Consider the following 143,043-nt stretch of genomic DNA (forward strand, 5'->3'; position numbering starts at 1 on the left):
GCTGCTGAACAGGTTATGAGCAAACAGGACAATTCAGCCTCTCTCGCTCTCCATCAAGCTCTTGTTGCCAAATTGTCACCAAGGGTGGCAATGCTTTGACTGTTTGTGTGCTTAGGAGGAGGCAACAGGTGCTCTGAGTGATGGCAAACGCTGTTGGGGCATTTCAAACCTGCCACCACACAGAAATCTGCCCACTGAGGGAGGGGGGCTCTGGTTGTGCTCCTGCTGCCTTATTCCATTCTTTCTCAGTGGTAGTTCCTGAAAAGGGATCACATGTGTGTCTAGTTATTATTATTAGTAAAGCTAACTTCATTTTTTCCAGTTGAAAAGTTCCACAAAACCTTCCCTTTCCCTCCTTCTTCTTCACATGTCTTTGATTAAAATTTTTCAGTTTTTGGGGTTTTTTTTAAGTAGCAAAATGCTTAATTTTCAATCCAGTGATTCCAGTGAGCAATTTTCACTGCATTATTAAACCAAATATAATATAAAATACAGATAAATTTGGAGCCCAGATCTGCTTGTCAGGATTATGTTGTATCTGTCCTACAGGAGTGCATTTATGATCAGCCTGAGGATATCTGAAGATTGGACCTGGCAGTCCACTTAAGCTCTTTCACAGATGATTACAGCAGTGCTGCTGAAAGCAGAATATCAAGGTCTGAGCTAACAAAACTCATTTGAGTGAAGAAATGCATAAAGAACAATGTTGCACAATTAACAGAACTCTTCAGGCTTGTCTACGTGGACTTGCATGATGGATGTAATGAGGGAGGTGGATCCCATCAGTCTCTAAATAGAGATGAGTGCACAGGGCTGGCTGCTGCTGGCAGGTTGAGTCTGTACAGTTCTCAGACAATTACCCACCTTCCCACAACCTTCAGTGCATAAAGGGGTCATAAATGAGTACAAAATATGTTCCCTATGCAGAACTAATAATAGTACAAAGAACACAAATGTTGACCTCAGGTTTCAGACAATGCAAAGAGGTTTCAGACCATGGGGAAAAATATAAGTATCAATGGCAGATTTATTGTCTGATGGATGCAGATTCAATCACTGAGCTAGGGGAGTAAAATAATAATATTTTCTTACAGCACAATTGCACCAAATAATAACCACTTTCAACCTAAAAAGCCACATGTGACTATGAAGACATACAGCTGCAGCTCTAAGGCTCATGCTGTTGAGATCCTTGTTAATTCTGAGAGAGAGGAAGGAGAACTAGGCAATACACATGGTCTCAGTTCATTTAGCCAGTGATGACTCAGCTCATGTTGACAAAAACATTTGATCACATTTCCTCTCAGATTACATCAGCTGTAAAAATATGTATAAATAGGCTCCTTTTCTGTGTATATCTTGCCTCTCCGTGGACAGTTTTGTGATATTGCTGCCTTAGTTCACATTATGATTCTTTCCCACCCCAGATCAATGCAGTGATGCCAGTAAATCTTTGTATTTCAGATCTTCCCTAAGCTGGAAGTGTGGGGAGCGTGGTGATGCTTCCTGATGTGCTTGGATGCAAGACCTTGACTGGTCTGGTCCCAGCTTAGATGTTTGATCCTGGACTTCAACCGTCCACTGGTCAGAAGTCAGGGGTTTGGAGTCTGGGTGTAGCTCTCAGCTAAACATATTGAACTTAAATTGGTGCTGAGAGTTCCCAGTGGTGTTTTGCTGTGAGCTGTGGCTCCAGGACCACCCCCAGGCTGAGGTGATGCTCAGGGGGTCTCAGATGTGGGTTTCCTCCTGCACAGAGGCTGCTGGGTGAGGGAGTGCCTCAGCAAGGGATTGGACTGGTGTTTGCTTCTGTCTGGGTGATCATATATTTGTGTCTCCATTAAAATAAACAAGAATAGTCCCAAGAAGTCGCCAACTCCAGGAGATTTCTCTCTGTTCCAGAACTAAAAATTGCAAGGCTCAAACAGCCACTAAATGATGTGCCAACTGGACATGATGAGCTCTTTACTGTAACATTTTTTAAAGATATAAACATTTGAACTTAGCTCAGTCATGAGAACACAGCTGGGGGAAGGACCACAGCAGCCCAGCACTGCCCAGGAGATCAAAACCTGTAGAGAATAAAAGGCTTGGAAGTGCTCACTCAATTCTATTTGTTGCATGAACCATCAATATGTAATTCTATTTCTTTTGGATTTTTCTCCTTATACTGTCTATAATGAAGATTAAGGACAGAATATTGTTTTAGCAAGGCCACAGGGAATCTGAGATGCTTATTTTTATCTCAGTCTTCCCTTCAAGTCTGAAATTATTTTTGCTGGCAAAATGTGGCTTAAATTTTCTGTTTAATGAAAGAAAGAAACCCAAAAAGCTATTGCACATGATATTTTTCTTTGGGAAGTGTCTAAAGCCCATTATTTTGTTCTACCTTCCTGCTACATGCTGAGTGTTCATGGTGAGGTAGTGTTGCACCATATCAGATTTCAGGGAGAAAATGAACTTTGAGGGCTTTGGAAACCTTTTCCACTTTCAATCTACAAAATTGTCCTCTAATACATCATTTCTCAAAAGAGGATAACAAAAATTTTGGACATGCTGTTGTTCATCTTTAACATCATGAGTTTCTGATTAGTTTGCTGACAGGAAGAAATTCACATTTTATGCAAAAACTGTGCCTTTGGACATGGAGTCTTCTCAAGCAGGCATGGACAACCAAAGGCCATTGCTTTGCCTCTTGTCAAGTGTCAGGTTCATTTTAAGTCCAGGAGCAGCAGTTGCAGTGGAAGAAGTGGCCTTTTTCAGAGCTGAGATGGGGTGGTGTCACTGGCCCGTATTTGGGGGTGTTTGCTGTGGTTTGCTGTGCCCTGGCAAGGCAAAGCTTTTCTTCTCAGCAGGATGGGTGCTTGCACAGCCTGTGATATCCCTGATTTTCTCCTTGGTGAACTGATTGTCTGGAAAAACTCACCCCTCCTCCAGCTGCTCAGCAGCTCAGCCCCATCACAGCCAGGTCACTTCTAGCCCACATGAGCTCATTTGGTTTCAGCAGCCACACAACAGACTTGGGGTGCTGGTACATCGAGATTTTGGATATTAAACTACATATTGGTAACACTGGAACAGAATCTGAGAGTCCTGACACACTGAACCAGATTCCCAAGGGATTTGCTCCACAGACTATAGAAGAGAAAGCAGCCAAATAACGGACCAAAGATTACCAAAGCAATGAATCACAATGCCAAGCTCTCTCTGGTTTAACATTAATTAATTATTGTATGTACAGTGGTAGTGATTAAACATAATTGGAGCACTTGTACAAGGGAGTACACTGTAGACTACTAATTAAAATCCTCTCTGAAGAAAACAGGGACAAAGACTAGATCACAGTAATCAGTGAGCTTCTGATTAAAGAGCAAAGGCAGCTTGGAAATGATTAATTTCAGGCTGGCATCCAGTCAAAGCAAGCCAAAGCAGAGAGAAACTTCAAGGTGGTGATTCATACTGCCTTTTTTTTTATGGTGGTTTGTTTTTTTAATTTTTTTTTTTTTTTTAAGAGAAAGAGAGTGAATAAAGAAGAGCTGTGGAGATACCAAGGACACTGGTCAGGGAGGTGTCAATGAAACTGATTTCTGGGTGTCTGCTGTGCAGCCAAACCCTTCCACTGACAAAAACAAGGAGCTGCTCACAATGCAAGTCTAGATGAAGTTTGGATTTCAAATGACACCGTGCTGCTTCTGAGCAGAAGTTTAAATGGGACAGCATTTATATGTTATATCCATGAAAAACTCAAAGTGCCAGAACTTCTTTGTGACTTCAGATGAAACAAAATTATTTTCTTCTAGAAATGAATGGTTCTTCTCTTGGCTCTTTGACTGTTACCCACGTGCTTATCCCCAGCACATGGAAAGGACTTTTAATCTTTAATACCAGTAGCCACCCTAAATTCTGCCTGCCCATGCTGAAGACAGGCTTTTACTGTAGGTTATATAAACTTTCCCTTTAAAACAGTGTCAAGAGTGAAGTGATGTGACAGCCCTCTGGTCAGGTGAGTCTATTCAATAAAAAACCAGCTATAAATAGACAGAACAATTTCACATAAAGGCTGAGGCAGTGGGCAAGCTGTGATGTTGACAATTGACAGAGTCAGATGTTTTTCCCATTTACTGCTGAGACAGCTGAGTTTTAATGCAGAGTTGGGAAAATCCAGAGTAGCTGGACACTGTCTCTTTTTTTGTCCCCAATGTGATTTAAAAGTGGAATTCTTCTCTACTAAAAGGTGCAGCAATCATTTGTAGGCAATGCAGAAGGACCCATGCAAGATCATCCCTCCCATCCTCAAAGGAAGTGTCTAAGAGGGGGTGCATTGTCCTCTCATGTGTTTTTTTCTCCACTGGTTACAGAGGGAGAGTACAAGATCAGTTTGCATTACCTATCACAAGTTTAGGTGGACAAAATTAGAAAATCCCATCCTTGAAACTTCTTCTGAGAACAACAGGAAAAGAAAATCTGAGCCCCTTTTAGGAGAGCAGATATCACAGTGAGACCTCACACCTAAGCAAGAGCTTATTAGAGGTTTGTGGAAAGCCTTTCCCTGTTCTTGCTGGAAAAGTCCAAGCATCCCACACGGTGAGAACTGAGTGGAGCCCACCACACCCCACTCTGCATGTCCACAGCAAAGAACAGCACTGTGCCAGCCAAAGGGTGCCATCCCTCAGCACTCTTGTCACTGCTGGGACAGCCAGATCAAGGGGCAGTGGCTGTGACTGTCAGGCAGGACCTCAGAACTAATTAAAAATCAGGATTCAATTAATCGTAAGTCCCAAGTATCTTGTAAAGCAATGAAGCATCGCTTTACTAAGATACAAAAAATAAAGAAAACCCTAGTGATTACACTTATATTTCTTTGTGCCTGTATTGCTACTGCCAAGAAAAAACAATCTGAGGGTTTTGAACGAGGCTGCCAGCAGCTGGACTGGTTTTTGTCATGCATCAGGGAAGTGTGTGGATATTTTGTGTCCTCCATAAAGCTTAACTTCACTCTCAAAAAACCGCAGCTTGTTTCAGTTTCCCTTGTAGGTGCAGCAGTGCCCTGGGCTAGGAAACAGTGGGTGAGCTCTGTGTCCTGACCAGGGGACGTGGGTCTCCATCTGGAGCTGTGGAGGTGCTGGAGTTGCAGCATCAGCTCTCCCTGACACGTTCCCCCCAGTGCCACCTCAGGTGTCCTGAGCTCTGCGGGGACAGTGACACACAGAGCCTGCGTGTGAAGGGTGCCAGGAGTGTGCTGCAGCTCCTCCTGGAAGAATCTGTTGTGGAAACCTCCTACCATGGGCATATGGAGTAGAATTAGGCTGCTCAGATTCCTTCAGAAGTGTTTTTATGGTTTTATGTCACTCCCTTTTGCAGAGAGCACAGAATTCCCTTCTCCTCCCACTCCCACTCTATTTGCATGGATGCTACAGACGAGGGTTTTATTGGATGCTGCCTGCATTAGAAAAACACCCAACAATATCTAAAAACTCAATAATAGTTAAAAAAGAGAAAAAAATAAGATTTTACTTGGAAAAAATCAGACTAATATCTATAGTCTATATTAGACTAAATTCTATCTCTTCTCTGAAGTTGTAAAGGAGAATTTTCTTAACACTTTTAACAAGGTGAACAAATTTGAGCAAGAAAGAATGGCAGTTTGGTGATTTGTTATGTGTAATGTTTTTGGGAACAATCTCCAAACAATTGTTAGCAAAATTTTTGACAATATAATTAATTGCTGAAGTATATTTTGTTTTAATATTTATTTTGTTTCATTTAAAGTATATTAAACACTGAAGTCTCAAGTCCGCAGGCCAAAAAAAAAAAACATCAAACAAATAGACAGGTAAACAAAAACCCCAGGAAAATTCAAGCATGATAAGAATCCAAATGGCCATATTAAAATTAAAGGTGGACATGAACTGTAAATATTTTGACCCTTTATTTCAACAGAGAAGCCTCAGAGAAAATATTCTGAAATTTTAATTCCTTGACCTAAATATGTTTGAAGGGCTCTTATATCCCAAACACTTAAACTGAAGAAAATTTGTGATTAGGGTCATAAAATGATAGAATCATTTATGTCAGAAAATGTCACTTGCTACCCATGAGAAGAAAGTGACCCCCCTCTCACTACAACCCCCTTTCAGAGAGTTGTGGAGAGTGATAAGCTCATTTTTAAAAACAAGTGCCCACACTTTGATGTTGAGAAGGACCTGATCTTTCCAGGATGATGATCTCACCAGCACAAAAAAGGGAGCAGGACCCTCAGGGACTGAGCTAGCAGAAAACGCAGTTTCCAAACTGAGTCAAGATGGGGAACAGGTCCCTGATTGCTTGGACAGGGCTGCTGAGTGCATGTGCAGAAGCTGATCAGTACACTGATTAATTAGGTGGTTGAGCATAATTGAACATCCATGCTGAAGTCCTGCTGAATGTCTTGACACCTTTATACCAAAGGGTCATGAAAAATTTTAGGTGCAGTGTTTTGAGTGTATCTTTGAAGGAGCCCATGCCTAAAAGGAGAGTATGACAGTGATTAAACCTAGAATTGACTGACCAGGGCATGTAAAAACATTTCATTTGGGTGTCTGAGAGCTGCACAGAGAGTAAACAATTTGCACTAAAGGATTAAGATGACCAAAGCCACCAATAAATGCCTGACAAGACTAAATTTGATTTCTCTTTCCTGAGGTCAAGCTGTTCTTTGCTCCAGTAAATTTATTTAACCACATTCACCTCCTCAAAGATGAATTTTATGTGCACTCTCCATGCACTGCAACTAAGCCCAAGTCATCCTTTAATATTGTATCATGAGTGGTCAGCTCCCTGTGTGACCAGTGAATGACCTCCAGCTTTACCCCAAATAAGAATGAGGTTTTTATCTCTGTGGCAGGAACATTTACTATTATTAGTGCCTCAGAAATGTTGCTTGTGTTGCATATTTATGTATGGTACAGGCAGGAGGGTGGAGCAGGTACGTGTGCATACTCATGTGTGTGCATGCAAGGGAACTCTTAAAATTAATTGCTTTGGCACACAAAACCTTCTGGATCTGTTTACATTCCTGAGGCAAATTCCTTAATATATCTGTAGTTAAACTGTTCCACAGCCTCTAAATGCATGGCTTTGGTATGCTGCCCACCTTCCCTGCCCAGGGAAGAGCTGGGAACATTTAGTGCCTGCTGAGAATAAATGTGCCCCTGATATAAGCACAGCAGCAATGTGTGAATACACTCTGCTGATGCTACTTAATCCTGAGGATAATGTATTGGATTTTCTGCATATTATCTTAATATAGCACAGAAAGGGGAAATTGTTTGGTTTGGAGTGTGGAGAAGTGGGCAGAGGGAGGAGGAGGAGGGAGGGGAGTGGGGAGTGTTTAAATAGCTTCAGTAATGACCTCGGTGCTGATGGGGGGCTCCCACTCACATCAGGAGTTATGCTGAGTGTTTGAATTGAGCAAGATTTGCCCAATATTGTCAGATAATGTCCAGCGTTAAGGGCTGGGCAATGCTCATTCAAGATAAGAGTAAGAAGTGGTTGCACTCCTACAGGAGAGCGGGTGGGAAGTTCCTGCCCCAGCCCTCCAGGCCGTATCAGAGCCATTCCCAGTGACCTTTCAAGGCCAAAAGTATTAGCTGTAAGATAAAGGTTTGGAAAGCAACCTTGATGGTGCAGATGATTTTCTCCCAGCAGCCTGAGAGCTGATCCTCTTCAGCATGGGTTTGTGGTTCAGGATAGGGCAGTGTCCCCTGCCTTACTTGACTGAGAGGTGGACCATCTGCACAGCTGGAAAGTGTGCAGCACATGAGAAAAGGTGCTTATGTGCTCTCCTGGTTCTGCTATAGGAGAAAAAAAAATAAAAAACCTGGAGAAGATGGAACAGAAGAATATCTACAGCACCAAATGGAGTGGCTCAAAGAAAGTGCAGGAGATATTTTGGGCAGAGTGGTGGGATTGAAAGGCAAGCACAGATCTGCTCCTTTTCTGACTGCTCTTACTCTGATCACCTCTGTTAGGAATAGAATCACATCTGAGCAGTTTCTTGTTGCTATTATTTCTTGTTCCCCCATCAGTGGAGCACATCCTCCATTTCTCCAAACTTGTCTGGTAAAGCCAGTAGCAACATGTTACACCTTCTCAACAGAATATATGAGTACATCTGTTTTCTTTGCCAAGGCAAAGATGCCATCAGAAATATGGCAACTGCAAAAAGAGCCAGTTATGCAAGAGATGTTTTGAATGGTGTAGCAAGGTACTGCTGTAAATTATCTTATTCAATTTACCAGGCTTTCTGGTGTTGGGGGCTGGTGCTTGGGAATGTGATGTTCACCAAGATGGTGAATCACTGAAGTTTATGCAACAAGTGCTTTATATAACACCTTGCCTGGTTTTTAATGCAAGACAGAAAAATTAAAAGATCACTTTAGCATTATGGAAATACATATAATTATTGGGATGAGAAAATGCTACTTATATTTAAGGTTCCTTTTAGTTTTAGTCTCTGTAAAACTAGCACTTTTTTATTTGATGTCAGTTATTTTCACACTGGTAGAGCTCAGAAACTCACACTCTGCAGAGAGGGCTCTCCAGCATCTCTCCACTCCCCTCTGGTTGTCCCACTCACCTTTGCAAATCCACACCCCTCTTCACAAGCAGGAGCTGGGGCTTCTGCTTATGGTTACAATCCCAAGCTTCTTCCAGCAGCTCCCTGTGCCTCTCTGACCCCAGCCTGGTCTCCTTTCCTTTCTAGGAGGATGAAAATTGGGACAGATTGAATGTTACCTGTTTACAGTGATAGCAGCTTGGAATAGCACCTTGGGAGGAGTCATCAGCCTTAGAAACAGCACCACACAAGGAAAACAAGCCTTCACCAGTGATAGAAATCAACACGTCTGATGGACCCTAAATGTACCCTCCATGTACCTAAGGCAGGAATTTTCTTTCACAAGATGTGTGTTTGTAGCCACAACTCAAAGGGCCTGTGCCAAAGGAATAGGAGTTAACTGAGATCACTGAGGAAACTGTGAAGGACACAATTCTAATTACAGACTCGAGCCTCCTCCTTTTGGGATCAGTGTCTGCTGATCTCACCTTGCACACCTCCAAAATGAGAGCTGCCACCTTGATACCAGCCAGGAGATAACCTACTGCTGCTGCTACTGTTCTGGAGGCACTATTTACCACCACACTTGGACTCACTTTCTTGCACGTGTTTATTCAGAGCAGTCACGTGCTTGAGCAAAGATCAGTGTTGATTTGTGATGTCTGCTGAAAACCTCCAGAATATCAGTTATTGATTAAATTCTTGTTATCATTTGTTAGAGATGACTGTGCTGAGGAGCTCACGGCACACTCGATGGGATTTGGTGGGGACTGTGGTAAAACTTGGTCAATACCAGCCTGAAATTAAGCATTGCTTTATTGTACTTTGCTTTCTGCTCTGGAGACATTTATGAGAGCTCAAAATGTAAACATGAAATTCTGACTTCAGATAAGTCTTATCCAGAAATACACCCTAACTGCTCTGCCTTTCTGTCCCTTTGAAACACGTCTTTATCTCTTTTATGTTTTAATAGTGGCCATAATAGTAACCACCCAGCTTACTGCAGGGAGCATGTCCTTCAGCAGTGAAACACACAGAGCTTTGCAGCTGCAACCCTGAGAGGGATGAAGAAGATGGCAGAAAAATAAAACTTTCTCTGTAGAACTGCTACAACCCAACTGCTGCTGCAGCAACCTGGACCTGGCACCCAATCTGGGAAGGGCTGAGAGAGGAGACAAGGTGGGATGGACTCCAGTGTGAGCAGAAGCCAGGTTCATGTCTGTTACTGTCCCTGTTCCAAGCAAACAAATCCCAGCCTGCAGCTGAAAGCCTGCACCAACCAAATTGCTCAGCTGCACCATGAACTGGGGCAGTGCTGCCTGCAAAGGCTGCACTGTCCTGTCCAACCTGTCAGGGTCTGGCCAGAGATAACCCTTCCTGAAGGACACCAGTATTTTGAAACCTCAGACAGCTACTCAGTCTGCCCACTGACCTTTACTGAGAGGCCTGTTGGGAGCAGATATTCATTTATGGAGACCTTGCACTGCATTTCTCAGAAGTTGAAATGTCCTGTAACACGATTCAGCATTCTTTAAAATGCTGCCTCAGACTGCCTTGGTTAAAGGGAAGTATTACTTCCCCCACGTTACTTGTAATCAAAACAATGGACATTATTATACCCTGTGCTGGCTCTGGGGTGTGTGAGTGGGAGAAAGCCAGTCACAAGTTTTACTAACTAGACGGATTGTTTGATTGCCTCTTAAAAATATCCCTAAATCTGGAACAGCAATGCTGCAGCCACAGCCATCTTTCAAGTTTTGTACTCCCCCAAATGAAGATTTATCACTTGCACTGCTGGCAGATGGATGACTCGCCACTGAGTCACAGAGATTTGCTCTTTTCTGCCTTGTTTGCCACTTGTTTCCCACAAAGGCACAGGATGCTTTGTGTTTTAAAGTATACCTCTGTCACTTGATTTTTCAGGTGTATTTTAGAGTTTAAAAAGAAAAAGAAATGAAAACAGAATGTGGGAAGCAAACGAACCAGCTGAAGACTTCTTCCTGCCCAGGTGTTGCACAAAGCAACCCCAACTCCACTGAGCAAGTCTAAATTATGAAAGAAAAGGCCATTTATAACTTGGAATCCTGATTTTTTTCACTGGAAAATTGAACAGATTTTTCCAGTTGAGGAGCTGATTAGGTTGGTTGGTTTTTTTTTTCTAGACACTTCTGCCTGAAATGACAAATTCTTTAATCACCCTTTCCTAGGATACATTTGTTTATACATAAGGATACATAAGTTTATTTGCATCTGCATTTTCCCACGAAAGATGAAGATTTCTCTGAAGTTTACCAGCAATCTGTAATCACAACCACACAGTGCCTGAGGTGTGCTGCCAGTGCAGAGTATATGCAGAATTCCCACACACACCCCTGTCCCACCAACACCCAGAAATGGTATTTCTCCTATACACCACAAGGAAATTAATAATTAATAATAAATAAATGCTGATATATTATTTATTATCAATAATTTAATGTCATGTCTTCATGAGGATGGGGCCAGACTTAAAAACCCATAGTGGACTGCTTGTGGCTGGAATAGAAGTGTGTGCAAGTGGACACATCCCAGTGCAGTGGGATTCATGGGGAGACCCCACTGGAGAGAGGCACTGCTGCAGCTAAAAGGACACCACCAGAATCCTCCTGGCTGCTCCCAAAGAGTTGGAAACTCCAGATAAGGAGAGAGGAGAGCACAGGGCAGTACCCTGCAGGAAACCTGCCAGATAACACTGGAATCCTTTACATATTCAAGGAGGATGGACCCCAGGATAAGTTTCCACCCAATAACTATTTCAGGAATGCACTTGGGATCCTGCAGGGAACAGCCCAGCCCTCAGCAGGTGAGGCCCAACCTGCTTTTAATGGGAAAAATCATAATACAGAGTTCCCTGGGTAGGAGGCCAAGGAGCTGGAGCCTGAAGAGAACATTCTACTGAATTGAAAAGACTTGCTCTTGGCAAATAAATCCTTTAAGGTCTGATAGAAAATTAAACACCTGAAAGGAAGATTTGAAATGTCCTCTAGGAATTTACCTTTGTGCTACATATTTTACAAGAATCTGGGTAATGCATTGCATTCTTACCTCACTGTAGGGAGCTAAATGCTCTTGAAATTTCTTGAAGTTTTGACAGGGATAGCAAAAGCCACAGGATTTTTTATCACAGAATCACTTTCAGTGCACTACATGGCATCCACAGAAGTGACTTGTTCATCACAGCTGGGCACAGCAGGATGCTCCATGCCAGAAGCAGTGGTAAAACTACCTGCTGGTGTTTTAGGGACTGAGGTGTGGGGGACTTCCAAGTGCCTGGATGGAAGGCAAATCTGCAAAGAGGGTGGGGAAAGAGGATTTCTGCTTCTCCTCACATGACTTTTCAATTTCTCTGGTGGAGCTCTTAGGAGGGGTGAAAACAGGATGGCTGCCAACAAACTTGTGAGAAAGCCTGCTGCAGGCTAGATTTATTTACTAGATAACATCTAGTGCAGGTAGCTTGCAGCCTGCTTACACTGAAGGTTAAACATTTCTCTGTCACTGAAATTCAATTTACAGGTGCACTAATTAATCCTAGATTGGACTCTCAGTTCAAACTGGGAGACTTGGGGCCATATTTTGTATCTTCTATTCTCCCAGAGAGTGTTTACATTGCAGAAAGATCAGGCTTCTAACAACTACCACTGGGGAAGCTTTGCATTTCTGAAATATTTGAATAGTGCTATCCTAGCCCATTTGCTGCATGCTTTGTTTCCACAAAAACAACATAATCACCATAAACAGCATTTTTGCATGGCATTGTGCATGCTGTGGATTCACATGGTAATTCCCTGAAGCATCTGTTCCTTCATATTCACAGTCCTTTAAAGGACTACAGTCTGCATGTATAGAACTTTGCATCCTAGCATTTCCTGATTTCTGCCATAGATTAAGGGTTTGTTTCTCAACTGCATGGCTGTGAAACATGGACTATATTGAAGACACCTCAGCTAGATATCCTCTGAAAGATCTTCCTAGCTCTCTCCTCTTGGAAGGACTTTCTGGAGGACAGGGTGGGAGTAAAGTACTTTGTGAGGAGCTAGGTGCCACTGAGACTGCAGCTGTCTTGGGAAAATCTGGCACCCAGAAACAGTGTTGGCAGTGCTGACACAGAGTGATCCTCTCCAGAACCTGGCTAAGTGTTTTCCTCTCTAGAAAACCTTTTTCAGGCATAATTGACCCTGGAACTCCTTGCATATTTTAAAGAAATCACAGTGCTGTGTAGCAGTGAGGTTCCTGATACCAGTTTCCAGCACACCTGCTGGTTCACAGCTTTGGCAGGGCTTGTCTGGTCAGGGGGGATGCTCTGAGCTCAGCCTGCAGTCCTTAAGTGAAGAAACAAAAGAAAGAAAACACTTAACAACTGGTGGGCTCCTCAGAAATCAGTTTCTGACACAAAAGTTTTATGCCAAGAGCTGAATTGATATGATTCATCCTGGGCTTTACTGAGTTTAGAAGTTCTTCAAGTTGGTGCTTCCATTATGTGTTTGGACACTTTTACAGCAAAAGGAAAACTTAAGTTTCAGCCAGAACTCCACTGCCTGCTATTCAGTTTTATATTGACTTTTTCCCACTGAATTAACATCCAGTCACTCAGTTAATCTGGTCCCATCCCAACACACACAAGATCTCTGCTTTTCAGTAAAAAAGGTTTTTAGTACAGGACAAGTGGTAACAACATGAGTTTCATCTGTGTAATGTCTGTTTTCCTACACAAAAACATAGAGCTGGGCATGTGAGAACAGACACATCTTTGTGGTCCATGTCAGGAACATCAATAATTTCATTATGATTTGTTTGGGGATAGAGCATTCTCAAATCTTGGAGAATCCAAAACAGTATTTTCTTCATACAGGGCATCTTATCCCAATCTCAGAGAGCCCCTAAATTTCTAAGATCAAATATGCAGTGTGTTAAAAATTCCTCATGGTCTTCATAAATCCTTTACTCCTCCTCCATACTCAGTCTCCCTGCTGCTAATACAAGTCCCTCCTCTTAGTGGTGACCTGAGAGGAAGCACAGTTTGTGCAAGATAATCACCATTATCTTATTTCTGCTGTTCTGTGAAGATGGTACCAAACAGAACATTTCAGTTTTGCTCTACTGTCTTTCTACCAACTGATCAACTCTCATTCCTTGTTGTGAACCCACAGCAGGGATTTCCCATTCAAATCCTGGGCAGGTCCACTCTTAGCTTCTATGAGCAAGAGTGTTCAGACCATTAAATACAAGGTGGGGTTTTGTTTTGGTTGGTTGGTTTGCTTTGCTTTTTTGTTTGTTTTTGTTTCTTTGGTTGGTCGATTCGGTTTTTGATACTATAAATGGCAGCAAAAATGAGAGGGTGCTGCTATGTCAATGTGTGAAGGGTGATGCTCTTGGCATCTGTACAGTCTGTGTGTGACTAAGAGACTTATATCCTGGTCCACACTCATTTCCTTAAGGTCATCACCTCTGTTCCTCTTTGTCATATGCTTAGACTGATTTTTTTTCTCTCTTAACCCCTGGCCTGCAGACTTCAAGGACAGGATTTTCAGAAGTGACTTAGAAAGAATTTATGTCTGGAATAATCCTGACTGCCTTAATCTTTTGGCTCTGAGTTGGGTCATGCTGTGCTGTTTGAGTACCAGCACACGTGCACCACACAGAACACAGGCATGGTTCTGGTATGAGGAAGCTGATGTGTAAATCAAGATTGTTCTTTGTAGCCACCCTTGATGACAAAACAATGTCTCACCTTGCGTAGAGGAGCAAGGTGAGTCATCAAATCTGGTGACTTCATTCTTCCCACAGACACAAGGCAGGGTGAAGTTCACCTCTTTTCCTGCCTTTCCTTGTGTGCTGGAAAGTATTTTGGAGGCTGAAATATCTCCCACATAAGCTCAGGGAAATACAGGGTGTTTTAAAATAGAAAAGACTGCCATGATTCATGGAAACCTCTTAGCAGTAGCAGGAAGAGATAGATATTGTTTTATCAAGACAATGAACCAAAATCAGAGAAGGTGAAAGGCACCTGAGAATACTAAGAACTCTCATAGAGGACATGACCTGAAGACCTCAAATTTCATTTCCTTTGGGTCCTAGTTTGTGGTTTTACTGATACCTGAAGAGAAACAATGAACTCAGAAACCTCCTGTGGAACTCCAGGGTGCTGTTGTGTGCCTGGGTGTGTTTGTGTGTTGCAAACCTCCCTTGTGCACGTCCCAGAGTGGCAGTGGTGGTGAAAGCTACACTGAATGTGCAGGGCAATCTGGGAGCTCCTTCCAGGCATGGGAGCTGGTGCAGGTACAAATGCTGGGATTGTGTTAGGCCTTTCCAGGTGTGCCCAGAGTCCAAGGCAACACTGATGATGAATTTCTGCTGAGAATGCACTTTGGTTTAAATTAAATTAAGTCCTGGAGATGCCTTAGGCCTTTTGAGTGTCTGATCTGGGGGAAAGGAAGAAAACTGGACTGAGAAATACCTTCAAAGTGTTTATAAGGAGCAGTCATCTCCAGTCTCCTGCTCTTGGACTCCAAAGCCTTGTACATGTAAGAACACAGGAAGTTCTGTGTCTGGCACTGGCCAGAGCTGGAATATTATTGCTTGATTGGTCATTTTTCCCCATGTCTAGCTTCCACTTTCCAGAAATAAAGCAATGATTAGTAGCACAGGAGAGGAAGCAAGGAGAAAACTGCAGGCAAAGCTGAAGTTTAGTAGATTATAAACCTTGCTAGGTTTGGTGAGTTCCAGGCTGGGCCATGTAGTGTCGGGAAAGTAAAGTAAAATTTTAACTCAGACAAAAATCCCAGTGGTGAATCAGCAACCAATTCTCTACCATCACATCCCTGCAAGCACGTCCATCACGTCTCAGAGGAGTGGGTGATACCTTTCCTGGGACATACACCTTCCATGTGATATTCCTGAGTTCAGTGCTAAAAGAAGAACAGTGCTGCCTGGCATGTTCTGACCTGCATGAGCTCTGAGCATGTTATTGCCTCTGATGAGCTATTCTCTTTCATCCTCCCTCTTCCCCTATTTTTTTTTTTTTTTTGAGAATTAAGGTCTGCAGTCATAAAAAGTGCTTCTGCTCATATCCGTTGACTACAGGTCTGGATGTGATTTGTTTCCCTGTGAAGATATTGATATGTTTCTGTAAGATAAGGCCTTCTCTTGCAATACAGATAAAAAGAGTATCTGTCCTCAGGCAAGGCAAAGTGCAGAAAAGCTTTCCAAACAGAGAAAACTGCCTTTCCTGATTCACAGGCCCTACGTGCCTATAACGCCTGGTTCTGCCATGAGCACTGTTTGTCAGAAGACTTCAGAAGAGTTTACAGTGTAAGGACATCTGCTCTGGAAAACTTAGTGGGAAATTAGTGGGCAGCTATGGGAATTGCTGTCTTGCCCCTTATCTGCTGCAGCCATCCAACCCTTCTCCTGCCCCCACTGCCAGCACACAGCACGTGTGCTTCTCTCACCTGCAGCCACTTGACTGAAGGTACCCACCAGAAATGATGATGCATCAGCCACTGAGCAGAAAAGACAAATTGGTTGCACAAGGAGTAGCTGAATGTAGATGGAAATGTAAAAACTGACCACTTCCTTGTTAACAATCACTGAAGAGCGCAATATGGTGGTTGTTCAGGCCCTGGCCAATTCAAGCCTGGATGTCTCAGCTCAGGGAGGTTCCCCCTGGATATGTAATTAGCAAACACATTTGAGCTGTGCAGGGAGCTCTGGGGGGCACTCAGTGCCAAGTGAGATACTGCACTTAAAGGAAATGTGTATGCACCCACTGTTGTCTCTCACCCCATAAATTCAGATTTGCAGGTAACTGTGCAATGGGGGCAGCAAAGATTTCAAGGTTTTATACTTTGAGAGCCCATACTGCACTTGACACCTGGATGATGCCTTGGTAGGAAATGCAGTCATTTACAGCTGAGCCCCTTGCACTGGAAAAGGCTGGTTTGGATTGCCTTGAGCCTTATGGAAAATGACAAAATAAACCTTTGTATCTAGGGATGACTCTGGCTTTCACATGAAGCTTGTGCTTTATAAGACCAAAGCTTTTCAGCCTGACCAATGACTTTATATGGCATTTTCATGCTCAACAAGTGACCTGCTATGGAAAACCAATCCATGCAACTCTATTAGAGCTCACTCTAATCACTAATCTCTGTGGTCACAGGTTTTCTTGGCATGTTCTGTGGAGGCTGATTTCTGTTCATGCTGCAGAGCATGGACCTCTGCTTGCTCTGTATTGTTCTGTTCTTTGTGACCAAACTACTGCTCTACCTCCAGCAAGAGGAAAATGGAAAATTACTGACCATTTTTATTTTTTGTGAGATCTCTATTTCTTGCTTACTCCTTTCTTTTGCCTCTTTCATCTCACTGCATATAACTGAAACAGTTAATAACAATTTGGTAACACAAAAATATTGTTCTCTCATCTCACTAGGGAGCTGGGGCTTTTCGGGCAAGTTAATGAACCTTGAGCTGTTTTTGCAATAGGTGGTTTTAATTAGTGTTTAATGTAGGCTGGAAAGAGAAAAGGGGATTTCAGAATCAATGCTAGGAATCAAGTAACATCATTGCCAGGTCAAGAGAGTTTCTTCTCTCAAAAGCAACCATGAAATTTGCCCTGCACACTTTTGGATTTGTTGTTTCTGGCTTTCTGTCATTAGACTTTTCCAGTTTACAGGAAGAATATGTTCATCAATCCCTCCTTCCTTTCTCAGTACCACTCCTTTAAATGCTGCCTGGGCTGTTGGCATCCAGCTGTGTGCTTTCAGGCTCTGACAACATCACCAGGAGTGTGTACTGCAGAAGCATTGTTTCTTCATTTAATTATATGCCCCTGGCTTTTATTTTGAGTGAGCTCAGGACCATGCTCACAGCCTATTTCTCTGCTGAAGGTGGGTGAGCAGAGGCTCTGGGACAGACAGCCCCACCAGGAAGCTGGAGGTGAGTTAAGGAAAACCAGCTGTAGCACTTCTGGTGGGTAAAGAGGAGTTAAACTTGGATTATTGCACCTTGTTGTCAGTATTGAGAAGAGTGGATTATGAACAAAGCTTTGACACCATAGACTTTTTTAACAGTTGCTTTAAAAGCTGTATTTTGAAGAAAAAGAGGGAGAAAAAGCAACCAAACCCAGTGAAGACCTGGGGAGAAATGAAACACATGAAGGAATCAGAGCGATAGAGTGGGAAGGCGTGCAGAGAGATTGGCTCATTCTTTGTAGAGGAAGAATTGACTTAAAAGTGCACATTAATGCTTAATGGTGCCTTTACATACTCCCATAGATGTCAAAATCCTTCATGCTCAGCTGGTTTAGCATTGCAGTGCTCAGGACCACGTTGCCTCAGGTTACATGGGAGCAGGCAGAATTGTCGGCTTCCTTCATCTACACAGGTACAGAAAGTGCCTAATCCAAAATTCACTGTGCAATAAAAAATTGCTCCCTTCCTTGCTCCTCTCCCAGCAAGCACTGGCAGAGAGCAGAGGGAAGATATGTAGGACACAAAACTTTCAGAGATTTCATTTCTCCAAATGTTGCTGTGGTTCTGAGTGAACAGGTGGAAAAGAAAGGACAGCAGGAAATGCTGAGAGAGCATATGAGGGGTAAAGTCATACTGGAGTGTGCATGGAGATGCCTGCAGGACAGCACTGGACTGAGAACATGCCAGACTAGACATGGTGTGTACTGAAGGCGCTGAATTTTTTTTATTTTTTTTTTTTTTTTTGCTTCTTTGAATTTGCTTTTTTTTTAATTTGAGAAGCACTTGAATATTCATTTCTATGTGCCAATAACTGGGGGATACAGCTGCTTACAGTCAAAATGGCCACCAACAAAAGTCATAAAATTTTGAGAGAACAGGTGTATTTAATCCCCTTCCCAGTAGTTACTCATTAAAAGAAGGAAAAATAACCCAAACCAGCAGGCATTGCAAAGGAGGAAAAAAAATGGTTAAACATGCAGGTGATAAACATCTGAGTTACTGATTAACTCCTGGCTTTTGTAACCCCCAGAGTTCTTCAGCTGGCTTACTGGGAGACCAAAACACTGAGCTGTGCCACTTCAATGACTTATAATGCACTTTATCTCTGCTTGGCACTGGTGTCCTGGGCTGCGACAGTGAGGACAGCACTGCCCTCTCTTGATGGGAAGAGTTCAGATCCCTTTCAACACTGGCAGTGCCTTTCAATGTGAGTCAAAACAGTCAGAGAAATCCATGTAGGACAGGGTGGATTGAAGTATAACCTCTTCTTTGGGGTGTCAGCTGCCAGAAGTTGGGAGAGAAGAGAAGGAATAATTGACTTGCTGTGTGTGCACATCCTTGGGCATCTGCTGCAGGATGTCCATTGCAGATGGGATGCTGGGGCAGCTGAGCCTTTGGTCTGTCACTCTGTGGCCAGGCTTTGGCTCTCAGGGAAATTCTGGGCTTCAAGAGAAAGTGCAAATTTAGACATTTCAGGAGCAATCACAGTGAAAGCAGTGCAACATGCTTGGCAGGATGGCTGAGGCTCATCTCTGAGGAAAAAATGGTTGATTTCAGATGCTTTCTTCCACCTGAAGCATCTTGTTTTCCCTCCTGCACCCAACCAGCTGCATTCAGTCTGGAGCATTGCCTCAAGCAATATCTCTCCCTCGCTGTCAGTCTGGATGTTGTCACTCGTTACTGCAGCCTGTGGCTCGGGTTTGGCTGAGCACATGCTGTTTGCCATCTGGAGGGAGGTTTGAGAAGTGAGAGGGCAGCACTCGCTGCCATCAAGGGCTCAGCTGAGCCTCCTCAGCTGCTGGCTCTTCCTTATGCTACCTGACTAGAGCATCCTGAGGTCTTGCAGGGATGTGAGGAAATCTCCTGAGGATGTGAGTCCCTGAGGAGAGGGGCAGCTTTGCCATGTGGTGCAGAGGAAGTCCTCCCAAAGTTTAATAACAGCATTTTTAATTAATCCAGCTTGTGCTTATGCAAAGTTGCTGTGGCAAGGGCCTGATCCTGCAACAGCCCAATTCACTCTGAGGTGGCAAATGTGAAGAAATCAACAGAAGCACTCAGCACCATCAGTAGAGATGGACACAGGCTTGCTGAGTGGGCAGGGTGTCAGAGGCCCATCAGGCTCAAAGTGAATTCTAGACCATGGTGAGCTGAGCCAAGGAGGGCCTAGCTGTGTCTCTGGGGATAAAGGATGCCCTGTGAATAGAGTCTGAAAGATCCAAGTCTAGTTTGTATTCTCTCTTACTTCTGCTCAGTCTCTTAAAGCTCCTCATCTATAAGCCAGAAACAATAGCCATTAAAAACATCCAAACTCTTGTTTCTCACCATTAGCTGTCACAGAAGGCAAAAATTCCCATTTGCTGCACCAGCTCATTCTGCTGCTTGACCTGCCTTTGCAACGCTCAGCTTTAATTTCACAGTAAGGCTCTATTTTCCAGGTCCCAAACAAACAGCAGGGTGCACACTGAACAATAGCAAAGGGCTTGGCAGCATGCAGGTTTCTCATCTGTGCCAGAAAAGCTTTCTGATGGCCCTGAGTTCCTCTTTACCCCCCTCTGCCAGGGCCTGACATCAGGGAAAGAGAAAATACAATTGAATGCCATCAAGAATAATGTCCTGTTTATTTTCCTGCTAACAGAATTATTTTCAGAACATCTCAGAAATCAGAAATAGGAGCGATGGGAGGGGTGGGAAAAATCAGAACAAGCCCACTTTGGGATTTCATTAGCTGTCAGTAGAGAAACTACTAGGATCAGGACTAAAATGCAGACCAGGGACACAATAAATGAAGCTGTACATATGTCATGTGTCCTTATTTACCCTTCTAGTAAAAGATCATAAAGAGCTGGGGAGGTTCTTTTTGCCAGAAGCAGGACGACGTAATCTGTTAATTGTGTTTATTGGTTATTGCTGGTTCCTATAGCTGTGTGGGACACTCACTCCAGAGCAGCCCTTACATCAGTATGGATTTACCAGGGGAGAAAATAAAAGGAGCTGTGGGCCCCTCCCCATGAGCAGTGGCTGCTGCTGTTTGCCTTGTGCCCAGTGATTTGGTTGTGCCTCTGCACAGCCTCTTCCTTGTGGCACAGAATGGGAGAGCCAGTCTGGCATCCCCCTGGAGATGGGAAAGGTCTCACTCCCTCTTTTTACCTCTCTCCTTTCCTCCCCACAGCTGCACCAGTCCAATCTTGCCCTCTTGCACAAGCTGTAGCTTGGATGGGAAGGGGAAAAAAATAAGCATTGGTGGGGCTGGAGCTCTGCCAGCTTCTGTAAAACTTCTTTTTTTTAATTCAGTAAGGCTACTGTGTTAAATTCTGCTTGTTAGCTCTAAACAGTGAAGATCCTAGTCTGTTCCTGTTCTGTGAAACTGTTCTGGCTTAAAATCTGCTTAATTATTCCTTAAAAGGGAGAATCTTAGGACACTGAGCTCTCTTACCCAGCACAGAGCAGCAGGACACATGGACTGTGCAGATCATCTCAGGGTTGCTGGAATGTGCTCTGTGTCCTCTTTCATGAGTGGGGTCCCCTTGCCCAAATGTTATGTGCCCATCACAGATGTTCAGTTCTGCCTTCCAGGATTCTGAACAGCTCTCAAGTGGTCTGCTTGTCCTCAGGGCAGGAGAAGTGAGATGGATGGACATGTGATCAGGTGTGGATTGGGGAAAATGGGGTGGCTTCCATCCAGGATTGCAAAGTGGGAACCAGAGACCAAGTCTGGTGCTCCTGACCATGCAGTCGCTGCACCACCTCTGCCCACGCCTGCCTGGGAGATGTTCCTCCTCTGGAAACCCCCACAGCTTACACTGTTTCCACTGCTTTAATTGTTATTCCCATCCCTGCAATTACAACTGCTGTGACATGGATCAATAATGAACTGATGAGCCAGAGCCTTTCCTGAGGCTACTGCATGGAACAGGGGATGAGGAATGGAGCAGGAGGCTTTCCAGCTTTCAGTTCACTACCTCCTGTCTCACCATGGTCAGGAATATCCCAAAATCAGGCAGAACAGAGGGCTGACTCAGCAGGACCCCCGATGGGCTTGCTGCCTGTTCCTCCCTGAGCTGACTGCACTGGTGATGATGGGTAAGAAAATACATGGGAAGGGATGACGGACCTGTCACCTCCAGACAGCAGGCTGGTATCAGCCATGGACTTAACTGGGGTTGGGTAGAATAGGGGCACTTGTCCTCTCTCTCTCTCCATTCCCTGGGCCAGCTCAGGGATGTCTTTCCACAAATAACAGTGCCATGAACTGAACTTACAGTTTTCCAAGAGAAGTAGTTCTTTCCATAGGAAAGAGTGAATGAGTCATGAAATTTCTGTCCTTTACACAGTATCAGGACTCACAACTCAAGTGACACTTTAACCAGGACAAGTTACTTTACTGATCTGTGTGCTGTGACCTCCCTTCCCTTGCCCATTCCCATTTTGCTAAGGACTGCATTTGTGGCATCGCTTTCTTTGTACAACTCTTTTTCAGCATAAATCACTTTCCATTGTTCCTGTCCAACCACTGAGTGGAAAAGAAAACATGTATGAGCTTTTATTGCCATCTCTCTTGCTAATAAAGGAGAAGTGCCAAACCTGCTCTCTGTCAAAGCCAACAGTGGGTGGCCAATGCCTGCTTGGCAGTGGGGAGAAACAGCGATGAAGATGGCAAAGAACACGGGGGTGGCTCAACCTGCCCTGGCAGAGTGGCATTTCCTCCTGCTTAGGAGTGCTTTGGTGGGACCTGGCCTTGAGCTGACTCAGGTTGGGTCCACCGTGACAAATAAAACACAGACTGAAACCCTGCCCCACAGCTGTCCTTTCTGCTTGGTTGTTTGCACACTTGCTGGCCTGGTTTTGGGGGGCCATTCCCATGAGAGAACACCTGGAACATGGTTCTAAATGCAGTGCTCTGGATGTGAGCTGTGCTAAAGGCTTCTGACACAGACATCACCTGCAGTCCTCATCCAAACCCCCTAAAGACAATGGAAAGATCTCCTTCAGCAGCCTCTGTGTCATGCCCTAAACTGAATTCAGGCCAACACGGGATCAGACCATCCTCACTGCCTAAGCAGCTTTAGGCTGATGTCAGTGGCGTGCCTGGTGTGAATTCTCAGCAGCAGGGCTGGTGCTGAGGGCTCCCTCAAAGCCAGGATGGATGCTGGTTGTCAGGTCCAGGAGTTTATAACTGTGAGCATGACAAGTCCAGTCAGGGTAAATTTTACAATAGTGGCCTGGATAATGGTTAATGACTGACCTACAGAATAAATTATTGTAGTTGAAATCTGTTAACCTCATGCTTAAAGCAGCCATGCTGTACTCTTCCTCCACAGATGAGGGTTCTTTCAAAACAGAGTGGGACTTCAAAAGTTAAAAAAACTTAATTAATTAAGAAATTAAAAATTTAATTAATTTAAAATTTAATTTTTTCCAAGGAAAGTTTTCACTTTGATCTGGAACTTACTGCTATGATGTAAACACAAGTGCTTTCTACTCTTTTCTCTGACCTTCAAAATTACTTCACAACTCCTAAAGATTTGGGGGGGGGGAAAAAAAGGTTTGTACTACAAGTTAAAAAAAAGTAAAACTTAGGCTCCAAGAATAGCTAGATTTTTTTTTGTGTGTGTAAATATATGAATTTATCTATAAAACCCACTTTATAAAAAATAAGTTTTAAAATAATTTTGAAAATTCTATTGTCATTAATTCCATTTCTTGATTATTCTTGGTAGCACAGTAGATATATTAAATATTTACATACCCTGTGTGTCTTGGGGGATAGGAATCATTTCTGTTTTGCATTTATACTTCTGGTATGAGGACAGACACCGTTATGAAGACACTGAACACTTTTGCTGCAGCAACAAGGACTTGCTGTGTCACTGTCATTTTAGTGAAAACCTGTGGCCCTGCTGCAGCAAGTGATAGGAATTTTAGGAACCTGTTGAGGTACAGGAAAACATTTCACTGACAGACAAGTTTTACCAGGCTTTCTTTTTCATGGCTGCTGAACAGATCAAAACTGACTGGTCAAGACCCAGATCTTCCTGTGCTAAGCTCCAGGCAGGGGTTTGACAATAGACAAGCTGGAAGAGTTGAATGCAATGGAAACAAAGTGTGGAATATCTATAAATGCCATGTGGTATTTCCATAAATCCGGATCCAGAAAGTTAAATTCAAGGAGAGCATACAGGTGATTTCAAAAATGGAATTTTTTTAATCCTTTTTTATTTCTTCTGGGACTAATGGGAAATCATGCTGCCTAGTGTAAATGGATGTAGCTTTGACCTCTGGGAGGAGATGGTCTACATCCATGAGAACATGGCCAAGTGTTACTGTGCTGTATGACTGCACAGGAGAGGAGGCACCGCTATCTAAGGAAGTGAATAATTGAAACACGAAGAACTGAAGTTGTTCTGTACCAGTCATGAGGCCAACATTTGTTACTGTAAGCACAGTAATCTCTCTGTCCTTCCTGCAAAATAGAGCCTCCCCCAAAAATCCTGGATGACAGAGACTCTGTGCTGATGAGTTTAAAGGAATTTTTCTGTCTTTTGTTCCAAACCCTGCAATGTCAGCTGGTTCACCAGAGCCATTCACCTCCTGGAGCAGCCCACTGCCATAACCCCATAACCTCAGCCTTGCAAATCAAGAGAAAAACACTGTTCACCAGAGCTTCCTAGAAACCTCAGCTCAAAGGACTCTCTGGAGGTGTCTGACCCAAGAGGGAATCCAGAGTACTGTACAAGATCAGCCATGGCTTTATTGGGCCATGCCCTGATGTCCTCCAGGGACAGAGGTCCCATTTCTTCTCCTGGCTGACCTGTTTCCTTCTCACCCTCCTAGTGAGAAAGGTTTCTTTCCTAATGTCCAGCCTGAACCTCCCAAGCTGCAGTGCATGGCCATTGTTACTTCTACTGCCATTTGGTACTACAAAAATAAAAGTGTCTCAGCCATCTTTACCTCCCCTTAACAGAAGGGCAAGGACATCAAAGCCAGATGGTATTTCTTGGTACACATTCAGGCTAGAGACTGGTATCATCAATGTTGTTTAGCCCATAGTGTGTTTCCTGGCACTGTTTTAGCTCATGGCTATTCATCCCCCCACAGATTGTGCTCAGGCTTAGCCTGGGACACAGCATCAGCCAAGAACTGTTCCCAAAGAGAGGAGAGATGAAACCATCCACTATTTCTAAGGCACTGAGGTTTAGCTGTACAGTCTTACTCCATGTCCTCGGTCACAAGAATGGGATATGACCCATCTTATTATATCCTACTTTTATGTTTATATATCTACATATATAAATGTCCCAGAACACTCCTCTTGAGCACCAGCTGCCAGTTCAACCTTTCAATGTCCAGCATTCCCTTCCTGCCACCTCTGGGGACACAGTGTAAACATTCAGCTCATGTCATAGCAATCCCATTGATGGTGCTGCAACAGTACTCTTACATTATTTCAAACACTTAAAATATTTATGAGTTTAAGGAATAACATTATTTTAGGTAAGAGGGACAGTACTTGAAGCTACAAGAGATGCAGGGTTAGATGCTAATCAGAACATATAAATGGTCAGTCAGCTGGAGAAAACTTGTCCTCAGCACTGGGGGTGAGACCAGCTCCAGCAAATGATGTCTGAGCAGTGCTGATGCAGCCACAGGAACAAAGAGTTGTCTGTTCCTGGAAGGATGTCTAGAGCTGGTAGATGAGCCCTGCTGTGCTTTCCATTATCATGGAGAAAGCACTGGGCAAACAGCTCACACACTGCTGGCAGCCAGCAGCCAGAGAGACCTTCTGTTTTCATTGAACCCAGATAATTAATTTGCAGCATTGATTGTTTTTTACAATATATCTGTGCCTCATTTAACATTTGGGTACTACAGCTGAGAACAAATAAATCCAAAACTACAAGCTGATGGCATTGGTAGCATAACATGAAAGCCCTTTTAGAAATAACTGAGTTGACTTTATGGTCCACAAAGGACATTTTGATCTGCTATAACTGAAGTCTTTTACATAATAAAAGATTTGTACCACTACAACATAGCCAGAAGTCCCAAATATTTGTTCTTTATCAGGAAATTAGTTTACAAGAGAAGAATTATTTTCTTTATTTCTTTTTTTCAATCATGAACATTTCTAAAGAGTCAGTAAAAAGAAAAAAAATTCACAACATATCTGGGAGTGCTGTCCCCTTTCAAACAGAAAGGAAAACTGCACAGAAAACAGCACTGGTTGAAACCCTTAGGGTGTGAAGCCTTGCAGAATTTCATCTTGTTTTTCCTCATGGCCTGTGGGCTCCTGCATTTAGTCATTACCCAGAGGCCAAAATAGATAGATTCAGCAAATAAATCCCGAGCCTTACAGCTGTGAAGATAGAAGTGTCAGGAGGGAACATGCTCTGAGCTTGTGATGTGACACACTGCTGTGAGAGTGCTCCAGAATCCACGGGATAGCTCATGGGAACAGGAAAACAGCACGCTCTAGTGGGGAAATTATTAAAGTCTATTAGAAAAATCTATTAAAAAACAAACCTCTGAACTGAATACTGCATGTGAGAGCAGCTGTTGCTCCGTGTCTCTATCCAGTGTTTCTTCTCCCATCACTGTGCATCTCCTCTCCCTTGTTGCCCCTGGTACCCCCTAGCCTGGGCAGGGGGACAGTCCTTCCAAGGTTGTCCCACCTACTGACACACAGCTTGGGCTGATTTAAGGATCCAAAATTGGGTCTTCTCCCTAGGCCTGGCTGAGTGCACTTGGCACAGGACACGTTTGCCTGTGCCAGTGTGGCAGGGCCAGTAAGAGGGGTGTGGGGGGACAGCTAGGTCAGACCTTGATGGCAAAGTGCCCCATCAGCACAGTAATTAGCAAGCTCCTTCCCTCTTCCTTTCACAGTCACACAGTGGAAAACTCTCCATTAAGAAGGAGAACTCATTACTGGTGAAACAGACGCTAATCAGATATTAGTTGTACCCATTAATGAAAAAGCTAATGAGGTGCTGAGATCCCCAGTGCTGACTGAAATGAGTTAATCACATCTCACTGCTCAAAGGCCCATTAATCTGTGTGCATGCTGATGTTTCCCATTCCTTTGCTTATTATAGGAAATAAAAAACATCGCCCTGGTTTCATTTATGTGCATCTGCTGGATCTCTCTGCTAAGCTGTAAAGCCACATTACAAAACCTGTGACTGGTGACAAGCAGTGACATTTCCTTGGCCCACAGGAAGCCACCACAGAGAGGTGGAATGGCACTCACCTTCGAAGAAGGAAGGAAGCAAACACTGTGCCCACAGCCACATAAAAGTGATTTCTCATTGCCCCTGGCTGTTGGTTTAAAATGTTTTTCAGCCACTACAACTAACAAGAAGTGAAGAGCCACAAATGCCCCAGGTGCATTCCTCCTGAAGCAGCTTGTAGTTTTTTCAGCTAGTTTCCTATCTTTACTGCTAGTGGTGAGTATTAATCTCACCTGATTCCATTGGGATATCTCTGGGAGGGATGAGTAATTAGAAGCATCCAGCAATTGAGGTAGTTAGGTGTAAATTTGACCTAGATTTGTTGTTGGCAATACATGTTTGCAGACTTCCAGAGATCCCCTGGAATCTACAGGATTCATCAAGTATCTAGTTTATTTTAATCTGCCTGGAGTGGAGTTTTGCTCCTAGCACCCACATAGTGCTGTGCTTTGGATTGGTGGCTGTGGGAACTGGCTGTGTGGGTGCTTGGCTACTGGCCAGGGTCAAATCACAATGTGTGTGCCCAAAAACATCCCCAGCTTAATTCACTCCTGGCCCACCTACTTTGATGAACCAAAAAAAAAGAGTAAAACTACCTTTCTTCAAAATGTTCTCCAAAAGATCCATTTGCTTTATTTTTATGTATCCTGTCTTCACCTTTAAATCTGTTTATTTCTATTTCCTTACCTATTCAAGTCTAACCCTCAAATGATAGAGCCTGTAAGCTTGCAGTTTCTCCCTGCAGCCAATGCTTTGGTGTCCCCAGTGAAATACCATCAGCCATCAACTTCTCCCCTGCCTCTTTCCTGTAACTCTAGCACTGTGCAGGCAGGAGCTCTGTGCCTCATCAGCATCTTGGGGAACTTGCTCACACTTACCCGCTCCCTGATACCTGCATCCTTCCACATTTGTAGGAAAAAGCGGAGTTGAAATAGTGGTGGGACAAGGGGGAACAGTTTTAAATTGACAAGAGATTTAGATTAGATGTTATCAAGAAGTTATTTACTATGAGGGTGGTGAGACACTGGCAGAGGTTGTCCTGAGAAGCTGTGGATGCTCCATCCCTGGAAGTGTTCAAAGCCAGGTTGGATGGGTCTCAGAGCATCTGGTCTAGTGGAAGGTGTTCCTGTCCATGGCAGCAGGGTTGGAACTGGATGATCTCGAAGGTCTCTTCCAACCCAACCATTCTATCCAACCATCTCTATGTTCTTGAATACAGCCATGAAAAATTCCACTGCTTTTCCTTCTCCCCCACTTCCCTCTCAGATCTAGTGTTAAAGGCACAAAACCTATTTCTGGGCTAAACAGACGAATGGGGATAGAACTCAGCACCATAAAGTCACCCCAGGACATAATGATTCTATGACTGAAGCTATGAAATCACTATTTTCTACCATATGAAACCCACTGTATTTTTTTGCACAGGCTGAAGACCAGATGTGGCTGTAAACTGGAAACTCTTCAAAGCACAGCTCAGGTATGGCCAGTCCATCCACACCCCCAGCCCCAGACTGTGGGAAATGTGCAGCTTCCCTGGATGGTGGCAGCTCTTTGGGGCCAGCCCCAGTAAAGCAAGGAGAGAAACACAAAAATGCACATGTGGAGACATGGCCATTAGGGGCTCCTTGATGTAACACTCGATTTGGGGCATCCTTGGGGGGACCCATGGTGCTGCAGCAGTGTTTGCAGTGATGCAGTGTTTGTGGCACAGGTTAGGATGCTTTCCTTACTGATCTGGTGTCTGGGTGGGCAGGGAGGCCAGCTGGTAGCTGCTGAGTCTCCGATTACATGGGAACAGTAACTATTGTGGAAAATGTCCTTAGAAGGAGTGTTAATGTCATGGGGACAGACACACTCACACATGGATAGATTTATATTCTGCCAGCCAAAGGTTACCTTAGAAGCTGCAAACTAAGGAATAGACCAACATGGTAAATTTCCTACAGGAGAAAATTTACCTGAAAACACAGAGATTTACCTCTGGATACAATACCTGACCATGAAGAACTTTTTACTGTCCCTATTTTATTTCATAATGCCTAAAGACAATAAATGTAAGGAGATTAACTCCCTCAAATTCTATAGAAAAGACAAGGGAAAACAGATTTTTAAGGGTGGCAAGGGACTCCTTTGCCTTTTTATTCATTGAGTTTAATTGCTATTCTGACTGTGAGCCATCAAAGGAACCCATGCCATGGACTGAAGCCATACAGTTCCCCTGTGGGTACTTCTGTTCTTCATTTGATGGTATAAGCAAAGTTCTCTTTCCAAGTCCTGTGGTCAGTCCATCTGTCTGCATGCTGTTGGTTGCTGCATGTCTCACTAGTCTCAAGTGGTTTCCAGATTGTAATTTTATGCAAATTACTTTCCTGACAAAATCATTTCATACCTGGAAGCTGCATTGCATTGCACCTCTTGTGAGTGGACATGAAGCAAAATACAAAATGATTTCCAAGATAGCTGTTCCTTGGTGTTATTTTGCTTTGCAGAGGAGCAAGTGCTTTGCATCTCCTCTGCACCTGAAGTGACTGGAATAGCTCCTCAGAATTGTGTGTCTCTACTTCCCACTCATTTTCAACAAGTGTGATTCTGGCTGGGCTGTATCCATTAATGGTAGTTAATATCTCACTGATGCAGCACATCTAGAGCCTGGGTTGAAAAGCAAAGTGTCAGGCAGACTCTGAGAACCTGATGCTCTGAGGGTCACACTAGACAGCAGCTCTTACTGTGACCAACTTACCACTGCCTGTGTCTGAACAGGAGCTTCCCAAGCTGACCTCTGATGAGCTCCTACCATCAGGATGGCTGCATTTCAAAGGGCAACTTGCATCACTGCCAGCCCATCTACCCTACTCAGTCCCTCAAACAATGAAAAGGAAAGGACAGATAAGGAAAGTGAGCAGTTTATGAGGTCCATGAGAAGCAGCCAAGGTGGTGTTCCCACATGTAGAGCCATGGTCATGCAGATGTGGGTGTGACCTGCTGAAGTGACACCTGATCAAAGGGATCCATCTCCTGGATGGGGTTCTCACAGTGGACAGCTAAGCCAGCCATGACTGCAGTGCTTGTGTGACCACAGCAGGCCCAAAAACAGGGACCTGGGGTGGATCCTCTGATCTCAGTCAGGTCAGACAAGCTGAATCTTCTCTCAAGTCACTGATTTCTGAGTCTGAGTTAATTTTCCTTATTTATCTCTTAAATAGAGCATAGATCCATCAGGAGACCACAAGCATATTAGGTTCAATTTCTTTTCTGCAGAAAGGCCTAGAGCTGCCATGTGAGCAGTGTGAAGCCATGACCACAAGCAGCCTGAAACATGTCAAGGTCACCCAAGGGATCACAGAATCACAAAGGTTGGAAAAGACCTCTAAGATCATTGAGTCCGACTGGATGGGTGTGAAGAAATGGAATAAGCTTCATTACACTGTTATGTGACAGAAGAGGTTCTAGGAGCTAATGAAAATACTGTGGAAAAAGAAGTGTGCACAGAAACACTTTGATTTGATTACAATAAAAAATTTATTTTGATTCATATCATACTGAAAAATTAAATAAATAAAATATCAACGAATGATTGTATGAGACTTCCCACCATTAGAGAAAAAAATCATAATAGATTGTGAAGTCAGAGAAAATTACAAGGAAAACCTGGTCATGGGAGGAAAAAAGTGCTCAAGAGATTTGGCTTTGGTAAAAAACATAACACACACTCAAGGAGTGCTTCAGAGATTTTGCAGTGGTGGCAAATACAGTCCAAGAGTTTGAAGCCTTAACATGTTGTTAAATGTTTTCCTTGGTTTTTTTAAACCAAAAAAACCCAAAAAGTTTCTAGCAGGAAAACAGCCTTCAACAATGCCAGTGGAAATGAATTCTTCCCTCAGGATCATTTGTTGGTATCTCCTCATTCTGAAGGCAATTGAAAGAGCAGCAAAATTGTGGAGAAACCGAGAGAAGAATCTAACACAATAGTTAGCTGCCTAAAGGACTCTAGAAAAAGTTCCCCTGGAATAGAAACATGATGACACAGACTATTCCTCATCCTACACCTGGAGAGATCCACTCTCTGCTCTCCTAACACTCTGAAAAATGGACATCAGTGGTACACAGTTACTGCTTGCTGTTGACAACAAAATTAAATGGGAATTGAAGCTTGTTCCATGATGAGGACACTAAATCTATCTGCATATATGAGCCACGAGGTTTTATATGTGCTGTCAGAGGCAGAATGTTCAGGGGAAATGGAAATTTTATTAGAACAGCAAAAGGAAGATTTCAGAACAACACAGGCTAGAATATAGCTGGCTTCTTTTTTTGATTCTAAATTGACCCATGATTAAAAACAAAAAAACAAAAGCAAAACATCAAGGGGATAAACCACCATGAGTTTTCTTCCAAATCTTTCTAAAAATGACTGAAAGAGCAGTCAATGTTTCTGAATTACTAATATTTGTCCATGAGGAAAAAAAGAAAAGCATTTGAAGCTCCAAAATCCAGCCACACTGTGAAGTTGTCACTGGCATCTCACACATAGTCTTTTACCTCTTAAACTTGCTTTGTTTGTGTTACTGCAGCATCTCACAAGAGGCATATTGATTAACAGCAGTTTAAACAAGCAGGAATGCTTAAAGCAAACAAACATGGTTCAGGCAGTAATGCTTCATTCTTTTTCAAAGGACATCTAGAAGACAGTAAGCCCATCAAATCTGCTGTGCCTGTGACATGCAGGTGAGTTCTGCTGGCCACCGTGCTGGGAAATGGCTCCTTGACGTGAGGACTGTGAACAGGTCTCATCATGAGGATTTGAAAATCCTGCCCTTTCCATGTTGCTGTCCTGAAGGGTCACACGAGCTGAGGGAGCTCGATGCCCACACAGACATTTGGCATCCTTGGCTCTCTATACCCCACAAATCCAGTGATGCTCATGAGAGTAAAGCAATTCATGTTGGTGCACGGTGCTGTGGCCCAAAATTCCAGCTGACCATGACACTGTGCCTTGGAGGGCACCTCACTGGTACCAACTGCTGCAGAAAGACTAGGGGATAAATCTTGGATGGAGCACATCACTGTTGAAGGGCTTTCACTGACCTCAAATATTCATCTGCTTGGACATGCTGCCACAACCGGTGCATAGAAGAGAGGACATTCAGATGATGATTTCATTTGACATAACAAAAAAAAAACTCCAACCAATGTGATCCATTAAAAATTAAATATGCCATTTTTCCCCAGCCTAATCAGAAATCCCTCCAAGTCTGTGGCAGGAACTCCCCTGGTTTCACCAAGGCTGAAAGTGGATCCATAATTCACGAGTCCTGGTTTCATGATATTGAGAAGAAAAGGCCACTGTTTTCCATTCTTCGCTGCCTGAACTTGGATTTATACTTTATGTGTCCTTGAAGCTTTAATGCACTGATTCCGTCAAAAATCTGTGGATATAAAACCTCCACTGTACCTCCCCTCCTCTCACTGCCTGGAGGTACTGACATCAAAATACACATTTCTCCAGAGATGTGCATGATTTTGAAGTCTGTCTCATGCTCTAAGATCAGCTTGTGCAGATTGTGTCTTTGTAGGATTCTTAGTGTACAACTGGTTAATATCCCAAACCATGATTTTTTTTTTCCATTTCAGATAGAGAGCTTGTGAAGAGATATCGCATTTTTAAACTTGTAAAAAAAATTTAGGAAGAAACTTTTCCTTGGGACTTTTGAATATTTTCCCATAAAAAAAGGTATAAGCTACCTTTAAAAATTGTCTTGTTTGTGTTTGTTCAAGTACAATATAGGAGTTGTTATTATTGGTTTTGACTACAAAAGCATACCAGACAGAAGCTAAACTTTGGTTAATTTTCCCCCCTTTTAATAATAAAAATGTTTAATTTAGGGTTTGTCATCTTGAAAAAAAAATCACATTTGTTGCACAATTATAAAAGGCACATATAAATGACTTGAGGAAAGTCCACTTTCCAATCTTAAATTGATTAAATAAAAAAATTTAAAAAAAATAACATTTCAGAGTATTTTCCACCAAAAAAAAAAACCCACAAAAAAACAAAGAAAAAAAAAGCACAAAACCCCCCAAAATTACATATAACCAAATGAAACAGACAAGTGGCTAAAAAGGCCATTTTTTTTTTCCTGGAGTTTTCAGTATTATTTTCTCCATCATTAGGACAGAGGAAGTGTAGGAAACAATCTTAAATAATACATGAGATGATTTTCTAGACACTATCAATGCAAAATGAGGCAATGGTTGAAATATTTACTCCTCCAGGCAACTTCATCATGTTTTTCCTTAATACAGCATGAAAACGGAAGTAGTAAGAGAACAGAGAAGAGGTGGTTCAAAAAGAAGATCAACAGCAGAAGTGAATTCATTTCTTTGAGGTAATCCTTACTATGATGTTCACAGCTGCCTTAGTGGATCTCAAGTCCCAGAAGTCATTTTCTCTCCTCTTCAAGGATCTCCTGCCTTGCTCGAGGAGAGAACAGACACACAGATACCAGTTTCTGTGCTCAGGCTTCCTCTAATTGCAACAGGCAGATCTTTCATCAGTAATTCAAGAATCGAGCTGTAGAGCCTAAGCAGAGATTAATTTATTCCCACAAGTGATAGGTAGCTCCTGGCTATCCATAGACAGGAAAATGTGTGCAGCTTGGAACTTGGAAGCCGGTCCTCAGCCTCGTTCCCTGCAGGGTGAGCTGCTCCAAATCCACCGCAGATCCACGCATTCAAACCTGGCTGGTGTCCAGATCATCTTCACTGAGCTCTGTTTTGCTGCATGCTGGAAATTGCAGCCCCCACTTGTCCCCGTGGCCAGGGTCATCTGCCCTTGAAAAATTTAATTTTTTCAATGGAGGCAAGAGTCAAAGTTATATTGAACTCGAAATCCCCGTCATGGACGCCTGTCTTCCGGAAAGCCCCACCTGAAGTGTTGTTTTCCCAGTAATGATGCCAGTGTCCTTTGCTGTCTGCCCCAAAGCCGTACACATTCACCTAGGACGGAAGGGAGAACCAGTGTTATGGACTGGAAAGCAATTGCTCCTCATCTGAAATGCTGAAAATGAAGAAAATCTTTATTCTCAGTGTATGTACAGGCAGCAGCACCTGAGCTCCTCAGTGGCGTCCTGAGTTCTTCTGCTGCAGGACGTGACCACAGAGAAACAGCCCAGGGCCTACCCAAGGCACGTGTGCCGAGACACCTCCAGACCTGAACTCAGAGGGAAAAGGAGATTTCCATCCATTAATCCTTATTTAGCAATATGAAAATGCATTCCTATCCCTTCAGCATGACTGACCCCAGGAGATCTGTGGCTTGGGATGGGAATCTCCTCTGTAGTTGATTTAAGTCACAAAGAGTGAAAAAAAAATTTGGCGTGGTCCTGGTCTTCTAAATAATGAGTCATGGTGACCACACTTATATGCTTGATTATATGATATTTTCAGTTACTTGAGAGAGAGATGGATTTTATGTTCTTTTCATGTGTACCCACCTACAGCCTCTCCTCTCCCAAAGTCTCGTTTGTCAATGGCTATGCCTGTCTCCTCTGATGGTAACAGTCCAAACATCACCACTGATTTATTTAAGCTCAGAGTGGTGATATATCTGACTGTATTTGAATGGGCCATAGCTCCAAACCAGCTCCCTAAACCAACCACACCCAGGGCCATTCAAATACGAGCTATTTTTAAGTTCTTTCTGGTAATGTCAGAGGCCTGTTCATTGCCTGCTTACCAGAAAACAGGCTCCATCCAACCTGCTGTGACTATGATAACAATTTCTTCCAGTATCTTTAGGAGTATTTCCAACACCTCTCCAAGCAAAACAGGCTGGGGTGACCAACACTCTCATCAGCAGATGTGAGCAGGACAGGGATTTTGCCAGCAAAGTGATTTTTTTTTTCCCCCATGCTGCCAAGCCCATGATTGCAGGATTTTGTGGAGCTGACCTTGCTCTAAGCAGCTGAGTCTCCAGTCACCTTGGAGCACCTCACATCACTCAAACCAGAGAATTTCCCCAAGTAACTGCTGGAGCAAAGGCATTTACTATAACCTACAGTATAAACCCACAAGCCTGAGTTTGAAAATATGAGACAAAACATAATTCAAACTTTCACTAGCAAGATGGGCACAGATACCATTCATGTCTAGACATCTTTTGATACCAGCTGGAACCTCTGTTTATGTTTAATTATATTCTCCTGGAGTGCATTGTAAACCTTGCAATTTGCTGACATTAAAAAAATCCATCACCGTCCCTTGAGCATGTCTGCATGTTTCTGAGAAGTCTGCATATGTTTGAAGAGGTAAATAGCAGAGAAGGTGGAGAGGGGAAAACAAAGGCTGAGTGAGTGGCCAGAGGCTGTTCCTGGCTCTTCAGTGTGAAATGTCCTGATTTTTTATCCATATATCCAAAACCAGATGGACTTTACCTCATCGCATACATGGAGAGCAAACATCAAAGACAGAAGGCCTGTGGAGGGGTATCTCCCATGATGCTCCAGCCAGTTTTCATAGATGTATTTCATAAAAGCTGGATTATAAACCAGGATCTATCCAAAATTGGAGAGAAAGACTCATTAGTAAAATACCCTGGGGAAAAAAACAATGGTAGCACACAATTCCTAAAGGACACTGGGTAAGAAAGGAATAATAGTTACTCCTTGAAGGCAGGTGAAAGGCAAAAATAAGTCCCATATTAAGTGCATTCAGGAATATTTCCCATGTGCAATCACATATCAGTAGCCCTTCCTTGGTCTTGATATCCCTCCTGCTTCCAATAATGTAAATCCTGGAGATTCCTACTGAAACCAATGGGTATGAAACAACACAAGTGAGATGGAACTTTGGCATTAGCCATTCTACTCTTCCTGCAGCACCCTGCAGGTGAGCTCTGGGGAGGTGGAATCCTGAACAAGGCAAGCATGAGATGCCATGGTATGTTTCACAGAGCCACAGATTAATTTAGGTTGGAAAAGACCCCTAAGATCATCAGTTGAGCTGTAATTTGACTAGAAACATAAGAGCAGCTGCCTCTTCTGCACAATGTGCCAGCCATGTTTTGGTACCTCAATAGGTACAGAACTAAGGAAACCAAGGGCCAAATTTAAACTACCAGGGAGCCTATCAAGTTGTGAATGCTTCTTTTATCCTGTTTTTCAAACGTGAAATTTTTCTGTTCTGTGTATTTTTTTCTAACAAGACACAGAATGCATTCTTTTTTATCTCACAGAGGTTAAATCACAGAGACAGAGCACTTAAGATAAGACCTGAGAGTACAGTAAATCCAAGGACTGGTAGGAGCCCTTGGTTTTAACCCCCTCCCCTGAAAGAGGCTTTTCCCTCCATGCAGCATTTGTAATTAGAGTGACAGCACTTTAGTGCTATCTGGTTAGCTGCAAGGCTCTTCCTTTTACAAAGTCAGAGGTTAATTGCTGATATTGCATCTGTGTGTAATCTCTTCTCACAGGGTGTTTTGCATTGCAGTGTGGGAAGAAACACAGGCTTCTCCTCTCATGCTCAGGAAGCTGCTGCATATCACCATGCCCTGGGCTGCTGCCACTCAGCTGTGATGTGAGTTTAACAACCTGCCCTGGTGCTTCTCGCAGGGCTTTTGCAGAGGTTATCATGTACCTCACAACAGGCAAGGATGAGTTAAGGGATGATTTAATGCACCCTAGAGGTCCATGGTTTCAAACAAAGGAAAATAAACTGATATTAGTTCAGGCTCTCACCTCACTTTGGCAAAATCTGACCTCCTGAATGAAAGGTAAGTGCTTCAATTTGTAATTTTAATGTTCTGGAGCTAATGTCATGCTTTAACAGCCCTTGAGGGACTAGACACCCATACTTCTTTAGAAAATCAGTCTCTCCAAAGGCTGAGAGAATGAGACCTTTATTTTCCTGGAAGCTCCACAGAAGAGGTTCTTCCTCTCCCACACAGCCTGCCTTGGTTATATCCTCAAACCATGCAGCCACAACACCAGAAGTCTTTGCACAGTGGCTAAAGTTCCTACATGGGAATTAACATCCTGCCCCATGGCAAATCCTGCCTCCAGCCTGTCCTCTCATGCAAACTGTGCTTGAACATTGCCTGTGAGACCTGTAATACACCTGGAGCAAAACCTTCCTGGACTTGGCCTCAGCTCAGCCTCCAGGCATGTTTATTTGGCTACAGGTAATTACTGCAGCTGTGGGCTAAGAGCCCAACACCAGGAATTCTCCACTGACTTGGGAACACACAGCTTTATTTGTTCAGAGTTCATTTAGCTCCTTATTACAAGGAACTGACCTGGGAGTGAGAAACATCCTTGGTGTTCAAATATTAAAACTGTTTAAGAAAACCTCTGAAGTCTCTCCTCAGCATCATTACATACAAATGACTGCAATGGGTAAGAACAGAGCAGTTTCTGTGGAGGACAATGCTGCACTTTTAATGTCCCTGAGCAGCACCAGAGGAAGTGATGCAACCTTCAGAACAGTGTCCATGCAATGGCATAGCCACAAGAGCAATTTCTTTCCAACCACAGTTATTTAGTGGTTGATCTATGGCCTAAATGGCACACAGGAGCCAAATCTTTAGCTTAGCTGAGCCTTATAAAGTGTCTGTATTTTGGCTGCAACTTTTTATGAATGTCAAGGGCTTGCTTGGATTTTTGCAGTCTACCAAAGAGGCGAAGGACCTACAAATAAATTAGCAGAACAAATCCACCAATCAGCCAGCAATGCTCACCTTTTCTTTTTTGACTTTGATTTTCCTTGGAACTGGAACATATGTGCTGTTAAAGAAAAAAAAAAAATAAAGAGCACCATGAGAAATAAAAGCCAAACTTATTAGTCTTTTCATGTAATTCCAAAGAAAAAATATTATTCAAGTAAAGTAATAAATTCCAATTATTAGACAGTAGTAAACTCAAGAAGTTGCTGTAAAATGAGGCTGCAATTAAGTAACACAGCAGGAAAAGAACTGAGTTGTCACTGCAGCAATTTTATAGGAAACTATTACGTTCTTAAATATTCAAGTTAATTATTGACAGTAGGACACCAAAGATTGAGTTGAGAATACACTGTAGAGTCAATACTAAGTGGAGATCGAGACTTCTAATTCTTGGATCATTATTGCTGCAGTCTAGGCTCTTTGATGATGGGAAAGACTTTCCGTTTGATTTCATGGCAGGAAAACCTTCTCCCACCAGGGGGAGACTTTTCCTCTCCTAACACTCGGAGCCACCACAGGCTTCTCAGAGTCGGTGGCAGCAGAGCTCACCAGTTCTCTGGTTATATGAAACTCGGGCATTCCCAGTACACAGCCCCTCACAGAAAGCTATTTCCCTCCTCCCCAGGGTGATGCTGAAGGCCAGCATAAAATTTCCAAGTTACACCTTATGACTGGGTTGAAATCACGAGTCATATCTTGAAAATGAAAGAAACTTTTATTCCCTGTATCTCATGCTCAGTGTGTGCTGGCATTGCACTCATCACGAGTGTGTAAGGAAAAAAAAATCATCCTGAGTTTGTTTCAAGTGAAAGAATTTGGGTGAGCTGGGAATTGGAAGATATCCCAAAACATATCCTGCACACTTTTTAGATGGGTTGTGGTAAATCACCAAAGCCTTACATTAGTTCAGTATGAATGTTTTAGCTTGGGTTTTGATGACAAGGTTCCTGTCATTAAGGTTTTATTTTCTTTGAACCACAGAACATCATCACTTTTAAAACTTAGTCTAAATCTTCCCAAACCAGTGGTGACCTGGCAAAGCTCTCCTGACCTGCAGTCTGTGCTCTGGGCTGGAGGCAATGGGAGAGGTGATGGGTGGTTCCAACACTCCTAAGAGGTGATGCTGCTGGGGAAAGGGACACTCATGCAGACCTCTCAACCTGGTCTCAGTAAACTTCCCTTGCAGCTGCAGCCCATGCCTGACCTTGATCAGCAAATCAGTAAACACAGTCTTGGAGATCCCATGCCCTTTTTGTGCTCATAAAGTCTAAAAGGGCTTCTTTGCCGCTAGAATCTCCTTAATATCATATAAATAAACAGTTAATCTTTTCTAAAAAGGTGATGTGGAGGGAACAAGAGAGCTGTGTTTCATGGATAGATACAGCAGAAGACCAAAGAAACGAATATGCAGCGTTCATGACAGTACTTGTGGACATCTCTGATCTAACCAGGAAATACATCAGTCAAATGGGACTGAGAATGTCTGAGAGAATCACTCAGCTATTAATTAAAGCTAATATTAAGGCAATCTGAAGTTTGACTTCTGTTTTGAATCCTAAAAATTGCAAGAATTATGATAATACTAAGAGAAGAATATGTTTAACTCACAGGTGTTGAGTTTTAGGAAATTATTTCATTTAGCTGAAATACAGAAAATTAAACACTGAGTGGAAGTCTAACCAATACAGGATGCTTATCTTTTTTTATCTATGAGTACACTTGGGATTTTGTTAGCCTAAACTCAGCTGACACTATGCAGCCTGTGCACATGGAACAACGCCCAAGCACACCAGGGTAAGGAGATAAGTACTTCTTCCTTTCTAAAATACTGACTTTCAAATGTGTTTTGTTTTTATTTCATGCTTTCTCTCCTTTAAAAATGTGCACTCAACAATTTCCTCATACCCATTATCTGACACTGTGTGTTTAATGCGTGCTCCTAGGTTAATTCTACAAGGCTAAAATTATGCTATGTGCATTGCTATGATTTGTATGCTTATGATTTTCTGCTTTTATTATTCCAGCTTATTAATTACACAATTTCCCTGTTTTGAGAATGGCAAATATCTTAAAATAGTGGTATTTCTTTCATGTGGTTAAATACTCACTAATTTATACCAGATGCTTACCAAGCCCCTGTATACAATCCAATTATAAATATATAATAAATCCTGCAATTTATTAAGCAAAGGTGTTTTCCTTTTCACTTGCTGTGACTACATTGTGGTCAACCAGTTATGCCTTATTCATAGGCTAAGAGCTCACTTGAAATCAGAGCAGGGCTCAGGGAAGTACCAAGAGCTTTCTCCCAGGGCAGGGACAGGCAGTGCACCTGCCTGCAGAACCTGTGTCCATGTAAATTATAGAACAATAGAACCATTTAGGTTGGAAAGACCTCTAAGATCATTGAGTCCAACAGTTAACCCACCACTGCCAAGTCATCACCAAAGCATGTCCCTAAGTGCCACACCTATAAGTTTCTTAAAATTCCTTCAGGGATGGTGACACCACCACTCCCATGGACAGCCTGCTTCAGTGCTGGACAACTCTTTTGGCAAAGAAATTGTTTTTGACATTCAATCTAAACCTCCCTGGTGAAACTTGAGGCATATCCTCTTTTCCTTGTTACTTGAGAAAAGAGGACAACCCTCACCTGGCTACAGCCTCCTGTCAGGGAGCTGTAGAGAGTAGTAAGGTCCCCCCTGAGCCTCCTTTACTCCAGGATGAACGCCCCCAGCTTCCCCTCATCAGATTTGTGCTGCAGACCCTTCTCTGGACAGGCTTCAGCCCCTCAGTGATGTTCTTGTAGTGAGTGGTACACTTTTTTAAGTGTACTGATTTTCCCAAGTTATGAGTGTGTCTTGAAAGTGGGTTTTTTTCAAGCCAGTTTATGACTGTATATATTAAATGCTGGTGATAAAAAAGGTTTAAGAAAGCTAACACAGATTTGTTACAAGTTAAGGGAATCTTAATAAGAAATAAAAAGAATCTAACATGTATCTACAAAGAAAGAATAGAAAATGAAGAGAAAAAATAAAACTGCATTTGTTTTTCCATGAAAGAGTTTTACTTAAAATTGCAAAGTGGGTCTTATGTCCAGTCAACATGCCCAAGACACACTTTTACAAGTTTAAATTTTCTGAGACTTTGAAATTGGGAAAAAAGTTGAAATGTCTTGAAATATTTCTCCCTGGAGTAAAGCAATCTGATCTGCTCTTGCTGCCTATGTGTAGCTGAGTGTCACCAAGCGATCCCACACGGCTGTGGTTCCACATCCAGCAGATAACCTTGCACACAGTACAAATGTCACATATTTCATTCTCTGGATTAGGAAAAGCCAGCTTACAGGAAGGAAGAGAATCTGCTAGCAGGCTTCCAGAAGAAACATGCATTTTGATCACATTTCTAATTCTGGTGCTGCCATAAATATATCTAGCAGGAGATAACCTTTACTTCTGACAGCATTCAAAAAAGAACTGGAGAATAAATTCCAGTGTGTCACATTATTGCCAAGTAGAACTCTTGAATTTTAGGCTAAGTCATGGAGGTGACACATAAAACATTGTTTCTTCTGAACAGTTCTCAGCCAAGTTCCACCAGGAAAGACAGACCAAGCTGCTGACCAACCTGTCCAGGGGAGCTCATCCTCAAGTGCTGCAGTCTGCATCTGCTCTTAGGGGAGCAACCTGCACTCTCCTCATCCTCTTCTGCAAGTGTACTGACTCCCAAGGATCCAGAGAGGAGGAGGGATGAGCAGAAGCCCTAAATGAGGCAGTGAACTCCAAAGCTTATGAGCCTTTTGATCAAACTGGTCATCTCCACCAGCAAAAACTCCCCTTTTCATTTCTCTGAGACCACAGGGATGTAAGAGACTGGATCTTGATCTTTGCCTCAACAACTGCAATATAACATTAAGCTTTTCCTAGAAATCAAGTGTTTAGGGCTGAACTCTGACTTGAGTGGGTCTGCAAAGCTCCCTAGGCCTTATGAGAAGCAGGGACTTGCCCCACACAGGCAAACATCTCCTACAGCAACGTGAAGTACAGAGCTCCCACCCCTTGTGCCTGCCCTTACTCACAAGTTGATGGTGCCTGTGGTGAGAGCGGTGACAACCCAGCGCAGGTCCAGGGTTTTGAAGGGGATCAGGATCATGCTCACATTTGCTGCCAGCTCTTTGTAGCTCTCAGGATAAACAAAGTGGTGAGTGGTCTTGCTCCCAACATCTGATTCGTAGCCAGCAGTGGGGGCACGATTCATTCTGCAGCCCGAAAATAAGAATTGAGATAGAAGAGGAATTAGGTAAGTACAAGTACTTAGGTGAATTTTCACCAAGTCATTTGCTTGAGATGCAGGTGGCTAAGGGGAGTGCTATATGCAGGGTCTTCAGACAGCCCTGACAGATGTAAGGGTCCTCAGGCAAGCTGGAATGATCATAACCCATATGATTGAACAGTAAATGAAAGCTCAGCCTTAGTGTGGAATTCCTTGGACTGAACAGGAGTGTCTACGAAGCAGGTGTGTCTCTGAGCACATCCCTGCATTCCCTTTACAGTCATTAAAAGAGTGGAGAGCCCATGAGGACACATCTCACTTCATCCTAAAGCTGCATCCTCCAGCTGGTGAGAAAAACATTGCCCTGAGGTACATCAGCTTGACTTCTTGCAGTTCCATTTCCCCCTTATCCATACAGGTGTATTTGAATGTCTTGGGTCAAGGTAATAAACCATGCTGTGTTTGATGAGAAATAGCAAATATTCCTTATGGTTCTCCCACAAAAAGGCACCAAATCAGTGCCAAATAGACACAAATACAGGACCTGCTGCTGACCCTTCATTTACTCAAACCTTACTTTGACTTTGTAGGATGTACTCCACAGATACTCGGGGTCACTCTGCACACACATGGGGTGCTTTAGGTAACCCTGGGGTCAGTCCATGGAGATCTGCCCAGGGCCTCCAGGGCTCAGTTAAGATGTGTTGGCTAAACAGGGCTGCCCTACCTTATGTTGGAGGTATCACAGATTGACAGAATCAAAGGATATTCTCAGCTGGAAGGGATCCACAAGGATCATTGAGTCCAACTCTTAAATGAGTGGCCCATATAGGGAACAGAGAGGGATTTCTGAACTCAGGACTGCAGAAATGCCTCTGTGCCTGTGTTCACTTCTGAAAGCCAATCTGGGAACACATCAGCAATTCTCTCCCTGCTGCTTTAGCTCCTCAGTGGCAGAGATTTGCATATTTCTGTGGTGCAGCACGTTGTACATTAGAGATCCCTGAAGCAACTTGCATGACTCCATGGTGCTGTGTAAAACCATGGAGAAATCCCTCAGTTGTCTCTGAGGAAAATGTTGTTTTTTTTTTCCTGCAATAACATTAGATCAGCTCCTGGCAGAAGCACAGGGAGGACAAGGAAGGATGTAGCTGACGAGGTAATGAGGAGCATCATACATTGCCAGACAACATGCTGCCCTGGTTAATGATAACAGGAGATGCAAAATCTGTTTATCAAGTCTATGCCAGGCTGTGTTATTACAGTTCTCCCCCAGGTGAATTACTTAAGTTTCTTCTAACTCCCTTCAAGGGAGTTATTAGTGTAGTTAGAATATCCTGCCAGCCTTGTGGATTTGTTATTGAGTTCCCTGTTACTGGCTTCCCTGCCAGTGACCCACAGCATACCATGTAGAAATACTGGAAAAGCACAGGACTTTCTGTGTTTTACCTTGAGATTAGTCAGTCAAAGGTATAAAATATGGGTGTTTCTTTCCATCAAGACAAAAACAAGGGTGACATGTTGGTCATCTTACAATCTGCCCTTGGGTCTCTGTGCCTTTCCTGCCACCCATGGTGGGGCTGTCGGTGCCAGATGGCAGAAGGCAGCGTTCACACCCAGTCTCAGCAGGAAGGACCAAGCAGGAACTTCCTTCTGTCATGGAAGGAGCTAGTTATACAAATAAAAGTGGGCTGGAACATGCTGTTTGGAAGGAAAGGTGCCCCCTCAGACTCCTTGGCTCTCCACAGCACTTGGCTGTATTGCCAGAGGATGTGGAAGTGAATTTCAGGTCACCAGAGATTTTGGGTTTGATGCACGGAGGTGTCACCTTCCCTGCACGAATTCCCACGGTGAATCCTAAAACCTTGTGCAATTGTTTCAGATCTGGCTTAAGATGGCTTAAATATAAATCTGAGACTGGAAGGTTCACTAAGTCACCAAGAGTTTTGTCCTTGTCAGGGATGGCTGGCTATGGGATGGGCAAGGCCTTGGAGCAGAAACATGCACCTTAGCTATTACTACCAGCTTTTGAGTCTGGCAAAGTCTTTTCTGCACAACTCTGGAAATGTAGGACAGGCAATAGAAGAAAGTCCACACAGGAACAGGGCTGTCTCCATATGGGAGGACTCAGAGTTAAACATAAATGCACCACAGCATCCCACATTTGCAGCTGCCCCACATTTACAACCTGTAGGAATAATGTTGAGGGCTCTTCCTTTCCCTTCATGGATCTGAAGGACAGCTTGGTGCCTCTGCCTTTGGGGAGGTACTTTTGGCAGGGAGCAACTCCTGATATGATTTGTGAAGATTTAGATGCCATCTGAAGACTCTATGCCATGTTCAAGCCACATCAGACGCCAAGGTGGCTTAACAATTCAAACAGTGTTGATCCTCTGTTGATTTATTCTTGACTTCAGAGCACAGTTTCCTTCTAAGGCTTTTGATGCTTCTGAGAGAATAATCCCACATGTGGCATTTCAAGAGCAATCCCTCCCTTCCTGCTCTTTATTGCTCTCCAAATTGTGCTGTGCTGGCAGCTGTGGTGTGAAAGGCAGATGACACATTGGAGATGAACTCAGTCCAGATATTTTGGCTGCCCTCTGCATGATAAGCCCTGCTTGCCTAGTTCCTGCTTGCCTTTCAGTGGAACAAAGTGGCCAACCTTGTTGCCTCAAAAGGGAAAGGCAATGCCATGCTTTACAAATTCCCTGTAGCCAAACAGGTGACTCTGGTCCACTGAAAGGCGTCTTTGGTTCCCCCACATCACCACTGTTTAAGAGTGAGCTGGTGCAAGAAAGTCAAATCTAACACAGTCAGTTAAATGCCTAAAAGATCGCTCGTGAGCACTGGCTGCAGAAGTAACTTTTACTCCTAAGTGCAAATCTTTTTTCACCTACATTTTTCAACACAGGCAGTTACAGATTGTGCAGAACAAGCTACAGTATCAATACCTATTAATGTTTCTTTGTCCAAGCTAAAACATGAGGTCCTAGCTCCAACACTCATAGTTTAATCCCCCTGAAACTTAGGCTTGAGTTAAGTACCAGCTTTCACTAGACAGACCCTGAAACCTTGTTTACTCACTTGTACCTCCCCAAATACCAATTTAGAGTGTGAATTTTAGACAAGAGAGGCATCTGTGGCTGAGGTGGTTTCCACTCACCTGAGCACAAAGTCATGGGAGTCGATATCCTGGCCGTACTGAGACTGCCGGAGGTTGCCGGAGTTGCCCACGACGGCGCAGCGCCTGCAGGTGTAGGAGCCCCGCTCCTGCAGCGGATCCCTGTCCCCAGGGATGAGCCCAAACAGCTCTGTGAGAGTGGCATTCAAACTCTTCGGAGCTTTCTCTCCTTGCAGTTTCTGTCAGGGAGAAAAATTGCTCCAGGTTACTGACACAGGCAGCTTTTCTGTGAGCTAGAGACGGCTTGAAATGTCTCCTCCAAGAGCATTCCTCCATCTACCCACAGATGTTGCCTTCTGCAGCACAAGGCTTCAGGCTAGGAGCCGAAGTGTGAAAAAAATCAAGTGGAAAATCCCTTAACTTTTTAAACTTGCCTTCCTTTTTCTCCTTCTCATCAAATTCTCACACTTCCTCAAGTCTCTATCTAGACATGATAGAACAGATCAAGCATCTTCCCCGAGGCTGGCCTTAGGAGAATAAATGTTCCTCTGGTGTTCTATAGGCCTAAACATACTCTGGGTCAAGTATCTTCTGTTAGGATACATGTAAGATTTCTTTTAACTCTCCTACAAATGACAGAAAAGTCTCAGGGGAGCTGATTGAAGACAGACATGGATATCTCTGCCACAAATTTTGGCATATGCCAGGTGTGGGAGAGGGAAATGGGAAGTGAACTGTGGAGGAACCAGCTGCTCATGCAATAAGAAACTCTACTAGAGTTAGCCCTGAGGGCTGGAGATGTATAATCATGTAAAAAAAATCTCCAGGATGAAGAAAAGCACCCGGACCTTGGTCATTGTGTCTGTTGCCATGGAGGGAAACTCTGTTGTGTTGCAGCTCTGTGGTGCATGGTGGAAACAATGGCTGGATTGGGAAGGTCCAGGCACCGTGCAGGGCAGGTGATGGTCACACACTCCCGTTCTGGGGCTCAGCTCTCAGACATTTTCTGCAGAGCTTGGGAGTACTGGCATGCTCACAAACAGCACTGCCCACCCTCGTGCTGCCACTCGCTTCCAAGCTCACAAAAGGAGAGTGGCTGCAGCACAAAATAGTCCAAAAAGGCTCTGTCTTGCTCTGCCAGCCCCAGGGCATGGAAAGACAGGGAGGGACAGAAGAGAAACACCTTTTCCCACGACTCCTAGGAATGGCCTGGGCTAATTTGGCTTTAGTTTCTAATGTGTTTCCCTTGACTGCACCAGGAACTGATAATTTGTCCTGCTATCTCCCTCTCACACACAAACACAAACAGGTGCAGCACTGTAATTTTTTGTTTAAATTCTGTGCTTTTTGCAGGACCTTATTTGCACTGAAATGAACAACAGGTCTCTGGAGCTCAGAGCTAGAAGATGACATTGAGAAATTGAAACAAAGTAGACAAAGAAATCATATATATATACATATGCAGACTTAAGCATATGCAGACTTAATCATCCCACTAATCCTTTCTAATCTATATACTTGCATATGGACTGCACAAGGTGATTAGGATGCAAGGTAATTAGGATGACCAGACAAGCACTGTAATTGTGGCCATGTGTGTCACTATTCAGTGCAAGGCTCAATTATATATAAAAAAAGGTCATCTTCTGAATCTGTGTGTGATGCAACAACAAACACATGGCTACGTATCTGAACTCTTGTGTGTTCTTTATTAATCGAATCTAGCCTCATCTTGCTCTGAATATGAGAAAAACAATGTTAGAAAACCTGCAGCCTTCAAAACAATTTGAGACTTCACAGATGTCACAGAGTGTAGTACAGGTGCATAATGTAGTAAAATACAGTATTTTCTAAAAAAGGAACTTATTTTGAGTTATTTGAACAAACATTTGCATTCATCCATACATACTCTCTGTCTCAGTAAAGATGGGCTGATTCTTAACTGTCTTTCAGAAATGAAAAGGAAACCCATCAAAATCTCACCCTTGAACTGATTTTCCCTGAGAAAATTCAGAACAGGAAGGCAATTTTCAGAAAAGTCCAAGTACCTGGGTGCCCCTTTTAAGTTAAATTTTCTTTTCATTCAGATTGACAGCTTCAGAAAAGGGAAAGACCTGGATTATTGATGCATTTTTGCTGTATTAAAATAGTAAGAAACATCCTGGACAGGCTCCTCCATTTACAGATCTCAGGCATTCACCATTCTTTTATGCTTCTGTCTAGAGTAAGTCTACTGCAACCAAGCTGAAACATGGGAACTAACATCAACCTGAAAGCACGACACCACTGTCCTACAATCCTTCTGTTGTACACAACTTCCATAGGAAAGACCATTACTAATGTTAGAGATTCTCTCAGTGCCCTCTAATAGGGTGATGACCTTATTGCATTGTGTGTTGAACACCCATACAATGACACATCTGTCCTTAACTCATTTTAAGTGCTCTGTTCTGATTTCTCAGGGATTATCTGATTGAACTATACATTTCAGGACTAATCTTCTATCAACACTGGTTAGTCTTTGACGTTTCAGCAAAACAGAGAAGAGGAAGCAACAAAGCTGGTTAACTCCAAGGCATATTCAGCTAGTAAATATTCAGACTTGGCATGCACAATTCTTTATACAGTTCCTTATTGCACAATATTTGCTTGGCTTATTGAAAAAAAAGCCATTTTAATAGCATTACAATTACAAGACGATTATAGTTCACTTTCCCACACCAAACTTTTTTTTTTTTTCTTTTTTTTTTCTTTTTTTTTTTTTTTCTTTTTTCCTTATCAAGCTCTTTCCAGTCTGGCCTTTCCCATAAATCAACAAAAGCACAGAGTGGAAGTCTGTGAGTGAGAGCCTGTGGCTCTGCTAGGACAGCAGCATCCTCCCTCCAAATGCTGTAGATGTGTCACAGGGATATGTGTATGGATATAACTGCTAAGAGCAGCCTTAACTACACTGAAATGCTTGACCCCTATGTCCTGAGTGAAGTGGCTGCTTTTCTCAGAAGCAAGTAATACGTGTATCTAAAGAAGCAGTTCATGTTTTTGTCCAAGATCATAAAGCATCTTAACCCATCTTGTGTCCACATATAAAATATCACTGGATTACTAAACAGTCCAGCTTCCCTCCATAAAATATTTGTGTGTCACTTGAGAGTCACCTCTCCACCTCAGGTTGTTAAAAACTATATTTGGGAGTTCAGATTGAGAAGTTTCCTAAATCATCTCCCAGCCTTAGAAACTCCCCATTTCACATACAGAAGTGAGCTAGCAAGAAAACAAAAAAGGCAAGAAAAAAGAACCCTCAAAGTTCATGCACTCCCTTTCTTTACCCATGAATGGCTCTCCAAGGAAGAGCCTGTTCCCTCCTCATCGCTGTGCACGCCCCCACTAAGGAGGACAAGGGATTTGCTGCTTTTTTAAACTTCTCAGTAGGCTTCACTGGGTTCTCCAACACCATCACACTGACAGCACTACCAAGCAGAAATACCCAAAACTTGGCTAAGGGGTTGCAAAGGGAGATTGTGAATTCAGCCAAGGCTGCTCAGAGCTAATGGCTTGGAGTGGTGAGGACACAGCTACAGTCATACAATCACAAAATGGTTTGGGTTGGAAGAGGCCTTAAAGGTCATCTCATTCCAACACCCCTGCCATGAGCAGGCACAGGTCCCATTAGACCAGATTGCTCCAAGCCCCATCCAACCTTGCCTTACCAGGGATGGGGCATCCACTTCTCTGGGCAGCCTGTGCCAGTGCCTCACCACACTCAAAGGAAAGAATTTCTTCTTAATAACTGATCTTAACCTGCCCTCTTCCAGGTTAAAGCCATTCCTTCTTGTCATATCAGACCCTGTCCCTTGTGACAAGCTCTGTTGTAGCCCCTTTAGATATTGAAAGCTGGCAATAGAGTTTTCCCAGAGCCTTCTCTTCCCCAAGTTCAACAACCCCAATTCTCTCAGTCTGTCTGAACAAGAAAGGTGTTCCAGCTATCTTCCCAGGCCTCCTCTGGACTTGCTCCAAGACATCCATGTCCTTTTTATCTTGGGGCCTCTCAAAGGAGCCAGGGGGAACCACAAGGGAAAGCTCTCCTGCTGTACATCCTGCACCCATGGCCAAGTTTGCCAGCACATTAAACACATCTTCAAAATCCCAAATCATTATCAGGTAGAATAGATTAGTCTGCAATCACTGGTGTGGTGTGGATGCAGACAGAAGATGGACCAAGGCAGAACCCTTGTGGTGGACAGACAGGTACAGCTGTGGGTCTGGCAGCAGCCAGCACTGGTGAGGCAGCCCCAGAACACAGCCAGGCAGCCTGGGGGAAGTTGGGGTAGCAATACTGGGGTTTGTGGCTTTTCTAATCTTTTTTAACTGTTTTTAAAAGATAAAGAGCAAATAAAGCTCCATGAGAATCTCTTTTGCACAGCTACTAATTGCCTCACTGCTGCAGTTTGGAGGCATTAACACCCATGCAACACTTCCCAGCTACAAGATTAATCCTACCAACAGTCTGGTGGGGCAAATCCAGGTAATCTCTGTTCTACAGACTCAAGGAAAGTTTAAAAGGAAATCATCAGGAAATTTTAAAAATGCCTCTTTCGTCTGGAAAATATGGCTTTATTCCTGTTATTATTTAATGTCCTTCAATTACTATGCACCTAAGAGTTGAAGGGGAAGAATAGAGGAACTGTCAAGAGTTTGGGCTTTGTTTAATGATCTGTGTAGTCAGAAAATTTCCTTCTCAAATATAAATATGTATGTGCATATATTTTGTAAATAACACACAATAATATGCTGAGTTGTACAATTTCTGACTTCCATGGTTGGTATGGGTCACTTCCACACTACTCTGACCCTTGTGCTGAGAGAGACTTGTGAGCTTGGACCACCTTCACATCCATCTGTCCTCACCACAGGAGGAGCAGCTCCAGCCCAGCTCGACTTACATGGGGACTGCCAGTGAGGGTAAGAGGGGGCCCAGGGCCAAAATCTGGTCCAAATCTGGTCTAAATGTCACACTTACAGCCAAGCAGCTCAACTGCAGATGGGACTGGGCATGTGGCACGCACCTAGGGGCCTGGATTTGGGATTTGGTACCACCTTCTACAGTGATCTGGTAGCTACAGGCTACCTTCAAAGTGCTGAGCCCTCTGAATTGCTTTCAAAGTGTCACAGACAGCTTCCCAGTTTCAAAGGAAACTTCTGGTGATGAAAGTATTGGCACATTTTCCTCAGAGAGCATTCAAAATGCATGACTCAGGTGCCAAGCAGCTCTGCTGCTGCCTTAAAAATCAGTGCAGCTGCCCCAACTTCCTCAGCACACGTGTTGGGTGGGGATGCCCCTTTGTTCACTGGCTGAAAACAGATTTTTAAGCCACATATTACATTTTTCCTACAAACATAATGAATTTAAACTAGTATTTTATTTTAGATACGCTAGTAACATGGCCCCAAGATCTGAGCTTTCTTCCAAAGAAAAGGCAAAAACCCTCCAACATTATAAGACAAGATAAAAGTTTTCATAACATGACAGTTTATGAACAATGTGCTACAGAGAAGATTGCCAGGAAACTCTGAACCTAAATTTACTTATCACAACTTCAATCCATCAACCTCAACATCTGAGTTTAGAACAGCAGGCTCTAATCTCCTATTTTTTATACTTTCTGACCTCCAAGAACAACGCATTCACCCCTTAGAACAAAACAAGAAAATGATAAATAAATGCTGTGCTTCGTTACAGCATATAATTCTTGCCATGTTTCCTTACATATAGGTTACTAAATTTAGTGAGAACATCACAGCTTTTGTGTCATGGTAAAACAATGGAAAACTTGCAGGTGAACAAGCTCAGGGAAAGAAAATATAAACAGAAAGGAATGTATTTCATAACAGCAGGTGCCACACTGCAAAAACTCCCATGGTCCCTGAGCATAAGGGAAGGCAGAGGAGGAGACAGGAGGTGAGAGACAGGAGGGGTGAAAGGGAGAAAAGGGAGGGAGGGAGGAATTTCTAACAAAATGTTCACAGCATGAAGTGTTATTAATGCCCAGATCCTCCCTGAAAGTAGAAGATTCCAATTCAACTTTAAGTCACCAAAAGTACAGAACAGCTGCAGGGGTACAGGCAGGAGGAGAATTTGGGCCATTATTTGCTACCTGATTAAAATAATGGACAGTTTGTGTATATTTAAGCAAATGAGAAGCAGGGAGCAGTCCTGACAACATCCCCCTTGTTTCCATGAACAAAGAAACAGCCAGGTACATTTTCAGGGGCTTTCTCTGGAGCAGCCCTGCCCCGTGCAGCAAGAGGAGCCACTGCAGGGATGGTGGCACTGACCTTCTCTCCCCTGCTCCTCCCCACCTGCACAGGTGGTAGCACTAAATCCACTATACACAAACAGTTTCATTCAGAGCAAGCAGGAATATTTCCTTCTAAAGGTCACATCCTACCAGGCTGAAAGTGTTCAAACTATATATTCTCCAAATAAACCATGAAGCAGCCTGGCAGCTATGAGAAGAGCTGTAAGCAAGGGAAACCACCCCATTCTTTGGTGCCAAATGTCCCTTTGTCTCCAATACTGGTCATTAATCTCTGAAATGAGTCCTCAGTGTCCTGGTAGGAGGGATACTAATGCTGCAGGACTGTTTGGGTGAACAGCACTTATGCACATCTACAGCAACACGGCTCAGTTTGGTGGCCAGGCAAGGGCTCTGCCTGCTTTTAGGGCAGCACATCACATGGGTCTCCCCAGGACAGGGGAGTCACAGCCGTGTAATAGAGCTCCAGTGCATCCCAGAGCCTCAGCTACAGCTCAGCAGAACTGCCACACTGTCTGAAATCAGCTCCTGAGAGTGCACCCAGTCATTCCCCCGACCCAAAAAGAGGTTTGAGCAATCTCAGGTTTCCTCATACCTCCTTTTTATGTACAAATACAGCAAAAAGTTACAAATTACTGAGTTGGCAAAGCACACAAGAGTGAAACATGGCCATGAGCAATGTTTTCTTAAAGACTGGCTGAAATCTCAGAATTGCTTTGAAGATGAGCCTAAAAATGAACAGCAAAAAGGGAGTTGCCCTCAGGATGCACCTGGGAATTATTTACTGAAGAAATGACACCATCTCAGAAAAGCTTACCCAAAGCAACATGTACATAAGGAATCAGCTGCAATGAGGAGGTAAGGCCACATCATGCCTGGGGTTTACCCAAAATCATCTTTCAGTGGAGTCAGGGCACTTTCTCCATCTCCTACACATTAGAGCAAAGTCTTTCAGAAAGTAAAAACTTCCAATACAGAATGCAGTTATGGGGGACATCAAAATATTTCACACAACCTGCTTGAAGATTGAAAAAGTCTAGAAATCTTAGAAGATTTATTTTTACCATCTGAAAAAAAAATTGCTTTGATTTTGTATTCTGAAGTGGTATATTCACTTTGAACTTGATCTGAATAAAAAAAAAAAAAAAAAGAAAAAGAATGAAAACACTAAAACATGGTTAGACAGCCCTGAAAATTAATGAACAGCTTTTGTTTGGGATGGGGAGACTTTCAGCTGTTCTGAAAGTCTGTTTTTTCATTTTGCTGAAAAAGAAACAAACTTCCTCTGAAAGAATCTGTTCCAGGTCGAGCTGAATTTTTAATGCACTGGTGAGACCACGACTCGAGTGCTGTGTCCAGTTCTGGGCCCCTCACTTCAAGAAAGACACTGAGGTGCTGGAGCAAGTCCAGAGAAGACAACAAAGCTGGTGAAGGGTCTGGAGCACAGGTCCTATGAGGTGACTGAGGCTGAGGGAGCTGGGGCTGTTCAGCCTGGAGAAAAGGCTCAGGAGCATCCTTGTCACTCTCTACAACCACCTGAAAGGAGGTTGTGGCCTTGTGGGGGTCAGTCTCTTCTCCCAGGGAACTGGTGACAGGACGAGAGGACACAGTCTAAAACTATGGTTGGGGAGACTTAAGTTGGACATTAGAAGAAATTTCTTCATAGAAAGGGTAATTAGACATTGGAATGGGCTGCCCAGGGAGGTGGTGGAGCGACCACCCCTGGAGGTGTTTAAGGAAAGACTGGATGTAGCACCTGGTTCCCTGGTCTGGTTGACCATGTGGTGTTCAGTCACAGCTTGGACTTGATAATCTCAGAGGTCCTTTCCAACCTAATTGATTCTATAAATCGAGGAAGCACTGCTTCCTTTCTTTTTTTTTTCTGTTTCACTACAAGAAAGGACATTACATATTCAGACTTCTGTACCAAGCTTCTTCCCAAGCTTTTTCTTCTTTTTATTATATATTTTCCTAAGAGAGAATGCATTCAAACCTCATGTTTAAATCAGTGAGTTCTGAGTGCAGAATGCAGAGTGGCTTTTCTCATGGTGTCCATGAGTAACCTCATCCTCTCATTACTGAGCTCATTCTGGGGAATGTCCACTCCTTTGAAAACTGCCAGTTGTTAGATCAGCCCATCTCCCTGGTGAAACCTCAAGCCAGGGCAAGGGCAAAGACCTGAGCTTGCCTTCTTCCCCTCTCAAGGCTCCAGCAAAGTCCAGACAAAACACATGGAGACCAGATGGAAAAGTGTCTGGAAGCTGCAAGAAAAGCCACAAGCAATGGGAATTCAAAGTCATGGCCAAGGGGAAGGTGAAAAGATACAGCACCTGCAGTACTTGAGTCATTGCAAAAAGGAGGGCCTCATCATAAAACAATGATATCATTTACACACCAATTAAAGATGACAGAGTTCAGTGGCATTTATTTTTCAGTACTAAATACAACACCCAGTGGAGTGAGAAGTGATAAATCCAATACAGCCTCATCTCCACAGCACTTGACATCCCCTCCAAAACCCAAATGTCCCCACTGCAACAGTGGGTGCCTGTTGGAGAGGCCCCCTCAGGGTGCCAGAGAAGCCCTGAAAGCCCAGAATTCAACAACAAGGGTTTTGCTGCTGCAAGACATTAAGCTGCAGGCTGTTGTGTGTTCAAAGAAAGGCACAGGGGACTATTTCTCCGGAAAAGGGGGAAAACAAGTGCAATGAAACTGCGATTTCACTGGGGTTGTTGCAGCAGAACCTGCACTTTAGCACCTCGTTAGCACAGCCATGAGTAAATCAAACAACTGATGTTTTGTTTCAAGAGAACACAAAAGGGGCTTTTGTTAGGCAAAACGACAGGACACATCTTTTTCCCTTCCGTGATTTGTGAACAAGGCATCAGCTTGCTTTCATGATCAGGCTTCAAGATGTAGCTGGGCCACCCTGCTCAAGGACACACTTGGGGCTGTTCCCAGTGACCCACCGCCACCCATGAGCTTCCCAAATCTGTTTTACACCATCAGCCACAACAGAGAATGTTCTCATACACAAGGAACTAATAATTTCCCATTTAATCCTGCTAAGTATTTATGTATCTTATGTTAAGGAAAGCCCCGGGGAAATGACACACTTCGAAATTACTTTGATTATCTGCCTTAATGAATGGCAAAAAGCCCATCTGAAGCAGAAACAGAGGGGTTAGGAAGCATGGTCTTTGGAAGAGAAGGGAGAGGATGACAGTGTTGACATTTGGAAATTCTGGTTCACCTAACTGTGTCAGGGACTTCTGTAGCTCAGAGCAAGTGAATGTGCACTCCAAGCACTCCGAGCTAAACAGCAGCACAAACACCCACTTCCTTCCACCTCTGCCTCTTCAGCTGAGACAGCAAATGCCTTGGGCAGAAAACATCTCTTTCTATGTGCTTGGCATCCCTGGAAGCCTGACACCACCACCATCACCCAAAGCCCAGGCTGTATCCACACCCCTCACTTACCAGCCACCACCTGTAGCTGTCTTCTGGGATCAAGGCATTTTGTGAGGTCAGGAAAGGTTGCATAGTTGAGTTAAATCTCTGATCGAACCAGAGGGAATGTCCCAGCTCTGAAATGCACGTGTGACAGCTGCAAGGTCTCCTGGGGTACCTGAAGAGTTTTTGGACGTGCTCTGAAAACTGCACCACGAGATGTCTGGGGTCCCAGGTGGTCGTGGTCACCTGGTGCGTGTAGTTCAGCAGAAACGACGTCACCGTGATGAGCAAAAAGGCAAAGGTGAACATTTTCACATTCCTCCTCCTTACCACGACCATCTTTGCCCCTTGGGCTCTGCCCCACCGCCGGCCAAAAACGCAGGCTCCAACGTAAGGCAGAAAGGAGAGGCTGCAGCAGGCAGTCAGCACTGGCTGACCACACTGACCCCACTACAGCCAGCCGTAAGGGAGGAGCTTCATCTTCCCCAAACAGGCCTGAAAAAGGACAAGCTGGGTATTTCCTTTCACCTTCTCACAGTGCTTCAAAGTTCCTTCCACCTCTCTGTCCTGTTGATAACCTCTCCTGATGAGGGTTTGCTGAAGACAGACCCTTGTCTTTCTGAGTACAGAAATTAAAACTCAGCTTTTGTGTGTGAGACCAAGCCATACATTAAAACAAGCAAATTGTAGAAACTGTATTCTTTTTCTTGGAATTTAGTTCCTGAAGGATGGGATCATATAGGGTTGTACATTCCATCAGAGGGACATGCTCTGATATCTGCTTAAGCCATGGAGAGAAGTTTGCAACCTAGAGACACACAGACAAAAAAAGAAATAAAAATAGTCAGGTTTTTTTGTTTTGTTTTTTTTTTTCCATTCCTCCCTAAGTTCTCTGCTTTTCCCCTCCCCATCCAGAACTTCTGAACAGGTCAGAGCCCTGGAAACAGCAGTCCTGGCTTAAGCTCTGCTCTGGTATTTGCAGACTGAGGAGTGTGAGGGTGAAATTTTGGAATGGGCAGAGCATCGACCTGTGGACATTGAGTCTCTTTGTATTGAATCAGCCTCCTGTCTCTGCTCTGGCCTTATTTGAATTACAGTTTGTTGCTATTTGAATGACAATGACTCACCTCCCTCCTTCAGGCTGACCTTGATAGCCACAAGAGCAAAGTATTCATAACTCAGAGCAGCTGAACAGCAAGCACCCGGCAAAGGAGGGAGGAGCAGCATAGGGAAGAAGATGAATCAGTTCTTTCCTCTTTCTTTCCCCAGACAGCTTAATTTCTTAAGGATTGGGATTGGATTTGTGATTAGAGAAAGCCAAGCAAAAACAGCTCATAATGTCCTGGGACAAACAGGGGAAATCAAAGTATAAATGGCCTTTGTTTGACATGGAAAATTGCTCTTTTTTCTGTCAAGGAAAGGTAGGTGATAGCTGCTTGACCCCAGCCTAGGCAGAGAGGCACAGAGCTGCTTTGGAGATACAGAGGGACCCAGAGCTTCTCTCCCTTCCCCTCCTGGTGTTCCCTGCCTGGCAGCAGTGATTTAAACAAGTTTTTAAAAGTCATAAAATGAATCCCTTCATCCCACAGTGTTTTGTGGGAATGCCATTGTGGGACAGGCTTTGTTTTGTGTGAAGAAAAACATGTTGTTTATAAAACTTCAGATGTTTACCAAAAGTCCCAAAAGTGCCATTGCTTAAATAACACTCTTTGTTTTGTTGTTCTTTGGGTTTTTTTTTTTTCCCAAAAAGGTAGGAAAAATATCAGAGAAGCAACCATGTCAGAATATGTGCAATTTATGAACAAGTGAAAACCCAGCTAGAGAAGCCTCATTCACCGTTCAGCTGAAGGCTTCAGACCAGCAAAGAGCCAGCAAAACTGCAATTGTTACCATGAAACCTCATCATTTTAACCCATTTTGTGCATGGCATGGATGTAGGACCCTTCATCTCCCAAATGTGCTGTTTATCCAGACAGGAGGGAAGTGCAGCTGCAGCATCCCCAGCTTTCCTGCTGGCTCCTCTCCTGGGGATCTGCGAGGAGCTTTTCCACTTTTCCAAGGGCTTTGACACAGCACCTTGGAAACAGCTTGGATTTTAAAGGTGGTGTGTAAATATTTACAGAGTCCCATACAGTCAGTTCCAAAAACAGGAGACTCAGGCCTCGGTTTTAAGCCTTTGCCCCAGGTTTCTCCTCCTCAGCACATGATGGGCAGCATGTGCCCTTCAATTAGCTGCTGTTTGCCAAATGCCTCGAGATTTATTTTAAGTCTGGCCCCTCCACATGCATTTATAGCAGCTCAAGGGCTGACAAGTGGGTCAGGCTGGATAACAAAGGGCTTTATTAACCCCATCTGCTTGGGCTCCTTGCACCAGTAAATCAGGGAACCATCCTGCATCCACTTTAGTGTTGCAGAGGGAAGTTTTCACACTAAGCAGAAATCTTTTGAAGTATTCCAGGGTAAAATTCAGGAATCCCAGCCTTAGAGACGCGATGGGGATGCTGCCACTGTGCCTTGGGGGTCAGAAAGGGAGCTCAGGAGAACAGCCCCAGCACACAGCCCCATCCGCGCCAGCTGCGCCCTGCACTGCACAACAGCCCCAAACACATTTGCTTTCCTAGCCTGGATGTGAGTTTAAACAAAAATACAGCCTCTAACAACCCTGAAAACATGCCGAATCCCAGAAGCAAATTGATTTTCCATTTATGGAGTGGATAATTCAGGAGCTGTAATGCTGGCAGGTCAACCCCCCACTGCTGTCTGTGCTGGGCCAAATCAGTATTTGTAAACACAGCTCCTGCTCTTCTGTTACATTTTTAAGAGGAGAAGGGAGAGGGATTATCCAGCCTTTCTTGGAAAAGCCTATAAAATGGAGTATTGTTGATAAAACTGTTCTGCCCTCCAAAACAAGCACCCATTTCACCAGATTTATTTATTTATTGTAACTCAGCTAAGGTTAAATTTGTATTTATAACTCAGGGAGGAAAAAACCCAAACCAGTGTTTACACAGTGGGATAAAATGTCTTCACATTCCTAATCATCCTGTCTTTTTTAGCATGTGATGGAAAGGTGAAAAACCAGATTTCATAAGGCCCTTTTCCCTTGTGGATATGAAGACAGGATACTCTATTTTAATTCTTACTGTTTACAGTTTCCTCTGAATGTTCATGCTTCCTATATGGCCTGAGGAAAAGGACGACTGAAATGAATGCAAAATCTTTTTTTTTTTTTTTTTTTCAGTTCAGTGTGACTTGGAGTTTTTTGGTTTTTTTCTGTTTTTGTTTTCTTTCTTTCTTAGAACACCTGGCAGATCCAACCCAGACATCACTACTTTTATTCTTCACAGCATCTTGTACCACATCTCAGATTATCCCTGTGTCTGTCTCGCCCCCTCTGCTCACACAAGATGCATAAATCTTTGCAAAAGTGTTTCCATAGGATTCACCAAGGTGCTGGGAAGTGGAAGGTCAGGGATTGCTGTAGGAAACCATGCAGGGATGTCAACCCCAGCTGTTGGGAATGTTTCACTTCTGGACACTACTTGTGATAGTTAAATTAAGCCATTACAAGTTAGAAGCATGATAGCAGCCACAGCCCTTATCACCATCCCTGGCATGCCCTCGGCATTAACACCTCTGTGAACAGGCCATTTTGGCCTCAGACCCAGAAACAACTTCTGGGGACTTAAGGTAGGGAGATTTAGTGCCCAGCCCTCTCCCAGCTACAGTCCCCTGAGAGATAAGCAGAGCTTAACAGTGCCTGCCTGCAGCTGTGCCTGTGTGCAGAGATCCCAGCTCAGCCCCTGCAGGCAGCAGGTTAAGCTACCTTAAGTGATTGGGTGCTTAAGGTCTTATTTCTGGTCCGGATTTTGTCTGCTACCTTCCCACTCCCCCCTCCTTCAACCCATGTCATTGTCCCCATGTAAGGCACCTTTGTGCTCCCTGGGACAGTTTATTTATGCTGGTAATACCCAGCGATGTGCAGTGCAGGGAAAATGCAAAGGGTCATGTCCCAGGAGGACCAGGGAGGCAGGATCAGAAGAGACAAGTTCCTCCAAACTCTGTCCTGAGTGGGTCAAGGGTGATCAAATGGTCATAATGAGAGTCGAGCTTAATCTTCTGTCTACATTTTACCCTGTGAAAGATACCAGGATCAATCAATTGTAATTGCCGTCATTGTCTGTCCGTTTTAGAAAGAAGGAACAAGGAGAGAGGTGGGGTTTTTTGTTTGTTTTAGATTTTGGGTTTTTTTTCTTCTCCTCCAAGGTAGATTTTATTTGCATTGTAAACTCACAATCTGAAGAATATCCCTGGTCCCTTGCCAATCTGGTAATTAACAAAGATAAAAACACATTGGGGTACAATGGACTAATATAAAGCAATCCTCAAGACCTTAAGGAAATATTTTTTTTACAAATCCACTTACAAATGCAATGTATTCTCACTGCACTCACCAGGTTCTCTGACAAAAGCTCACCTGCACACCCAGAAAAGAGCACAGAAAGAAAAGGGGAACCTAAATAAGGCCCTGCTGGAGCTGCTCCCAGGCCCACCCCAGGAGCCATCAGCTGCACCAGCCCAAAGGAGCCGGGGACACAAGGGCAGGAGGGACCCTGAGACAAGACCTCAAAGAAGGGACACCCTGCCTGCCTCCCTCCAGGGCTGGCCCAGCACAGCCTCAGCCTCAGACATGAAACCCACCCAGGTGAGCCAGCTCTGCCTTTGGGACTGAGATATGTTGCTACCTTGGACATGGGACAGCTTATGGGGTGCAGGGGAAGGGCATTTGGGCATTACAGAAGATTTTTGTGGTCAGCCAAACAATATTAGCACAATGGTTAATTTTTTTTGATTTCTTTTAATGGATGGGCCTTAGACAAATTGTGTGAAGAAAATAATAGTGAAAAAGCATTGAAAAAGAAATCACCATACTCATCCCCCAACACTGTAAATGTCCCAGTACATTGGTGTTTGGCCCTTCCTTGATGCCTACTTTCCTAACAAAGAGGTGTTTTGTACCAGCACCACATTGAGGAGATCTCTGTTAGCTTGTGTTGGATTCTTCAGGATCCAGCTTTTCTGGTCTGTAATTCACTCTAAAACCCGTGTGTGAAACCCACTCTCTAGTTTGAAACTGGCAGCATTTTCCAGACACAGCATTCCAGGCAGAAGAGCACAAAGGCAACAGGGAACAGCAGCATCCTGGCACAGAGACATTGCCACTGTTCCATGCAGGGCTTGAACAGCTCAAAGGTCCCAAAATCCTTTAGACTCCAAACTCACACATCCACCTGCCCTGTCGGAATCTGGGAAAGGACAGTGTGACCTGTGCAGCTCTTTCCTGACTGATGGTGGCCATCACACAACCCTTGGACATCCCACAGAATTTTACAGCTGGAAACTCTACACTTGAAGGAGTAGGTTCAAGATTTGCTGCAATTTTGACTTCAAGAGAATGTGCTGCGCTAGAAAGGCCTCAGCAATAGAACTGAAAATGCCCATTTTCAGAAGCACAGCTCAGATTCCTGCCCTGTAAAACCTACAGAGATTAAGTAGTTTCTCAGCTAAGCCACTGACAGCTATATTGTTATAAATTTGGCAACACTGACAGTATGTCCCTAAGCATCCTTTCTGCCATTTGAGGACTTTTTTCCTGTCCACACTACTTGGGAGTAACTATTCAAGCAACCCTTGGTCTCAAAGCCCTGGCCTGGGAGGTTAAATCTTGCCTTACTGTACCCACAAGGGCCCAAAGCAGCCGTGAAAGATCTCGTTCTAGGGAAACAAAAAGCACATCCCTGGAAAAACACACATAAATTCACACCCCAGGTCTGTGCTAGGCCTGGAAAGAAACAATGGAGGAAACTGTTTAGCTCCAAACCACAGGCTTGTCTGCCCTACCCTGGCTCATCACTGCCTACCTCCCCCTGACTGGGGCTGGCTGACATTTAGAAAGAAACACTTCATTGGTCTGACACCTCACCAGAGACCTCTGAGCTTCTGCTACGTGAGACAGAATGTGAATTACAGGACAGCCTGGCAGACAGAGCTGAGCACGGGGAGGGAGCGTGAAATTACCCAGATGATGTTGGGACCCCCGTCAGACCTCTGGTCCATGTCCTCCAGCTCCAGCAGATCAGTCTCACCATGCATTGAAGGCCTCATGGAGACATGACAGGGTGCTGCTTGTGCCCCAGCACAGCCTCTGCCACTTCAGTTCGATGCTGTGGCAGGCAAAGGTGAGCCCTGCCTTTATAGGGCACCAAAAGCCACCACATGACACAATTTTTGAAAAGCACAAGCTGCCACATCCCTTTCCCTTCATCCATCCATCCATCCATCCATCCATCCATCCATCCATCCATCCATCCATCCATTTATTCCTTAATTACATTATGGATTCTATATAGTGTGGAAGTATTCAAGGCCAGTGTGACTGGGGCAGCCAGGTCTAGTGCAAGGTGTCCCTGCCCACAGCAGAGGGGGGTTGGAACAGATGATCTCTGAAGTCCCCCCCCAACACAAACCATTCTATGATTAATTCAAATCATCTTGTGCTTTGTCTCTCAGAGCTCATTGGCTCCTTTCTTCTGTCCATCAGTATATCCTCACAGAGATGGAATGTGTGCTGCTCTCTTGTGTACCCACAGACAGAAAGGCAGACCCAAGTCTCACCTGCCATTTAATCAGGGGGAAAATGATCTGTAACTCTTCTGTCCCATCACTGACCATGCTGAGAGGCATAAATATCTTTGATTGCCAGTGTCAAATGGCATCACAGCACTGAAATCCAGCAAGGTACTTGGTATATTGTTCTCAGATTTATTAAAACGTTCACTCCAAGCAACTCAAACTAATCAGATCTGCCTGGAAAACAAAAGCATTCAGGAACATTTAAGCCATGAGAGAAAGCAGCTTCAGAATGATTTGAATGCAGCAACTCCTCCGTGCTTCTTGAATGTGAAGCCAGCTATTGGGCAGTGTTTCATCCATCACAGTGAACAGAAGAAAAACTGGAGATGGTTTATGGAGCGTAACCTGTGCAGCATTTTAGGTGCCAGTGATCTGAAAAAAATCATTACCCAATTTGTGCCTTATCAGTGAGCAGTTTGGCAGCAGGCTGGGGCTGGCCAGGGCAACAGGGAATTTCCCTGGTACTGTGACACAGCCTGCCCTGCCTGCATGAGTAACAGGTCTGCGTGGTCAGGGTAACCAAGCACCTTTTTGTGCAAGATGTTATGGGAGCAACAGAAACTTGGGTGAGGAATTTTCATTCTGTTGCCTCAGAATAAGTATTTATCTTAGCAGACTTTATCAGGTTTATTGCTGAGTGGTCTGGAAATGAAAACTCCCTTGCAGTGTTTGAAGAAAGGGCTGGAGGTTCTGGCTTGGAAAAGGTCACGAGTCTGCCCTTATCCTTGTGTGCAGAGAACTGCCATCCCACCTCCCACCGTGGTGAAGACATTTCTTCATCCACCACATCCTCCTCCCTTGCATTCCAAGAGTTCACTCCTGCAAAGGCTGGAGACTCACAGTGTTAACACCCAGGATTAATTGTGCTGTCCTCCATGGGCTACACTCTGTACTCATGACTTCAGGCCAAGTGGGAAATTTTAATTTGAATGGGACTGCAAATGCCATGAAGGATTATATGGCTCCAAAATCTCCTTCATGAGGTTCAACGAGGGCAACCCCAGGCATCAACACAGGCAAGGGGACAAAAACACTGAGAGCAGATCTGAGAAGAAGGACCTCTCCTATGAAGAACAGGCTGAGAGAGCTGGGTTTGTTTAGCCTGGAAAAGAGAAGCATCTGGGAAACCTCAGAGCAGTTTCACAGTGCTTAAAGGGGGCATAAGAAGTGTAGGGAGACACTCTTTAGTAGAGCCTGTAGTGACAAGATAAGGTAAAATTATTTTAAACTAAAATATGGTAGATTTATATTAGATACAAGGTAGAATTTTCTACAGTGAGAGTGATGGAACACTGGAACAGGTTTCCCAGACACTTCTCTTTTCCAGGTTTTCTAGTTGAAAATGTCCCTGCCCAAAGCAGAAAGGCCACGTTGGACAAGATGATCTTTAAGGGTCCTTTCCAACCCAAACTCCAATTCTATGACTCTGATTCTGTGATTCTAAGAATTAAAAATGCTTATGATCACTCTATTATCCCAATAAAATTTCCTCCTATTTGATAAATGCCATGTCCCCTACCATCATCTCTTCACACAGCACATGACTTCCAGCCTTGTGAGAGGTGTGAAACTGGGCTTGGGGTGAGAGGAGAGGGTGGGGAGAGCCCAGCTCCCTCCACTTGTGGCACCAGCTCTGCAAGGATGACATTCACCTGGGTATCACTTATCATTCGAAAACACATGAATGTCTGGGACCGTGGAGATAAACTCATGATCGATTTATTTCCACTGGGAACTATCATGTGAGTAAGTCACCATTTATATAATGGCCTTTTGTTACTGCAGCCAGGCTTGCTGTCATGCCAGGTTCAGTGAAGAAAAGCACACTGGTAATGCACCACAGCTTGCCAGTGGGAGCTTGGTCTAAAGTTTTCCAGGTCATTACGGTGCCAAGGGAGCACTCAGCCTCATCTTCATACCAGGAAACAACCATGAGATAAACTGGGAGAGGCCAGGGAAAAGGCCTGAATTTGTTGGTGAATTCAAACTTAACACGCGGCTCCACTGCTGACCTGTTTATGATCCATTCCCCTGGCTTAATCCTCAATTCAAATATTTTCAGGACAAAACAGGAGCACTGGAATGACACAACTGTCCAGCCAAGTCGTGAACAGCAGCATTCATGGCCAAGAGGCTGGAGTCTGCCAGGTCAGCCAGGGATGTGTTGAAAAACAACAGTGGAAAAATAAGCTGCTGGTCAGAACGCCTTCCACAGCCTCTGTCTTGCTAGAAAGTGATTTTGGAGGAGCTCTACCTCTTTACACACACTCCATTAATCAGAAAATGGCACCTTTGCTTCCCTGGTTGTACTTCATTTTCTTTTATATATTCCAAATCCCCTTTCCCACAGACACATTGATGTTTTAAATCGCAAATATGTTGTTACAAGTTCTTAAAAAATACTCTTTTCTTTCCTTATGCTGTAGTTTGCAATGTTGGACAGACACATAGGTTTAACCTGATGGATGAGAGCTTTTCTGTGGTGGGCCAATATTCACCATGGGTTGGGATTTTTTTGGGCTGCATGCCAAGAGTCCAAAGCTGGGACAATGAAAAGAATAACTCTGTGGTGAAAATCCTAAACTAAAATTCACTCACTCACTTAAATTTATTCACTCTATCTCTGTGAATTGGTCTACTTCAAAGAGTTCTTTAAAGACATCCAAGCAGACAACTGGAGACATAAAAATTGCTGTTTGATTCCTGTTGACAAACTTTGATAGCAAAGTCCATGGTGGACAGACTGCCCTTGTGCTTCCACATCCTTCCCATGCGTCCCCATTACGTGATTACTGGGCTGTGATCAAAGCTCTGCTACCCTTTGCTTGGAAGAGTTATCAAAGGGATTTCCAGGACACCTATGTGTGCTTGAACCTAGAAGAATTTTTAAGTGGTTCATGATAGGACAAGTCTAGAACTGGAGCTGGTAAGGTGTTTCTCAAGCACAATTTATTTTTATTTCTGTCTTGTTTCAAATCAGTTTGTCAAAATTAAATCTATTTTTCATCTTGATTTGCTGCATTAAGAAATTTTCAAAAAGAAGCATCTTTGACATTTTAAATGAAGAAATCTACTTTTCATTTTGTGAAAGATTTTCTGGAAAACGTGTAATTTTGGTAATTAAAGGAAAGCAAAACATTTAGAAATTAAAAAAAACCCCAAACAAAAACACCACCACCCTCCAAATACAAAGCACTCCTTTTACTCCTCATAAGAGAAAGGAAAAAAAAAATCACCTCTAATTTTTGGTTTTAGCTTTATGTTGGGATGACTATGGATTGCTTTTAAAGTCTTGCTGATTCACTAAAGACAATAAGAAAACTACTTTAATGTAATTCAAGCACACAGTGACTAATTAAATAGTGGCAGTAGAAACAGATGCAAATTAAAACTACTGAAAAGTAAATCCTGTAGCTGCATTTGTTTTAATTTTACAGGATTACAAGTGAGGATATAGGATTATTTCAGACTGTAGAATGCTCTGAACCAAAGGTGTGTACTGGGTTGACCCTGTCTGGATGCCAGGTGCCCATGCTGGACATGGGGGCAGCTTCTGGAAGCTTCTCACAGAAGCCAACCCTGTAGCCTCAACCCCAATCCCACTACCAAAACCTGTCCATGCAATCCCAATATAAAATGGAACCCAAACACAGGTGTTTTGCTACACCATCTGTGAATACCCAGCTCAGAAATATTCACCCATCTATTCCTTGGTTAAAGCTGTAGGGAAATGCATGTGGCTATAAATACAGTTGTTCGTGACTTCAAAGAATGTGTTGTGAGGAACATTAATTTCTGATATTAAGAAAGTGATGAATGCACTGCAGGGAACCTCATGGCATTACCTGAATGCCAAGAAGGATTAGATGGTAATGATGATAATATTGATGATATTGTCAATAATCCCAAAACTCTAGGAAAATCCAGGAAAAATGTTTCTGTGCCCAAGTGAGCACCTCTGACTCTTTTTGCTGGGATTCCTGCCCTGAAGCAATACCAAGCAGTTGCTGGCACTGTGGGGTTGTTAACTGGAGCTCAGCTGATGGGATCCTCGTTAAACCAACAGCGTTTCTCTCACAATCGATGGCTCCATCTGACACAGCACTGCATTAAACATTTATTCATTGGGCAGGCTGAGTTCACTCTGGGGAAGATTTAATGACACCACAGAGATTTTCTCATTCATTAACCTGGGATTTACATTTAGTCTTTATGGTGCTACAAAGGTGTTAAACTACCCACAATTAAATTCAGAAGTGTTTTAGCATCTGTGCATAGTCTGGACCTGGCACCCACTGCAAACCTTGCAAGAACAAAATAATACTTCCAAGTTTTTCATCTTCTGTGCACACTATGATAATTTTGGCAGTCACAGAAAGTTTACAAGAAGTCTATAAATGATACAATAAAATATATTAGAGATATAAGTAACACATTTGATAATTAATATACTGTGTTACAAGCCAGAATGACAAAGCCATTAGGCAACCACTTTAAGTGATTGATCATTTATGTCCTCATAATAGGTGTACTTGACCTATTTGGATCCAACTGCATGCACTGTGTGCTCCTGCTACCAGCCCAGGCATCCCCCAGCCTCCATGTGTGAGGTTCCCATTCCAGCTTTTGCCTTGCATCTGGAACAGAGGAGACAGTCAAGGAAGAAATGAATGATTCAGGCTGCCTTTTTTCCAGAGGACTGCTAGATCTCAGGTTGTCTCACACTGATGGATACAAGCAGCTGCCCAGAGCAGACCACATGAATTTGGCCCTTCAGCACACCACTGGTGGAAGCTTTGCTCTGAGCTATGTGGGAGCCTGGCTACAGAAAAAACAAAGGGTTTTAGTGAAGAAGAAATATTGTCTACTTCTCTGGACTTTTTAAAGTGTTTTTTGAGAAACAAAGATTAGCATACATCAAAGTGGCACACAAAAAGCTTCCCATAATCCTGAATATGAAAATATGTCAAGAGCTGCATGCAAAATGGATTTGCATACATCAGAGCTACACATACAGCACTCAGCTGGGCATCCTGAACTGCATCAAAAATGGTAATACTGAGGTTTTGGATGCTGATAATTGAATGCAGGAGAAACACACACAGACATGAACACAACTATGGCATCTTTTCCACTTATCTTACTTAGGTGGCTAAAACACAAACAGGGAGTCTGCTAAGGTAGCCAGCAATCATTGAATATTTAATGGCTTCCTTGTTCAAAGAGAAATTCAAAGTATCACTTAGCCATACAGAAATAATTAGCAGAGGAAGATTCAATTAATTTAGGACCTAAATTTTCAATTCTAAAATGGTATAATTGATTTTGTAAAAGGAGAAATTTTAACACAAGAAAGTGGTGACCAATTCAATATTGTTTTGGTCTTGCCTTCTGCAGTGCTGCCAGCATGCTACCTAGAAATCAAGGTGTAGCAGGCTAGATGCTGTGGAAACATCAGCCTGAATTTACCCTTTTACCTGTGACAAAGAATGGCAGAGGGGAGGGAGATCTCTGTCCTTTGGGCTCCTGATTGTTGAGTCAGGATGGGGAAGCCCTGGCTGCTGACTTTTCCCCAGTAGTACTTTCCAGCATCTTCCCAGATAGTGACACATTAGAAAACCAACAACTTTTTGTGCTTAAACAAAAGACAAACACCAGTCCAGCATGGGCTGGTTTGGTGCATGTCAGAAACTTCAGCTTCACCCTCAGTGTTACTGTCCTGAAGTGACTGTAAGAGCCCTTTGTCAGCACAAAACCCACAGTAGGGCAACATCTAAAGCGAAATTCTGTCTTTGGGTTCAAGATCACAGTTCCCATTCAAACACTGAGAACAGGATCCCACACTCACTGCAATATCCTTTCCCCACCTAAATCATCCCTCTATTTTCAGTGGGACAGGGAAGCTTCTTTTTGGGATTGCAAGGTTTTGTGCATATGAGTATTGTGATGAATGTGGGATCCTGCTCTCACTCAGATGAAAAATTGGTAACTTTTAAAATGGAGTTTATGAAAATGTCACCACTTGCTCTAGAAAAAAAGCTCCTGGCAAGTTTAATGGGCACACTGTTAAAAACAATCCCCAGTGACCACAGGCAGCAGTGCCCTGGGGCTTTGGGTTTTCCCTTAAATGAGCCACCAATTTGTGTCCAAAAAAAAAAGTGGCAGCTACAAGATTTTTATTTGTGTTTTGTTTTTATTAAGGAAAGGAAAAAGAAACTTTTAATTAAAATCTCTCTAAGATTTGCAAGGAAATGTAAACCACAAAACTCTGGGAAATGCGCTGTTCTGCTTGGCTTGGTTTAAAACAGGGTAATATGAGTTTTTAATCTTTTTCTAGTATGCCTCTCTTGCTCAAAAATAAGAAGTGAATGCTGAAAAATAATGACTGCATCCAAAGGGAAGTCATTACAAACAGAACTTAGACATTCCCAGAGGAGAACTGACCTATGACTTCTTATGGAGGAGATGCATGGGCTGAAGGGCACCATTGTTTTTAATTTCCTCTAAAATGAGATGTGATTTCTCATCCCCAGAAGTGTTGTCACACTCAGCTACAGGGGGATGATCCAGTACTTGGTAATTGCTGGGGAGTTTCCACCCTTAGGAAAATGGAATGGATACCAGGGGTTCCTGTCCCTCACTGGATTGCTAGATCTTTGAAGTTTCCAAGTTTCCAGCTCCCAGCATCACTGCTGCCAAGACATTTCCAAACTTGCAGCTGATGGAAATTGTTCTCATTTTGCAGCCTCCTGTATTTCTTGCTTCTGAATTTCATTGCCCCTGCTCTGGTTTATGTGCATGGCAGATTTGGTGCATCTCTCATTCCCTCAGTGAGGAAAGTGCGAGGGTGAGGCTCACAGTGACAGCACACGGCAGATGCAGGCAAAGTGATCCTCCCTGAACTCTACAAATATCTGCAGTCATTTCTGCTCATGGAGCTACCAGCCAAGGACCAGACTGCTCACCCCTCAGAGCCACTCGGAGAGGGGCAGTTCCTGGCTGACACCCAAAACTGAGATGGTTTGGCTTTAATCCTGGATTTGTTCATAGACTCATGGGAGGCTCAGCTGGGTGAGGCGCTGAGAGGTTTCCTCCCATGCAAAGGCAGTACCAACCAGTCACACATAACTAATAGATGACTTTGTAACTTCTTCCCCACAAACAACCAGTATAGGAAGTTCTCTTGCCTCTCTCGTTATCAGTACCAGATCATAAGACAGCAGCAAAAAATGTGCTTCCCCAAACTCTTAATTAACAGTCTTAAAGGACTGAAAGAAAAAACTGAAAGAAGCCCAGCCTTCAGATTAAACACTGTGCTGCAATCCTCTTGGTCCTGAATACAAACCAAACTCTTTGGGATCACCTCAGAGCATCCCTCTGCAGAGTCAACGAGCTGAAGCTGCACCCTGGCTTGTACAGCAGAATCACAGAACCACTCAGGCTGGAAAAGACCTCTGAGATCACAGAGCCCAACAGTTAACCCAGCACTGTCAAGCCATCATTAAACCATGTCCCCAGGTGCCACATCCATATGTTGTTTGAACATTTTCAGGGATGGTGATTTCCTTACTTCTCTAGGCAGCCTTTGTGGTGAAGAAGTTTTTCTTAATATCCAATCTAAACACGCCTCTAAACGTGCCCTAGCACAGTGAGGCTGTTCCTTCTCATTCCATCTCTTGTTACTTGAGCAAAGAGACTGAACTCCAGCAGGTTACTGCCTCCTTTCAGGGAGTTGCAGAGAAAGTCTACCCTCAGCCTCCTTTTTTCTTGTCTAAATGAACCCAGAAGGAAATGCCCCCCTGATTTTACATACAGGCAGCCTGGGAAATAAGCTCAACCTTATTTAAATGACTGTGCTGGGAAAGCCAGGGGAAGTCCTGGGATGGCATTGTCCAGGCAGTCATGGTGGGAGGAGCAGGTAGAGTGGGCAGACTGCACACAGACATCTGTACAGAGACAGCAGGAGCCACCTGCACTTCAGAGAGACTGATTTTGCTCTCAGGCACCTACCAAAGTGGCAAAAGGGTATTTCTGTAACTTCCCTTCCTTCATGCTCACCTTTTTACTCCAAGGTAATGGAAGAAACAGGAGAAGGTACTCGGAAAGAGGATTTGTCTGGATTAGCAGGGAGCAGGAAGGGTCTGGGAGCAGGTTTACTGACCTGCTGACAGGGCTTACTGTTGGAATTAACCTTTATATGGGTCATGATGCTGCCTGCAAGGAGGGTGGGAGGCACACAGGAACGTCCAAACTTCTGCTGGTCTGAAATAACCAACTTCTCTCTGAGACAAAACCCCTCTTCTATAGTAAAGGATAAAAAATGAGAGAGACATTGCCCTTCTTCCTCCCCATAGCTTTTATTAGAATCATGGAATTATTTGGGTTCAAAAGGACCTTTAAAGCTCACCTAGTCCAACTCCACTGCAAGAAGCAGGGACATCTTCAGCAAGATCAGCTTCCTCAGAGCCCCATCCAACCTAACCCCGAATGTTTCCAGGGAGGGGGCATCTACAACCTCTCTCAACAACCTCTGCCAGTGTTTCACCACCCTCCTCATAAACATTTCTTCCTTATAACTAGTCTGAACCTAAACACCTTTAGCTTAAAACCATTACCCCTTGTCCCATTCCTGCAGGCCCTTGGATGGTTTTGGTGCCTTCGCCAACCCAAAAAAGTAGGGCTGGGTCTGCAATAGCATCCATGGGGTGAAGCACGATTTAATGCTCAACTTGTTCAACACAAGCAGAATGAAAACAGGATTAGCTTTCAGAAACAACTTTACAAAATCCACAGAGGTGAGCTGCACATTTGGTGGCCAAGCTCCCCAGCACTGTCACAGCAGACAGAGCAAATGAAGAAGTCTTTGAAGCCCCACCAGTGACACTGGGCAAGAATAAACCTCCTTTATGTCCAGATGCCTGTCAGCAACATTCCCCCTGTGCAAGATGGGGTTCCTGTGGGTGATACCTGCCCCAAGCCCAGACAATACAGCTCTGTGAAAGCACATGTTGTCCTGTCCCCAGGCTATCCAGTCCTGGTGTGCAAAGCCTTTGGTTTGGCAGGAGTTGCAGGTTACTTCAAGTTGGCCAGACATCCTTGGATGAGTGAGAAATACCAAGCTAATTAAGAAATGAAATTAGAGCTGTCTTCCTGATTAGCAAGCAAATAAAGAAAATCCCTAATTGTGCTAGACAAAAAAAAATAATAAAAAAAGCCAGACTTTAAGTGACAAAATTCAGGTTGCATTTGTGGCTGTGCAATGACAAACAAGTAACAGCCAAAGCACTCATTGCTTCCATTTGAGGTACTCCACATGAGATGTTTGAGCTATGAGTTTCCACAGATGCTGAGAATCCACACCTCACCATTTTCCACAACTTTTGCCACTCAATGCCCCCAGGAAGGCAGACCAGAATCCTTCAGGTTTGGTTTGCTACTCCTCAGACTGAATCACACAGCTCACCCCTGTTTTCAGCAACATCCAGCTTTGCTCTGACAGCATCTCTTGCCACATTCATGCACAGACATCACAGCCCTCTCAGCTGACACAGGGCTTCCTTACTGTTTTCAAAGCTCTTTGGGAAGGTGTCACAGAAATGGACTGATCACCTCTGTTTTTATTTCCTGACCCACTGAGGTTCACTTGCTGTGGGAGGAGAACCCCATGGAGGCAAAGCTGGCACAAGACAAGTGGGTTATTCAACCCCCATGGCAACTGTTCATGACAAGCCCTTTCTTTAACCCCTCCAAAAATACCACCATACACAAGGTATGCTGTTGCCAGCTCTGCTTTGCAGATGTGGAAGGGGTGAGTGAACCTGCAAGCACCCATTTTATTCTTGCCTTTGCAGAGCTTGAGGCAGAAATGTAATATCCATCCCTGGGTCCCAACTCTGCTCCTAACTCCACTTCTTCCCTTTGCCACAGCTGCTCAGCATTGTGAAGGTAAATCATTGGGAATTGGAAGCTGGTGCAGTAGCAGACACGATACACGTTACTCTGCAGCCCCTTCACACCTCCAACCTGCAGCTTTTTCAGGGCTGTGTTTCAGCCTCTGAACACTTGTTAGGCAGCAATCCCTGCCAGGGGTAAAAATTAGTTTAAGATGGAGTTGGCTGCTGTTCCCATCACTCCTTGCCAAGTCTGATGCCTTCCTCAGCAGATTTCCTGGCATAGCTGGACTGGAGGAGAAGCACAGCTGTACAAGGGCTACTGGTAAGGGCCATTTAGTTTTCAAATGCATGGGTAGATATCTTAGCACTAAGCAGGTAATGAGAGAGTCAAACCATAAAAATACATTCCAAGGCTTCCTTGGTCCAGTTCACATCCTTGTGCATGTGCTTGTGGCAAGTGGAGATGTATGGGAAGTGCTGTGCCCCACGGGCACTGCTGGCAGTGCAAACCTGCAGGCACAGCTCTCACTCCTCACAGCAATGGAGTTTGGGGATCCACCCCAGACCCTGGGTGCCCCCATGCCCAGCTGCATCCCCCTGCCACTTCCAAAGGCCCTCATTTTGCAGTGGTTACAGTGGTTCCTGCTGTAGATCTTTCCCATTCCCACACACCTTCACTGACACCAGCAGAGCTGCTGATTTAAATCACTGTCCCCTGCCCCCCACACAACGTTCTCCATATATACAAACTCCAGAGTTAAGGGGTTGCACGATGCTTTTTATAATTTTACCACCAACTCAGTTTTTAAGAGCCTTTTCTTCCACTGTTGTGGACAAGATTAGCCTCTGCAATTTGATTGTGCTGCTATGGCAGTAATAAGAAAAAAAAGTAATTTCTTTTTCTTAAAAAAGGAAAAAAAAATCAATAATTGGCATTCCTGTGTAAGGTCTCTGACATTAATTATAAATAAATGTTAGACCTACTAAAATAAGAAAGTGAATTTATGGAGGCAGGCTGCGTGCTGCTGCTGAAGCCTGTGCGGCTGCTGCGATACAGATGCAAAATATAAAGTCTTGAGCACTGCAGTTTGTATTTTATTGCCTCAGAAAATAAATGTGTAAATAGCAATAAAATGCACAATTATTTAGCACAAAGCCAAAAGACTCTGCAGCATTTATAGGCTGATGGATGGCTTGCCTGCCTGCTCTAATTTTCCATAAAACAAGGAAGACAAGGATGGAGGAAAACAAACAATGGTTGCTGTCACCATGATTAGCTGCGAGGCGCCAGGTGAGAGCAGCCGGTCTCTGGAGAGGGGAACACTGAGCTGCTTCAGCTGCCTTTTGCTTCAGGAATTGAGGCCAGATTGCAGCTCTGCTTGGCAAGGGCAGCTGAGCAGGGAGGCTGTTCCCAGGCTCCGGGTGTGCCCCATCCCTGAAGAATGGAGCAGGCGCTTGGGGTGGGGTGAGGGCTCAGTGCCTGCAGTGGGAGGAGGGGGTTTCAGGCAGCCCTGCCATGGACTGCTTTCTGGACAATAAAAAAAGACATCTGACCCTGATAATCCGAGAGGTCTTTTCCAACCTTAATGCCTCTGTGATTCCATGAAAATCTTGCTGGTGCAAAATCAGTGTCAGGGATGTCACCCATGACATGCTGAGGCAAGGAGAGCCTTAAAAATAACTGTGGGGGGAAAGTGAAAGTCCTTCAACGTCATGTTAAAAAACAAGGAGCAGGGGGCAGCATTTGAAACTCTTCATGGGATAAAGAAAGCTGCAGACAGAGAGCAACCAGCTGGTTCCCTGGCAGAGATTCCGTGACCCATGGCGATGCCTGCGAAGGAGCCACAGGGCTCCATGCTGGGCCCTGGCAGCAGGAGCTGGTTTGCCTGGCACCAGTCACCACAGTTATCTGCTGCCTCCACCTGCTTCTAGAAGACACCATGCTATTGTCACCCACCCTATTCAAGAGCATTTGAGTGTGACACGGGAACATATTACCAACTCGTTTCTTGGTTGTTTTCCTCTAGCTATGTACGTCCATACAAGCCCAAATTTCACATACTGCCTTTCCCTGGGTCAGAGAAACCACATGCAGCTATTCACATTTGCACAACCCCTTTTAAGCCACTGAGGTTGCAAAGACATGAATCTGGGTGCTTAGTGTGATATTAACAGCAGGCTGCTCGTGCAGAGAGCAGTAGTCCTACACAGGGTAATGTAAGTGTCCTTGTGATGATGGAGCAGGTGAATGGAGATGTTTAAGCTGTTGGGTCACTGCCCATGAGCACCCAGGGTAAGAGCCAGGATGTGCAATTCCAGCCCATCTCTGAGACAGAAGCCTCAGGCTCACGCTTTCAATGCACACTGCTAATTTTGGAGTTCAATTCTTCCCCTGAGTGATCACAGTGCAGAGACTCCCACCACTGGAAATGTGGGGAGCCACATAAGATAGCCACCCAAAGTAATGTGTCTGCTACTCACTGTGCTGGGTTGACCCTGGCTGGATGCCAGGTGCCCACCAAAGCCACTCTGTCACTCCCCTCCTAAGCTGGACATGGGAGAAAAATACAATGAAAAACTTGTGGGCTGAGATAAGGGCAGAGAGAGATCACTCACTAGTTACCATCACAGGCAAAACAGACTGAGACTGGGAAACAGAACAGTACAATGAGAAATAAAACCAAATCTTAAAACATCTTCCCCCCATTCCTCCCTTATTCTGAGATTCAATTTCACTCCTGATTTCTCTTCCTACTACCCCACCAGCAGCAGGGAGACAGGGAATGTGGGCTGTGTTCACTACGTCTTATCTCTGCTGCTCCCTCCTCCTCAGGGATCCAAACCTCCACAGGCTTCTCCAACGTGAGTCCTTCCCATGGGCTGCAGTTCTGCATGAACTGCCCCAGCATGGGACCCTTCCACAGGGTACAATCCTCCAGGACCTCAGTGCCTGCAGAGATGCTGCTCTCACATGCTCCCTCCACTCTGCCTGCTGCTCAGAACTTTTCCCCTTTATACACATTATCCCAGAGGCACTACCAGCATTGCAGATGGACTTGGTCCATCTTAGAGCCAGCTGGCACTGGCTCAGCTGGACATAGGGGGAAGCATCCAGAAGATTCTCACAGAAGCCACCTCTGTGGTCCCCCCACTGCCAAAAGCTTGCCAGGCAAACCCAACAGACCTGCATTCCCATTTACTGGGTTCCCAATGTAGACACTGAAATTCAGTGCCTAAGGAGAGACAGTGAGAATAACCCAGAGTGCAGGGGAAGGAGATACATCAGCTGACAAGAGATTTTTTTTTCACTGCTGGGCTTGTCAGTGTATTTTGAGCCTGCTCCAACTTCACGCAAAGCCAGCCAAGTCTTTCAAATGATTTCCACCAGCTGTTTTATCCAAAATCCTTCTTTAAAAACAATTAAGGATGAATTTTAGTACTGCTCCTATTTATAATAGTGGACATTACATGCAGGACAGCTCCTATATTCAACAGAATCGGGACAAAACCCCCCAAAATAACAGAACAGAGAAATGTTGTCTATCCACATCAAGTCCATTCACTTCAATGAGAACTCCAGAGCAGGTCCTGCAAGAAGGGTATTACTCTTGCTAGAGGGAGTGTCCTGTGAAGGACTCTTGATGTAACTTGTCAGACCTAGTTCAGATCACTAAGCCAACAGAAAAGTTTCAAGTAACGTGTTCAACACATGGAACATCTTTCATCAATTACCAAGCTACAATGTGGAATAAAAAGAATGCTAAAGACTGAGTTCTGCCTTTCCTCAAACATTTCTCTTTGTAAGAATAAAAAAATAATCAGTAATCATCAGTAAGACTGTCTACTTGGATTTGAAAGCAGATAATGACTAGTACATCCCTTTTTCACTTATTAATATAACTAAGCTTGTTGCATAATATCTGCTTATTTTTGGAAAGCAGCCCTTTCTACCTGTCCCAACAGCACATTACTGAGTTGGCAAGAAGCACGAGCTTTTGAGTGAATAAGACAATTTCTTCTGTTTGAACTCACTTGCCAAATATTTTGTCTTGAAAGTCTGGGTCACCCATTACATGAGTTTTTGAAGGAGAAAGCGCCCTCGACCAGCTTTGCCATAGCTTCCATTTAATTTGGCTGTGACACCCGCAGTTTATTTACCTCACAAATGATTATAAAGCAAATTTTGGCAGAGAAGACCCCTCTGCCAGATCACACACTCTCAAGAGTGCTGAGAAGACACATCTCCTTCCGCCTATCTTTGCTTGGGACAACATCTGTTGCTCCAAATCCAGGGTTAGACACAGAGAAAATGGTCCATGATGGTTTTCATCCCATGCCTGTGATGCTTGTGCTTCATGGGGCTGAGCCCTGCAGAGGATGAGCACACCAGAATACCGGCTGGGATTGAGCCCTAGGAGATCTCATTCCTGCCCCACAAACAGATCTGCAACAGCTGAGGACTTCTGCAATGATGTTCTGATGGCTTCTCTGCACTGCTCTGTGCTGGCTCTTAATAACTGGATAGACTGGAGGTACAGTCTGAGTAGTCAGTCCTGCTGTGGCTGTCACCCACTGTTTATATTCCTTAGTTCAAGTCTCATAAAAAGCCCAGCTGCTGGTCTTGGAAAGATAAATCAGCATTTCAGTATTTACTCTTGCTTCCATGAGGTGCTATCAGTCATGTCCAAGATATCTTTTCTAGTGCTTCTCTTTAACTTATCACTGTACAAAACACAGTGCTGCGGGAGAGAACACCATCCTGTATCTGAATGCAAGCAATTCCAAGGTTTGAGAGTCCTGGGTGTTGTGCTGGATCTGTACCTCTCAATGGAGTTCTCAGGGGTTTATGAAGACAACAAAGGCTTGGGATGCCTTAGCCCTCTTGTGCTCATAAGCTGATAGAAAGGAGAAGACCAAAGGTGTGAACCTTTCTGAGTCTGCTTGGTCTAATTTTGTCCTAGCAAGGGATAGTCAACACTGCACAAATACAGTAGAGTAATGACTAAGGCACTAATTGGCACTTTAAATGGCTCCTAATATCCCTCCACAGCCATGCAATGTGTTGTCATCACTACAAGCCAGGCACCAGATGCCTTTATTTTTAATTGCACTGAAGAATTACTGGTCTCAGGGAAGGCTCTGCCCAAAGGCAGGACTGATCACAGCCCCTCCTCAGGCAAGTGCTGCTCCGAGATGTCATTCTCCCTTGCACTGAAAAATGCTCCTAGTCCAAAAATTCATGGCATGGGTTCAAATGTCTCCTAGAAGCTCTTTCAACCACAGCCATAAATATGGTTTCACTCTTCAAATGCTGCATTGGCAGCAAAATCAAAGCTTTGCCACTGCTCAGCCATTCTAGTTTGGAAACAAATTTTTTAGCCAAGATTTCTCCAGTCAACCGAATTCTCACTAGTCATCAATCACAGCAGCCTCAGATGAAGCTGATACTCTGAATTTGTCCACAGCAAAGTAACCCCTTGATTTTGGTGCTCTTGTGCCTTTTCCTCAAAGGTAAATTTCTTCACATGAATCATTACACAGAACCTCTCTGTCTTCCAGCTTGCTATTGAACCATGCAGGAGGCGGCATTTAAATGCAAGAAGGTAAAACAACAGTATTGACTGTCCTTTGTCTGGGTTTATTTAATTCTCTAAAGCAAACAGTTTGTGTGAATTGCATTCCTGGTAATAAAATCGTCTTGCACATTTGCTTATAGAGGGTCACCAGGGAGAGCAAATGCACCTGTACTCAGCAATAAATGTTTGATTCTGTGTTGCACAGCAATTATTCAAAATGAGAGAGACTATTGGATCCAAGACTGCTGCCCTTTAGGACTCAGCCTGTCAAGTTGCATAGCTCTGTACTTATTATCCAAGTGGATTTCATCTCCACAAACTTATTACTAGGTGATATTCCAGTCTTTCAGTCCAAGTTGCATCAAGCTTGAAAAACATTTGACTACCAGACTGCCTTTTCTTTGCTATAAAAGGCATTGCTTTTTTGTTATTATCATTTTTTATCAATATCCCATAGCATATGAAAGGAGGAAAATTTAAAATGCATGGCTGATTTATTCCAAGAGGACAGAGAAAGGCAGAGATTTCAATTGAATCACACCTAAAATTGCTTCATTCCTGGCTTTAAAAATGCCATAGCTTTAGTCATGAAGAGGAAGTTATAATATTGGCATATATTTATTTTCTCTTTTTTTTTGTACTTCAGAAATTTATCATGAATGTGATATTTTTCTGTCTCCTTAAATTAAACAAGGAGCCATTAATTTATTTTACAAATACATCCTTCTATTGATACTTTCTTGACATTTATTACTTATTTAGACTTACACTTGATGTACTTTTACGTATTGCTCAGCAAAGAGAAATGTAGCAAAATTCCACAGAGCTTTAAGTGTTTGCAGAGATGTGAACCAGCTTCTCCTTAAAGTAAAATTTAATCAACACAGTGACACCCCAACCCAGACCAGATGATCAGCCACCATGGCTTTGTGGAATATCCTGGGATGTCTGAGCTTACACACAATTAAATATCACTTAATCACCAAATTTAATCATTATAATAACTAGGCATTGCACCCTGTTTAATGCAGAAGGATGTGAGCCTTCCAGCTCCTGCTGCCAGATCGGAACTGGACACAGGAATGGAGGTAAAGAATCAGCAAAGTCAACAAACTATATCCATAATTATAGAAAGAAAGCTAAACTCAGCTTGCCGAATCCTTAAGAAATCCAGCTTTTTGTGCCAGTCAAAAACCCAAGCCTACATGATTCTTTCAACAACCTATTTCTTCAGAAGACCAACCTATTATTTTGGATTTGACCAGGCTTGAGAGATAAAGCTCAGGGTCCTGGCACAGTAGGTGTTCAATTGATGCTTAGTAAGCACTTTCTGCTCAGATAAACCCTGCTCTGCAGAAGGGATGAGGGGGGAAAGGAAAAGCTTGATTAAGTGACTTTTTGAAGGTCAAAAAGCAGAATAAAAACCTGTCAGTCATCTCAGCCACTGTACTACATTGCCTCTTGCATCAGCTTTGTAGGTCCAAGAAAACAGTTACCCTACAGTTAATGCACTTTTTGAAGCACCCCATATTTACTGTAAGCTAAGCAAAGTCACTTTCTAGGATAGATTCTATTAAGAAGATTTTTCCCTATTTTCCTCCAACTTCAAAGTGCCACATGAGTCTCCTTGTTAGAGCCTAGTGACATCCACATGTCACTGAGCTGGAGAACAGCTGCAGCAGCAATGCATCTATAAACATTAAAAAGCCCAGAAACATGAAGGCTTGCAAGAAATAATGGAGGGGTGTAGAAAATTGACTGGATGACACAGTAGGCCACATCTATTTCTAAATTCTACAAACCCTCTGTGTTAAAAATAGGATGAAAAGTTTGGTTTTCTTTTCTTTTAAACCAGTGGGGATATTGGCTAACATTTTATATTCAAAAAGTGAGAAAGTTTTAATAAGGGCCAGCAGGAAACCAACTCCAGAGAGTGATGGGGAAGTAAAATCCTTTCTTTACATACGTGAGACTTAAAAAAAAAAAAAAAAAGGTAAAAGTAGAACTGAATGATGGTTACATTTTCATCTTCAGAGCTGCTGTTAGCTGCAATAAATCCCTTTTGTAAAATTGGTATCTTAAGCTGCAAATTCTTATCAAGAGTGTTATTATCACCCATTATGGGACTGTGAACAAGGATTCTCACTGTATTTTAATGGCTGCTGGCCATATCCATCAAAAAGGGGACTCTAACAGACATACAGTTATCATTGTTGAAATTTTAATGGCTATATGGCATTCCCATTCATTATTCAAGTGACATTCAGATGCAGTTTCAGTCAAAGCTGCCTCTTCATAAATATTATTAGCTACAAATGTGCCTTTAATAAAATACTACACTGTGCTAAAATAAAGCATTGTACTGATAATCAAAGGAAAATGAATGGAAGGAACTAAAATCCAGCAATACAGTCTGAACTCCTTAGTCAGTCAAAAGCCTCTTTCATTTTAATGGTCAGTTCCTCAGAACCAGCACAGGAATGTGGGATCAGGCCCACACAAAAAACACCTTCTCCAAACTCTTGTGGCTTCCATGCAGACTATTACCTGATTATTTGAGTCACATCGGGTCTATCTGTGGTCATTCTGACCACAGCTCAACAATACTTCTGCAAATGCAATATACATGGTCCTCTGGCCAACTTTACATTCATTATCCAACTGCTTGGACTGCACACCTTGGAAATCCCTCTGTAAACGAGTGTTGGATACGGTTCAGTGCCACTAAGGCTCTGCTTTTCTTGTGGGTGTTCATGTTTTTTTTTTATTAACTTGTGTGTTGAGGTATCTTAAGTTAGGCACTCAGAACTGAAACATGCTAAATCTAACCAGGTTGCACATGCTGGCCCCAAACTCAAGCCAGGAAGTACCTATTTATTTTCTCTAACTTAATACCAGTTCAGCAAGACACTTAACCACACATCTAACTTTGTAACCACACGGTCATTCCCCACTCCCTTAAATAGTGCAGATGCCCTGCTGAATCAGTTTTGTAAAAATCCAATAGTAGTCAGTAATAAATACTGTGACTGTGACTGCAGCCAGGAGGCTGGAGCACGCTGCTGGGATCTGAAACAGTGTCCTCACTAATGCCACTGGGATGCCCCCACTTCCCTGCATCCCACTGGGCTCCAGGGCCCACAGCCACACACCCTCCCTCCTCCTCCTCTCTCTGTCTGGGAATGAGATGTAGTTCTGCATAGAAGGTAGCTATTTCCCAAGATATATCTTGGGTTTCCCTGCCCTGCTTTTCTAACTGTGCATTTGAGATGCAAATACTGTCAGCAGCAAGGCTGGCTGGCTGAAGCAGGAGGGACAGGAGCAGAAGTGGTTTATTGGCCAGGGCAGAAGGCTTTTCTTCTGCAGCAACTTTGCATGAGTTGGATTTATTTCTACCAGGATGAAAGAACAGACCACTTCAGTGGAGCTGGGAACCTGCCCCCACTAAGACAGACAGAACATGCAGAAGATGAAGGCAAAACCAGTTCCTGCTAAACCCGGTCAGCTCCAATGGAATTCTGGGCTCTGCTCTGGGAAAGAGTCAGAGAGACAACAACAAGAAGATGCCTCAGTGCAAACCTGTGCATCAAACCCCTTCTGGTCAGTAGCCCTCTTCCCACACTGGCACCTAAACTCTACAGAGACTTTGTCTTAAAAGTAAAAAATAAAAACCTAAAGCAGCAGTAGCAGTGGTAATGTTCCCTGGTGTGGTGTCCCTGCACACTGCACCTTGGAAGAGTGAGCATTTGCCCTATACCTCATGGCTGCATACAGCAGGCACCCAAAAATCACTCATTTCTCTCTCTGCCTGTGCTTCCTTGGAGCTCCCACGTTGTATGTCTTGTGCTCAGCATACATGGACAAGATGGGCTGCAGAAAGTTTTGTTGAGAGGAAGACTGAAGGACATCCTCCCTTCCCACCACTGGGGGCTCTGGTCAAGGTTACACCTGAAGGATTAATAATGTGTGACCTGAAAGAAGACAGGTCACAGCTTGTTACTTTTTTTGGAGAGGAGGAAGAACTTGGCTAGTAATTTTGGGTGAAGTTGATCCTTCGAGTTGAAGGATCTGGGGTACAAAACAGGCATTGTCCTTGTGGCCTGAGTAAGGCCTTCAAACAGCTGTGACTTCATGCACACGTGGAGGATCTGGCCTTGACTGATGTACAATACATAAATGTTCTTAATGGCTCAAGGAAAAGACCAAAACAATCACGAAACATCAGCCAATTTAACAGCTTTAGGGGAAGGACCATCAGCATCAAGGAAGATGTGCCTGGGGGGATGCTCAAGGACAGAATACAGTTTTATTGGAGTAAATCTGGATTAATCCAACCATTTTTGATGCATACTCATCCCAAAGAAGCACACCAGTTTTTCTACAAATCAACAATGATTTTTATTTTTCCCCCTGCACTTTGAGTGTAGGTGATCCACCATTTGATCCTGAAGGTTCCATTTCATAAAGTTTCAATGGGAAATCATTATCCCTCCAGCCTGGGTGGAATCTGTCACTGTTGTTGTTTTAAAAGGTGACCATAAAAAGACATCTCACCCAGGCTGCAAAAACCAGCATTTTAATTGTGAAACTCTTTCTGTTATGCAGGATTATTTCCATAGAGCCAGAGGGAAGAAGCACCCTCTTCACTGCTGCTCCTCACTTAGTGTTAAAACATTTTCCAAATCATACATCTATAAGCAAGGTAATTTCACAGTGCCTTTGCTAGATTTAAAAATGAAAATTAAAGCATTATTAGGGGGTAAGGGTCAGGCATATACCCAGCCAACTATTTGGCAATGACTCCACCTGGAACAAAGAGATTCCAAAATAAATTTTTTAATGAGAAGGATGGCAAATAGCCAAGCAGAAGTTGCAGGGGACACCTCATTAAAGAAATTGATAAGCCCAAGTCAGGTCAATCTGTTTAAGTAACTCAATGGCTTCAGTCAGATTGGAATAGATCTGTTTAATTTGCCTTCAGAAAAGCAGCAGCACAGTGGGAGCGGAGGAGGAGACCTCGCAGGGAGCCATAAGTGTTCCGTAAAAGTTGGTAATTTTGCAGGATGTTGCATCTGTGGTTTACTCACTTGGAAGAGAGAGATCTCACACGAAATGAGCTGAAGGAGTTGTGCAGGGAGAGCAGCCACACTCAGCACAGTGTGACAGGGCTGCAGGACCTCCCCTGCTCAGCCACAGCCTGCACGGGGCACAGGACCCACCAAAAGAGCCAATCTGGAAAACACAAAACACGACATTTAAGGCATGAGCTGGAGCCTGGCTTATTTTTACACCTTTGCAGCACTGAGAGGGTTTCAGCAGGGATGAGGAGCTGACTTTCTATCGGAACAAAGAGCTCAAAATATGGTTCTTGTTTTGAAACTCCAGCTCAGGGGCCCCGAAAGGGAAAATGAATTCTTGCAGTTCACAAGAAGTGTGCTGTGAACGAAGCAGAGCTGTCTGGTCTCTGTCAGGATGTCTGCCCTGCTCCTGCTCGTGTGCTGACCAGAGAGACACCGCTCACTTCAGGATTTCCGTGATGCTGAGAGCAGCACAGCCTCAGCATGTCATACACCCTGGCTGGGAACTGCCCCAGCCAAACAGCATCTCACTACTGATGAGTCAGATATATATTATAAATATATATATATATATATCACTCTACATGAGTGCTGCTTCCAGGGCACAGCACCAGCTGCAAGCAGCAAACTCCTGCTACGCACAGGCACCGTGTTTGCAGGTACCTGGGTGACCTCACTGGTGTGACTTCAGGGCTTATTTCATCACTGAGCAGAAGAATAATGTCTTTAAGTAATTGCATGGCTTGACAATAGGTAAATAAGAACTTTGCCTCAAAAAAAAAAAAAAAAAACCTAAAATAAACCCAGTGCTGCTTTTATTGGGCAGATCTCAGCAGCAACGCCATGGGAGGTTTTGTCATGCTTGGACTTAATCTGCCTTTTAGAGATGATGTATAAAAAATTATCATAATGATTAAGAGGCAAACACAGCGCAAATGGAGTCCCTGTCACCCAGTCTGCAAGCAAGTATTAAACTTTATAATGTATGACTGTACACAGTAATGAATAAGTACACTTCTCAGAGGCTTTTGTTCCTTGCAGCTTATTCTGAGTGGTTTGGTGCAGCCCCAAAATATTAAATATCCTTCAGTAGGCCCTCAGGAACCATGAGGTTTTGAATTCTTTGAACAGACCTTCTGGTCTCAGCGCTGGGAATCACACCTCAATGGTTATCTTGCTAATAGGAAAGTCAGGAAAAAAAAAAATTAAAACATGAAGGGAGAGATTCCCACATTGCTACTCAACCTGAAAAGGAGGCATTTTAGTGAAACACCACTAAGATGACCATGACAACATCATTAATCTTATCAACACAGCAATAACACACAAGACCTGCAGCATCAAAGTGAAACCCATTTATCTGGAACTGAGCAGATTATATTTTAGCCTGGAAAAAGGTATTACATCCCAATTGAAGGTTCTCCTGACTTTCCAAAAGGGGACATGTTAGGCACACACTTCACCAAGGATGTGAGGATCCCAGGGATCCCAGCCATTTTATGCTGCACCAACATCACCTGCACTACTCGTGATCAACAATCAGAGTGCTTTGGGGTGGAAGGACACTTAAAGATCATCCCATTCCAGCCCCCTGCTGCAAGCAGGGACACTTTCCACTAGACCAAGTTGTTCTAAGCTTCATTCAACCTAGCCTTGAACACTCACCAAGGCACAACAAGGACACAAATGGTTCCCCTTTGGGAGGAAAGGAGCTACACAGGATGGAGAGATGAAGATTGTAGCCAGGAGTTTGGATGGATGATTACTACAGACCATTAAGCTGCTCTCCTCTGGCTGGATTTATTGTTGACTCAACAAAGAAACACAAAGGGGGCTGGGTACCTGCCAGGGCTGTGCATAGCAGCTGAGCAAAATTTATTTTAAAAAAGGAAAAGACAGTGTAAAATGGGAAGGAAGCCACAGACACTTGTTTTCTCTTGCACCTGCAAAACCAAAGTTAACTTCCCTCTCAATGGGAAATCTGCAAGTGCAGAAGCCAGAAGCTTGTGAGAAATACACCCCCTCCTTGCCACCATGAAGACTGTCAGTAGATGTTTAAAAATCCCATCTCCATCACACACTTCCCAAAGTTGAACACATTTTGATTCACCTTCTCCTAACAACTCACAGTTCCTTTTCTAAGGGGTATGACTGACAAAGCAATGAGAAGGGGAAAAAAGCAAACCTGACAAATGCCCACGTCCCCAAGGCAGCCAGCTCCGAGCAGGTGGACACCGCGGGAATCGCTGGCGTCTTGGGAGCGGCGAGAGATGGATGATCTGGATCTGCAGAGAGCTTAGGTTTGTCAAATGACTTTTGCAGGCTTTGTGCCAGAACGAAGCAGAATGAAACAGAGATAATCCGCTGAAAGAATGCCCCATACAGCAGGGGAACAGCCAGATGCTTCCTGTGCATGATATTTCAGGGTAGCATAAGATACGGATCAGGACAGAGGTTCAGCAAGGTCATCAGCAAGGTCAGAGGGGGAAAAGTTAAAAAAAAACTAGAATACAACAAAGCAAAAGCAGAACTACAGGGCAAGTACTTTGTGCTGGGAAGTTGTGACTCCCTGAGGCCTGGCACTGAGAAAGGGCAGCCAGAGCACCAGAAAAGCACCTCAGAGCAAAGCCGCACATGGGCGAATGGGAATTTGGGGGTTTCTGCAAAGTCAAATATTCATAAAAGGTTCAGCAAAAACCTTGCAAATAAGGAAAGCATCATTCCAAAACAGACTTAGTACTCCCCAACCTGAAATGCAACTTTTGATTTAAAAGCTTCAAGAGTTAAAAATAAATTAATAAATAAAATAATCAATGTGCTAAAATGGCATACAGTGGCCATACTTTGTTTCTTCTGGAAGCATCTGAAAGTCTAAGGATCATCCATACCAGTCATGTTAGACCTCAAAAGAACATCCCACAACTTAGTTTTATTTATTTTTAACACACTTCCTTAAGTATCCAAAATTAGGTAATTAAGAAAATAGTGCCTCTAGCAGACATCTGGGCTTTCTGTGGTCAGATTTTCCAGCTATATCATGTGCTATTTAGAAACATCTTTCCTTTTCTTCAAGTATTTTGGTGTCTTAGGGGATTTTAGATCACATCATAACTAAGGCTATAGCTGCCCAGCTAGTGACAAATAATCGGAATATTATGAACTGAACACACAGAGAGACAGAGAGCAGAGAGTTGAGAGCCAGAGGTGTGAGGCAGAATTACAATACAAAATCTTCTGAAAATGAATCATGTTTTCACATCCCTCAGCTGCATTTGGAAAGCATTGCTTCTTTTACTTCTCTATGACTGACCAGTATTGTTGGCTTTATTCTTTTACATGCTTAGCTGTTAACAGAGAACAGAAATAATGTTTCTTTATTAAATAAATTTCACTTCTGCATCCCCTCATCCCTTCCTGACAAAAGCCACCTAAAAGGACACTTTTGCAGTAACAGTGAATATACATAAGAGCAATGGGCTATCAAATTAAAGACAAATGTGTTATAATTATATCAACACTGACTTGCATGCACAGCAGAGCTGTCCTGCTGAAAAAGGAGTCAATGAATCCCCTGCTACAGATCATCAGAAAAGTGCATTTGAGCAGTGTGAGCAAAGGGAAATTGCCACTGAAATGACAACTGTTCAGATGGTTGTACAGGAGAAATTCCATCCTCAGGTTATCACCAGCAGCTGGTGCTCCAAAAGACCAGCAGGATGTTATGAAAGGCCCTTTCAGGCAGGAAGAGGCATTTCCTCCTTAACCCTATGGAGGCAGCAATACAGCCCAGACATGAGACACAGCACCTGGTGTATCAGAAACCCTGCTCTTCTGGTTTACTCAAAACCCACAAGTTTCAGGGTCAACTGGACTTTGATGAAGCATCATCGCTCCACTGGAACTTGAATGTTGCTATTCTTTCATTTGAGAAAAATAAAGAACACCCAAACACTTGCCCTGTGCAGAGGGCTCACAGCATCCTTTCAATCAGGGGACAAGGCAAAGTAATAAATACTTGAGGAAGATGTTTCCTCATGTGGAAAAAAACCACTTTGAAAAGGGTTCAGTCACTGGATGTGTAGGCACTTGGGATCGGGTCAGTCTGGACCACCTATCCATGACTGTGTACAGGTGGAGGCAGCAGGAAGGCACCAACCAGTTTTCAGCTGAGCCATGGATCTGAGCACAACTGAGTATTTGGGTATTGACTCTGTTTCATGCATTAGGTTTTATGGAAAACAGTCTGGGTCCTCAGTTCTGCAGCACACATCTCAGTCAACAAGGCCAGTGATTTGTTTGATTTTTTTTCTTCCTACAGAAAGAAGAACAGATCCTGTACATTTTGTACCATAACAAAGCTTCTCCATCTCTTCCACATTTGTCTAAAAGGAACGCCTATGTGTTAGATAGATAACATATACACATATATATATATGTTTTTTGTTGGTTTGGGTTTTTTTAATGACATAAAAAAGCAAGGCAGCATGCCTCTCACTGACTTTAATTAAAGTGCAGACAACTCAGTGGTGTCTGGGCTCTGAAAGTCTCCCATCAGGTGGATGGGCACTACCTTGGTGCTTCAGCTCTCCACAGAGGAAGGTAACCACAGAGCCAGCATTAGTTCCCTCATTTAGACACCCCAGCCTCTGCCCTCTGGCACTTGCATCCCCAGCTAAGATGTTAATAGGATCTCCCAGCTGTGCTGGGGCAGGACCCATCTGATCTCACGTCACACCTCAACGCCAGAGCAAGTCATCAAGGCTTCTTGAACTGTCAGCATGGAGAAGTCCCACCTCCAGAGCCTATTTTTCCAATGCCTCCTCTAAATGATATAAATTACATATTAAAGTACTATTTCTTGTTGTGACCCATAAAAGGAGGACAGACTACCAGGTCTAACAACAGCACATGCTCTGCAGATGCTTGTACTCTGTCAAATGTACCCAACACTGATCTGCACTCTAAGGAAGTTCTAACACAGGAAAACTCTCCTTGTTCCAAAAGGAACATGAACAGCTTCCACCTTGCACCATGCCTGCTCTCCATGCACTCACTGTCTTTCATTTCATAAGGAGAGCAGTTTTGTCCTGATTGAGAGAATCTAGAGTATTTTTAAAAGAAAACCAAGTCCCTCCAGGACTTGCTTCTGCAAAATTGTTTTTACAATAAGGGGTAACAGCAGGGTACTATTCCCAATATTGATTCTGCCAGTGGCTGTGTCAGCCAGCAGCAAGGAGAAGGGGCAGATGGAGTGGGAGTCTTGTCCATGAGAGCCTTGAAAACCTGGAGCAAGATGGAGAAACCAAGCCCTACCCCTCTCCTAAATCAGGGGAGAATCTGCTGTGAAACTTAATCATCTGGTACCTTGAAACCCTGGAGCAAGATGGAGAAACCAAGCCCTACCGTCAGTGCTGAAAGGCAGGGCTTGTCACCAAACATGAGCACGGTTTTCCTTCATATTTTAGTCATCCCATGTGTTTTTGCTCTCCACTTTGCTTTTTAAGGAAATGAGTCCCAGAAGCCAGGTGGTTTTCCTTGCTGTTTGTTTTCTTGGCTTCTCTGACCACTGGCTCCGATTGACAGCTTTCTCTTGTGCCTTTCTGTCCTCACCACCAACCCTGGACACCCGGGGGGACAGTGCTCTGAGCCGCCTTGCCTGAAAAGCTGCGGAAATGAAGAATAAAGAGTTGTCTAGGGACAAAATGTACTGAAGCTGCAATGTTCAGGAAGCCCTGAAAACCTAAAAACACCTTCCCTGGCACGGGTGCAGTTGCACATTTCAACCCCCATTCCCAGCACTGGGAGCAAGAGGAGACAGAGATAAAACACTCTCAGGCTTCATCCTGCCAAAGAAGAGTTCCATGGTGGCAGCTCCCTCCACTCTCCATCACAGCATATCTAGTACAGTAGGAGAACAACATCTCTGGGCACCAGGGTCACTGCAGAATGTACAGCACCTCAGGTTATGGAGCTGCCTGGGCAGCAGAAACTCCTCGGGCCACCAAGGCTTTCTGCTTAAGAGGATGACACCTTTGCAGATACTTTGGGCCTGGCAGCTCTCCCAGCTCCCATCCCATGGGGCACTGCTGTGCACCTGGGCTGATTCACTCCTGCATCAATGCACCCTTCTCTGCTCAGGGGTCATCCTGGCTGGATTTCAGCTCTGCTCTCAGGGCAGGCGGGCGGCAGCATCCCACTTGGATAGTGCCTCAAACAATGTCCCACATCTTTGCCACAGTGACTGCAGATCCTGCTGAGGAACATCAGCACGCTGTCAACCACATACTGTCATCTGGGACCATGTCTGCTAGGTATCAGGAGCTACTGATCACAGAATGGCTTGGGGTGGAAGGGACCTTTGAGATATTCTTGTTCCAAACCCGTGCCATGGGCAGGGACACCTTCCATTAGAGTGGGTTAGTCACAGCCCCAGCCAACCTGGCCTTGAACTCTTCCAGGAATGTGACATCCACAGCTTCTCTGGGAAGCCTGTTCCAGTGTCCCATCACCCTCACAGTAAATGAGCCATTCATTTTCCCATCCAGTACATTAAATAGCTTGCAAACCCTAAAACCATTTAGTTAAAATTCCATCTAAAGCTGCCTCTGTTTTTCTTTCCTGTACATCAGAAGGCAAGACAAGTGCTCTATTTCTCTTGTTGCAGATTGGGACCTCACAGCATAGACCTTGCTGATTTTTGTTATTCCCACACGCAGCAAAGCTCCTCTTCCCATTGTTACCCTCTGACACATTGTCACTGCAAGGAAAGGAAAAGGAAGAAGGTGGCAATGACACAAAACACAAGGTTTTAACCTGAAGTTTATTCCTCTTTGGCTGTCTGAGGCTGCTTGAAGCATGAATCCAGTCTGCTGTTTAAAGTAGGAATTACCCAAGTGACTCACCTCTTGCTGAGTGAGAGACCACAGGCTTGCTCATCATGTGCCAGTGCTCAGGGCATGCCACTTGTCCCTGCTTACAGCAAGAACCTGATTCCTCCAATTTATTCCTGGCTCTGCTGTGGATTGCGTGCCTTTGGGGAAATTGCAATAAAAACTGGAAAACTCGACAATTTTAAACTGATGCTTACATTCACACAACCTCTTCTGTACAGATTGTTTAAGCTCCAATGCTGAAGCTGAGATTTCAAACTTGTGCTTATACTGTAAGTCTCATTCACGTAGTCATTAGCAGCATTAAATCAGGGGAGAATCTGCTGTGAAACTTAATCATCTGGTACCTTGAAAAAATGCTGGCATGGCTGTTTGATGCTGTGATAGAAGCTGGTACTCCAAACCAGGAGAGAGCAGAGCTTTTCAAGCTCTGCTCATTATTGCTTTGCAATGACACAAGAAACAGCAAGGGCTTTAATCTCTAAATAACTTTTCATTCAGGGATTTGGGAACAATCTAGAGGATATAGAAATTGTTTTGTTTTGTTTTCTCCGTTAAATGCTTCATTAGAGTGCTGCTCATTTAATAACAAGCTTGGGGAGAAAAAAAAAGGAAATAAGTGATGTGTTTTTATGAAAAACTAAAACTCTGACACATCTTTGCTCTTGTTGTGATACAAACAAGCTTGCTTGAATTGCAGGAGACTTGGCTTTGCATAAGAATGTCTCACAGAACAAGTGGGAAAAACAATTTTAAAACACAAGGGAAAAATTAAGAGGGGAAAACACAATATAAGATGGCCAGATGAGCAGTTAAAGACTCCAACACCTTGATCTCAGCACATCAAATAGAATGCATCTACTTACATGCAGCCTGTGCCCTCTTCCTAAAAATACACTGCCTCCTTGGTGCAGATATTTGATTTCAGATCAAAGCATTCTCAAAGGTTGTTTGCTTTCTGGTTTTTTGTTTTTTTTTCTTTCAGCCACTTCCAGTCACTTCCTTGAGTAACCCTCACTGCTCCAAACACTCCTTGATACACTGACAACAGGGCACCACTTTAGATTGAAGTTTCAGGGTTGTGCATCACCATGACTGACCAGACTTCAGCAAAAAAAGACTGTGTAATGAAAATTTCAGGAAGAGGGAGATTAATTTTGGTGTGATACCAAAAATCAGTCTTCATTTTGGAGTAATTAAATCCAGCAGCTACAAGCCTGGCAACACAAACAGGGCTGCTGCAGGTACTCTGCAGCACTGCAAGCTGTAAACTCTGTGACTATCAGGGATTTATGGTGGGACTCATCTGCCCAGTAATCCCCAGGAGTGAGAGCATTAGTGCAGCAGGCTGCCCAGAGCAGTGCTGGGTGCTCCACACCTGGAAACGCCCCAGGTCAGCACAGACTGGGCTCTGAGCAACCTGATCTAGTGGAAGATGTCCCTGCACATTGCAGGGGGGTGGGACAAGATGACTTCTGAAGGTCCTTTCCAATCCAAACCGTTCTGTGGTTCTATGATTCCTCTCCCCTGCCTATCCCCATGGTCAGAGGCAGAGTGTGATGCTTGTAGGTCAGAAGAGCAGCAAATACAAGAAGCACCTAATGAAGTCACACTGGCCATCCAGGCAAAACGTGGTGAAATCCTGGCCATGGTACATTTGGTAAGAGCTGCAGGCAGAGGAAGGAACTCAACACCCTGATTTGCTGTGGCTGGTTATTTTAAGCGTAGTGGAAAATGCATCGATGATCCTTGGTTTAATAATTAAGAGCATCAAACTAAAACTTCAGGCCAAATTATGTTCTCATTTTAGTTCATTTAGATCTGTGAAAATGAATTGAATTACTCAAGATCTTCATCGATGTAATAAACCTGGTCATTTTGGCACTGCAGTCCATGGGTACTCATTACAGCAGCTAAACCACAGCCCTGCTCCAGATGGCTTGTCTCTTCAACATACCATACTTCCAAGGCACTCCAAAAACTAATCACCCACTGATCAGATCACTTCAATTAAAAATTGCTCAATATTTCCAATTGCTGGCATCCATTTTAGAAATAAGAGAAAATTACAAAGTGCTTGGCCGGTAATATGCAGCTTTTCCTACACAGCAGAAATGTCAGCTAAGCAACATTAACCAGTTTAGCAAGGCAGTAGGATTTTATATCTGGTATATGCAGCATTTTAAAATTTCTCCACCTTTACATCTGCTGTGACAACAAACTTCATGGGACCAGCACAGAGCAGAGACAAACAGGGAAAAATGTCTCTTACCCTACAGTGGATATATAGATGGAGAGAATTCTTAGAGAATTTGATTCAATAAAACAGCAAAAGCTTAAAGGAAGGTCCAGTATCACACTTTTTCACTCAAGAGGACCCAAGCTGATGCACACATTGCTGCAGAAACAATACTGAAGGAAGGGAGAGCTTTGCTGAAGAGTGTGAGATTAACCAGTTCTTATTCCCCCAGTAAATCCCACATTTGTTTACATGGCACTTACTCTGGTTTATATCAGGTAAATACAGAAAAGTAGAGAGATGTGGACCTGAGATGATGATGATGATTATTTTTTGGAAAACAGAAAAATGCAGAGATCTCACTACAGAGTTTTCTGGATTCCTCATATAAACTATAGACACAAAGCCAACTGGGTTTTTTATTCTAATGCCAACTCCTCAGAGCATTGCTCACCAGCTGTTTCAGCTTGAATCAATGAAGTCTCACCTCCAGGAATACAGTCCTAGCTGTATATAGCCTATATAGCTCCTCTAGTCTCTGCTGATAGGCAGGCAGGGTTTACATCCTGGCTAAAAACCTGGAGTGGCTAGCAGTAAAACTAAATACACCTTTGAGGAAGTAGAAGACTTTCTTACTTATTGTAAGGGAAATTAAGGGTATTTTCCAGATAAATGATTGTGTATGTCAAATTTGGTTCAATATATTTAATGTCATAACCATGCTTTCAGGTTGGAAAGGAAAAAGCAGCTCAGCTCCACAGCAGGAGCAGATGTTTGCATGGGATAACTGAAGCAGTGTGAGCAAAGTCTTCCTATACTGAGTATTTTTGGTAAATGTCCCAGAGTTCAGTGTTTTTCCATTGTGCTGGGTGAATCATGGGATGTGGGCATCCTACAGCCCATAAAGACAGGACGATCCACAGTCATCAACTACTGTGGTCTAAAGCTTGGAGCATCTCAAATTGACATGGCAAAGAGACAGTTACTAAGAAATTTCAGCTGATAACAGAATTGAAGAACAAAATCTAAAAGGAAATAGGTGGGCCATTGCATGAGGCTACCCATCTGGTTCCCACTGTATGGCTGCATTTAGTATGTTCAAACGCTGTGCAAATGTGTCACTACACCAAAATTGTGCTTTGCAGAATGACAAAAGTGATGTGTTCATTTGAGAATATGCACAGGTATATAATAATAATCCAGTTTCCTTTAAAGCAGCCCTGTGAAAAGGTGTTTTCAACTTTCTCTTAATTGCAGTATAAACACAGCTTTAAAAATGAGCATGTAGACAACCAAAACATGAACAAAAAGAATACTAATTTGGGGCCATAAAGGAGTTGGCATGATGACTTAAAGGTAACCTGTGCTTTCCCACCCTGAAACTGTAAATTTGCTTTTGGTACCTGTCTCAGTGAACACTAACTGAACCTGCACTAATAAAAATCAGTTTTCTTCTCAGCAGCTAAGTATGACATAGCCTTTTTTCCAGAAACCCCAGTATTTTCATCTAACAGCTTCACACTGTTCTAGGTTGCAGACCTCTTCTTACAGATGCCACTCATGACCAGAGACTCAATGTACTAACTTATTTTTGCTTCACTGCTAGCAACCAGAGTCACGGCAGGTCATTAAAGAGATTTGTCTGGCTGAACAGCTTCCAGAAGTGCAATGAAGTAGTTATTTAATATCCTCACATGAAAGGTGCAAATACAGAGCACTGTGTTGCACCAAAAAGGATTCTCTGATTACCTCCTATTAGTCCAATAGAGGTAAATGGGTTCTAGCCCGAGGTTTTGCAGTACCATTTCCCTGTTAAACAAGCTGTAGTCAACAAATTTAAACAGTTAACCCACGGGAAGCCAGGTCTCCTTTTCATATTTGCAGGTCAGCTGCCTTGAGACAATGTCTGCAGTACAAACAGGCTTTCAGGGCCAGATTCTGATTTCATTCAGGATGGTGTAAACCAGGAATAATCCCTTTAGAGATTAGTAGGAGTGAGATCAGATTCAGGCTCTTGGAATTAACAAGTACAAACCATGTGCTTGTGGGCTTATTCTAATTCCACTAAGTACAACACAATTCTCCCCCATGTCCTTCTCCCATTCTGTCTAAAGCACTTTGTGCTGAAGAGCAAAGAAAGTCCTGCTCTGAACACACAGCAGAAGATGTTTGGCATCATAAAATATTTTTTGCCTACAAAGTTCTTAAATAAACCTTGTGCTTTAAAAAGAAAAAAAAAAAAAACCCAACCCAAAAACCCCTCCACAAACCAACACCAAAAAAAGAGAAAAAAGGCCACTTTCAAATTACACAGAGGGAAGATATGTTTAAAGATCTCTCTTACCCCCAAACTATTAAATGAACTGCAGTAACCATTTTTTACAAGAAATCAACACATTTAATTACTGCATTTTACAGCATCTGTCTCTGGTTCTGGGAAAGAACAAGCAGAGTCTTTGCCGGTTGCCTGCAACATCTTTGGGAAACATCTCAACAGAAATTCCAGCATTGCTACAAATTAATGCAATGTCATCTGAAAGTTACTTGTGTCCTTTCCCTGCCACTGTCTCCTTTGATGGGTCAAGCAATGAAAATATAACCATGTCAGTCAGCACCTTGTTTATTTTCAGGTAAGATCAGAAACCAAGTCACCACCTTAAGGAAAGGTTCATCTCTGCTCAGCTAAAGCAAAAGGAGTTAACTTTGGCCATTCAGGATGCTGTGGCACAGCCCTGCTAACACACCAGTCTTCAGTGTGCACCTAGAGCATCCTGGTGAAAGAAGCCAAGTGACAAATCTCTATCCTGTTTAGATAAAGATACAAATCCCACAAGTGATGGGGAACTGTGAAGTCACCCACTGAGAAGGGTAGCATGATCCTGCTGCATAAACAGTACTCCATTTGGTGTGGTGTCTGATTTGGGCCAGTATGGGGCTGTGTTTTGGGTGGTTTTCATACTGCCGTGGTGGTGAGAAGACTGGGAGTCCATGGGAAGCTGGGAGGAGACACAGCCAGGAGTGGTGACCCCCAACTGACCCATGGGATGTTCCAGACCATGTGACATCATGCTCAGTATATAAAGTTTGGGGAACAAGGAGGAAGGGGGGACACTTGGGGTGATGTTGAGGGTCTTCTTAAGTCACCACTGCCTGTGATGGGGCCCTGCTCTCTTGGGAGATAACTGAACACCTACCTTCCTGTGGGAAGCAGGAAATTATTTCCTTGTTTTGTTTGTGTGCTTGGCTTTTGCTTTCCCTATTAAACTGTTTTTATCATAGCCCATGAGTTTTCCAGCTTTTACCATTCTGATTCTCCCCCCAGTCCCACTGGTGGGGGAGTGAGAGAGTGGTGCTTAGTTGCTGGCTGGGGTTAAACCACAAGTGTTTCAGTCTCTCTGCCATGATGTTTACATCACTTGTGCCTCCTAAAATAGCCAGCTGGGCAGGCTGAAGGACATCTTTAATGTTAATGCCAGTGCTGTGGCTTTGTTTTGCACCTCCTGAAAAAAATCCAAACCAACTTTAACTCTCAACACCCAGGACACTCTCTGGGTGCCTACTGCATGCCATAAAGATCACTCATCAAGTCTGAAAATTTTCACCATGTGCTGTTGACAAGGATCCCTCATCCTGTGGCCTTGAGGAAGAACATCTTCTTAACTTTCTCATATCCTAATGATTCTGAACAGGAAGCTGAAATTCAATGGGATCTATAAATGGACTGGTAAGGGCTGTCACACCTATGAAAGAATTTCCTTGGGGAAGGGAAGAGTAAGAAAGAAAATTTTACTTTCACCCACTTTCAGATAGACTCTTAGACAGTGATGACTGATGGCTCTAAGGAAAGGGCTCTGCTATACAGGAAGAGTCCTGTTGGTTTTGGGTAAGGGAACTATCACCAACAAACCTCACACAAATGCCATGTGTTTTACAGATTGAGAAGCCACAAGCTTTGCAAACCTCAGAAAGCAGATGTCAGCTTCAGAAATCAATTCAAATACATGTGCTGAACAACATTCCAGCTCTCTCAGAGGGAAGCATGCTGCCCTCGCTGAATTCTGAAATATTTTGGTCTTGCCTTCAACAGTCTCCAGGTAATGAGCAGATCAAGCTCTAATGAGCTCACTCGATACGACAAGTCTATACTCAAGGTTACTGAGCACGACCCTATTCTCTCTTGGAGAAAGGGGAAAGTGTTATGCAGCATTTTTTTTCTGACATAAGAGAGTATCAAAAACAAAACACAGGAATTGATCCAAGATGCAGAAACACCCTCCTTTCCTTGGAAGTCAATATTGTTGGTGCCAGGTAAAATAATGCCGACACTTACCTGCCTAGGAGTAGCAATCAGCTCACAAGAGAGCACAGCAGCTGGAGGGGGAGATCTGAAAGATTGATTCTGACAGCTATAAAAGCAAGAGGTCTTTAATATTCAGAAAAGTGTCAGTGCCCTAATAACAGAACTTCCAGCTCAAGAACTAGAGTTGTCAACTGGAAGCCTGATCAGATACAAAAGTAACAAAGGCAAATTTGGATGGGTTCCCTTTGTAGGGATGAGGGGCTGTGAAAGAGATACTTTTCAAAACAAGCAAATCTCTGCAGGTTTTGCCCTCAGCCCTGGGGCAGGGGTGGCAGTGTGCCACATCTCACTAAGTGAGGAGGGTGGCAGCAGCACAGCAGGTGGCACAGTCCCAATGGCACCAGGTTTCACCCCGAGGAAGAGCTGCCTCCTAAAGCCAGCTGGTCTCTTCCAAGAGTGGGAAGGGGTACATGGCACCCCAGTAATCCCACCCTCAGGGTGAGCCCCTCTGCCAAGCAAGCCTGGGACTCCCATAGCAAGTGCATCAAGGTGCCCTGGGGTCTTGTTCCAGCTCCAGTCTGTTCCATGAGAAGCTCCTCGCTGAAGACACACTGATATTTTCTAATTATCAGAGCCAGATAGTGAAGGTGTAAAAATTGTACTGGCAGACAACAGTCAGACTCATAATACTATTTTCCAAATTCACAGACATGCCAAAAGTAAGGTCAGCAGCTCTGTGAGCAAGGCAGGGGAGGGTTAAACCTTAATGAAAAGCTGTTTTCCAAAATGGAGCTGTGCCTGGTGGGTTTATTTCATAAAATACAGAAAACTTCTAAGTTTGCATGGGGTAAGATAAGTTAGAAAAAACACATTTTGAGCAATGCTTCTTTAAAAATACATGCACACACAAAAGAAGAAAAGTTGGGTGTGTGAGTCTGTGACAGCTTGCCTGAGGAGAATGTAAGGATTGCTTTCTGCTGCACTGAGATATAATTCTTGGTCCAGCAGCTTCCCACAAGACAACTGTCCTTTTTCCAAAATAATTTGAAAATGGGGCAAATTTCTTAGGATTGTTCCTCAATTAGTATGATGACAGTCACCACAGATAGGACTTGGGGATTTTAAGCCAAAGGGACAAAGGGCTACTGTCACTGGAGTGTGGGAAGCTTTTATAAAAAAAAAAATTAGAGACAGTGGCCACACTGAGCACTACTGCTTTAATCTGGTAGAATTTTAGCTTTATAAAGCTGGTGTAGGGGCTAGAATACAAATCTTATGAGTTGAGAGAGTTGGGGGTGTTTAACCTGGAGAAAAGGAGGTTGGGGGGAGACCGTCCCTGAAAGGGGGTTGTAGCCAGCTGGAGGTCGGTCTCTTCTCATAAGCAAAAAGTGACAAGATGAGAGAAAGTGGGATCAAGTTGTATCAGCAGAAGTTTAAATTTAACATTGGGACTTTTTTTCTTTTTATGAAATGGGTTGTAAAGTATTGGAACTGGATGCCCAGGGGAGTGGTGGAGTCACCATCCCTGCAATTTTTCAGAAAACTTGTGGATGTGGCACTTGAGGACATGGTTTAATGGTGAAGGTGGTGCTGGGTTGATGGTTGGACTTGAGGATCTTAGACATATTTTCCAACTTAATTTATTCTATGATAGAATTCTTCATCCAGACCTTTTACAGGCAAAGAAAAAATGTGTTTCCTCCTAAGAAAGCAGAAACAAAGCTCAGCAAATGAGCCCCTCTCCTACAGCAGCAGCAGAGGAAGAGACAAGCAGCCTCTTCTGGTGCTCTGTGACACAGACATCCCCTTCCAAAGGAGTTTGATTGGTAATTCTAACCTATTGTTTCTTTTCCATACAGACTTCCATAGTTTTCCTCTATTATAAACACTGCAAAATGAACTGCAATTACATGGCAACATCCTCTGCCAATGCTCAGTATCAACAGGAGACTTTGGCCTTGGGGAGAAGCAGCTTATCCTAAACTCCTTTGTTTCATTGCTACTTCCAAGTGTTTCAGCCACTTCTGCAATTACTATATCACCTTTTTTTTTTTCAATAACCTTGTATTTTTCAACAGCCAGTACCCATCTCCTGCTCTTCGGGCTCATAACCAGTTATGTAGTTGCTTGAGGTAATTTCTGTTTAAAGCATTGAGTGTTTTACACAACAGAGTTACAGAGTTTTTGCAGAATTACAAACCAGTGTCTTAGCTGGGCATTAACACCCAACTCTTGTCAGTCTTGTCTGAATTGTGAGCATTATATCAAATTGCTCCTGACAAATTTGGTGGCCTTCTACAATGGGCATACAAGGGTCTTACAATGCCATGGGATGAGGGAAGAGCCACTGGCATCATCTACATGAACTTGCACACAGCATTTGACACACTGTCCCACACAACATCCTTGTCTTTGAACCAGAGAGACAGGATTTAACAGCAGGATGCAGGACAGCTGTGCTCCAGCATCCTCACAGTTTTATCACAAAGTTGTGAAGCAGCTGCTATTTCACACATCCTGCCACCACATTACAGGCTTTTTCTCTATAACTCCAGGTCTGAAGCAGCTTTTACTCTTGCTTATCTATTTTTGCATACTTTTTAACAGTAAAAATCTCCTGTGACAGGCACAGTGAGTCAATGACACAATGTTCCTCTGTAAGGTCGTAGGATCCAGGCAAGCAAAATCAGCTCATGAACATGGATAAAGCACCAGATTGCACAATCCTGTAGCACTATGGTGATAACCTCACTGTAGTAAACAAAACACAAATATAGATTATTTACATTGCATCAGCTGTGCTTTTTTTGCACATCTTTGATGACTGCACCACTCAATGGAGTGGCAGAGGGTGAATCCCTTCTCTAAAGCTCTTTTCTCCATATGGTAGATTTCCCTTTACTTTCATAGTTCAAAAATCAAGCTGTTGGTCAAAAGGGCAGTGTTTACATCTTTGCTGGAATCCCCAAACACTTCACAGGCTGAACCTCCAGGAAACAGAAATACTGTCCTTAGCAGCCAAAAAGTCTGGAGCAGGGAGCTGAGATGGGGCAGGCCTTCATTCCAAGTTCTCAGCCACAGGTGTGTCCCCCAACACCACACACTTGTCCTCAGATGCAAAGTTTAAGTGTCCCTGGCTCTCCTGCTGTCTTGGTTCCCTCTGATCCTGGCACACAGAGAACAAAGCATGAGAGAGGAAGGGGGATGGTGGAAGCTACAGGAATAGCCTGTCCCTTTGAGCAAGGATAGTTTGTTGAAAAAGGATGGATGAGAGGAAGGAAGTGCAAAAGAAGGACTCTGCTGGTTTTGGCTGGGATAGTGAATTTTCTTCACAGTAGCTGGGGCTGTGTTTTAGATTTGTGTTGGGTACACTGTTGATAACACAGGCATGTTTTCATTATTGCTGAGCAGAGCTTACACAAAGCCAAGGCCTTTTCTGCTCCTCACCCCACACCACTCACAAGGAGGCTGGGGGTGCACAAGGAACTGAAAGGGGACACAGCCAGGACAGCTGACCCCAAGTGACCCAAGGTCACATCATTCAGCATCATGACCAGCACATGAAGATGGGAGCAGAAGAAGAAAGGGAGGCACCTTCAGAGGGATGGCATTTATCTTTCCATTTACCATTATGTGGGATGGGGCCCTGCTTTCCTGGGATGGCTGAACAACTGCAACAAATGGCCATGGGAACTGATGAATTAATTCCTTGGTTTGCTTTGCTGGCCATGTGCAGCTTATGCTTTACATGTCAAATTTTTCACAACCTGCAAGTTTTTTCACTTTTACCCTTCCAGTTCTCTCCCACTGCAGGGAATGTGAGAGTGGCTGTGTGGGGTTTAGCTGCTGTCTGGGGGGTTAAACCATGACAGGGAAAAAAGCCTGAAGAGCAGGACTAAAGGACATTTCAGTACCTACTCAGGAAGAAGAGAAATGGAGATGAAACTAGAAAAAACTCTCCTAAAGCTCTGAAAAATATCTCACACACACTTTGTACTTCCATGAGCCCTTCACATCACCCCACTGCAGACATCAGAATAACCTTGGTGGAGCTCATGTCTTTTTGCCTATAGCTGTGACCTTGCACCAAAACCATATCCTGAGTCCACAGCTGTGTCCCCTGCCTGGATTTTCTCCATTAATCCACTGCAGAGTTCCTCACTTACACCAGCAAGCCACACCATAGGCATTTCTGGCAGCCCAAGGGAAGGGAGCTGCCTTTTACCCAATTTATAAAGCACCCCCACACTACTTTCCCAAACTGTTTTCTTCCTCTTAGCACCAGAAAAGACAAACTTTGGTTTCCCTATTATATTTTGTAAGAGCCAGTTTACATTTCAATATTGCCTTCCTAAGCAAGAGAAATTTTTGCAAGGGTCTGTTTAACTCCTGACCTTTTACAAAGGGTAATGCAGTTTTCCCTTGTATTTCTGTGTTGCCATTACAGCACAATCTCCAGAGCACAGGAGAGAACTTTATCATAACATCACAGCAGCAACATAACACAAGAAGTGTAGGAAAATATTAGGAAGTGTCCAGAGAGGAGCTATGAAGACAGTGAAGGGCCTTGAGGGGTGGCTGTATGAGGAGCAGCTGAGGTCACTTGGTTTGTTCAGCCTTGAGGAGACTGAGGGGAGACTTTTCTGCAGTTACAGCTTCCTCATGAGAGGAAGATGAGGGACTGATCTCTTCTCTCAGGTGACAGTGACAGGACCCAAGGGAATGGTCTGAAGCTGGGTCAGGGGAGGTTTAGGTTTGACAGCAGGAAAAGGTTCTTCCCCCAGAGGGTGGCTGGGCACTGGAACAGGCTCTCCAGGGAAGTGATCACAACACCAAGCCTGACAGAGCTCAAGAAGCACTTGGACAACATTCTCAGGCACAGGGTGGGCTTTTTGGGATGTCCTGCACAGGGCCAGTTCAATGATCCTTGTGGGTCCCTTCCAACTAAGGATGTTCTATGATTCCAAGATAACTTGCACATTTCCAATGGCTGTGGCATTCTCAGCTGCATCAATGTCCTGCCTGCAAATTTAGTATCTACCTGCTCCATGTTCCCACCAGTGCTACTGCTCAGACCCCTGCAGACACTGGCAGCCCTCAGTATCACAGTCTGAAGTTTGAAGCTGAATGTTTGTTACTGGGATGGGGGCCAAGCAGAAGTTCTTCACTTTTCAAGATAAAGTTTTAGGCTAGAATCAAGCCAGCTGCTTGAGAAGAGCTGCAGGTCTGTTTTAATAGGCAGAAGGAAGCCACAGGAGACCTGATCATGAAGTCAATGCTTCTCAATAAAGGCAGATTTTAACTGAAGGGGAAAAGCAGAGGATACGGGAGCTGAAAAGAGAAGAGAGATCAAGGAGGAAGAGTTCTAATTCTTCTAATAAGCACCAGACTGAGGAGCAGGAGAGATCCTTTTCTTACTTGAAATATATAGAACTGTCCCTGAAGAGAAAAACAGGGAAAACCTTCCAAAGAATAATAACTTCACTACAAAAATAGTTTCAAAGAGAAAAGAAACAAAACCCCAAATTCAGCTATAATACCAGTATTGCCATTGGCTGACAAACTGTGACAATGCAGGTCACATCAAATTCAGAGGAATCATTCTGACATCTCTGAAGACAAGCTTGGTTCTTTCAAAATGAGTAATTTTGACTACTTGAGAGGTTTGAAATGGACCTGGAATTAAGACGAAGTAAATCTAAAAGCAACAATGCATCACTTTCTCAAAACCATAATTATTTTGACCTGCCTTTGCTTAACTAAAAATTGCTTCAATTCAGTGTAAATGAGTATTTTTCTCAGAGTTGTCACCAGAAAAAATACAAGTCAGACAATTTGCACAAATTGATTTAAGTGAAGCTCTAGTAAGAGAAAGCATTAAATGCACATAGCAACAGCATTTACAGCGAAAGTCTTGCAGTCATGCAGGCTGCAGGTTCCCTAGATGGCATCACCACATCCCATCAGGCAAAAGCAATTTAAAGTACAGGCATGGGTGTCCTTATCACACCCTGGCAGCTTTGGATGCACCTTAGAGTGTCAAAAAAGACAAAAACTGCCAGGTCAGCTCTGATTCAGGTTGCAGGTAGCCCTACACCATGTTCCTTACACATGGGTTTGTAGAAGTCTCAGGGTAAAGTAACACAGGTCTCAGCTTCAAGACTAATCCCAAAGGACTATCTGTAGGACTCAAACTTCTGTGTTTCAACCCAAATATTCAGATGATATTGTCCAATTTGATCTGTAGTTCTGCATGCCAAGATGCAAGAAGTACCTTGGAAAATATTTTTAAAATCCAAGCCTGGCCACGTGTACTGTGCTTTGAATTTGAGCTGGCAGTGGGAATCTGATACCTTCCTAAAAGAACTGGAGGTGATGCCTTATGCTTCCCTGGCAGTCATATTAACTGAGCTGGCAGATTTGATAGAATTAGATTTCTTTTTCAAGCTAGTACAGCACTGTGATGTGTCAGCAGACAAAGTATTTCAGATAAGTAAGATTAAGTCATTGATTGAAGATCCAGCCTCTAGAAATAATGTAGTGTCCTTTAAAAGGAAAAACCTTTGTTTTGTATTGGCATACCAAAGCTCTAAAAACAAAAAAAAAATCCAAAACTCCACGAATCCTGGAAAATGTCAGTGCAATTATTTAGTCCAGAGACATTCTAAATGCATCAGATTTAATAACTCAGTGTCACTGTGCCAGTTTCTACTCTGCACAACAACCCTCCAAAGGGATGCATAAGGAGTCCACTGCAGGAGTTTTGGGGATACCAAGAGTATGTGTGGTCATTTCCATGCCAGCAGCAGCCCTCTGTCAGGCACCAGCAAGGTGGGGAACATTGTTCTTGAATCCTGTGGGCTCTAACCTGTCACCCATTCCTCCTTTGTCCTCCCCTCAAATCTCTTGGGATGGAAAGCTGAGCCTGAACTGAAAACCTGCTGTTTTGTTTCAGTCCTTTAAAAGAAAAAGGACTTTCCAAAGAGATGGAAAAGAAAAAAACAAACAAAAAGGATTTCTATTGAAATGATGTCCTCAGAGACAGACAGCTACACCTCCAACGTTTGTCCCCAGGTGCAGGTTTCAACCACTTTGTCTCTTTGTGTCTCTTGCATTCCAAGATACCTTGCAATTGCTTGGCAGAAGGAGCTGTGGGACTGGCCCAGAGAAACAGATGTAGCTTGATGAGGTTAACAAATTGAAGTTGAAATAATTCAACTCTCTGCTCAGAGGTTTGGTCATCTCGTACACAGGGCACAAATCTTCCTCTCCCTGAGGAAGGACATGCTCGTCAGTCCAGATGAAGCAACTTAATCACAGGCAGTTCAAAGTAAAGCAAAGCCAGGAAAGAATTGCTTTCCACCCTCCTTTCCCCCAGAATTGCATTTTAACAATTACTACAGTCTTTACAATTGATGACATTCCTAATCTTGACTCATGCTTCAGAGCAAGCTTCTACCAATACTATGGGGAGTTTTTTAACAAGTGATTCTTTCTGTCAAGACCCCCCATTTTCCACATTCCACAGCTTGAGGGGGTTGTGCAACTTAAATGAGCTTTTCAAAGTTTGATGGGACATTTTACATAAAGTGACTTGAAATTACTACCTACAAACAAGAGCATGGGACTCTTGGCACCAGTGGGAAGAGAAGGTTGGGATAGGAGTGGGAAAGGTGACCAGAAAAGTGACAGCAGTCGCTCTGTGGTTGCTGTTAATTAGTGCCACGTCAGCTCAGAGGCCTTATCAGGACAAGAGGGGTCACAAGAAGTGTATGCTAACAGACATACAGTCTGAACAGAGACTGCTTATGTAGATGTTATCTATTTCTAACCAGAGGTTCATGCTCAGAAAACACACTTGGCTCCCATAGGGTCAATTCAGTTGCCAAACACATTTTAGGTGCCACTGAAGATACCCTGGACCTCAAACCCACCCTCCTAAAGTCTCAAATACAGCCCCAGGTGTCAACCAGCCACATTGCTCTGTACTGGCACCAGAAGACAAGGGCAGATAGTGCTGTTTGAACCACCTGGCACTAAGAGACAATGGTTGAGAAGCCAAGATCCCTGAAGCCTGGCAGGAGATTCCCAGCTCCCTGGAGCAGACACATGTTGGGTGATACAGAGCAGATACCCACTGGGCAATGGATCAGACACCAAGCCAGCCCAGAGAGGGATGCAGACATCCCTCTGCACGGGTGGCAAGGCAGCTGTCCCTCCCACCAGTGGCACCAGGGACACCACTGCTGCCAGGACTGGAGATGCAGATGGGAGCTGTCACATTCCTAGGCTAGCCATGGCCTCCCCTGGTCTGCTGGCTGCTGCCACAGGCTCTGTGGCAAAAAGAGCAATACAAACACTTAGAGCAGTGTTTTGCCCGCAAGGCTGCATGTCTTGTGCAGGAAATGTCTGCATGGGTCAGGGAGCTTTCTCGCTGTTGTAAGCAATTCCTCTGAATTGTGAGCTGACAGATAACCCCAGAGTTTACTTTCAGCTTGCATACCTGTGAGTTAGATTTTCATTTATCACTTAGGGGGCACACCATAAACACAACAGACAGGTTTTGATGCAGTCAAGCAAGACTGTGGCAGAGGGGGGCAAAGTGTATCTGCCATACTGCACCTTATCTCCTGGAATTCATTCCCATGTTTTAATTACCTACATCAGGAATCTCACATCAGTTCAACATACATCTGCTTTCTGCTCCTTGCCAGGCTGATTGAAAACAGGCTGTTTAGAAAATATTTTATAGTAAACAAAAATATTTTATAATAACATTTATATAAAAATATAAAAATTATTAGTACAAAGCTAACTGGGCTTGCACTGAAAGATTACACCCGAGTATCCTGGCAGAGGGTCTGCTTATTAAAAATAATTCTTCCACTTAAGTATTTGCAGGTGAAAACTTTATCCCCTGCTTTACCAGTTCATCTATCTGCTGCTTCAAGTGAGACACCAATAGTCCTATGCTGCCTGCTCCAAAGTATAAAAGATACAGAAGACATGGAAAATTAATTAAGTCGGGTATGAATAAGAAAAAAGTTGAAGGAACTCCACATGTGGCATGTGACTGTGTTGAAACAAGACAAAATAATGCATCCTTTTCAGAGTTCCCTCAGCCAGAGCCATGAAAAGCTCCACCAGGTGGTGAGATTAACAGCACTTGAAATATGCTGTGGAGCTGAGTTTGCTTTCCCTCCTTCGCTTTTTAAAAGCAGGTTTCTGCTTCGCTATGCTTTTGAAAATGGGTGCAAAAGATGTTCCAAGTAAAAATTTATTTCTACTATCATTTAATGGCAGCATTTGCAACTCACTTGACATAAAAGATGTTTTTATAACCTAGAAGATGGAACTGCCATCTGCATGACCTTAATTTCCTCTCAAGTTGCTCCCAGTTTTACATAAACATAAAAAAAAAAAAATAAGCACATACCAAGACTTATATAAAATTATGTTCAGTTTGAAAAGCAATCTTCCTCAATTGAGAGGCGATTACCAATATATAATCAAGTTTGGAAGAAAAACTGCAAAGAAGGTTTCAAGTTCGTTTCTGGCCAGGATGTGTGACCAACTCATACAAACAGAGCAACTTGGTGTCTCCCCTGCAGAATCAAATTGTGCACCAAGTGAGTGAGACAAAAGAATAAATAATACAATTTCTCTCTTCTTTTACACTTTCAGAGACAATGTTTCTACTAAGCAAAAAGGTAAAATAAATGTGTATTAGCAGAACTGTAGTTTAAAAACTTGGTGATAACTTTAAAGCTGGTTTGGCAGAACCATAGACTGGGATTTTGTTGAGGCACAGAATTTAAATCTCCTGGCATGGAAATGTTACCCTACAGAGTAAATTAAATGAGAAATTGGCAGAGGAAAAGAGCACCAAGTTCACCATAGACCTATGTTGGGTCTTTGTTGTTTCCAGGATAATCAAGAAAACACATGCAATTAACTAATAAGCGGATCCATTCATTTCATTCACATCCAACCATTCCCTCCTTTACCCCCAGCTACCAACTGGACACACACTCAATTGAAAACTGTCGGGTTCCCAGACAAGCCCAGAAAGGACCTCAGCACAGCCTTGCCCTGCAGATAACACTCTGCCTCTGCTGAAAGCAGGAGAAGGAACTCAGGGCCACCCCCAGCTTCTAACACAAGAGCAGCTCTGTCGAGACATTGTGCAGAGCACCAGCGGCTCCAGACTGGGGCAGAAGAACCGAGGAGGGGTGACAACACTTGTGGAAGGCTCTGGCTGGCATGGGTGCCACAGGATGCTGTGGATGTTACAAACCAAGTGCTTCCAAGCAGATGCTCCACACAGAGCCAACCCTCCAGCTGAAGCTGTGTAAATAATATACAGGAGTGTGTGTTGCTAATTGAGTACCTCCCGAAATGCCAAGAGGCAGGAAGACTCCAGCTAAAGACAACTCTTCATTTTAACTTGTGTCACTGAAGAGCACCAAAGTAAATGAACTCCTGAGGACAAGATCAAAGTAGAATAAGAGACTCTTTTTTTATATCCTTGAATCTCCTGTCCCTTTTGTACACTGAAATTTAATTTCCTTTTCAAAGGGAGCTTTTGGAGCTTATGAAAATTGACCCAAAAGATTACAAGGGCTTTGTCACCCTTCCAATCTCTCTGAAAGATCCATAATTAGGGAGGTTTTTCCTTCAACATATGTGCCCAGCAGACAAATATATAATTTAGACTTACAGTTACATGAATGAGTTATTTCAGTATATTGGATACATACAAGCACAATCGTTACAAAGAGTTGAAAAATCTTGTGTGCCTCAAATGAGTAAATGTACATCGAGGCATTTTTTTTTTTTTTACTAGCTTGCTTTAATTTGTGCCAAGACTACACACAATCACTCTAAGGACCTGGGATGGATGTTTGCTACTGAGAAAAATATACCAAGTACAATAAAAACAAACTGCTGACCTCGAAGATTAGTTATTCATGCTCCTCTAAAAATTAATTCTGCAAGGAGGAATGTGCGAGCAGATACCAAAAACACCTAGCTTTTTGCCCTCTAACGGAGTAACGCCGGCTTTACTCTTTCGGCGCACAGCTTACCCAGGGGAGAAAGAAATGGCACAGAACAAGCAGGGTGCGGGTCTCCGCCGGGCAGCAGCGGTCCCCGAGGGGCAGCTGGAGGGGGGATCCCCGGCGCTGTCGCCCCCCGAGCATCGCCCGAAGGGGCCCCTTTGCTCCGGAGCCCACCCTGGCACCCGCCGCCTCCCCTCTGCCTCCCTCCAGTGGGGAAATCCCGGCTGGATCGGGAGAAGCCTCCCGGCTCCGGGGCACAGAACCGGAGGATGCTGCGAGCTCCGCCAGCGCCGGGGCCACCCCTGCTTCTAAATCACAGAAATATTTTTTTAAAAAAAAACCCCAACAACTCAAGAGCCGAACGAGGAGTCAGGAGGCTGGGAGGCTCCCAGCGCGCCTTCTGCAGCCGCGGGGGATCCGCAGGTAAGCGGGGAGGAAGGAGAGGGTCCCGCGGTACTCACGGCGGGGTGCGGGGGGCCGGCCGAGCCCCATGGCCGGGGGGACAGACGGACGGTCACTGCTGTGGCTGCTGCCGAGCTGTCTGTCTGTGTGTGTGTCTGTCCGTCTGTGTGTGTCTGTCTATCTGCCGGCCCTGCCCGCCGAGCGGCTCCAGGCGCCCTCCCCTCGCTCCCTCCCCGGCGCTTCCTGCCCGCTCATATAGCGCGCCCTCGGCCACGTGGACTGCGCGGGGCCCCGGCTCCTCCTCGGGGCCGGGCCGGGAGGGGCGGACCCCCCAGAACCCCCTCATCACCTCCTCATCGCCTCGCCTCACCACCTCCCCTCCAGCCCTCAGCAGCCCCCGCTCAGGCCCCAGGTGCCCCCCATCGCTGCCCTCATCGCTGCCCCCATCGCTGCCCCCATGTCGCCCCGTTCCCCTCCCACCTCAGGCCGCGGAGCCGGGCTCCTCAGAGGTGTGAGGCGAACCCGGACTCACCCCGAGCGCCGCCGCGATGAAATCCGGCTCTCGGGTCCTCCCGAGAGTCATCTGCCAGGAATGTCTGTGTTTGCCACAAGCCCCAAACTGCTGTGTCTGAAATCGGGCTGCGTGAATCCCAAAGGCAGCAGGGAAAGTGGAAAGAAATTCGGCGCTTCTCAGGGCAGAAAATCTGCGTGGCATAGCTAATAAAAATAGCTCATAGTCGATATTCACAGAGTCATAGGATGGTTTAGGTTGGAAGGAACCTTAAAGACAATCTAGTTTCGACTCCCCTGTTATGGACAGGGACACCTTGTATTAGATCAGGTTGCTCAGAGCTCCGTCCAGCCTGGGCTCGAATATTTTGGCAGATGGGTCATCTGCAACTGGCATGGGCAACCTGGTCCAATGTCTCACCACCCTCACAGGAAAGAATGTCTTCTGAATATCTAATTTAACCTACTCTCTTTCATTTTAAAGCCATTCCCCCTTGTCCTATCACTACATTCCCTTGGGGGACAAAAAAATCCAAAAAACCATTTCCAGCTTTCTTGCAGCCCCGCTGAAAGGTGCTGTAAGGTTTCCCCAGTGACTTCTCATCTCTGGTCTGCACTCCCTGCCCTTAGCCTGTTTTTACAGGACAGGTACTTCAGCCTTCTTCTTTCTGTCCTGCACCAGACATTTTTAAGGTGACTATAAAAACCTGTAGAATTAAAAAGAAAGCAGCATCATTAAAGAATCCCCCAGACAGATACATTCAAGTGATAAAGTGTCTGCTAAAACTATTTAACAACATAATGCTGGCTTTTTTACTGTCAATCTGTAAAGACTGGAGCCATGAGATGTTTAAAGACTGGGGTCATGACTAGAAGTGGGGGATTATAGCACCTCCAAAGAAGCAAATGATCTCTGATCTTCTCTCCTCCACCCTTCCGTAGGCAGGCGAATATGCACAGTGAACATGCACAGCACATATCAGAGAGGAGAATGCATTCCTGAGCTCTGAAAAACATGTTCCGTAACACTGGACAGCCAGTGCACAACTCCCTTTGTGAGGCAGACGAGTTTACAGGTGATTAATCTACTTGCTGAAACTGCCCACGTTGTTGGTTTATTAAATCCAGCACAAGGTACTTCCACTGGAAACTGTAACGTGCTATGTGGGAGCTGTAATTCATCAATCACCACTGAGCTTGTTTCCATAGAGTTATATTAGTAAAAGCTTGAGTGTGGATTTAGACCGGTGTCACATCGTGTACCGTGCTGTGCAGACATTTGCATGCGGGTGAGAGCACCTGTGACAGCCTGAGCTTTCTGCTGAGGGAGCATAAGCCTGTACAAGCCCTTCGAGGGACTCACCCCGTCACTAAATCCTGCCTCTGAATACTGAAGAGCAGTATAGTGTTATATCCTTCATAAACAGAGTTTGGAAGGGATTTAATCTACAGTAATGAGCATTTAAAAAAAAAAAAAAAAGAAGAAAAAAAGAAAAGAAAAGCACATTAGTCTTCTTTTACGAGGACTGTATCAATACAAGGAATTACTTGTGTGGTGGAAACAGTCTATTAAATAGCTGTTCACTGTTTTTTCCCAGGAGCTGCTTGACATTTTGCTGGAGGTGAGATGAGGATCTCCGATTTGATCATCTGGTAGTGTCTCTGTTACCTTTTTGCCTTGATGCTCTCATACTTTCAGGCAAATTGGCTGAATTTGGTGCTTCATTTGTTTCACAATAATAATGGGTGAGTGGGACTATTTATGAAAAAGAATCTCTGGGGAACAGCTCACTAGTAATAGGGTTGTGCATCAGGTTTGGAGATTTCTCCCAAGCATTTATGGAGGGAGGGAATGAGAGAGGGATGAGGAAGAAGAGTCTGAGCATTCTGCATTTCACTGCCTGTTGTATCACACCTGGTCTCTCCATGAGTTCAACAGAAAAAAAAAAAAATGTAGCTAGTAAAAAAGCTGATTTATCATCATACAACATATAAAGTTTCACTAGGTTGTATCAGGGAAAGCTTGACCCAGCAGCCAAGAATGTCCTAATTATTAATAGTTAATCGAGTTGACACTGGTGCAGGTTCCCCAGAGAAGCTGTGGATGCCCCATCCCTGGCAGTGTTCAAGGCTGGGCTGGATGGGGCTTTGGGCACCCTGGTCTAGTGGAAGGTGTCCCTGCCCATGGCAGGGGAGGTGAGATGACATAGTCTTTAAGATGCCTTCCAACCCAAACTATTCTATGATTCTGTGACTGAAGAAAGGGAGTGATATATAAATATATATGTTTAAAATTTATTTTATTTTATTCTCTGTTTTCAGTCCTGTCTCTGCACCATTTCTCTGAAGCACACAAGAGAAAAGATATGGTGCACCTCTCCAGCCACAACAACCTTGGTCACAAGTTGCAAGGAGGAGGCAGTGGCTGGGTTTGCTCAGAAAGGCTCCTTTCTGTGAAGCAAAGCAGAAGAGAAATGTATTTGCCCCAGAGATGCCTCAGGGAGGCATGACACAGTGATACTGGTGTAGCATGGAGAAGTGCAGAGCATGGGGAAGATCCACAGGTCTCTGCCAGCACCTGGCTGAGCCAAGAGAAGAGAACAAGACCAAATCCACCTGAAACAGCAAGTGTAGAGCCTATTTCTCCTTTTTACATCAGTATTACACTCAATTCCTTCAGATGCTCTCAACTTCCCTGATGCACCCCAATGAGCGTGGAGGTAACAAGTGCTCTCTGATAATGCCATCGGAATTACAGCAGGGTCCAGCCCAGTGTGCTGGATCCGATCCCTCTCCTGCTGTAGCATTTCACTAGCAAGTGTCATTTAGATGGTTTTGGGAAAGAATCCAGGATTTGTTTCACAGACAGTATTTCCTCAACAGCTCAGTGAATATGGAATAGTTTGAACTAACCATGCAAATCTTGCTTGTCGTCTTATGTAGAGAAACTATATCTATTCTAAAGTCTGGGCCAGGACTTTCAACTGCTGATGGGGGATAGTTATGCAGACTTCAAAGGAGCTGTATCAGCTTTTACCAAGTGGGGATCCAGACCTTTATTCATATTTTAAAATTCAGAAACTGTGCCTAGGTAAAGCATTTTTCTCTATATTTTCAAGTAGCCAGTTTTTTATTTTATAGCTGTTCTCTCAGTGGCAGGATTGTTTCTTAGTAGTCAATGTTTAAAGGCCCTTCAAGGCTGAAGGAATTAAAAATGAATAATTTAAAGCTGGTCTATGATGCATAATTTTTAACATATGTTTTACAGGCCATGTGGAACAGTTTTTGACTTGTCAGTAGATATTTTACAAACATGCTGTGCTGGAACCAAAACCTTTTTTATTTAAGAGTCAGATTTGAGCCCTCCTATGCTTCAATACCGCAGTGTGCTGGAGTCTACAAGCCATAACAAGGAAACCATTATCACCAGCACTGATCAGAAAAAAGGAGAAATGAAGCAATTGAAGCACTTTTTTCCTCTTAAACACACTGCTAAACCAGATGTGGACAGAACTATGGCTCTCCCATCTTGAGAAGCCTCATCCCAAAGTAGAGATAGAGGAGCTGTGATTTGTTTGCTGTAAGGCTGAAAAAGGGATGGACCCAGGTGATGCTGGAGAAGGAGCCATGAAACATGTCTTTGGGTTATTTTTTGAAGGATGGCTGGAGTATTTTTTTGCCAACCTCCTGTTAACTCCCTAAATATTGTGCTAGGAACACCATCTGAGTAATTCTTGACAGTTTTAATAGGCAACGCTAATTGCTGGTGAAAAACAATGATTCACCTATTACGGATTTCATTTCTTGTCCCTTCCCAACTGCCTGTAACAAAAAAGGGAGGAGGCATCTACCCTGCAGATGTTCAAAGGTAGCTTTAACAAATGGTTCCCACACTCTTCCTTGTTTTCCTGGATTGTCCAGCTTGTCATTCCTATTTTAAAGTTACTTCATATTTGCAGCTAAAAATAAATTTGTTTGGTTATTTCAAAAGCTCCATGGACCCAAACCCAATTTCAGGTGTTTCACCAAGCTATAAATTGAGGTGGTGCATTGGGAAAGTGCAGATTTGGGCTCATGTTTGCTCCTCCCTCATTAGCTCTCCCTTCAGTTCATAATCCGTCATCTTCCAAATAAGCCAATTGCCATTGTGTCTAGAAGTTAAAATAGAAAATCAGCATTTGGCATGTACACAGTTGCCAAGAAGCTATTTCTCTTCGCCTATGTAAATAAATTGTCATTCAAAAATTGTTGGCTTGCTTTAAAAGATGCACTTATTGCTACCACTGCACTGTGCTCCCAGTGGGAGGAAAGAGGAGAAGATCCAGGGTTATATATAATGGGGCAACTAATGCCCCATCCCCAGCTTCTCTCACTAATTCTGTTGAATGGGACTGTTCCTTGCACAGGCCAAAATGCCACTGGATAGTTCCTGTATCAGTGCACAGAGCAGGAGTGATTACTGACCATCCTGGTCGTGCCCCCAGGTCAGGATCAAGCTCTGCACAGCTGGTTCCCTTTGAAAGTGATTTACTGGTAATCTATATTTATATTAGCTAATGATTCATGTTTATTTGTTATTATTATTTAATATATTTATAAATAATAATGTATATTTATTATTATTATACTATACAGAAGCACATCTATTGATCAGTATGACTAGGTGTGGAAGAGATTAAACACTTCCAAACTTTATAGATATGAAACTAAGAAGATTGACACAGATGGACTGCACTGTTTATTTATTCTGTCTGGCAGAAGAGACAGATGGTGTATGTATATCCATACACATGACAGATGATGTGTGTATACCTACCTTACCTCCACTGAGGAGGTACATTGTGTTCTGTATTCAAACCCTGAAGAGTCACTGCCCTTATTTTGTGTAACTTGCAACAGTAGCACTTTAAACACAGTGCTAATAAACTTGATAAGGCTATTTGATGGCTGTACACTTTGCCATAACTGACATGGTTTTATCATGTTTGGCATGGTCTTCTCGCTGTTTTTTTTTTTTGCAGACCACATGCCACACTTCTAAGAGATATCACAGGACTGTAACAGCCTTCCCTGATCCAGAGTCTTCTAAAAGCAAGTGGTAAGAGTGCAGGCTTAAAGCAAGCTTTTAGATCACATCCTCAGCTTCCACACTTCACACAGCCAGGCTCTGGCACCGAGGTGCATTAAGAGCAAAGAGAAGAGAAACAACAACTTTCCCTGCTTGCTCCTGGAATTCAAATGGTGAGGAGTTGTAAGAGCTCAGTGGTACTGAAACACAGTCAGGGGTCTCTGCATTTGCTTGGCAGGACCTGGGTGCAGGCACACATCAGAGACATCTGTGACATCAGGGAAGCATTTCTTGTGAGGCCAAACTATCACACAGAGATGTGTTTTTACCAGCTAGGACTCATTAGTGCTGTATATGGGAGCGTTGGCTATGGGTAAAGGTTGTGATTTGGTACAATCTGCTCTCAATAAATGTCTGTGAAAGTCAGAGAAACCTTTCAGTATTGCAGCACACAAAAGCACACAGTAAACACCAAAAGCCGGATTTGCAGAAATATTCAGCAAATCTGGAGCTCCCACAAACTCACATAAAAACCTCTCTGTACTATGAAATACTTATTCGCTTTTTTGCTCTTAGATAAATGGAAGTTTTGCTATAAGAACAGTATAAAGCCTGAAAGGAATTATACACACTTATAAAAAAAATTTAAAAAGACACTGATAGGATATGAAAACAGAAAAAAACCTATAACACAGGAAGGGGTGGAATCACCACCCTTGAAAGTGTTCAAGAGACAAGTGAACATGGCACTTTGAGATATGGCTTAGTGGGTAGGCTCAAAGATTGGACTTGATGATCTTGGAGGTCTTTTCCAACCTTAATGATTCTCTCTCTGTCAGGATACAGGAAGATTAAAATAATATAAAAACAATTTGCCAAAATCACCTAAAATGAGGATAAAGGTAAGTAACTACATGGCAAAGAGAGACAGCCATGTGTGCTTTCTGTGTGCTTCACAGATTGAACGTGTAGCATGCTCAATCTCTCCAATATAAATGACCCTTCTTTGCAGTTCAGATGTCACCTACAGAACATCACAGAAGTAAAATAAACCTAATTTACATTCACAGTGCCTTGAGTACCATCTATTCCCAAGTACAGACTTGAAAATATGTGTATTAAGTGATTGTGAAGTTATTAGCATCGTGTAATTTTATTTCATTTCACTTGTCCCCCAGGACAGTCAGGAATAAACCAGAAGGTGAAATTAGATCCAGAAAATAAATGTTGTTGATTAGGTTGAAGTGTCTATTAGGCTTGTGTTTGAATTTCCAGCCCACAAGAAGAATGGCAAGCAAAGCCTGTTAAAGACACATTTTGACAAGAACGCATTTTTCTGTGGCTCCAACAAAATAAATATAGTAACGCAGAAGAACCTTTTAAAAGTCAGGCTTATGTGCTTGTCTGATCAGCACCAGCTAACAGTTTCATCTCTCCTGAATATCACAGAAGCACACGAGCTGTGCCACCATGCAGTTCTCAAGATAAATGCTTTTTTTCAAGGGACATCACACACATAGCAAGGGCTGTACATTCTGTATTAACTTAAACACAAATGGTAATTGCAGGTGGAATCCATCCCCAGGGAAAATTGTAAATAAAACACTGAAGCACACCTGGGAAACGTTACTCATACACCTTAATTTAGTATGGATAGGCATTTATTTTGAATGGTAGAAAAGCAATATAATAGCCAAGGTAGGATAGAAAAGTTTTTGTGGTTTTGCTTTCTTGCCAGATGTATAGGTTAAAATAACTTTTCAGTCCAATCCAGCTATTGAGATTGGCTGGGAAGGGATAAATGGTATGAACAGAATCCCTACAAGGAGGGCTGGTGAGTGCTTGTGCAGGGATAATTCTAAAGATCTGCTGTTAACCCACAACTTGGAGCTCAGTGCAGGACAGACCAGCTAAGATGCTGCTAAAGAGAAAAAAAAAAAACTAAAAAGGTTTAGAAATCAATTCCCCAGATGTTGCCTAGAAAATATTTATGTCACATGATTGCTGTATGCAAAAGCTAGCAGAATTCTTCACTAAAGCACCACTGATTCAGTTGTAATGCTGTTTTAGATATTAACAAATTAACAATTAGAGAAAATCTTGTCATCAAAGTTTGCTTTGGAGTACACTTCCCTGATGGCAGAAGAACAAAGTTGTGTAAACTAAGGAATTGCTTTAATGATTAGATATGAAATCTGGACAAAAGATTTTAAAGACTTGAAAATGGTCTTAGTGTAAACCAGACAGGTGCTGCATTCCTGCATAACTTACATCTAAGAAATGGGAAAAACAAATTATTTAGAAAACCAGAGAACAATTAATCTAAGCTTAATACAGTGTGATTTCTTAGAGTAAATCCAGAAAGAAAAAAAAAAACTATTTACCACCCGGAAAGAAATACAAAGTGGAATAAAATGCAAATCTGTATTTGTCAAAGAGACAGTAAACAAGATTACTGTGTAAGTATATTGAGCCAAGAAACGATTCTCAGGAAAAGATTATATAATATATTGTGTTTACCTGGACTTTAGTTAAGCAGGAAAAAGATTCCCAGATAATTGTTTGTTTTCTTGGGGCAAAGGGCAGGACCAGACTGGTAGTGTGGAGTCCGTGTGTGCTAAGCACGGTCTGTCCAGCTGGGTTGAGGCAGCCCCAGGCACAAACACAGACTGGGCCATGAACACATCGAAAGCAGCCCCAAGGAGAAGGACTTGGGGGTGCTCATGGATGGGAAGCTGAACATGACCCAGCAGTGTGCTCTGGCAGCCCAGAAACCAAACAAACCTGGGCTGCTCCAAAGCCCCAAGGACAGCAGGTGAGGGAGAGGATTCTGCCCCTCTGTTCTGCTCTGCTGAGATCCCACCTGGGGTACTGCATCCAGCTCTGGGGTCCCCAACATGAAAAGGATGTGGAACTGTTAGAATTCCAAATGAGGTCTTGAAGATGATAAGATGATTGAAGCAGCTTTCCTATGAAGACAGACTGAGAGAGTTCAGCCCAGATAAGAAAGTCAGCAAGAACTCACAGCACATTTGGGGACCTAAAGGTGCTACAAGAGAGCTAGAATGAGACTTTTTCAAAAGTTATGTAGTGATAGGTAGGAGAAGGGAGAATGGCTTTGAAATGAGACAAAGTAGATCTAGATTGTGTATTATAAATTCATTGTTTCCTGTGAGGGTGGTGAGGCAGTGGAATAGGTTGTCAAGAGTTGTGGATGCCCCATCCCTGGAAGTGTTCAAGTCCAGGTTGGATGGGGATCTGAGCAACCAGAACTAGTGAGAGGTGTCCCTGCTCATGACAGGTGGGTTGGAATTAGATGATCTTATGGTCCCTTCTATTCCAAACCAAGCTATGGTTCTATCAAGGTGCAGATAGAGCCTTGGGTGCTTTTAGTGAAAGTGGATTCAAAATAGCTTCCTAAGGATACAGAGGACCATTTCCCCATCTCCTACCACCTCATTGGATGTACTGTTTATTTCCTGATGTTGAGCTGCTCACATTCATCACTGCAGCAGCCCAACTGATCTACAAATCTGTGCCTGCAGCCAGGGTGTGAAACAGGCCCCTGGAGCAAGATTCATGTCCAGGGTAGTTGAAAGTGCTGCATAGCACACCTCCATGAGGCAGGGTGAGGCATCACCCAAGAGAACAGGTAAGCCCAGCACCACTCAGGAAGAGAAGGTATGCAAACAAAGCACAGAACCATGGAATCATTAAGACTGGAAACTCTCTCTAAGATTTGTATAGGAGTTGTTACCTGGGCTGAGAGATTAACTGCTGGAGAGCAGTCAACACATTTGAGGGAGCTGTCAAGATGCCCTTTAAGGGAAAAGTCACTGATTAAACCTTATCCTTAGAAATTTATAAAACAATCTGCCTTGGAATAAGAGCTCTTTACTTGCTTCCAGTGTAGGAGGGGAAATATTGTGATGTACATGATGACTTTAAGCTGCTGGCAGGATGAAGCCTTGAAATGGACAAATGAGATTTGCTCAACCTTGTAAAAGGAAAGCTGAGGTAGGATCCTATTGCTGTTGATTGATAGGGAAGTCAATGTCAGGGAAGGGGGAATGGATAGCAGATGAAGGACAAAAGAATATCATGTTCAGGTGAATGTATTCAGGCTGTAAATTAAAATAATGTTGGTAACCATCATATCAAAAGTCAATAGATGCAAGAAAACCTCCAGGAAGAACAAATTCTCTGAAGTTTGCATATGGGACTTGATGCATTCCTGACAAATATATTATGTTTGAGAAAATAACCTGCCTTAATACATTAGACCTACAATTCCTTATATAAAGAATTGTAGCTTCATGTTTCCACAAAACTGCTTCTTGTTTTACAGCAAGGAAAATGTGCAAAGCAAGAAACAATGCATGTAAAGACATGAGGACATAGCACAGTGCATGCATCACCTCCCAGCCACTCCTGTGATGCTCTTCTAACCATGCTTCACAAAGGAGTCAGAGGAGCTGGCAGCAGTTCACATGAGGCAATGGAACATGTTCTACTGAATTCTCTAAGATCTAAACTGAGCCAGCAGTACAGAGCTCAGGGCAAATATTTCTTGCTGTCTCAGAAACCAGGTGGTTATGGACACCAGCACCAACTGTGGGGGGGGCTGAACAAACTCAATCCCTCTCACCTACATTTGTCACTTGGAGTAAGTACAAGAGTGAAGAACCAGTGATTCCAGGGGCAGCAGCTCAGGTGACTTGTTCTATTTGGCTTGCAAAATTGTTCCTGTGTGTGCAGATGAAATTCTTGTGCTAGCTGCCATGACTGTGTAGAACACAATTATTTTTGAAAAGGATTATCTCTCTTTTAAAGACAAAAGAATCTACCATATTTGTATGTTTTTATTTATTTCCCCTGCAGAACAGAGGAGAAGACTCTGGTATGGAAAAGTACGCAGGTTTTAAAACAAATTTAAGACAGGGACCAGCCAGATGTTCTGAAGTAACCTGATGTGGTCTGATTTATGGAGCAACACAGTTTTATTCAGTTTAATAGGTTTATTTTTTTAATCCACATTAAGTGGAACTGGAGCAGTGAAGTTTCATGAAGACATTGTAGGCTCCAAGAGATCAAGAAGCCACCTCCTCTACTGTTGAGCAGTGGCTTGTTTCATTCATTGTATAAAACCCTTCACTTTGCACATATCTAGCTTCAGCCTACACCTGTTAATTCCTGTTTCTGTCTGCTGTTAACAATGCCCATTGGAAACAAAACTGTCTTTACATGAAGGTCTCCTTGAAATGTGAGCACTGTGATCTGCTTCTGACAAATTAAGTAGATAGAATTTTTCAGTCTCTCACATGGATGTATCTGGCCAGATGTGCACTTCTACCCAACAGATGTACAGCACTAGTCACCATCCCCTTGGAGTCAGCTCAGAGCAATGAGCCCTTTCACAGTGAAGTTCATCTCATCCCAAAGTGAATCTTTAAACCAGACTGGATAAATGTCCCTCACACCATTCCTATTTCTCTCTAGCAACAATCAAGGAGCCCTGTGCTGGCTACCTCTCATATCACCGCCTGCGTTATAGAGCTCTGTATTTAGGCAAGATGAATCTGACTTTTGGACTAAGGCATTTTCCCAGGTTTGAATCATTTCCTTGGCATCCTCCTCTGCACATCACACTGATGAGGCTTTGCAGATCTCCAGCAGATGCATGGTGTTATTGCCTATGGATGAGAGGACTCACTCTCAAGTGCTGGGGGTGCACACAGGGGCTGTTCACTGAAAATCTGGTTAGGGAGATAGAGCTGGATTTCAGTACTTATGCTGTCCACAGTCTGTGCTTGCTATTGATTGTACCTTTTTAATGACTTGCAAGTGGCTCAGATGAGAAAATGCCTTAATAATTACGATCCCCTGGAAAAAGAGCAGATTATGTAACTATTGATCTTGATATTTTTGTTCCATAACTGTTTCCCCTTTTTCTGATACTAAAAAGCATTGCTGCGTCACAGGTTTCAGCTCCTTCCATCCAGCTTGGTTTCCAACATTAGCCATTCAGCTGTATCTATTTGTACCAGGCTCAGCCTCTAGCTCTGCCAGACAGCTGCCAGGTGGTTTTTTTTATTAAATTAATTCTTACATCTATTGAGTTATAAAGCAAAGAACAATAAATCCATTCTTGGTTGCCTTTTTTTTCCTCTCTCACTTGAAGAAGACATGCTATGAGTTTCATACTCCCTGCAACAAATGCCAAAAGATTTATATATCTCGGCAGATTCCCTTTAATTCACATAAAGGATGTTAAGTGTTGGGGTGCAGACCATCAATCCATTGTGGCTTATTTGGTCCGAAGGAAAGAAGTGTAATGAAAATCCTTTCTCCTGCCCATCAGCTTATCCCTGTGCTAAGAATGGCTGGTTGGAATGTTCTCACATGATAAATATGATTGATATATTTATATACTGGCTACTTGCATGGGTGGCAGGTAGGGCTGAGGGGGAATTTCCAGTCTTTCTGGCTGGGAGAAATAAGGAGTTTTCCCAAGAGAATCCTGCTGTTCCCTATGGAAGCCTTCCACTGCAAGCTGCAGGAGCAGCTCAGGTGAGTTCTATCCCCATCTGTCTCTTCTCTCTGTTTTTCCCATTCTCTCTCAATCCCTGTTTTCCTCTCCCCATGGTGCTTACTCGCACTGTTTGCAGATACTTTCAGGAAAACAAACAACAATTTTGGACAAATGTTGCCATTTTTACTTAGCTCTGTGTCCTCACAGATGTTCAGGACATGCTAGAGAACCAAGTTTCAGCCGACACTTGCTTTGTCATCGGAGCATCTACCTCCTCTTTACCCATAAACTGGTCTAATACAGATAATGAAAGCAAATTCATGATGCCATTTATCACTTTGTCTTCTCACTTGCTCTTACCATGTTCTTTTGGGACAGGAAGAATGAATTGCAGTGAAGAAGAAATTCCTCCAAAAACCCCCATATTTTTCTTGTTGAATTTTGCTGTACACTATTGCAGTCAGTGAACCAAGATGTGCAGGTGAGATCACACCACTCCCCTGCAGCTCCACATTGCTCTAAAAGTGGTTTGTATCCATTTAGTTTTAGTTGGTAGGAATCAATTTTAGTTAAATCATTATAATGTGGGCTTGCAGTGGTTTGAGAAGGTTCACACAATGTGTTGTGCTGGTTTAAAGAGTAATTTTCAGGATCTTCAGAAGCTGTAAAAAACCAGCACATAAGCCAGTTTGAGAGCTCTGGATAAACTGAGTATTTTTAGTGGTGGATCATTGCAGGGGTAGTAAAGTCCATGCAAAAGTGAAAATCTTGTGGGATAAATGTGGAAGTGTTAAAACCACAAAACAATTCACTAAGAATTCAAACCATGTCTGGCATTTTGAAGCTAATCTTTGCTTAGCTAATGTAATTCTGCTTTTTTAAAAAAAAATAAATGTAGTTTGTTCATTTCTTCACTTATTTTTCTGCTTGTTATATCAGAAGATTTTTATGATTGTCTGCTCACAGACAATCATACAAACAACCCTGTGACAATTGGAATAATGTTTCCTTGAGGATTAGGGGAGTTTGTAGAAAAAAATCATTGCTTCATGTGGGAACAATCAAGCACTCATTGCAAGCATCTTTGTTGCTTAATTTCTTTGTGCCAGTACCTTGATTTGTTTCTCAAATTTAACATAGAAGAGTATGAAGCAACAAAATATTCTAAAATTACAATGTAACCATATGGAAATATTAAGTTAAAGAAGTCTAAGCACTTAAACCAACTGTTCAGGGTATTTTCCCCTTAATGTGCTTACATAAATCAAATTAGTTTTTATGAGAGTTATTTTTCAAATTTATAGACTTTTCAGATGGATCTTCGTCTCCCAAGGTAGCATATGCAGAGGCAGAGTGTGTTTCTGCAAGTTAAAGTCTGTGGAATTCAAAGTTTAACTCTGACACTGGATTTGTGGATGTTATTGCATAAGAAAGTTATTCATGGACTTTTGGAAATAGCTTTTACTTTTTAGTGCTCAGCTTTAGAAAGCTGAATTGTCATTTCTGAATACCCAGCATTCAAATTACAGATGTAACAAGCAATATTTGTGTGGCAATTCTAAAACTGATCTGTGCTAAGGCTTCATCCCTAACAAAATCTGAAGGGGAGAAAAATCACTGCCACTATTTGAGCAAACACAGCGCACAGAAGTGTTGCTGTTTCACTGAAATCCCCCGTTTCTAGAAATAGCTTTTTTGAGGGTGTTGTGGTTTAACCCTGATAGTCAGCTCATCCCATCATAGGGATGGGGAGAGAAGGGGGAGGGTAAAAGTGAGAAGATTCGTGGGGGGCGGGAGCTAAAAGCAGTTTAACAGGTAAAGCAAAAACTGCATGTCCAAGCAGAGGAATTCATTCCCCACGTCCCATGGGCAGGCAGGTGCTCAGCCATCCCTGGGAAAACTGAGATCCTTCTCCCTGCCTGGAAAGACCATCACTCCAAATGTACCTCCTTCCTTCTTCTCCCCCAGATTTATACACTAATTTATACCCAAAGGGTCTGGAACATCCCTTGGGTCAGTTGGGGTCAGCTGTCCCTGATGTGTCCCCTCCCAAATCCTTGTTCCCTCCCCAGCCTCTTCACTGGTGGGGTGGGGTGAGGAACCCTTGCCTCTCTGTAAAATTCAGCAGTAATGAAAACATTGGCTTTCAGCACAAATCAAAAACACAGCAGCACCATATGAGCTGCTATAAAGAAAATTAACACTATCACAGGAAAAAAAATATACATGGGAATATCTTATGATTTAGAAAAATAATATTTCTAAATAATATTTCTAGCTTTGATGAATTATATTAACATTTATGTACTTAAATGTTTATATAGTAATGCCAAAATAAATTGCAAATGTATATTAATATTTTAATTTATATATACACTATTTCTAATTGTGCTAGGAATATGCCCTGAAGGTTTAGAAAGAAGAATGCAACCCAAAACTTTGCAAAATTTTTTACAATACTGAGTGCTATTTTAACATTGATTTGGAGATTTGGGGATGATCTAGTTCACCTGTTTTGAATTTTGCATTATTGTGGAAATCAGTGAGGATCTTTTGGGTGCATTTGGGGGCCATGTGGGTTGGCTGGCAGCCTTGCAGGGAGCTCCCATGGAACAGGCAGGGTTCTGTCCTTGCAGATCACAGCACATTGAAGCTCTAAGAAGAGGCTTCAGGTGCTCAGTTGGAAGTCAAGAAGCAGAAACAAGACAAAGCACAGGGCTCCAAGTACCTCACACATCTGCAGCCCAAACAGATTTTGCCTTGGAGCTCTTGGATTCACCTTTGATTAGTCTTTTGCATGACTCCTAATGCAGGTTTGGGTATTATGGAGTTACAGCTTTCCTTATGCTTCCTATGTACAACTCCAAGTTCACTGTATCCAATGAGAGACACTGTCCTAAAAGTGAATCCAAATATATTTGTAAGGTGAAAGCTCATCACAACAAGGCAAATGAATAAGCAGCACAAACAAGGGAGGTGTGCTGCCAGCTAAACCTGTCTTTGGGACAGAGTGAGTCCTGATTAATATTTCACTCCCTCTTAACTTCTGAACAGGTTTAAGGCCTAATATCTGCCTTCTGAGACAGCAACCTGGCCAATTTTTGGACATAGAGGGTGTTAGTCCTGGCTAGGACATGGGAGCAGTGGGATGAGAAGTTTTTCAAATCCAAGCTCCTCCTGTAACTCCTTGAGAGCAGTGGCGTGTTGTCCATCTCTTGACATCTTTACCCAAAACTGAGAGGTCAGGCTGGCTCTCTGCCCTGCAAAGGGGGCTCATGCTCAGCCAGGAGCCACGTGCTTGGTGTGGGAAGCACTGAGGAAATGCTGCTCTGCATTACACAGCTGTTCAGCAGAGATAACCACAGGGGCTCCTGCTGGCCTCACAGCCACTATTTACCTTCTTGTGGCCTACATAATGGCTGCTAGCATCTAAGCCTTCACTGACTCAGGGCTCCTCTCACCTTTGTTTCTCAAGCATCACACCCTTGAAAAGCCTTACAACTGCCTGGATCTGGGCTTTAGCTGCTTTGCTTGCTAGCTGCAGTCTAGTTCCTACACCTTAAAAAAAAAGCATTTCCATTTAATTTCAGGCTGTCATGGCTAGGAAGTGTTTTGAATAACCAAATCCTTTGTTTTCTTCTCTGGCATGGGTGTGTTGAACTGGCCAGTGCACACAAAAACCACAACTACCCAATTCACTGTGTTGGTGATGTGGACTGGTGATTGTGCACATCACACAGAGACAGTGTGGAAACACAGAGATAAGGGGAGAGGCATTACATAATTACACAGGATGTTTTTTAGCTTTGAGGTCCATTCTTCTGCTTCCTATTTATATTGGGGAACAGTTTACTGTCTTTGTTTACCTCAGGAGTCAAACAGACCTGTAACTCCAAACTGCAGGGTTGGAAGTAGATCCTGAATGGGGCAGTTATCTGGATTACATTTCAATGAGGCAAAACCCTCATTGTGCTAGACCCTGTGTGCAAAACCCAGTGTGCTAGAGAAAAGAGCAAATTCCTTTCCCATTTTGATGGCAGGTGATGTCTGTACTGCCAAATGGTCTGCTCAATAAGCTTTTAAAAATAATCACCTCAGTGTAGCCCAGATCTCATTCCCCTCTCCTTTAGCTGCCATGGAGAGGAAAGGGCTGTGCTGGAAGGGCAGCAGAATTGCAGTGCACAGAAACAGCAGCCAGATTCCTTCAGCTTAAATGGCATTAAAATAAATTCTTTCCTTGCAAGTAAAACAAAACAAGGAAGGATGAGAGGAAAGTCTGTGTGAGGGAGCATGGCATGTTAACCATCTGGGTCTGTGCTGTTCTCTGCAAAGGGAAGTTTCATGGGAGACAGTTTACATGGGAGACATTCTCTTCAAAATGCAGAGGTGTGACAGAGCTGAAAGCTCAGATGCATCAGTGCCTGTCCCCATGGACTTGTTGCATGATAGCTGTGCTGCTTTAGACTGGTTAAAACAATCTGCAAATTTATTCTAAAGTTGTTGTCTTGATGTTGTTAGAGAACTTGATATGTTGAAGCCTCTCTTTTTGCAGTCTTTCCACTTTCTCGTGGTTCTCCCATCTCCAGGAAAGACCTTTGAAACTGATGCCTTAAGTTGTAGCTTTCACATTTTCCAGATTCTGTACTGCATTAGTATATAGCTCTGAACTTCATATAAAGTGTTAGCAAGTTCTCTTCACAGTTTGGTTTGTCAAAACAATCCTTTTCCAGCCCGAGAGCCAAGGACACCATTGCAGTTCCAGGCCCAAAAAGTATAAACAGTGAATTGAGGAGAGGAATCTGGAAGGATGGGACTTCATAACCTGAAGCTGTAATTGGACAATTAACCCCAATATGGAAATGGACCAAAACTTATAAAAGTGTGAAAATGAGTGACCATTGTCCATCTTGGGTTCAGCCTCATCCAGACTCTTGTACTGCCCAAGGTGTATCCTTGGAAGGCCTTTTTAATAAATACCCACTTTATTCCTTTTACACTGTCTAGCCTCTGTTCCAGGTACCTTCTCAAGGCATCAAAGTAGCTTGAGACACTCATTCTTTTTCTCCACAATACCCATGGATGAGCATTTTGTCAGCCTCACAGGTCTCCATGAAGAGACCTCACATCCCCCTTCTCTCTCTGCATCAGGTGTTGGAGACCACCTAAAGAGCATCAGACTCAGTGGGAAATAAAAGAACATCCAAAGATATAATCCTCTGTAGATAAAGAGTTCAAATACATCCATGGATCTCAGTTGTGGTTTTTAAAGTTACTTAAGAAAATGGGATGTTTAAGATCCCCAACTTCTTAGGCAAATAATTTTCCTTTATCCCTGAGTCTTCCTTTCCCCTGTCATTTTCTCTTTTTCCCCTAATTTTGCCAAAAATTCTGCATCTACAGACACTCTGCAAAATCTACCCATAAATAAGTTTCCAGCCTTGTAGTCCATATTGTTCTGGCACTGATTAGTGCTCCAAGCAGCAGGTAAGTCATCTGGAGGAGGCTCGTGCAATGAGCCCACTTCCCTTCCCTTCCCTGGGCACCACACAGCTGCAGACAGGGTGCTTGGGTAATGACAGGGTGCTTCTGCAAACCACCAGCTGTGAAGTGACACATTCCTGTCAGCAGAAAACTCTGCAGATCTTCTTTAATCTCTCAACAGAGCAAACATTTCTGTGCCATGCTAGCAGGGAAACCATCTCTGTTATAGCACATCTGAGCAACTTTGTTTTTTTCCAGAATGTGCTACAGCACAACTTTGTATGCCATGGGGAGCTGCACCAGGCAGACAAACCTGCTGACTGAGACACAGCTGGACACAGATCTATTCCTGAAGAAGATAAAATCATCATGGCAGCATAGAGGTATCCGAGGCTCCAGGGAACACGAAAAAGTTGCAGGGTAAAGCCAGTTACCATCAACAGCTGAGCAGGTAATTCACAAACCATAGCTTTGATTAAGTGCACCCTTTTCCCAGCCACAGAGAAATTGTTAAAGCTCTTGGAAGTTCCCTAATTGCTTCTAGTAATTACAAATGGAGCCCTTTATGCAGAAGAGCAGAGAAAGAACTGTGCATCTATGAAATGCCCTGAAGCCCTGGAAACAGAGGATGTCACAGCAATCAAGGTATTTCAGACACTTTGAGGACCTTGTAACTGCATGAATTCCTCCTACTCTTGAAGTCTTGCCTTTTGCAGTCAAGAGAATAAGGCAGAACTATCCTTATCTCCAGTCTCTAAAGGGAGGAGCCTGGCACAAGGAAAGCTTCATGCAGAGTACACGAGCAACAAGGCTGGGAGATGTGAATTGTGTCATTACTTTCTTCATAAAGATTAAATGTCATCTGTGCTTGTCCCCTCCATGCATGGAGCATGTAGGGACATTGAGACACACGAAGCCCATAGCTACTGCAGAGCCAATGTCTCTGTGTAAGTGATATTCACGTTCCTGATCACCCAGCCATTCCTACACATTGGCTTCCAGTCTGGTTGTACTCCAGAGCCAGCAAACTTCATGCACTGCAAGAACCAGCTCACACATGGGTATGGATTTAGCCTGAGATAGTCAGGGAACCCACATCACCATAGTAACTGCATCCTGTTGCATTAATTCCAGCAAATAAATGGAGCTTGTAAGTCAAGGGGTATTTATGCAGTGCAAGAGCACACAAAGAAACTGCAACAGTCCCAAATGAGGCAGCCAGGCTTTCCTGGCTTCTTTATCCTGCTTTTCAGGAGAACTGATTGTCTGGTTGGAAGATTCCATTCATATGATTAGCCTGCTTTCTGTTTTTGACATGGATTTTCAGACATGACTTGGGTATATCTACACAACACAACACTGAGCCATATAGGACCATACAGAAGTATGAAAAAGCTTCTACAGTAACATGCACATTTTCAAAAACTGAGGTTGCTATAGAAAAATTTATCAAATCTGAGTATACCCCTTCTGACTGGTGAGGTTTGTTTAGGAGCTTTTACATGTTGATGAAGATGAGATGAATTGTTCTGCATGAAGAAATCAAAAACTCACCCAAGGTGGGCTGGGATCCTCATTTTGTTGCCAAAAGCCAATCCACTATTCTTTAAAAATGAAACAAAAAATACTCATCAGGAGCAAACACAGGTGCAAAGTTTGGTTCATCCAAGCTGACTTAAAGACAGCCTAGCTGGGATGGGAGTGGTCAAGCACTTGGCTTGTTAGCCACTGACTAAACTCATCTGTGACTGCAGGGTGTTGACTTCCCCTTTAGTCATATGCTTGCAGAAGTGTTATAAAAAAGGAGAATCTGACTAATCCAGGAACTGTAGAGTCAGAAGGATGAAAAGAATTTTTATTTGGTCTGTCTGAGGTTGAGTTCATTTCCCATGGCAGCCCTCACAGTGCTCTGGGCATTGGGAGCTGGAAAGGTGTTGGTATCACAGCAGTGTTTGACTCTTGCAGAGCACAGCTGGCACATCAGCACTGTCTCCTCAGGATTTCCCCATCAAGGGGCTGGGAGACCCCAGGAAGGGACACAAGCAGGCCAGCTGACCCAAGTTAATCAAAGGGATATTCCATACCATGCAACACACCAGCTCTGATATAAAAGCTAAGAAAAGGAGAACAAAGAGGGTGCTTTTGTTATTTGCAATATTTGCTGTCTGGAAAAACTGCTACATGTGCTGAAGTCTGGCTTCCTGAGAAGTGGCTGAACACCACTTGCTGGTGGGAAGTAGAGAATACAATTTTTTTTCCTCTTTATTTCAGTGCATGTAAATTTTTGCTTTTGCTTTAGTAAATTGCCTTATCTCAACTTACAAGTTAATTTTCCATCTTATTTTTCCTCCACTGAGAAGGGGGAGTGATAGAGTGGCTTGATGGGCACCTGCTGTTCAGCCAAGTTCAACCCACCACGTCATTAAAAGAATGAAGATGAACAGAAGTATTGGCACCAATAACAAGTATTCTGAAGATGGCAGAGGTTCCAGAGATGGGGCATCCATGGCTTCTCTGGGCAACTTGTTCCAGTGTCTTACCACCCTCACAGGGAAGAATTTCTTCATAATGTCTAATTTAACCTACTCTCCTTTAGTTTAAAAACATTGCTACTTGTCCTATCTCCATCTGCCATGGAAAAAATCTCTCTCCATCTCTCTTGTAGGCCTCCTTTAGTTACTGGTAGGTGTTTTAAGGTCCCTTGAGAGCCTTCTCATATCCAGGCTGAACAGCCCCAGCTATTTCAGCCTTTATCTGTGGAGAGGGCCCACAGTGGGCAGGGGGTCAGACAAAAGAATTGACAGAAAGAGGAAACCAGCAGAATTCCTGTGTGTCCGTGAGAAGAAGAGAAAGAAGGTAAAGGTAGAAGAAAACAAAGAACATCTGCTATGAAAAACACCATGGAAAAACAGGATTTATCTGTATTTTGGATTTTTGGGGATGCTTTCTCAAAACAATGCTTCCACCAATGGACTTGAGGGGTGGTGTGATGATGGCCAATGAGATGGTGCACTATGGGGTCAGAAGGGTATAGAAATGCTATGGATGAGCACAATAAAAAAAAACATGGAAGAAATTTCTTAAGGATCTGCTTTGTATCATTCCTGCTCCAACAACTACATTTATCCATAGCAGAGGTACTCCAGCCCCTGATCTTCACCTTCAGGACTTGCTCCAAGAAGCCCACACCCTTCTTGTGTTGGGGACCCCAGAGCTGGATGCAGCACTGCAGGTGGGGTCTCACCAGAGCAGAGTAGAAGGAGAAAATCTTCTCCCTTGACCTGTTTCCCACAGTGCTTGGGATGCAGGCCAGGGCACAGCTGGTTTCCTGGGCTGCCAGAGAACATTGCCAGGTCACGTCAAGCTTTCCAACAATCAACTCACCCAAGCCCTTCTTCTCAGGGCTGCTCTCCATCCATGCTTCTCCCAGCCTGTGTTTGTGCTTAGGATTGGCTTGACTCATGTGCAGGAGTTTCCACTTGGCCTTGTTGGCCACCCAGTGTTGTCTTGTGTTTGAATTTGTCAGGAGCTTACACAGGTCTGTCTTTCAGACCACAAAGGGATTGTACATCTGAGCCTGTTCACTGTCTTCCTGAGAATACATCCATCCAGAAGTGGGGCAGGATACACCTACCATGCTCACAGTGGAGAGGTTCCTCCACTCCTGATATTTTGGCAATGACTTGAGAACATCATCTGAATGAGAGCCTTAAGCCTCTCTTGGCTGCAGAACTCCACTGGGATGATGTTCACACAAAATGGGAGATGGTGTGAGGACATCCCCCAGCCATGACATTCCTTTGAGTGTTGGTTGGGTTGTTTTTTCAGCTTACTGGAAACTCAAGCAGCATCTAAATAACTATAGGATGGAGAATGCATTTTTGGGGGCTTTAGCTGCTGAGGGCACAAAGGGAGTTTGGAACATCCCTGACCTGTGATTCAGCCATGAACTCTGCAGCCTGAAAACTCATCATCAAGAGTTTTCTGATCATGTCCTCTTTGCTTATATGCAATATAAGGAAGTGAGTTTGTTTCCTTTTATTAAAAAGAAATGTCATGTCCACCAGCCTGATTTCTTTTCCCTGCAAAGCTATCCATTTTCCAATAAACCCTCCGGCAGCACAGGCAGTGATAATTCAGGTCACAGGTTTTGACAGAGAAACCACATTGTCAGCAAGTCACTGCTAATGAAAATGGTTTTTTCTTCCTCCTTGTGCATTTCTTCACATGTCCAGACCTCCACTGCTTGGAGTGGGAGTAAAAGATTTGTTGCAGCAGTATCTTAGGAACCCTCTAAATCTTTGCATGGGGCTGGCCTTTCGCTGAACTTTTAAATCCACAAAGCGTGGGGTGAATTCAGGACATGAACAAGGTGAGCAGCAAAGTCACAGCCCATGCTGAGCAGTCTGGAGGAGGCATGATGCAAGAGAAGGAATTTGTGAGGGCATCTCCAGGATCTCTGCAGGGGCTGAATGAGGACGTGGGATGGTAGGAGCAGCAGAGCATGGGGCAACTCCTGGTTTCCACACAGAAATTCAAGGATGTTTTGGCTGCCTCTCAGCTGAGGTGGCAGAGGAAAGGAGGACACTTTCTTCCTGTTGCTCCCTCATGCACAGGGATAGGTGAACACATGACAATGAATTTACACCAAACCTGACATTTTTCAATCACGTGATGTTCCACCCCAGAATCAGTGCACTCAAATCTGTTTGTTCAGAAAATTAAACCAAAAAAGCTCAAATGAGTGTCAGAAGATAACTAGACAGCAGGTCCTCTAGTGTGTGGACTTGAGCACCTTGATCCACACACCTCTTGTGTGAGGATCATGAGAGCTCAGGGCTGAGCTGAGGCCACAGACAGGTTCTTGGAGGCAGTCAATTGCTACTGCCAATGTCATCTCTATAAATCAGCTATATCTCAATTGATTTCAGTGACATTCTGCTGGATTTATACCTGAGAGCAGACACTGACCTTAAGCACATGGTCTGAACAGGGCCATTCCCACTCAGCTGAAACCATTTGGAGCTTTTCCAATGCCATTTGATTGGCATTAAGACTCGATCCATAATGGGAGAGTATATAATAGCCTGAGAATAGAATCAAATAAATCTAATCTGGGTCAGATCCTCAGACAGGGATGGTGATGGATCATAAGCCAGCTCACTGCAGGTTTTAACTAAGGACATGGCTCTTTAAATGTCACTGTGAAAATCCCATATTTGATTACATAATAATATTTTAATTTGAGCTTGTTCCTCAACAGCACACATCTTCCTTCCTCATTAAAATTAATAAGCTACTTTCTCTGGGAAAGACAATGCCCACACCTGTGTTTCAGGAAGAAGGTGACAAGAAAACAAGGACGACATGACAGTTAGGAATGCTCAAAGACCTTCCTCGCCTTAATGCAATGCAGAGAACAATTTTGCACAGCTCCTTTGCTGGAGCAGTTCTCTCCCTTGGGCTCTCCAGTCTAATTTCTATGACCCTGTGAATTTAGTGTACACACAATGCGTGACTGATGCTTCTACATGGAAAAAAAAACACATTAATTTTTTATTCTCACCAACCACAAAACTAGAAAACTGCTCCCAAGATTGTGTGAAAGTTCATCCCTGGAAAGACATTTGACTTTGGTGGGTGGATTTGATCACAGATTAGGTTTGAGAAGGCAGGAAGGAGGGAGGCAGCGTTGGCTAGATTTGAGGAGTAATTACACATTTTCCCTTCAGAAGTGAGGAGATTGGTGGGATGCAAGTGGAGGAGATAGGAAGGGAAGAGGGGCTATGGGATCCACAGATCAGACTGACTCATGACTGATGGATACAGCTACTACCACGTCCTGGGGTTTATAGCTGTGCTCTCTCTTTCCTTCTTTCCTTGGACTGTTCTGCTGAGGCAGTGTTGTTGGGCTGACAGATGGAAATCCTCTCCCATCTGTGCCTAGGGTGGCATGGCAGTGGCAGTGGTTGCTGCTGGGGAGGCTGGGTCCAGCAGCTGGGGGGAGGAGAGTCTGGCACAGCTCTGTGCCAGGTCCCAGCAGCACGCAGGCTGAGTGTGCATCCCCTGCAGGCACACACAAAGGGCACACCTACACACCACAGATTGCACACGTACATAAATCCTGGACACTCGGGGTACAGACACACAGAGGGCACACATGAAGATGGTAAGCACTTGGAGGCACCAGTCCCTGGGATCACAAGCCCAGTTCAGCTGTTATTTCAGACCAACTCGCTCACACAGAACACTCTCTGGGACTGCCCTGGTCTCTCCAGCCTCCTTTGGTCTTGGCCTCAAAGGCTTGCTGACCCCCTTGCTCTCAGGCCATGTCACCTACTCCCTGGCTGGTACAGCTCCAGCTTCACTGGTGACCACAGACTGACCACTGCACCACTGTCACGGGGATCCCACGGCTCCTGCTCCCATTCCAGTTGCTGCACTTGGAACTGTCCCCATAAACAAGCAGAGAGTGTCTCACACAGGAAAAGGGGGTTTAAATGAGGTTTGAAACAGTGTTTGTTGAGGAGACAGGACAGAGAGTGTTCATGAGGCACAGAGCATGGCCAGGCAAGCACAGTCTCCAGCAACCTGTTTACACTTGACCAGCCGCTTTATCCGCTTATCCTTCTGTTTTCCAACGCTTGTTCCTCCTTGCCTTTGGTTATTCCTCTCACCATCCCTTAACAAGCCTTTCACAATCCAAAGATGTTGTTCCCATGCATCCCCATGCAGAGACCCTCCTCAGTCAATGAGGACACCCAGGGAGCTGCTGCCCACAGCAGGGGTGCCCCTCTATGGGGCCAGAACTCCTTATGGACAGTCCTGGCAGGTGTTTGTGCCTCTGACTGGGACACTGGGGCTCCCCCACATGCCTTGTGTCTCCTGTGGGTGTGGAGATGAGCTTCTTGTGCTGTCACAGTTACAAGGATGGGATGGGAGGAGGCAAGAATGGAACATCCTGGCGTGGTTCTGTATTGCTCATGGGTCACCATAATGGAAAATCCAAGATGAAGTACAAAGAACCAAAACCACAAAAAACCAAACAACAACAACAACAACAACAGCAGCAAACATGCTTGCACACTTCCAAAATTTTTTTGCGAATCATAAGGGCTTTAGGGAAGGGTCTGACTGTCCCAACCCATTCAGCCTCCACACTCCTGTTTGGTCTCAGATGACAAGGGCTGTCATCCTTTGGTGTTGTGTAGCCTTTGTGAAAATGTGCTTCCTCTCAACACCTGGCAGTGCTGCTGCTGTGAGGTGACAGTGCTGCTGCTGTGAGGTGAGTGGAGAAAATTAATCATAAAAATGGGTGGAACAGAAAACCCAGGAGTAAAGAGGGTACTGTGAGCAGAGCTGAGGTTTGGGGACTCCTGTATTGTTTAGTTTAAAACTGGAACCTGTATGATATAGTCTATTCCTCTGTATGATGCAGCAAGCCAAAGTTAACACTTGGGTTGACTATGGCTCATTTTTCACACTAGCTTAGGACAAATTTTCAGGATGTTTAGATATTAAACTTGCACTGAAAAAATGACTATAAAAAAGCTGTCTCTGAGTCTTCTTCACTGCATAAGGAGAGATTTGGCCACCAGTAAAATTCTGCCTCATTCCATCCATGTGGGATTTCTTTGCTGAGCTGTGAGACATGGGCAAGATAACAAGGAGTGGAAAAAGGGATCAGCAGCCTGCTGGGTCACATCTGTTGGTTTTCACTCCACAACCAAACATCTACTGTCCTGCCAGCATCTTCCCCCTTAAAGTGGTAATAGAAAAATTGTGAAGATATGCTTATTGGATTCTAATTAAAATTAACTGTTTCAAATAACTCCAATCTGTGCAGAGGGTAGATTTAGCAATGCAGGGTCCAGTGATGTTATGCCTCATAAAAATGTAAATATTAGGGTAATGCTCAGGTTAATCAACTTCAGTATGATTAGATTTTGCTGCTGCTGATCTTTCCCACTGGAATATTGTGTCTTAGTTTCCAGACTCCTCCATCCACCTCAGATAACACAGATCTGAAAATCCCCTGTCAGCCTGGGGTGCCCATGATTTCCAGACTTTCATGATAGAACAGGGAGTGGTACCAAAATCCAAGACGGGAACTTGGGAACTGATACTTGGTTACAGACCCTAATATGTAATAGTAGAGTAGAGAGCCTCAGGACCCCCTATGGCTTCCAAACTCAGAGGTACCATGCAAGTTTAGAGTTTAATGGAAGATTGCTGCAATGAATACAGTCCCATGGATGTTTCATACGAGCATTTTCTAACAAAACTCAGCTCTAGAAACTGCATCATCTTTATTGTCTTCTGGTTGTGCTCAATTTAAAACACTAAGCCACATCCTTCTGAAGTCTCTCTTATGGTTAGGAAAGACCAAATTGACCAACAATTACAAAAATTAGAAAATCCTCTAGGGTATTGTGAATCCTCTAGGAACAGAAGTGTCTTCAGTGTCCAATAAAAGATCCACCAGACCTTTTTTCAATCTAGACCTATCAGGAAATCTTATATTTCTGTTCTGAGGTAACTTCTATTTCCATTTCCCTGTAAAGACTACATTAGACCCAAAGTCTGCTTTCACAGGCATGTTTGGTTACCATCTCATAGCTGATAACAAGGCACAGATAGACCAAGATTTTCCCTCCCTCACACTGGTACCTGATCTTGGGACTTATCTTCCTCTTCCATTCCTTTGATTTTCCTTGTTTATGCACGTTTATGGCTTATGGAAAACAGGAAATATAAAGGGGAACCAGACTGATTGTCAAAAGTTGAATATGAACTACTGAGAGGAAAAAAACCCAATCATTTATTATAATAGAGACCTAGGGCTTTGGGTGGGTTTTTTTTTTGCATTTTTGGGAAAAATCCCAAGGAGACTTCTGCTCTGGTGTCTGGCTTCATGTAGGGCAAAGGATCCTACATGAAGGAGGCAGCTACTGTGCCCTTTGGCAAGGACCTGATGGGCTGCCTTTTCTTGACAGCTGAACAACAGAGTAAGTGGACACAGGAAAGTTATATAGATTTGCTGTCATATAAATGGAGTTTGCACAAAGTGACAAATTCAGCAAGTGCAGCAGTGCTTTACCTTAGCCTCAAGGGAGGAGATGAAATAAGCATAAATACCTGCATTTAATGCCCCAGAGGAGGAAGATGGACAGACTATAGCCCTCTAGGGCAGCAAGGCTGGTACTGGGAGGTGTGCAGTATGGGATAAAGCATGTGTGGTAGCACAAGGTATCACAGGCCCAGAGTTCTGGTTTTCTCCTGTCCCATGACCTCATGGAGGGTTATTCCATAATGCTGAGCGTGGAATTCCATACAGCCAAGTTCTGTTTAAATGAATCCAGATGTCCCACGTGCCCACAAAGTATTCTTCTCAGAACAGTCATGTTTCTCTTTTCCCTTCTTTTTTCTAACATAGTCTGAAGTACAGCCCTCTGTGTTCCCTCCTTCAAACCTTTTTCTCAACCAAGTCTTTGGCAGTATCTCACAACCATTAAAAAAGTGCCCAACATCATCACCCTCCTCCACTTCACCCAGTGTGTTATGTCCCATGGTACAGACTGAGAAAGTGTTTTATGCAAAACTATACAGAAAAACTGCAAGACACAGATGCAGAGCCAGAGGGTTGTCCTCAGGGTCTTCTTTCATCTGATGTGATGTATTTTGGAAGAGCTGTATTAGGTTGTGTGATTTAAAGGTTCACACTTGCAGAGGCAGAAGGACAAGCCATGAAACCATAATATCCCAGTCAGAGACACAAGACTAAAGTGGGCTGGAGACTAAACTGTTCCAGGAGAGCCTCATCTTATGGGCAGGAGGTAACACCCTTCCCAGGGGAAACAGCTCCCCAGCTCACCTCAGCTGGGAGAGGAATCCCTGCCTGGGTATGGGACACATGATAGGATGTAGAGGAAGAGCAGCGAGGGATTCTACAAGACCTGTTATGGGCTGAGGGAGAAACCAAAGACAGGGAGAGGGAAAGGATGTAACTGGTTTAGAGAGGAACAAAGGTGGGGAAATAGAGGGAAAGGGGGATTGAGTGGCCAGACCCATGTAAATAAGTTGCCAGTTAGTGTGCAGGACATGCTCGTGAGCAATGAGACCAGGGAAAGAGATTTATGGGGAGCTGTTAGCAAGGAGATGGGATGACCCTATTTTACAAGTAGATCTTTCTTCTGGTAATTGCTTCACACCTTGCTCTGGCATGGCACAACTGATGTGCTATTCTCACCCCAAAGCAGCACTAATGAGTGGTGAAGACAGGAATGCATCTTACTTTTCCATTCTACACTCTTTTTCTGTGTTTGTAGGGACACTTAACAGAACAGGCTGAGGAGTTCACCCTCTGAATTCCTTAGACTCTCTTGTGATTCTGATGCTAAAAGTCTCACTGAGAACAAAATCCAAATGGAATCATTTATATTAAAATCAGACAGATACAGACCCTAAAACAATTTGTTCATATAAGGAGACTTCAGACTTGAATTAACTTAAATTCAGTTCTAAATTTGCTAGTTAGAAGCCTAAGAGCTTACAAAATGCTTATCATGACATGCAAGTCCCACAAACCAGCAAAACACATAAATCCTGTCTGTGCTAATTATTTGGAAGATGACAACTTACATACACACAAGGGTCTGGGTTATGACCCTGAGGAACTGGTGGCTATAGCCAAAGGATGATCGGAATTTCCTGTTGGCTATAATTTCTTTGAGCTTGCTTTCACTGTGTTTGGTTCCTGCCAGGATTAAAACCATGATTTCTGAATCTGGAAGCCTTCCAATCTCTTGCTTGCCACCAGACTGATGTCCTTGTGAGGTTCACAGCAAAGATCAGATGCAGTGAAAGGGAGCTTTGTGTGTGCAGAGTCACAGGGACATTGAGAAGACCCACAGGGCTGAGCCCCCTGCCTTGGATTACTGCAGGTTTCTTCTCAATTAGCAGATGTTTTCATGTACATTTGCATTTCACTGAATGCCTGGGCTCTGCACAGAAAGACCTTCAGTAAGGTTGTTATGCAGCACACCTGCACTGACCAGTGTAAATTTTCTTCTTTGGGTAGTTTCTAAGTATTTGCAATTGCTTTAAGAAGCCATCTTTTCTGTTGCCCAGATATCAAGCATAGTTTCACATCAGACCTGCTCCTGAAGCAACCTGATTTATACCACACTCTTCTCATGCAGGGTGAAGTGACTCCTTGAATTGAACAGTTCTAGACAAATTATAATGCAATGGAAAAGAAGTATATTTGAGGTCTGTAGGCAGTTTTATGCCACTCAAAATATCACCCTTCTTCCTACAGTGATGTGTGCAAGTCCCACTGAAAGACAGCACTTCCCAGTTTATCTCACTGGCATTTGCTTTGTGGGTTTCAAATCATGATCAGGGTAAATCCTGCTTGTGTAGGAAAAGTACTTCTGCTTATAAGAAACAAAATTCAGTTTTGAACACATATCCATCCTCACACTGGCAACCTTTCTCTGTGTGCACACTAAGCTCCTCAAGGAAAGTGATGCCCTCAGCACTCACTGCAGGGCACAGAATGAAAATGGTTTGGTGTTTACTTGGATTATTGTAGGTTGAAGCCTCATTTCAAACTTGTGTATTAAAAGGCCTTAGAGTATTTATTTTCTCATTAAGCTATTCTTTCCTCAAACAACTGGTAACAATGTGCCTCCCTTAGGGTGGAAGTCTGTTCTGATGATATATCTAATGCTTCTCTGTAGCAGCTGATCTTCTCAAAATATCACATTGGATTGATAACCTTCAAGGAAGGATTGTACTGCATGTGATGACTGCTTCGTATTTTATCATGACAGTGAGAATTGTTTTAAGCTCTCCTACTTTTTCATCGCCTATAGGACCTACAAAGAGGTAGGTGGCACTTATGTATCACCTGCAGTGGTGGCTCAGGCAACTCTCCCACCAAATCTTGTGTCATTGGTGCCTTTGGTAATAATCTTGGGGCTCAGAAGGAGGCAAGCACGATTAGTAGGCATGAGAAATAGAGATATCCATGCTATCACTCAATGCATGCATGGCTTAAAATCTGCAGCAACTTTGTAAATATTTCTCTTAGGAAAAAAACCACTTTAATTTTCTGAGTTCTTTCATGGTCATTACCCACTATAGAGAAATCAGTACTCCTGAGCCAGTTTTTCAGAAGGACTTGACTTTCCCAGTCACACTAATTGAAACTGATGTACATGTGGGGTGGTGTAGTGTTCTTTGGGGGTGGAAGTCTGAGTTTTTTCATTATCCCAAATCTTATCTGTCATAGAATCTAATTAGGAGGAAAAAAAATCAGACATAAGCTGAAAAGGGTTTTTCCTAAGCCCTCTGAAGTCAATGGATGAGATCCTATAAAACTTCCCAGTCTCAGTGACTGGATCATATGCACCCACTGCTCAAAAGCCACAGACATTGCTGTGGATCTGGTGCTAAAAGGTCTCAAATCAGGGGCGGTGAAATCATTGTTTAGTTTGTTAGTGAACTTGGCACAGCAATGTAGTTCCCATCTTGCAGACTTACAGTGTTCCTGGCCATGTTTTTAATCACTATATTAATTCCCTGCTCCCTTCATTAGGCACATGTGTCCCACACAGCTCATACATAAGCATTTCAAAATATACAAAATGCCTCTAGTCCTAAGTCCAATTTTATTACATTCTTAAAAGTTTATTTTTAGAGTTAGCAGGATGGACAAATTCCACTCCATGCCTAAGTAGTGCATGACCTTTAGCTTTCCTTTAAATCAGGCTTCTCCATCTGTGTGATCTTTACGAATCAAAATGTCGTTCAATTAAATCTAATCTTCCACTTGCAACTCTTGCCAGGGTTTCCTCCACTGCTGCTTAGGGACCAGCTGACTGTGTGGACCAGGTTCCTGTGTGAACAGGAAAAGGCACATGGAGTGAGGAGAAAGTTTCTCACTTGTTATTTAAGTTGGTGTGCCACACTGCCCGTACATACCAACACTGGATCAGAACAGGGTTAAGTTACTCCAACTGCAGTGTAATTTTAATAATATAAAATGCAAACTATATTAGATTCATTATTAAGATGATGTTCCCCTTGCTCCTTCCTGTGAGCAGTAGGTGATAGTTACCAACTCTCTCCATGTCCTCCAGCAGTGGAGTTGCTTAAATCTCCTCTTCCCTGCTTCCTTTAAAGATCTTCCAGGTCTTTGAATTGCTGCTAAGCAAATGCATGCTTTGATACTGAAGTAATGAGCCTTATGGAAGAAAAATACCAGTATGTGTACATATGTGCAGCTCATATCTCTGTATATCTGTTCATGATTCAGTCTATCTCCAGCCATCCTGTCTAGAATTTATGGGTCGTTTCAATATTAAAAAAATTCGTAGTAGGTAGCAACGGAGCCCAGACTAAGTTTATGAGTCATTCTCTTCCTTCAAAGGACATACATTAACTGTTTTAAAATAACACAGCGAACTTCTGATCAACAGCTGAGACTTGATACAAGAATCTGAAAAACTGTGTGACAGACTTTCATGCCAGAGCTCCCCAAACCAAGTTTAATGTGTTTTCTGCTCTCTTTTAATCAAAGTTCAGTGACCCCTTTCTCGCATTCATGTTATACACAAAGGAGAAATATTGTATGGATTTTAAAACTGAGGTATACATCCAGATACCTAGAAACAATGCCTGAATGAGCCTAGGTGTAGTTCTCCCTGGACACCTTTAAACACACCCCATAAAGGTGTCCACATTTGTTTCCAAGAAGAAAACTGTGGTGTAGCTCCTTGTATTAATTGCTGTAGCAATTGCAGCAAAGCCTCTTGGAGAGAGTTCTTTGAAGTTAGAACCATTGTCACTCCGTGAAGGGAAGGTCCTGGATTACTCCCCACACCCTAGTGACATATCCTGTTCTGCAAAAGGGGGGTAGGAGTGCCTCTGGTTTATTCTAAGTAATCTCTTATGAGCAGTACAAATTCTATACAACAGCAGTAGATAAACTCTAAGACACACAGCAATCTGGTCTTCCCATTGTCTGCACCCTGAGAATGGCAGGTGGATAAAATAATCTGGTTAGTTGTGATCAGTGACTCACTCCATTGCTAACCTCAGACATCCGGGGGGCCTTCTGAGCTTCTTAGCCAATATGTAAACAAGGTTCTGCCAGTTCTCTTGAGCAAAACTAGATAAAGCAACATCCTGAGCTCTGTTAAGTGAGGAGCCAGAATCTACTTTATGGGGCTGTGATCAAGCTTCTTTCCTGACAATAAGATTAAAAGGGAGTCTGAGAAATAGGTAACAGTGACATCACAGTGAAGCAGGTATACAGACACACATTAAAGGACAGGAGCAGTGACAAAAAGTCATTCTCTGTTAGCAACCAATAACTAGAGTCACATGTGGACAAGGGCTTCTTAGGGAGCAACAGGTTGTTTCATTCAGTAAAGGGATAATCTGCTTCATTCTTTCACCCTTGATGGATAAAGTTATTTTCTGAAGGTGAAGTGGATTATTCCATATGTGGAAATTGGATTATGGCTGAAGGAAATGGAGCACTCTGCTGTTTCAGCTCATTAGACAGAGGATTAAGCTTCACCTTCCTGCAGATCTTCTTGGTCCAGGTGCTGGAGACACACGCTGTGAGTGATGCCCACTGATGAGGTTCAGGGCACAGGTAAGAGCACCTGGCAATTCTTTTGCTGCTGTAGATGTGAAAGATGATCAGGATTTGACAACTGTCCAGGGAAACCCCTCTACTTTGTGTTTGACTAAACCTTCAGGGTTTGTTTTCTTAACATTCTATTTCTTTACTTAAGAAAGATTAATTTTATTGTCTTCCTGTGCCCTCTTTCAACCAAGTATTGGAGGTGGCTTAGGTTTTGTTTGAAGAAGTCAGCTGATACAGCTGAATAATGTGATCACTGGATCTGGCTTAGGCCCTTGTGAGCCTTTGCCATTGCTAATGTTCCTACTTATGACAACAAGGCTCTCTTGTTACCAGCTCAGAAACAGGTCTCTGAGACCATCTCCCCTCTGGGCAGAAGATATGTTCTGTCAGGACCTTTCAGTCTCATCTCCAGCTCACCTCCAAATGTATTGCAAAGCTACACTACAAGTAATGGTATGAGAGTCTTGTAATGGGAACCTTGTGCACTTCCTCCTTCCCTTTCCATTGGCACTGGAGTGATTGAAGGCTGTCTTTCCAGCCCAATTCAGACAGAAGTGACAGATGAAATTTCAGTCATTTCAATTATAAATGGGCACCAAAACCAAAATATGTGTCTCTAGCACCAAAGGAAAAGCAGCATTTGATACTGAAGGAGAGACTGTGACTGCTGCCATATGTCACTTCTAAAAATGAATGAGCAGCAAAGGAGACTAAGGGCCCCACAGAGGGGCAATGAGAGAGGACATGTCATAATAGGTTCATAATAACCCAAAAAGGTCTCACAGGTCTTATTTGGAGAGACTACTTTTCCCAGTATACCTTCTGCAAAGTTAAAATTTCTGCTGATCTCCTTCTCCTTCTCCTTCTCCTTCTCCTTCTCCTTCCCCTTCCCCTCCCCTCTTTCAGAGATGTACCCAGAAGCTCAAGAAGCTGATGATTTCTTTTACCTTTCCAACATAAGTGAAACAAAAGATTCACTAGTGAAAGAGCACTACTGGCAGCCATAAATTAGATTCTGAAAAGTCAAATTCCTGCTGTTTTATCAGTGAATATGGTTCTTGTTGCACATGGGGCTTTTTGGAGAAAGAGGGCTGCAGGGAAGGATGTAAAGGCAGTGAGATCCTTTTCCTAGGCTGGGTGGCAGTGATAGATGTGCAGTGTAGGGTTATCACATCCATTTGTTTTCCAGTGTTTAAAGGCTGTAACTCACCATAAAAATATAGTTTTTGCCTGCCCTTTCATATCTTCTTATAAAATACAGGTGATCTTCTAGTCTAAATTTGGCAAGTACATGCTGTTGGCATAAAAGGTTACAAATAAGAAGTGATTTGGCAACAACGATAATCAAAACCTCTGTGGAATCAGCTTTCAGGCAAATCTTGAATGCAACCTTACAATTAATTGTTTGTTTGTTTTTTTTTAAACCAACCCTAAAATAAACTCTTGTTTGGGTAAAGGATTTCCTTGTCATCTAATTGTGTTCTGCTCACATCTGATCCCCAGGGGCATTCTCTGCTGATGTAATGATGATGATAACATTCTTCACCTGGAAATTACCTGTGATTGCTGTGGTTTTGTTCTGTGATAGTGGCTCCACCGAACCCTTACAGAGAGCAGCCAGAGAATGACTTGTGTGCTCTTCACCTCCCCTGGGGGGCCCAGGGACATGTGAACATCATTGTTTGTTCTCCTGGGGTTCAGAATGTCTTTGGGAGGGGTCAGGTGTGCTTGGACACAGGTGTTGAGACACTTAAGGTACCCACTGTGGGATGGACTCACCTTGCAACAGCTCATGGGGAGCTGCTGCTCATGAGATGGACTTGGAGAAGCTCATGGAGACTGAATGCTAGAACAGATATAGGGGTACAAAAATGTGACTTGCTTTACAGATCTACTTTGCTAGTCAGTAGAAATACTAACAAATCAGAAAAAGAAGCCATTCCTTCTACACCTGGATGTTTCTATCACTGCCTAATCACATGCCTTCCCAAAATAAGAGACACCTTATCCTTTGCCTCACCATCTGTAGCATTTACCCTGGTTTACCTGTAGGATTTACCCTGATCACACAGCGCAGCAGCAAGGTGAAGAGGTGCAGGACGTTTTCTGACCTCCCCTGACTGTCACAGTGACACTGGTGGCTTGGTTCTTTTCCCCAGGACTGAGATTGACAAGAGACAAATTGTTTTTTTGTGCTCAGGCTCAGTTTATTCTTTCTTATCTATATTACATATATACAGACTACAAGGAGCTATGTACACTAAGCTAGTAAGGTACAAAATGGAGAACAAAGAAGCTCTCCAAGGTCCTTTGTGTTGATTTGCCCAATAATAAAATACCAAGTAACTTATTTTCTTTAGTGACCAAATTACCTGACACCTGTACACTACACTGTGGATTTCTCTATCCAATCCCTTAATATTACCCAAAAACCCCAGAAGACAAAGAAGAAGGAGAAGGAAAAAAAGGACAATGCTCCAAATCCTCCATCTTGCATCTCACATATTAATATAACTTAAACTCCAAACTTTAACTTTTTCACCCAGTGGCTTAAGATAACTCTATCTAACTTACACACTCATATTATTCATTATTCATTTCTTAACTTTAGAAGCTGTCTCTGTGGTTTTAGGCTAAACTCAGTGGTCTCTTGGGTGTCAGAGCCTGGCAGCACAGATAATGGAAAATTTCCTGTACCTCTGACTCCAACACCTGACCACTATATTCTGGCCTCAGCATGAGATATTACCCTTTTCACACCTAAATTTGCAGAGCTACTGATGGCCCAACCATCAAACAGACAAAACTTGAACTTCCCTTGTGCCAACACACAGAGGAGGCACTAAAGGCACTGCAAAGTATTATCAACAGAACTTATTAACAAATAACCAAGCAGAAGGATTTATTGCACATAAATTCTGAAACCAATTATATCTCCTTTGGGGCTTGGGTAATGAAAAGTCTCCGGTGTGTGCTTTCAAAGCACCATAAATCTGATGTATTCTTCAGTGCCCTCACCTAGAAAATGTGTTGGTGTTGTAGGCTGCAGCAAGCTGGATGCACTGGTTATTGCCACCCAGATACTCTGAACTGGCAGCAAAACAAAGGATTCTATTTAGGATCTGCACACTTTTTAGTAGTTTGAGGTTTTTTAATTGTATTTTGATTTTTGGTGTGGCTGCTGTTGACTAGCCTTTGGTGAGGGTGTTTGTCTGTTTGATCATTTAAAAAAAACCACAATGGCTGCTTCCTGAAGGACCTATTTTGAGATGTGTTTAATTTAATTTCTACTGTTGCTGCACATTCCATTGTTGAGAGGCAAAGACTTAGTTTCAGATAAGCATTGTTAAAGTGGAGGCCGGGCTGAAATGCCCAGTTAGTATGTATTTTGACCTCCTGCTTTAGGGGATGGGCTGTGTGAGGCCCGGATGAAGGTGTCCCACCCCAGACCCCTTGTGAGGAGCGGCCCAGGAGTTCTGATTGGGTTTGAGCCCCTGGAGTTCCTCCTTTATTGTGTTTTTAGTGGTCCCTGACACTAAACTCCACCCTTCTGTCCATCAAAACCCCTCACCCCACCTGTGTTCAAGGCTTTCTGTCTCTGAATCTGAGTTTGTTCCCATGCTGAATAAATGGTTGCATGAACAGATGCCCATCTCATTCTTATCCTGAGCTGGGTCTCAGTAACTTCCCTGGACGTGATCCTGCGGTTTTGGACTGCAACATTCCAGCATGCATGTGGATTCCTCTCCATGGCTAAACACTCCTCATAGCTGTAGTTGTAGAGAGATGAGAGGACAGAATCTTCAATGTACTTAAGTCTTTTCATCTTAAAGCACCTGAATCTAAATTGATCATAAATTTAAATTTCAAAACATTCTATATGCCAATCCCTTTGAAGAAAAAAAAATAGGAATAGTGGAGAGAGTATGTTTAGTTATTACAATAATTACAAGA

General features: G+C 43.5%; 1 protein-coding gene and 2 long non-coding RNA genes across 5 annotated transcripts; 2 read left to right on the plus strand and 1 right to left on the minus strand.

Annotated features, from left to right (window-relative positions):
* Positions 1-17,369: 17,369 nt before the first annotated feature.
* Positions 17,370-30,493, plus strand: LOC117243989. The gene is made up of 3 exons (XR_004496261.1): positions 17,370-17,566; positions 28,251-28,302; positions 30,084-30,493. It is a non-coding gene; the product is annotated as an uncharacterized LOC117243989 (long non-coding RNA).
* Positions 30,494-32,873: 2,380 nt separating this feature from the next.
* ST3GAL1 (ST3 beta-galactoside alpha-2,3-sialyltransferase 1) lies at positions 32,874-107,049 on the minus strand. 3 transcript variants are annotated; one of them, XM_015619596.2, is made up of 8 exons: positions 106,893-107,049; positions 81,952-82,096; positions 54,730-55,510; positions 44,978-45,174; positions 41,621-41,800; positions 37,558-37,603; positions 35,258-35,377; positions 32,874-33,821 (listed from the first exon to the last, which is right to left on the minus strand). In XM_015619596.2, exons 3-8 carry the CDS (start codon positions 55,039-55,041, stop codon positions 33,648-33,650), a joined length of 1,029 nt encoding a protein of 342 aa, XP_015475082.1. In that variant the 5' UTR covers positions 55,042-55,510; positions 81,952-82,096; positions 106,893-107,049; the 3' UTR covers positions 32,874-33,647. The 3 variants fall into 3 exon arrangements, with proteins under 3 accessions (XP_015475082.1, XP_015475084.1, XP_033368352.1); XM_015619598.2 differs by lacking the exon at positions 81,952-82,096; XM_033512461.1 differs by lacking the exons at positions 81,952-82,096; positions 106,893-107,049 and adding an exon at positions 61,378-61,821.
* Positions 106,425-110,682, plus strand: LOC109022481. Its single transcript, XR_002001389.2, has 3 exons — positions 106,425-106,854; positions 108,942-109,089; positions 109,666-110,682. It is a non-coding gene; the product is annotated as an uncharacterized LOC109022481 (long non-coding RNA).
* The last annotated feature ends 32,361 nt before the right edge of the window (positions 110,683-143,043 follow it).

The sequence above is a fragment of the Parus major genome, chromosome 2 (assembly GCF_001522545.3).
Source record: "Parus major isolate Abel chromosome 2, Parus_major1.1, whole genome shotgun sequence".
NCBI lineage: Eukaryota > Metazoa > Chordata > Aves > Passeriformes > Paridae > Parus > Parus major.

Bases quoted from the DNA above. Each gene is read 5' to 3' on its own strand.
- ST3GAL1 (XM_015619598.2), bottom strand. From the start codon at position 55,041: ATGGTCGTGGTAAGGAGGAGGAATGTGAAAATGTTCACCTTTGCCTTT. The intron at 45,175-54,729 runs GTAAGTGAGGGG...TCTCCCTGACAG, and splicing joins ACAGCTACAGGTGGTGGCTG to AAACTGCAAGGAGAGAAAGC. The intron at 33,822-35,257 runs GTAAAGTCCATC...CTTCCGTCCTAG, and splicing joins CTCTCCATGTATGCGATGAG to GTGAATGTGTACGGCTTTGG.